Genomic DNA, 140,867 nt, shown 5'->3' on the forward strand with positions numbered 1-140,867 from the left:
ACCCAGCCCTAGCCTCGGCCCCAGGCCAACGACAGCCACAGCTACAGCCACAGCCACAGCCACAGCCACAGCCACAGCCACAGCCACAGCCACAGCCACAGCCCTAACCCCAGCCCCAGCTCCAGCCCTGCCCCAGCCCCTGCCCAGTTCCAGTCCCTGCCCCAGCCCCAGCCCCTTCCTCAGCCCCTGCCCCAGCTCCTGCCCCAGCCCCTGCCCCTTTAGGTCTTTTCTCAAATGCTACGTTCCCAGAACAGCTTTTTCTCATTTTATTCTTAAATTTATTTACTTCTTATTTTATGTGCACAGGTCTTTTGGCTGCATGTCAGCACATGCGTGCCTATTGACCTCAAAGGTCAGTTCGGCCCCTTGGAACTGCTTGTCAGAATTACGTGGTGCTGGGAACTGAAATGGGGACCTCCGCAAGAGCAACAAATCATCTTAACCACTGAGCCATCTCCCTGGCTCTAGAGTAGTTAGTTGTTCATGATCCTGCCCTGTCCTTTTCAAACTACGTTTTAGATATTTGTGTGTGTGGAGGTCAATGGACAGCTGTGGAAGTTAGTTTCTCCTTCAACCATGTGCAAGCCCCTTTGCACATTGATTACATACAGTGTTCTGCCTGCATGTTTGCCTGCAGTCCAGAAGAGGGCACCAGATCTCATTACAGTTGGTTGTGAAGCCACCATGTGGTTGTTGGGAATTGAACTCAGGACCTCTGAAAGAGCAGTCAGTGCTCTTAACCACTGAGCCATCTCTCCAGTTCTTCAGCCCTCCAGCCCCCCTGTCCTCCTCTTAAATTGCAACCCCCATGTCTTCCTATCCTATTCTTTAGTTTATTTTTATTCTTAGCTGTTAAGACTATATAATAATAATATAAAGGGATAATAGATATATTTTATGTGTGTGTTATTTCTGTTCCCACACATACACTAGCTAGAATGAAAGCATCACAAGGCAAGAATGTGTATTTTCATTGATGTTTATTATTGCTCTTTCTAGTATAGGGAATAGTGTCAAAGCACAGTGGATTTATCATACATCTTTCCTTAACTAGAAAAAGATTGGATGTCAAGTTCACCAGTTTATAGGATTTTTCTAGTTCTCATATAATATATCATATTCCCTATTATGACAGGGCATGGTTGCATTATCTTTAAATTCATTTCAAGACAATTCAGACAGACAAAGACTATAAATAACTTTGAGCTGGGCATTGTGATGATGCAGGCAGGAGCTGAGGCAAGAGGGGCATGAGTTTGAGGCCTCCCAAAGACACAGTAAGACTCCTATCTCAAAACACACACAGCACCACCACCACCACCACCACCAACAACAACAACAAAGGAAGACCTGCCTCTCCTGCTTGTTGCCTAATTATGGGCTACTGATCAGGTAAGTAAACTCCCTGGTCCTCAGCATTACTCATCCATAAAATGGGACTAATACAAATTCTCTCTCCTGTTGTAGGGTAGTTGTAGTGACCAAATTAGGAAATGAATACGACAGCATTTAAGAAGAATCTAGGGCTGGGGATGTAGAGTACTATACCTAGCATGAATGGAGCACTGGGTGTGATCACCGATAATACACAAAACTAAGTGCACACACACACACACACACACACACACACACAGAGAGAGAGAGAGAGAGAGAGAAGGCAAAGACAGAAGGATCAGAAGTTCAAGGCCATTCTCAGCTCTGTAGTGAGTTCATGGTCAGCCCGGGTTAGAGACTTTGTCTCCCAGCTCTATAAAGAAAGAAGACAGTCTAAGAAGTGTGGGGAAAGTATGATCCGGTACACTAGCCTTCCTGGTCCCTCATGTCAGCGTATTAAAACTTTCAAGCCCGTGGTGCTGGTGGACACCTTTTGTCCCAGCACTTGGGAGGCAGAGTCAAACGGATCTCTATGAGTTCATAGAGATCTTTAGGCAGCCTGACCTAAAGATGGAGTTCCAGGACAGGCACAGATTCACAGAGAGAAATTTCTGTCTTGACAAATAAAACAACTACAGAAAAAAAAAATCCTCAAAACCTTTCAAAAAGCAGCTAGACTTGGCTTGGTGTGGTGGTGCACACCTTTGATCTCAACACTTGGGAGGCGGGGACAGGTGAATATGGAGTTTCAAGTCCGGGAGAGAGAGAGAGCACAAAGGGGGAGCGAATGACAGTGAGAACGAGGAAAAGGGAAAGGAAGGAAGGAAGGAGTGCTGCTGAGAGGAGAGAAGTCTAACCTTTAAGCCCTTTTCCTGTAATTTGTAGAACAAAGGAAACTGACCATTCCCCAGGAGGGCACACAGGAGAGGAGCCCAGAACCCAGGGCTGCCCAATCACCTTTCAGTGTTGCCTTGGCCAAGTCCAGCAGGGGAACCAAATCAGTAACAGTTGCAAAACAACAACAAAACAGCTGGGACCCAGCGCACTCCTTTAATCCCAGCATTCAGGACACAGAGACAGGCAGGGTTCTGTGAATTCTAGTCCAGCCTGATCTACAAAGTGACTTGCAGACCAGTCAGGGCTACATAGTGAGACATTGTTTCAAAAACAAAAAACAAAAAAATAAACTTAGCTAAAAATTAAATTTGGTCTTTCTGAGTCTTGCTTATTTCACTTATATGATTGCCAGTTTTGTTGTATTGTGAGTGTCATTAATTTTGTTATTCTTTATAGTGGAATAAAAGTCCACTATATAATATGTGCTATGTTTTCCTTATCCATTTGTCTATGGCTAGTTCCATATACTGGCTATTGAGAACAGTGCAACAGTGAGCATGGATTCGTAAGGATCTCCATGTAGAATTCTTTAGGCTTCTGTCCCAGGAGTGATGCAGCAGGCTCCTGTCATAGGTCTATTTTGATAGTTTGGGGAACCTTCCACGCTAGATTCCACAGTGCTGAATCACATTCCACCAGCATTGGTTGTATTTTTCCTTTCTTTCTATCTCAAAACCATCTTAATTTACATTTTCCTGATGGCTAAGGTTGTTGAACATTTTCTAGCCAAATATTTATTGGCCATTTGCATTTCTTTCTTTAAGAATTGCCATTTTGGGGGACTAGAGAGATGGCTCAGCAGTTAAGTGCTCTGACTGCTCTTCCAGAGGTCCTGAGTTCAATTCCCAGCAACCACATCATGTAAGTCTGAAGACAGCTACAGTGTGAATAAATCTTTTTTAAAATGTCATTTTGATTCATCAGCCCATTTGTTGACTGTATGATTTGAGGTTTGGATGATTATTTTTTACTGTTCTTAATAGACTCTAGATATTAATTAGATGTATAGTTAGCAAATATTTCCTCCTGGGCTGGCAAGGTGGCTCAGAGGATAAGAACACTCTAACTGTTCTTCCAAAGGTCCTGAGTTCAAATCCCAGCAACCACATGCTGGCTCACAACCACCCATAATGAGATCTGATGTCCTCTTCTGGTGTGTCTGAAGCCAGCTACAGCATACTTATGTATAATAATAAATAAATCTTTAAAAAAATATCTCCTCCTATTCATCAGGCTGTCTTCTATGCTGTGCAGTTGCTTTTTAATTTCGTCCTATTTGTCAATCCCTGAGGCTCTGTGCTATACTGCTGAAACCCTCTTCAGAAGCCTTCCTGTCCATATCTGTGTCTTGAAGCATCTGGCCTCTTTTTCTCAGACAGTACCAAAGTACCAGGTTTTATGTTAAAGTCCTTGATCCATTTTGAACTGATGGCTACACAGAGACCTGTTAGGTTAGTGTGAAAGTAATTATGATACACATGCACACACACACACACACACACACAGCACTCATGCACACATGTACTTTACTTTTTTTTCAAATTTAGAGTCAGTGTCTCACTAAGTCACCTAGGCTAGTCTGGAATTCACGGTATAAGCCAGGTAGGCTTTGAACTCCTAATTTTCCTGCCTCAGCTCCTGGAATAATTGTTATTACAGGTTTTTGCCACCAGAACTGTCTTGTATGTATGTATGTATGTGTGTGTGTGTATGTATGTATTTTTATTTGTTTTGGGATAGGGTCTCGTTTAGTTCAGGTTGGCCTGAAACTATGTAGCTAAGGATGACCTTGAACTGGATGCTTTTGCTTTCATCCCCCAAGAACTGGAGTTAAAGGCTGGCAGCATTAAGTCAGTTTCCCCTCAGCAACCCCCATTCCATTCCCCCTTCCCCCTGCTTCCATGAGGGTGTTGCCCACCCACCCTCACCTGCCTCCCTGCCCTCGATTCCCCTACACTGGGGCATCAAGTCTTCACAGGACCAAGGGCCTCTCCTCCCATTGATGCCAGATAAGGTCATCCTCTGCTACATATGTGGCTGGAGTCATGGGTCCCTCCATGTGTACTCTTTGGTTGGTGGTTTAGTCCCTGGGAGCTCTGGGGGGTCTGGTTGGTTGATTTTGTTCTTCCTATGGGGTTGCAAACCCCTTCAGCTCCTGGAAGTCCATTTTTGTCATGTAGGTGCCACGGATCAAACTCGAGACATTGGCCTAGGCAGCAAGCACTTTTACCCGCACGCAGTCTCAGTGGCCCACTGACCCATATAGTTTTTAATTGTGAAATTCAACAGTAGGAGAGAGAAGAGAAAAAACTGACAACAGGCCTTTGTGTGGTCCATTACATGATATAGCATTTGCTCCACGGAACAGCTCTAAATGAGGTTACTGCTCCTCTGTGTGAGCACGTGGATTTTAATGTGTGTTTGCTCATATGTGCAGATGCACACATGTGTGAGGAAATCAAAGGACAGCTCTGGGTATTGTTCTCCCTCAAGAATTGTCCACTTTTTTGTTTGAGATAAAGTCTCTCACTGGCCTGCGACTTGATGATTAGTCTAAAGTGGCTGGCCTGAAAACCTGTCTGTCTCTGCTGGGATTACAAATGCATGCTGCACTGGCTGGTGGGGTCTCCATTGCCCCATGGCATTTACTTACTGCCTGAGTTGTCTCCCCATCTAGACTATTACTTTATTTCATTCGTTTTTCAAGACAAGTGTTCTCTGTGTAGCCCTGGCTGTCCTAGAACTTACTCTGTAGACCAAGCTGGCCCCAAACTCACAGAGATCTACCTGCCTGTGCCTTCTGCGTGGTGGGATTAAAGGTATGTGATATCATACCTTTAATCAGATTCATATTATTTATTTGTTTGTTTATATATTTATTTATTTTTCGAGACAGGGTTTCTCTGTGTAGCCCTGGCTGTCCTGGAACTCACTTTGTAGACCAGGCTGGCCTCGAACTCAGAAATCCGCCTGCCTCTGCCTCCCAAGTGCTGGGATTAAAGGCATGCGCCACCACGCCCAGCTTCATATTTTTTAAATTAAAAAGAAAATTAAGTTGTACATAAGAGGTCATTAGAACTCTGTAGGCTGAGACAAAAAGATTGCTGTAATTCTGAATTCAGCCTGAGCTACACAATGGGTTCCTGGACAACCTGAACTTCAGAGTGACCACCCCATCCTCACCCCTGTTTCAAAAAAACATTTTAAGTAAGAAGAGGTTAAACAATTAAAAAAAAAAAAAAAAGGTAAGTCCCTGCTGCCCCTCCCCCTTAGGAGATTGCATCCTGATACATTGTGCATGATGGCTCCAAATCTGGGCTCAAGCATTCCTCCTGGCTCAGCATGTTTGGTAACTGTGACTATAGGTACATGCTGCCATGTTCAGGTACTATTCCTAATTTATAGGTGGGGGAACTGAGGCCCAGAGGTCACTTATCTCAGAGTTGAACTACTAATTTGTGAGTAGGGTAGTCAGAATCAAACCTGATTCTGCCTCCAAACCCAACTTCTCTCTCCCCAGGGACCAGGATACGTCACACACATGCCAAGGCCTTGTGTGTCCTTGCCTGTGTGAGTAACAGGCTTATTTCTTTTTCTTTTTTTTTTCTTTTTTTAAGATTTATTTATTTATTATATGTAAGTACACTATAGCTGTCTTCAGACACTCCAGAAGAGGGCATCATATTTCATTATGGATGGTTGTGAGCCACCATGTGGTTGCTGGGATTTGAGTTCGGGACCTTCGGAAGAGCAGTCGGCGTTCTTAACCACTGAGCCATCTCTCCAGCCCCCAGGCTTGTTTCTTAATAAACATGCCATGCCTCTGGCGATTTTCACATTCCTATTTACTGGGTGGTAATAGCTCAGAATCAGAACAGTACAAATATATCCCTGCCAGCTTCACAGTGACCAAACCAAATCTGCTTTCCCTGAGGCCCACCTTCATCAGGCTGTACCTCTACAACAGCAAGGACTCCATCTTTCTATTCACCCCTGGTGCCTAGCACAGGGCCTGCTGCATGTCGAATGATTAATGAAGTCAGAAACAGACTCTAAAGTGTCATACGAGACAATCTGTGATGAGCTCACGAGTAAATAAAGCTGGGATAAATATTTAAAAGGGCAGCATTTAGTTTGTGGGAAAAGCAAAGCAAAGGGGAGACAGCCAGGAATGGAATGAGAGGGTGCAAGATAAGAGGACTCAGCACAAACACCCAAGATGAAAATAGCCTCCCAGCACTGTCCTCTGAAAATTACTTTCTATATTGGAGCCTAAGTGACAAGTGAAATCGCCTCTGTAATTTCCCATGTGTTCAGCTTAATGAATTTCCGGCAAATGGTTTCAGGACTGGAGGGCCAATTTGGACAGTGTGGGGGTGAGGGCAGTGAGAAAATGAGGGGTATGAAAATAGATTAACAAACTGAGTCTAGCAAGCAAATGAAGAGGTGATAGGAGGCATGTGAGGGGGAGCCAAATCCTGGAGCTTGCTCATCTGTGTTCCCTCACATGCAACAGAAGGAGCCCAAAGTCCCAGGCTGCCTTGTGACTTTTTGGGTTTGTTGTTGTTGTTGTTGTTGTTCTTTGAGACACAGTTTCTCTGTGTACCAAGTGCTGGCTGTCCTGGACTTTGTAGACCAGGCTGGCTTTGAACTCACAGAGATCTTGCCTGCCTTTGCCTGGGATCGAAGGCTGCCTTGTGACTATTATTAGCACCTCACTGCCTTTTTATTTAAAGAGCTATATTTGTTTATAAAGAGTTCATTGCCATAATTTAATTTTAAACATTAGAGAGAGAGTAAAGAGACATCGGCTCTCTTAAATTCTACCTGGTTTGTACGTAGAAGGTACATCAAACATGTTGAACGGAGGCATCCTAAGATGCTAGTTAGGCGGGCTGGTGAGATGGCTCAGTGGGTAAGAGCACCCGACTGCTCTTCCGAAGGTCCAGAGTTCTAATCCCAGCAACCACATGGTGGCTCACAACCATCCGTAAGGAGATCTGGCGCCCTCTTCTGGAGTGTCTGAAGACAGCTACAGTGTACTTACATGTAATAAATAAATAAATCTTAAAAAAAAAAAAAAAAAGATGCTAGTTAGGGAGTGGAAGGATGGGACCAAATGGAACTCTTCCAATCTGCTCTGCTGCCGAACCTTATGTTTTCCCAGAGACTGAGGAAGAAATGCTGTAAAGCAACAGGACACATAAGAAAAAGTCCTTTCAGCCGGGCGTGGTGGCGCACGCCTTTAATCCCAGCACTCGGGAGGCAGAGGCAGGCGGATTTCTGAGTTCGAGGCCAGCCTGGTCTACAAAGTGAGTTCCAGGACAGCCAGGGCTATACAGAGAAACCCTGTCTCAAAAAAAAAAAAAAAAAAAAAGAAAAAGTCCTTTCTAGTCCTTAAAATTGGCAAACAAAACAAAACAAAACACATTAGCAGCCCATAATTCTAAGCACTGCAGATTTTCCAATCCCCAAGGATTCTTTTTTTTTTCCCCAAATTTATTTTTACATGTACGAGTTTTTTGACTTTGTGTCTTATGACTCACATCCTTGTGACCTCAGAGGCTAGAAAAGGGCAGGGAATCCCTTCAGATTGTAGTTGAGCTGCCATGTGGGGTGCTGAGAATGAAACCAGGGTCTTCTGGAAGAGCAGCCACTGCTCTTAACTTCTGGGCCACCTCTCCAGGTCCTCAGTATTCTTTCCATTGTTACTTTAACATCTTTATTGAGATATGGTTCATATACCAGATTACCCACTCATTTAAATATACAGTCCAGTCATCCACAGTGGTACACACCCATAATTCCAGAAGCTATTTTAGGATGATCACCAAGAGTTCAAGGCTATCTTGAGCTACATAGTAAATTTGAGGTTAGACTAAGATATATATTGAGACACTGTGGAAAGAAAGAAAGAAAGAAAGAAAGAAAGAAAGAAAGAAAGAAAGAAAGAGAAAGTAAGTAGTGGGACACGCCTTTAATCCCAGCACATGGGAGGCAGAGGCATGCAGATCTCTGGGTTCAAGGCCAGCCTGGTCTATGTAGGGAATTAGAGAACAGCCAAGGCTACACAAAGAAACCTTGTCTTGAAAAACAAAAACAAAAGAAGGAAGGAAGGAAGGAAGGAAGGAAGGAAGGAAGGAAGGAAGGAAGGAAGGAAGAGGGCTGGAGAAATGCTGAACAGTTAGGAACCCTTCCTGCTCTTCTAGAGGACCTGAGTCCCATTCCCAGTGCACTTTAATCCCAGCACACATGAGGAAGAGACCAGTGGATCTTTATCATATCAAGGTGAATATTGTGAACACAGGTGTCACCGACTTTGCCTACTAGACTACTCCCCAACGCAGCCATACCATTTTACATAGCTACTAGAAGCATAAGGGGATTTTAACCTCTCTGCATTCTTGCCAGTCTAACTATGTGTTTGAGAAATAATGAAGGCAACACAGAACCCCTATCTAACTTGGGTAGCTATTATTTATTGAGCAGCTAGTGTGTTACAGAGATGAAAAAAAGAGCCTCCTGTAAGCACTTAGGTCAGTGAGAGAGAATCACCCATCTCTAAAACTCACCCCGCCCTGCCAGCTGCTAAAAGCTAGATGTGTAATGAATGATCTTCCCCACTGGACTGTAAGCATTGGGCACACAGGAACCTCTGTCTCCCTGACTTTATCTGTATCTGTTGAATGGTTAACTGAACAAATTATTTAGTATTCTTCTACTGATGGTCTCTGTTGAGGTAGAAGAGGGGAAGAGTAGTTTGAAAGGCAAAGGGGACCAAGGAAGAAACAAGGACGAGTGGGAAGAGAGAAGAGAAGGGGGAAGACATAGAAGAAGCAAGAAGCTCAGGGACTGGTCCCTCCAGGCTGCACATCATCCTTCGCTTCCCACCCACCCACATTGTTGGTCTTGAAACGTTCCTTCTTGAGTTACATAATATGAGTTCATGGCCCAGCTGAGCTACATAGCAAGGTCTCAAAGATCTGGGATTTAATTCTCATCACTGTGGAAAAGAGATGTGTTTCTTCTTTATATTATTATTATCCCTACAGTCTTGACTCTGAAGGTATAAGAAACAAAAATATAGGAAAACATTGGTAATACAAATATCAACAACAACAACAACAACAAAAACCCTATATGTACATAAATCAATCATTTCCATGACTTAAAAGGATGTATTTTGTTTGATTTTATTTTATTTTTCGAGTCAGGGTTTTTCTGTGTAGCCCTGTCTGTCCTAGAACTAGCTCTGCAACTACTCTTGCGTGCTGGGATTAAAGAAGTGTGCCACCACCAGTCAGCTAGATGCACTATTTATTTATTTATTTATGAAGATTTATTTATTTATTATATGTAAGTACATTGTAGTTGTCTTCAGACACTCCAGAAGAGGGCATCAGATCTCATTATGGATGGCTGTGAGCCACCATGTGGTTGCTGGGATTTGAATTCAGGACCTCCGGAAGAGCAGTTGGTGCTCTTAACCACTGAGCCATCTCTCCAGCCCTAGATGTGCTTTTTAAAAGGCAGACTATGAAGGATTTTTTTTTTTTTACTATGAAAATAAATCATGATCCAGATTCTTCTCTTCCTTAGGACACTAAATGGCCCTAAAAAGAAGTTGACTACCTTTCTACTATGACATTAGACCAGGGCTCACCACCCAGCCATACTTACAATGACTGTACTTTCTTTTCCACAATTCTTGCCTTCTACTTCGACCTAGACTAAAATGTGAATTCAATCTGTGAATACAATCGGCAACAGGTGATTGGTCTCTTTCTCCCCAAAGACCTTCACATCTCCCTATGTTCAACTCCTTCCCGCCTCTTCTCTGAAGTCACTCATACGCATGTGCTTGCACACTCTACCTGCATCTTTCCCTCTTATGAACTCTGCAGGTAGTCCTGACTTCTTTACCTTGTGGGTTTGGAAGAGAAGATAGCAAACTGTATGAGGTGGTCATGCACTTCCTCTTTTAGCAGAGCTCTGCAGGACAATTACCCAGCCAATCTGTCAGGTTGAACAGGTCTCATTTTATGAATATGCTGACAGCTGGATTGATTATGACACAGCCCCTGCCTTCCAGCCCAGCACTGACCATGTGACCTTTTAAATTACTGTATTTATGTAAGCCTTTCCCTAGCCAGGGGCAGTATCCAAGGCCATCAAACCTGGGGACAAGGACTGGGATTGCTACTTCTCGGGTAGTTTTTTGGCTCCATAGCCTAGGGTCTTGTCGGAATCAATTTGGAGTACCAAGTGTTTTCAAAGGGGTATGCTAGGGTTGTGATGCACAGGAACCCCTCCACCCCCTTTCACTATGAAGGAACTGAGGAAATAGATAATAAATCATGTTGGCAGATGCCAAGGACAGTGGCTGATTCCAGGAGGCTTGCTTGACCATTATTGACTGGTGTCATAATCAACAGCCTCAGCTGCGAGTCAGAAAGCAATATCTGAAGGAGTTACAAAATAGATCCAGGAATTACGATTGGTGGGCCTTGCTCCTATGGGCCCTGGGCAGCATCAACAGGACAACAGGACAATTGTTCAACAAAACAGAAGCATAATCACTACAGGGCAAAGGCAACAACGCTAGTGTTCAAAAGAAATCCTGGTAACAGAGAAGTGTATACTTAGATCCAGGATATGGCCTTCTTTAGCTGGCTGTGTCACTGAAGCAGCCCAAATCTGCCAGAGAAAGCCAGTCTTAGCTGCTGCCACTCAGTTAAGGATTTTCAATGAAAATCAGGGCTGTGGTCCTCAGGGTTGACCGGCCTAATCTAACTAACATCCAGAAAAGACCCAGAGCACATGACCAAGCGACCTGCGTGTGTGGGAGTTCCATTAACCAACTAACAACGCAGATGATGAAAGCCAGAAAGATCTGCCCGTGGAGGTGCAAAATCATGGGCTAGATCTGCAGAAACCGCGACCGCTAGCACTAGGTAGGCAGTCGGTCTGGCTCCCATTCGGACACAAGGGGCTTTAAGTTTAGCAGCTGCAAACCCAGGACTCATATACTTAAGGAACCCGATGGGAGCGCAGGGAATGTAGCCTTTGTGAAGAAACTAGCCAATTCTCAAACCCAGGTCTGTTCTAATAGGGATGTCGCTGTCCTCCCAGGTCAGCCTGGTTTAGTTTCTAGTCCCGCCTCTCTTGGGCGGGACTCATCGCTCCGCCCTGCAACCGCCCCAGGGCGGGGCTCCCACCGGCTCTCGGCTGCCCTTTCCTCCGCGGCCTCTGCCGAGGCTGCTGTGTCCTGCGGAGCTCCGAGCACGTGCCGGTGAGTGAGGTCCCAAGGAGCAAGGGGTCTGGAGGTTTTACGAGCCCAGGCGAGAAGCGGGGGCGAGAAGGTTTCTGGCTGGGCAGGAAAAGGAATTGGGGTTTGGTTTTTTTTTATTACCTCCGGTCTTGGAGGTCATCTTAAAGGGAATAGCCCGAAGAGTCACCGCCAGTGAAGTGCAGTCCCTATCCAGCTAGGAAGTCACCTGGAATCTGGCTCATTTAAGCGTTTCCGGAGCCCCAGACAAGGACCGAGAAAGGTTTCATTGGAACCCGTGTCCGGGGAGAACCAGATCTGCTTCAGCCCACGCCCTGAAGGGGCTTTTAGACCTAAACCATGGGTCCTGTATTCGTTCTCCTGTTTAAATTTATTAGAATTGGTTAGAGGTGAAGTTTGGACTTGGATAACTTGCCCTTAGATATGTTAAAATGATATGCAAATCTAAAGCACTAGCTCCCTTACACTACATTTACATTCAATTACTATTCGAAGTGTTAACTTTTATTGTCTTTAAAAATGTCCCGCATTTAAGCCTGCTGTCTAGATTTAGTCCGCCCCCACCCCCAACCCCCATCTTTACTAAGGTGTCATTTTTTTTTTGGCTTTATAAGGGAGTTTTTTCTTTTTTTTTTTTTGATTTTTAATATTTTTATTACATATTTTCCTCAATTACATTAAGGTGTCATTTTTAAGAGTGGTTCTCTAAGTGCAGGATGGCAGGTTCTGGAGGCAGTCTTACTGTTTTAGCTTCCTACAAGTTAAGATTACAGGGATCAGCCACCAGAGTCTACCTGATGTACAGGGGTAATGGCTAATGCGGTTCTACAAATGAGAACTCCAGGGAGTGGACTTGGCTAGTGGAGCGGTTACTTGCGGGTAGAGCTCCCAAAGTCACACTGTTTCTCTACTCTTGTTTCTTTGACTCAGCGCAACAAAGTGAAGGGGGTTTGAGGGCTGGAGATGGTTTTTTTTTTTTAATTACACAGGTGTCGACAGGCTGACTTTAATCTGGGATGTTTTGATTTCATAGTGCCCAGCTGCCAGTCTGAGACGATGTCTGCCCTGGTAAGTACAGTTCGACTAGTTCCCGTTTGCCCCAGCTGTAGGCAGCTACCTAGGTTTCCTTGTACCTAGGCAAGTGTTACACTGCTGGGAGAACAGCAGCCAATAGCTGGTTGGCATTCTGGGCCTGGTTCATGCCATCTCTGTTGTTAACTATACCAGGATGTCAGCATAGTCTCTTACCCAGGAAGAGAAGCGCAAGCTCTGCAGGAAGAGACCTAAAGTCCAGATCTTCCGACGTGGAGGTTACTTAAATCACAACTTGGAAATGGAACTGAGTAAAAACCACTGAGGGAAATAAATAGGAAAAAAAAGTCAAGATTTAGTGCCTGTAAATGGTCGGGAGTGGGCCTGAGGCAGTGGAGGGAGTTACTAGACTGCACGTTCACTAAAAATAGAATGTTTCCTCTCTCTACAATAATAAAAGCTAAATCATGATCCCCTTTAGTGAGCTTCCTGTTGGGAATATTGAGGCTGGTGTTGTAGTATGCAGGGCCCCTTCAGATTGTCCAGGCAACCTAGATGCCCAATCTCAAAAAAACTATTACTATTCTGCTCCCTAGCTCATCAATAAATTTATGCATATTAGTTGACCATGGGGTTCTGGGAACTTGCTTAGGTCAAACAGTACAATGAGCAGTTAGGCTCCCCCTTTTTTGTTATTCATGCTGATTTTCTAAGAAATGCCTCAATTTTAGGCAAGTAGTGATCACTCAATGAATCTGGTGTTTATCTAATAGAGCCAACATAATTAACTTTTGTGAAAACATCCTGGTTTCCACAGGAAGACATAGCCTTAATATACCTCCCTGAAGGGTTGGTGGCAGCCCCCACCTGTGTCCTTCCGTTTTCCCTGTGGACATGGGTCCTGATCGGGCTGCCTTACTTACACCTACCTCGGCGACCCAACAGGACACCCCTGCACTTGAGTAGCTCAGGGATAGTTGTAGCTGAGCTATGCACAGGCTTCCTTAACCAGTTCCAGAAGTCTCTTATCCGACCCCCTGAGTTTTTTTGGGAGAAAGCGCTTGCCAGGCCCACAAAGCACCCCAGGTTGAGCAATTGCTGTCATTTCCATCAGTAGCCTCTACATTGCTCACCTTAGCTTCATCATTGCCCTCCCATATACGTCAATATCCCTTTTTCTCCTCAGTGTAATACCTAGGCTACCTAACGCCCCCACCCCCCTAACCAGTCAAGTTCTTACAGGAAAGTTACTATCCCATATTACCCACTCCTAGTTCTACCACTCTATCTACCTGCTCTTTGAGGCCCATAATTACTACTGTTCCTTAATGGCACCAGCTTAACCCTGAAAATACCCTCTAATAGGTCACTGAGCCTGCCATACCTTTGCGGTCCTGTTGCACTAGAGTTAATATAACTTTCCAGGTAGCTACTCTTGCCTTTCTGTCCATCAAATTCTTTTAAAAAAAAAATTCAGCCAGGGCGATACAGAGAAACCCTGTCTCAAAAAGCCAAAAAAAGCCGGGCGTGGTGGCGAACACCTTTAATCCCAGCACTCGGGAGGCAGAGGCAGGCGGATTTCTGAGTTCGAGGCCAGCCTGGTCTACAAAGTGAGTTCCAGGACAGCCAGGGCTATACAGAGAAACCCTGTCTTGAAAAACCCAAAAAAAAAAAAAAGCCAAAAAAATTATGTATGTATTATACTTATTTATTTTCTGTATGTGAGTACATTGTTGCTGTCTTCAGACACACCAGGAGAGGGCATTGGATCCCATTACAGATGGTTGCGAGCCACCATGTGGTTGCTGGGAATTGAACTCAGGACCTCTGGAAGAGCAGTCAGTGCTCTTAACCTCTGAGCCATCTATCTCTCCAACCCCCCATCAAATTCTTAATCCTCCCTTGACTCTGATCCCACTTGTAGCAACTTAGAATAAATTCACTAACTAAATCTTATTTCTAAACTCAGATCAGTTACCCAGCTGCTGCTGTCCTGTACCCAAAATAAAACTGTCCCCTATCTTTGCTCTTCCTGATCCATCTCTCAGGGAAGATGTGGGCAGCAAGACACCAGAGTTTCCTATTAATCTACCTCCTACAAGGACTCCGTTGAGCCTTGGAGTGCTTTGTGTGGGATTTGGGCAAGTGTTAATGGTGAATAGTCTTAAGACTGGTGATCAGAGGGTGGTAACTTGAAGGCAAAATTATATTGTGTGTGGAGAGAGTTTGGGTCAAGAGTCATTTCTCTGTTTTCAAATGTGTGGGACCCAGGGAAGGGCTGAGCTGGTTATTTAAGTGTATAGTGCATTGTTGAGGTACCGTGGGTTGCTAAACCTTGTTTCCTTTTTTTTTTTTTTTTTTTGGATGACTTGAAAATAGGGTGGTCTTCACCAGGCTAAAAGAAGGAATGATCCACAACAGGGTGCACTGTGGTTCTAGGTAAGCATCTCTGTTCTAGCATTGACTGCCAGGCCTGTTGACTACTTGGTATGCATCAGGAAACAAGTTCACTTGTGGCAGTTACTGTAGAATTTTAGTATTTTTGTTTGAAAGTAGCATAAAATATTTTTGTCTGCTATTCCAACCGAGGAATAATTTATAGGAATATTATGTGTGTTGTTTCTGTTCACTGCTAGGAGTCTAAGCCTAGTCCCTGCCAAATGCAGACACTGCTGGATAAAGCTAAAAAGCAGAGAAAGTGCTTCAGTGTCTGCTCCCTGGGGTGGTCCTGGGATACATGAAATGGGAAAGGGGGAGATTTTTTTTCAGACCAGTCCAGCAGTTGTCAGCTATCCAGGCTGTGTGGTGCCCGAGATCGTGTTACACTGTTGGAAGAGTAAACACTGCCTTACTAAGGGTTGGCTCCCAGCACTGTTTTGGTGTCTGGTGCTGAGTACTTTCAGGCAGTATTGCACCCCTGAGAGTGGAGTGACTCCTTGTGGAGTTGGTCCTGGTCTGGGTGCAAACAATTTCCCTGTTAAAAAGACAATGGGACTTGGCTGTGCATGTACAGGACACTTGTTTTACATGTACTAGAACTGACAGCATGTCACCCTTTCCTCCTTACATTCTAGATCTGAATGAGATCGCGTTCATCAGGACTTCAGGTTTCTGACAACACTGTGTTTTGAGTAATGTATATGGTCTCTGTAATGTAGAGGTACTTCAGTTCAGATGGGGAAAGTTGAGTTTGCTTTAGAGGATTGCAGAACTGTGATGTAATTCCAGAGAATGCTTGTAACGTCCAGCTACGCTTTGGCAGATGAGGCAGTGAAGGAGCTCACCCATGGCCACTGACCTGCATCTCCAGCTATAATTTTTAGAGGGACTAGATGGTGTCTGTGGACTACATGTGGCCGGCTACTTGCTAATTAAAAAGGGATTTCAGACATCTATTTGGATGGTAGCCATCTTAGGACAGCTTAGAATGTTCCAGGAAGTTTAGGATATTGCTTTTTAAAAGCAAAGTTTTATATAAAGGTTCCTATAATGGCCCAGATAGTAAATGTTAATACTGTCTTTGGTTTTGCAACTATGTTGCTTTTGTCTGAAAAGTAATGAATGTATCATCAAATAAAAGAACATGGTTATATTCCAATAAAACATAACTGATGAACACTGACATTGGAATTTCATTGGCATTTTCAGAGTCAACATTCCCAAGTATTTGAAAGTTTGAGAATTTCCCAAAGGACATTGACAAAGAGATAGCAGACTAGGACTAGTAACATTTCTGACTTCTGAAGTTTAGGTCTTGAGGCATGAACAGCATTAGTCACACAGTATTAAAATGTACCGTCGTCACACATAGTCCTCCAAGTGCTAGATCCATGAACCACTCGCCAAGCTTTTATAGGTATTCTGTATTGTGGAGGAATAAGGTGACTAAATTATCCAGAAGAAACAATCATCCTTTTTTAAAAAAAAGATTTATTTATTTTATGTTTATGAGTACACACTGTAGCTGTACAGATGGTGGTGAGCCTTCATGTGGTTGTTGGGAATTGAATTTAGGACCTCTGCTGGCTCAGTCCCTGCTTACTCTGGTCCAAAGATTTATTATAAATAAGTACACTGTAGCTGTTTTCAGATGGACCAGAAGAGGGCATAAGATCTCGTTATGGGTGTTGTGAGACACTGTGTGACTGCTGGGATTTGGATTCAGGACCTTCAGAAGAGCAGTCAGTGTTCTTACCCACTAAGCCATCTCACCAGCCCCCAGAATCATCCTTATTTCTTATCCCGGGGTTTATATGGTTTCCATCATAGTGGAACAAGCTTAAAGCAAAATTTAAACATGTATATGTGATACATGTGTATACCCCTGGAGGGCAGAAGAGGATTTTTCATCCCCTGGAATGGGTGCTGAGAACTTGGCCCTCTAGAGGACCAGCATGGTTAACCACTGAGCCATCTATCTGTCTAGATCCAACACTCTTGAGATAGGTCCTCATATGTTTGGTTGGCCTCATACTCAAACTGCTTTCATCCCTGAAGTGCTGGGATAATAGGTGAGGACCTCTGGCAGATGCTGTAGCTTTGGTCTCATGAGTCATACGATAATGCCACTTCTAGTGATCAGTTCTGGAGACAGTTTTGTGTATACAATACTGACCTTAAACTTAATACAGAACAGTAACCTTGCTGTCTTGAAAGCGTTCTAGTTACCTTCAAGTACCACTGTGCCCTTCCTGCAGCAATTTTAATTTTGTATCTACTTTGGGTGTGGGAATGCATATGCTACACACAAGTGGGCATCAGAGGGCAACACAGTTCATTCTTGTTCTGCTGTGCAAGTTCTGGGAATCCAACTAACTTGTCAGGCTTCCCAAGAGGCAGCTTTACCCCTTAAGCTGCCTATAGAAATTTGGGTCTTGGACTGTTCAGGTTGCCTTCCTGGCCACAGGTCGGGATACCACAGCATAGTTTCCTGTGATCTGGAAAGAGATAATAATGCATGGATTCATTGGCGTAGGGGGTTTCAATGCCATAGATAATACAATTAAAGTAATTTAATGGGATTTACTAATTGATAAGTCGAGTTAATTAGTCAGTACTTACCCCAGTTGTCCTTTAGGTCTTGGTAAATTGAAGTTGAATTATTAAAGCATTCAAAACAACTTTTTGTTTTGTTTTTTGTTTTTTCGAGACAGGGTTTCTCTGTGTAGCCCTGGCTGTCCTCGAACGCAGAAATCCACCTCGCTCTGCCAGTGCTGGGACTAAAGGCCACCACTGCCCGTCTACAATGTTTTGTTTTGTGGGGGGAAGTTGGAGAGACAGTTCATCAGTTAGAAGGCCTGGCTGCTCTTCCAGAGGACCTAGGTGGCTCACAACCATCTTTAGGTTCAGACGGAGGGAATCTAATGGCTTCTGTGGTGCATAGGCAAAACACCGATTCACATGAATAAAAAGCTTTGAAATTTATATTTGTTTTATGCATAGGGGCTCTTTGCTACATTTATCTATGTCCTCTTTGTTCCTGGCACCCATGAGGTCACCCTAGAACTGGAGATAAAAGGTGGTCAGTACTGAACAAGGGCAACAAGTGTTGGCAAATCGCTCTGGATAAGTTTGTCCCACAACTATGTAAGTTAGAAGGGACATGTGAAGAATGAGGCAACTAGTGCTGCCGTTGAAAACAGCCTTTCATTACTCTGACATTAGGTTTAAACAAGTGAGTGACATTTTTCTTGAAATGTTGGGCCAGGTCTCAAATTACGATTAGAAAAACAAAGCCCAGAGGGATAAATTCTAGAGATCCCAATGGGACACAAAAAAAGCCTCTCTAGCCCCTAGGAATTTACCCAGAGGGAAAGGACAGGTAAGAGCAACTAATTAAGGACTTGAGAAGAGTGGGAATGACTCTTGAGACTTGTGAATAGCTCCCATAAATGGAGCTATGGAGAACTCTAAGGAGAACAATTTCACTGAGCTAATGAACTAATACTTAAGGTTTTTATTTAGCAGCATCCTTTAACTACTGAAGGAATGCCTACAATAAATCGATTTGCTAAATCATGTTTTTCAATTAGTTGAAAAGTTTACTTTTCAAGTTATCCTGACAAGGAAATCAAGCAAATATTAGCAATTCATTGTATAGACATAACATCTCTCTCAGTTCTTTCTCAGGGAAAGGTTTCTGGGCTAGGATCTCTCCATTAGCTGCCAAGGATACACAGTAAGACCTCATTAAAAGGTTTCTGTCTGGGCAGTTTTCCCAGTATGTGGAGGTGAAGGCACAATGACCAGAAATCTACTCACATTCTTGTGTTTTGAGTGGCTCTATCAACCTGACTGCTCTTAAAGGCCTGTTGGCTAGCATTTTAGATTCATAAGGAAGATCCTATAGGTGAAGTTAATCTTTGTGGAGAGTTGCTGGACATTGAACATGGTGCCATGTACTTGCTTAGCCATAGAAGTGTATACCTTATGCTCTTTAATCACTTAAAGGTAATGGATGCTTTCAAGGTTATATTAATGATAGAAATTTCCTATGGGTGCATGAATGCAAAACTGGAAGGCGTTCCCGGGAGCATTTGTGAACCACCTCTTCAAGGTGAACTTTGGTGAACTACAAAAGCACCATAAGCCAAACCATCTCTCCCACCACCTAAGTTGCTGTTTTGTGTTTTTGAGTAAGGCTCTTGCCATGAATCCAAGTACTGCAGTTAGAGGCACGGTAAGCCTCTGCATCCAGTTTAAACTGCCTAATTTTAGACATACAAGTATTTTCCCCATTGTTGGATATTGAGCCCAGGACCACTTTAAGGCACTGGATGAAGCTTCTAGGCTCCTAACTCCGTGGGAGGGAAGACCAATGCTATTTGTGGCTAAATTCATGGTAGATTAAAGATAAATGTTAAATTATTGTGACTTGTGACATGGTCTCTGTCTTGGTGTGTAGTACCCTTGAACCTCCAGCCTTACAGGCCTACAGACACTGCTCAAATTATGTTGAGGACTGAAGCTCAACACAAGGCTTCAAGTAACTTACCAGCTGTGCTACATCTCGAACTTTTGTAAAATCTGACAGCAATGATTGAGTTGGAGACTTGATTCAGTCATAGGGCGCTTGTTTTATGAGGTGCTGGGTTCAATTCCCTGCACTGGGAAAATGAAATACACTCTCCTTCCTTGTAACGTATTAAGTCCCTGTGTTTAATCTGCAGTGCCCAAAAACATATTGATAATGTGCTGTAAGGCAGGGGTCTTGTGGGTTAACCCAGCCTGCTCTCACACTTGCCTCAATTGAGGTTGCAGGCATGAGCCACCCAAATGCATTTGTCCTACATACATGCATGTTTTTCCTGGTTGGAAACCCTTATTACTAGGTCAGGGCCTGAGCCTTTCTCTCTCTTTTTTAAAGCTTGGCATTGGAAAATCCCATCATCTACCTGTACCAGGCTGGTCACCTAGACCTTTTAAAAAAGCCTTAGCAGCTTCTCCTGCTTTGAGGGTTTCATTCTTACCATTCCTGGTGGAGGCCACACCACCAAAGCCCAAATAAAGGGATCTTGGTTTGTCCCAGCTCATAACCTGGCCCTCCTTATGGCCAAATGTCTACCCTATCAGAGGATGGTCTTCCCAACTTTGCATCCCCAAACTACCACAATGTACTTTTTGAATACAATCTTTCAAATCTTTGTGATAAGTCTCCTAGGACCTGTAATTTGTCTTCCACTTCACTGCAGATCTCTAATAAATAATTTAAAATGTCTGACTTCCTTAAAATCACAAGATGCTATTAGAGTTCTGGAAACATTTAGTAAAGTGTATTGTGACTTGAAATTTGATAGGGAGATCTTGATATTTCATGACCATCGAGACTTGTTATCACTTGAAACCCTGTGATCTTGGTTAAAGCTCTCTTTATTCCTGTCCTCTAACACAGAATTTAACTCACTCCACATATAATTGTCAGAAAAACTAAAATTATTTGATTAACACCCTTGTCCTCCAACAAAACTTTAACTTTCAGCTCTATTATAATGATGTCTTTAAAAGAGATTTCTATGAGTAACTTCTATTGTAGATTGTTTCCTTTTTCCAACCTCTCCTTAAGATTCTCCCTGTCGCCTGGAGAGCAAAGAGCACTGACTGTTCATCCAAAGGTCCTGAGTTCAAATCCCAGCAACCACATGGTGGCTCACAACATCTGTAATGGGATCTGATGCCCTCTTCTGGTGTGTCTGAAGACAGCTACAGTGTACTCATATACATAAAATAAATAAAATCAAGCTGGGCGTGGTGGTGCACGCCTTTAATCCCAGCACTTGGGAGGCAGAGGCAGGCGGATTTCTGAGTTCGAGGCCAGCCTGGTTCTACAGAGTGAGTTCCAGGACAGCCAGGGCTACACAGAGAAACCCTGTCTGGAAAAACCTTAAAAAAAATTTTTTTTTTTCCTGCTAATTGTATGTAGTAGCTGCCTTCAGAGTAAAAAAAGCTTCAACTCTGATTTCTGTTGCTACGCAGTCCTCATGGAATGGGCCCTGTTTCTCTTCAGTATATTCATCATCTATTATAATCAAGTTGCTAAATTTTCAGTCTTGTTCTTGCTAATCATTGTGACTTTCTAAGTATTCCTTCACTTGTGCTCACTAATTTTGTTTTTGTTGAATGCTATGCCGTGTGGCAACAACTTGTTTCCTAGTTTCTCCTTCAGTCTCCTGAGCAGAAAAATTCAGGCACATGCCCCAATTTCTTGTAATGTACCTTAACAAAATGGTCCTAGAGTTCTCTTATCTCTTTTCTTTGCTCTTGCTCTATTCACAGTGGAAGCAGAAATGGGTTTTTTTTCGAGGATGTAAATATGGTTCTGCATGCTTTGTGTTTTCTGGACTTTTTTTAATGTTAATCACTATATCTAATTCATCTTGGGTGTCACTTGTTTTACTTATCTTCCTTGCACTTGGAACAGTCTTGAATGCAATTTTGTGAGGTCTACCTATAAAACCACTAGTTTTACCCTTATCATTGCTCTCTCTCTCTCTTTTTTTTTTTTTTTTTTTTTTTGGTTTTTCCGAGACAGGGTTTCTATATGTAGCCCTGGTTGTCCTGGAGCTCACTCTAGACCAGGCTGGCCTCTTCAGAAATCCGCCTGCCTCTGCCTCCCAAGTGCTGGGATCAAAGGCTTGCATCACCACTGCACGGCTATACATTTCTGTTTGATTTACCTGCGTGTAGTGTAAGCTCCACACGGACAAAAAGTTTGTAACAGTTGACTTTTCTCTGAGGCACTGACAAAAATCATAAATTGGGGTAAAGTGCTAATTGGGAGGCTGAGCCGTCCATCTTTTTCACCTGTCTGGTGATGTGTAAGTAGCATTGCCACCCCCAAAGAAAGCTGTCCATAGCTAATGTATATAGGAAGATTCTCTGCCTTCCAAATTCTAAGTTCTTGGAGGGTGTTTGCAGCCTGCTGGGCTATATTTTATCTCAAAACGTAAGAATCGTGAACTTCATAAAATCTGGGACCAGCATCTCAGCGCTCAGACACGGTGACGAGCGAGCCCTTAGCAGTTAGGCGCGAGAACAAACAACTAAAACTTTAGTTACTTCTGGCACGTTTCTTTCTCTGGCGTCAATAATCAATAATAATCTCCCCATTCCTCGCCCGATAAATCGGAGAGTCTATAGAGTTCCGCCTAGCGCTGCTAACTCATAATTTGCAGCCTTGTGTAGATGTTGAGATGCAAAGCATCCTTTAGAGGTACTGGAACCGGTCGGTGCCGTTTTCCCGCCTTCCCCGGAAGAAGGATCCTTCCTGGGCCTGGGAGAACAACGCCGGCCCGCCGCTTCTGTCAGGTGCCAACCCCGCGCAGGGGGAGGGGCTTGGCGCGTGCCGAACTAGAACTGGGGCGGGGGTGGGAACGGGCGCTCTCGCGAGATTCATCTCTGGTTCTATCGCCACCTCCTGCCAGCGCCGTTGCTGCGGGGGATTGTGGGAGCCTCCGCGTCCCGCTCGCTGAGAGAGGTATCTCTCCTTTTCCCTCTCCCTTCCCCTCAGGTAGGCGTGAAGCGGGTAAGAGTCCGGGCGGGTGGCCGGGGGACTCCCTGCGTCTGTTCAGAGCGGGACTGCCGCCTTGGCGGAGGCTGTAGGGAGCTGGCACGCTGCTGTCGCGCTCTCGGGCTCGTCCGCTCTGCCTCCTCGGGCGCTGCGTATGTGAGGCGCCCGAGCGGCGGCCGCCATGTTAGGAGTGCAGTGGCGGCGCAGCCTGCCTCCTCGGGCGGCGGAGGTGAGCGGCCGCGGTGGAAGGTCCACAGGCAGGCGGCGGCCCGGGTGCCGCGAGAGAGTTCGGGGGTCCGGAGGTGTGCTTGTCCGCCGAGCGTCCTGCGCCCGAGACTCGCAGTGGGCGGGGGCGGGACGAGCCCGTTACACGCGGGCCGCGGCGCTGAGGAGGAGGGAGGAGCGTTGGAAGCCTGAGGGACAGACCGCGCGTCCGCTGGGGCCTGCCATTCGAGGAGGGTGGTTAAAGCGAAGGGACAGACCGTAGGAGCGCGGCTCCCGTCTAGCGCCTTTGCTGGTTTTCCTCGGAAAACGGACCTAAAATGGAGGATTTCGTAGGATGTGAGAAGCTTGTGTGTTCTGACCAACGTTTCTTTCTCCGGCGTCAATCGCCTCGCCAGTCCTCACCCATCGCCCCGTGTTGCCCCCTTCCCAAGACTCCCGCGTCCCTCGCCCGCGCGCGATTTTCGCCAGACATCTGGAACAATCCCTCCCCACCCCCACTCCCCCCGCAGTTGCGTAAAAATGGCGGAAAAGGAAACGTTAACGCTTGGATTTTTTGAATTGCGTCTTTGGGAAAGCACTTGGTATGCGAGGATATTTGTTTATTGAATCAGTTACCACGCATTTCTTTTCTCTATCAAAATAGTCCAGACTCCTCTGGACAGGATCGTGTGTTGTGGGACCTTCCGGTTTTCAAACAAAGGGTTTGGAGGGCCATGTACGTGTAGCCCTTCAATCTTTATTTTCTCTGTTAGTGCTGTGCCATGCTTTTGTGTTTTTCCTTTACCGTGGGTGTTTGTCCCTTAAGGCGCGTTTCCTGTTCTGTGACTCTTGTCTTGTGGAATAGCCCCTTCTGTGGAAAATTTCTATATTGGATAGGTTGCAATTATTCATGTAGATGTTTCTAGAACGTCTAGATGTGGTTCTGAAATTTCTAGTCTTTCTATAGCTCTGAAATTTCGTGTGGCTGATTTCATAGGAAGTGTTGATGGGACTTTTGTGTTGATGCTGTGTGCTGCATATTTAAATGGGCTAACTTGTCAGTCGGTCTAACGTGTTTCGCCCAGGTAAATTTAGACTTGACTATGCGGGCGGTTTTCCATAGGTGTTGAAAAGCTCCTTAAAAGCTCCCTAATTGTTGGGCGTAGTGACGCATACCTGTAATAGCGTCACTCAAGAGAACAGGGCAAGAGAATTACTGTGACTTCGGGGCCAGTCTCGGTAACATCAAGACTACCACAAAATATTATTGAAATAGCAGTTAAGTCTCACTACGAATTATGTAGATTTCTTTTTTGAGACTGCTGGAGGCTGTTTTTGAGAGGCACCTCCTGTCTCAACTTCCCTAGAGCTGAATTACCTACAGCCTTGTGCCACCACACCCAGCCCAGTTATCTTCATAACTTTTGAACATTAGTATTTTAGGAATCTAGAAGGGAGGAGTATATTACTGCAAAAAACCCCAACGTTGCCTTTGTACTTAAATGTTTTTACAAACTCATGTCTCCGAAGTACTAGAGAAGATTAATCTGGTTGGTTATATAATCTTAAAAGGATAGCTTTTACCCAACAGGTTTTGCAGTGAAGTTCTTCTAAATTTTTAGTTCATACTTCCTACCCATAGAGGTTGCTTTCCCTTCATCATTTATATACAGCTTTTAAATAGCATTTTATTTTTTATTTTTTTTTTTTTTTTGGTTTTTCGAGACAGGGTTTTTCTGTATAGCCTTGGCTGTCCTGGAACTCACTTTGTAGACCAGGCTGGCCTCGAACTCAGAAATCCGCCTGCCTCTGCCTCCCAAGTGCTGGGATTAAAGGCGTGCGCCACCACGCCCGGCTAAATAGCATTTTAAACATGAACTAATCTGAAAGTTTTAACTTTTTTACCTGATGCTTTTAAACTAAGTAATAGTACAAGGTGGTAAGTGAAAATTTAAAAGCAGGAATGCAGTGATAATATATTTTACACAATTGTAGAAGTATCATGGTTCACATAATAGAAGAGAGTATTTTTTTTTCCTTTTTTTTTTTTTTTTTTTTGAGACAAGTTTTCTCTAGAACTCGATATGTAGACCAGGCTGGCTTCGAACTCACGAGACCCACCTGCTGCTACCTCCTGAGCACTGAAGTTAAAGATATTCACTACCATTCCCAGCCTGAGAATTTAAGTCTTAATTTTATAATGACAATGCTACCAGTATGGTCCTTAATAAGTAGTCCAAAAATGGAAAGGTTGCACTTCCATTAGGAATGTATTCTCTTAACAGTCAGATTGTGTTTGGTAAACATTAATAATGGTGGTTTTTAAGCATGATATTTTAATTGATGGAGTTGAGTGGTTTCACTCAATATTCAGTTATGAACAAAAGGCTCAGTCAGGGCTTGTTGGTAGCCTACATAAAATTGGACTCTGAAAACTTCAGTTTTGGAGGGGGAAATTTGTCTTATTTGAAAATGGAAATCTGTACAGCTACTTTTAAGAGGAGGGTAATATTAGGAAGCAATTATGCTTACATCATTACATGGAAAGGAAATCAGAATTACTGATGTCGACTTTGATTTATTGAAGAAATGTGTTTTTTTAAAAAATGCACACAAAAATCTTGTCTCTGAAGGTTGACACACTAGGGTTGATTTCTTGCCTGGTAATTTTTTGAAATTTGAAAATTAACATTTACTATTTGGGGTTTTTGTGTGGATGTTGGATCATGGTCTTGGCACTGTAACCCAGGCTGGCCTCCAGCTTTTTCCGGCTTCTGTCTCCCAAGTACTACAACAGCAGGTAATGTGCCACTAAACAAGCCTGTATTTATTTGCTTTTTTAATGTGGAAAAATTAGTATGTAGGATACATGATAGAAGCCCTTATCAGGTCAGTCTCATGGTTTTTAGTATCTCATGCATCTTTAAGAATTAAGATAGATGCAGACTAGCTTCTAACAAACTCTGAAAAGTGGAATCTTCAGAAATGACAAAAATCTAGTACTTGTGTTAATAAGATCAGGTATCAGATAATTGTCTGTTAGGTGTCCTTAGTATATCTGAACAGAATATGTTCTCTTAGTTCTATAGAAAATTCCTTTTTGTTTTTATTTTTTAAACTGGGTTCCATTGTGGAGATCAGGCTGGCCTCAGTCTTAGAGATTGACTCCTGTTGCTGCTGCCTCCCCAACACTGGGATTAAAGGCATGCAACACCACACCCAGTTCTTCTGATAACAAAAAACTGTGGAAAGCTATAACTAAAAGTAAAGAACAGAAAGGAACTACAATGGAGAAATTTTTAGATGTGTGTCTTTAAAGGGATTTAGTTGGTTTGGGACTTTGGCTTTTAACTAATAGTTTTTTGTTTTTTTTTTAAGTATTTAAGACTATCTGTAGCCGGGCAGTGGTGGCACATGTCTTTAACCCCAGCACTTGGGAGGCAGAGGCAGGTGGATTTCTGAGTTCGAGGCCAGCCTGGTCTACAGAGTTCCAGGACAGCCAGGGCTACACAGAGAAACCCTGTCTCAGAAAAACCATAAAAAAAAAAAAAAAAAAAAAAAGAGAGACTATCTGTAATGAAATGCAAAGGATGATTCCCCCTCTGCCCCTCAAATCCAGTTAAGGTACTCAGCTTATTTTGTCAATCAGGGGGACATATTGGAAAACACAATGTTTCTGTTTTGTTTTGAAACTGGGGCTTGCTATGTAACTTCTTGTGTTACAAATGCAGTCTCACATGTATGGACCCTCTATCTCCACCCCACTCTGCTTTGTACTCAAAGCTAGCTGGCCTTCCAACTTTTGGAATCTCCTCTGAGTCCTGTAGAAGTGTTGGGGTTACATTTATAAATAAATAAATATTCTGTGCATTTGACTTGTTCTCAAGCTTTCACAGCAAACAGATTTACTCATTAAGTCATCTCTAGCCCTGTGCTGGTAACTTTTATTAAAGCCTTCTGCAAGGTTTCATGAGTGACAGATTTTTTTAAATATTATATTTATGGTTCTAAGGATTGATCATAGGACCTCACAAATTAAGTGCTCCACCAGTGAACTACATCCCAGCTTCCAAATGAAATTATTTATAAAAAAAAGTTTGTGTTTATGTCTGTGCACCACATATGTGCCTGATGCCCACAGAGGCAGACATTCCTTGAAACTGAAGTCACTGATGGTTGTGAGCCACCATGTGGGTGCTGGGAATCGATCCTCTGGCTAAGCCATATCTCCAGCCCCACCAAATGAAACTTTTAAAGAATATTGTCAACCCTATCCTTGAACATGAATATTAACACTGGTGTAAAAGTCTTCCCCTTGGGCTTGGAGTGTAGATATCTGCAGTAGATATTTGCTTATCGTGTATGAGACCCTGAGTTTGAAACGCAGGAGCCTGGTGAAAAACATTTGAGAAGTCCTAATCTTATAAATAAATATGATGGCTCATATCTGTAGTCTAAAGCTTCTGCAGCCTTTATAAATGATGTTGACTTGAGATTGATAATGAACTATTCATGCCATCAGCCAGTAACAACATTTATCATTGTCAAAAACATACTTTTTGTTTCTGACATTTGGGTGTCAATGGGATGGCACAATGGGTAGAGTTACTAGTGTGATGACCTGAATTTGATCCTGGAGTCCACAATGTGGCAGAAGATAGTCGACTCTTCTAATGTTATGTATATGAGTATTTTGTCCCCATGTATACAGGTACACTGCATTCATGTATGGTGCCTACAGAGGCCAGTGTTGTGGATACTCTGGAATTGGAGATACAGATAGTGAGAGCTGGGAGCCAAATTCAGGTCTTCTGCTAAGCTATCTCTCCACCTCTTAGAATTGACTTTTGAGAGTTATATGCTGACTTTTATACATATAATATGGCATACACATGTCTGCCCTCACAGCACACACCTACCCAAAAGCAGAAAAATCTAAAAAGTTCTTGCCTTTGCCATCTTTTGTATGGCTCAGAAGGAGAATATTAAAGTGATCAAGGTTTTGTAGCTATTTTTTTTAGCTTTTTTTTTTTTTAAAGATTTATTCATTTATTATATGTAAGTACACTGTAGCTGTCTTCAGACATTCCAGAAGAGAGCGCCAGATCTCGTTGTGGATGGTTGTGAGCCACCATGTGGTTGCTGGGATTTGAACTCTGGACCTTCGGAAGAGCAGTCAGGTGCTCTTACCCACTGAGCCATCTCACCAGCCCCCTTTTTTAGCTTTTTTATGAGCGTGATATTAAAGTTTAATATATAATGAATGATATTATTAACTGCATGTTTCTACTTTTTGGTTATGTCTTAAACTACCACTTGTGGTTAAATCACCATCAAATTAGTTGACATCTATCTCTAGTTCTTTTAATTTGTTCTGTGTTGCTTTAGTTTTAGAGACTGTCTTGTAGCTAAAGTTGATCTAGAAATTCCCTTTCTCAGCCTGCCAAGTACTGGTATCACAATATGAACAACACATTCAGATGTAAAAACAATTATTAAAGATTTATTTATTTATTTATTTATTTATTTATTTATTGTATTTGAATACACTGTAGCTGTCTTCACACATACCAGAAGGGGTCATCAGATCCCATTACAGATGGTTGTGAGCTACCATGTGATTACTGGGAATTGAACTCTGGAAGAGCAGCCAGTGCTCTTAACTGCTGAGCCATTTCTACTGCCCAACAAATGTGTTTTAAGAAATGATTATTTTATATAATTGAGAACATAATTCAAGATGTGACAATAATGGGTACCTTTTAACAGTCCCCCTGGGAGGGCATATTTTAGTTCCTTTTTAAAGGTATGAAGAAATGTGTCAGACAATGCCAGGTGTCTTCAGGAATGCCTTACATCTTCTTGATACCAGGTCTCATTTGGCCTGACATCACCGGATTAGACTACAATGGTTAGCCAAGCAAGACCCAGAGATTATAAACTCCTACCACTCTCTGCCCCAGCCTTTTAAAATTTTACCTCAGGGGATTAAACTCAAGTTTTTGTGTTTGCAGGGCAAGCATTTTACTGTCTGAACAGTCAACCTAGACCTAGTAGTATTTTTAATTTAAAAGAAATCCAATAAAGAATATTTAATACTCAGGGAGGAGAGTTGTATTGTTCCATGAAATAAATTGGTCAATTTTGATTATTGGGCTAATTTGCTTTTAGCCAAACCTGACATCCTGAGTTTATTTAATCCCCAAGACCCACATAGTAAAAGGAGAATACTAATTCCTGCAAGCTATCCTATATATAACCACACTCATGTTCACTGCACACATAAAAATATTTTTGTTGTTTCATTTTGAGACAGGGTCTTACTATATAGCTCTAAACTTGCTATATAGACCAAACTCCTGCTGCCTTTGTATTTCAAGTATAAAGTAAACTGATTTTCATATGTAGTAAATTGCATTTATTCATTTATTTTTATGTGTGTAGTACTTGCAGTTGAACTCAAGACTTCTTAATTATGCTAGGCAAGCAAGTAGTCCACTAAACTATTCCCTTCCCATCCTACCTAAAGTAAAATTATAGGTCATTTTGGTAAGTTTTGTTTTCCTGATTTTTAGAGGGTGGGGATGTTTTGTGTTTGGAGAGTGGAAGATTGTCCACTCATGGATGGACATTTAGAATTTATAGGTAAGTTGTATTTTGATATTACATTTGTAGGTTAGCTCTCAGAAGAGAGCCCGGGCAGCCTCAAACTCTTATTTTTTGTACCTGAAAATGACCTTTCCTTGTGATCTTCCTGCCTCTACTCTGTCAGTTCTCTGAAAGTAGAAGCAAGAGCATCTTGAGTTTGAAGCCAAGCTTCAAATGTGGACATTATGCTAGGATCACAATTGAGTGACATATCAGTGCTAGAGTTTAAGCCCAAGATTTTAAAAGCACTCTACTCACTGGGTAACATCTCACTGAGCTTTCAGCTCCTTAATTTTAAAAAATAAATTTTGTTTACTTATAATTGGGGATAAGAACATGCTGCAACGAGGATGTGGAATAGCAAGTGCCACAAGAAGACAATTCTTTGGGTATCCCAAACCTTTCTGTCTGCTCCTGAGATCAAACTTGTATATCTGGTCTTTCTAAGCCTTTTCCCACTGATCATTCCCACTAAATGATCCTCAGCCCTTGAACTTTTTATAAGTATTTCAGTATTATGCTTTACTAATGAGTCAGGTCCCATGAAAATGAACCCTTAAAAATGGCTTGTATATCGTAGGTTCATTGACTAAAAATACTAGTGGCACTATTTTCATATTTTCTGAGCAGTGCTTTTCATGCCTGATTTCTCTTTGTTCTATAACACACTTCTAAGTTTTTCTGAAGCCAGGTTCCAAGATGACTTAGAATGTGTGTGTGGAACTGTGTAGCTTCAAACTCACAGTACTCCTACTGCCTCGGCTTAAGTGCTGAGTTTATATTTATGAGCACTATGCTGGCCCAAGGTGGAAGTGTGGGATGTGGCAATTTATTTGGTTTGTATCAGTTAAAAGTCCAACTTAAGTTCTTTGAGTAATACTACTTCAGTGTTGTTCTTAGCTGCATTTGAAATTAAGTATGTTAAAAGTAATAAAGAAGTGGTTCTTGTGGAATTGCACTTGTCATGGGATTTATATTGTTTGTCCTCCCTTTTCTGAGTTTCTCTAACATCCATTTTCTGTTTTGTCTTTTACCTTAACTTGGTTTTCCAGATCCACTGTTTTCATGTAAAGTACAAGAATGTAATTGATGTCTCTATAACTTAAAATGATTGTTTCCTTAAAATACGGTCTTTTTTATGTGCAACAAAATACTATTTTAGCAATTTTTTTTAAAAGACAGGCTTTTGCATAATAAAAGGCTTTGACTGTAACATAAAAGTCAAAGCTGTAATAAATATTAACCGTAATGTTTTAAAACTTTTATTTTGAAAATGGCTCTTTTTTAAAAAAGGTGTATATAAAATGTAGACATTAATACTAATGTATATAGTATTTCAGCCTGCTGTCCTTTGTGGCATTTTAAAGATACTATTAAAAAAACTTTCATCCACTGTTCACTAACTCTTCTCTTCATTAATCTTAACTCAAAGATTAAGTAGAGTACATAAGTGGATCTTGTCTAGAACAAGTTTCCTTGGTGTCTTTTCTCAAATTCATCTTTCTTGGTGTACAAAAACATCTGTAATTCCAGCTACCACTGATAGCATTTGTGTCTTACTTTATTACATCTATTTTTTTTATCCAGTCCAAATCTTTCTTGCCTGTAACTTTTTTTTTTTACTCTTCCTCTGCCTCTGTGTTCGTCCAGTATATCTTTCCTCTAATCTATCATTGATGGAATTGATCCTATAGTTGACTTTTAACTATTGGGTATTTTCTGGGTTTTAGTATAACAAATTTTATTAAACTCCCAATGCTTCGGTATATGGCTAATTAACATAAAACTGAAAAGGCAATGCATCATAGTTGAACTCTGTGGCAAATTGATCAGATTTATCTTGTGATTGTAAAGTTGTCCTACAGGAAACATTGGTTGTATTGTATTTTTTAACTAATGCTTTATGGGAATCACATGTTGATACTTTGCATATCCTTATAACAGTTTTGAGATACAGTGCAACAGATTTAATAAGTTCCATCCAGAAACACATCTTGAAGGATCATAATCAATTAAAAGTTTTCAAGCTACTGGGCTATTCTTGTGAAGAGTTTGCAGAAATCTGTTAACAAGATCTCGTTTATAAGCTTTGAACTCTAGAGATGTTATAGCCTCGAACATTAAATGAACAATAATAGGTGCTAACTTGGGATGTTTCCCTTCTTTAAATCACCTGTATTTCCTGTATCTGGGGTTTTTCTTGGTAGGTCTGTTTCTATACTGACCAAAATTGTTCTCCTTACCTTATAAGAGTAGGTATCGAATAAGCACTGCCTGGTACAGGATGGTCAGTAAGAAGGCAGTTAGTTGTGTGGCTTAAATTTGGGCAGAAATCCTTACTTAAATTTGTAGGAAATTACTTATTTTTCTTATTCACATCTGTCTGAAGGTCTCAACTGTTACTTGATCTTAGATCTTACATCAGATGCTTGACCCCTAAGCTTCATTTACTTGTGATTTTACTTGGTTCTTTCTGAGAGTGATAATAGGTCTCATTTTCTAAAGCAGAATACGACTGGTTCATCTTTGACTTGCTGACCTTGATTTTTTTTTTTAATTTTTATTTTTTATTTTTTTTTTAGTCTTCTAGAACTTCAGCATCGTACGATAGTATATTTTTATTCTTCTAAAAGAAGCCCATCAATGTTTTCACTGCAATTTTGATGCACCCAAACATCTCACCCTGGGATTTAAATGTTTTTAAGCCCAATTTGAAATTCCCTTTGTTAAATTTCAGCATGAAAAGCTACTTTTTAAATATCTATATGCAGGCTCTGCATATATTCAGAATCTGTTTAAGATATGTAATGAATTCCTTGTAAGTTTGAGATCTTAAGTGGTTTTTTTTAAATCAACATGATGCATAATTTTTTTCTTTAAAAAAAACAGCATCTACTAAAGGGATTTATGACTAAAACTGCTTATTTTTCTACAGAGTTGTCTGCTGGTTCTCAGCTTGAAGAAGATTCTACAGTCCTTATTGATCCTTTTTCTTGGCGTTACCATTTTTGAAGCAAAGTTAACCTAGCTTTCTAGCTTGAGCTTTCTTTTTGGCCATCTTTTAAAACTTTTTTTCTTTTTTTTGATCTATAAAGTAGACAAGAGATAGTTCTACAATGTCCAAGTCATTCCAGCAGTCATCTCTCGGTAGGGATTCACAGGGTCATGGGCGTGACCTGTCTGCAGCAGGAATAGGCCTTCTTGCTGCTGCTACCCAGTCTTTAAGTATGCCAGCATCTCTTGGAAGGATGAACCAGGGTACTGCACGCCTTGCTAGTTTAATGAATCTTGGAATGAGTTCTTCATTGAATCAACAAGGAGCTCATAGTGCACTGTCTTCTGCTAGTACTTCTTCCCATAATTTGCAGTCTATATTTAACATTGGAAGTAGAGGTCCACTCCCTTTGTCTTCTCAACACCGTGGAGATACAGACCAGGCCAGTAATATTTTGGCCAGCTTTGGTCTGTCTGCTAGAGACTTAGATGAACTGAGTCGTTATCCAGAGGACAAGATTACTCCTGAGAACTTGCCCCAAATTCTTCTACAGCTTAAAAGGAGGAGAACTGAAGAAGGCCCTACATTGAGTTATGGTAGAGATGGCAGATCTGCTACACGGGAGCCACCATACAGAGTACCTAGGGATGATTGGGAAGAAAAAAGGCACTTTAGAAGAGATAGTTTTGATGATCGTGGTCCTAGTCTCAACCCAGTGCTTGATTATGACCATGGAAGTCGTTCTCAAGAATCTGGTTATTATGACAGAATGGATTATGAAGATGACAGATTAAGAGATGGAGAAAGGTGTAGGGATGATTCTTTTTTTGGTGAGACCTCGCATAACTATCATAAATTTGACAGTGAGTATGAGAGAATGGGACGTGGTCCTGGCCCCTTACAAGAGAGATCTCTCTTTGAGAAAAAGAGGGGCGCTCCTCCAAGTAGCAATATTGAAGACTTCCATGGACTCTTACCGAAGGGTTATCCCCATCTGTGCTCTATATGTGATTTGCCAGTTCATTCTAATAAGGTGAGTTAAAGCAACAGATGCTTCTAATTTCTTTTACATTGTAGTGCCTATTCTGTATTTATCTATATCTTTTACTCTAATTCTGTAGCCTGATGACATTGAGTTGATCAAAAATTGTTATACTTTTGAGAACACTATTTGGAAGGTAATTGTTTTTGAACAATATAAACCAGGGCTTTACATTAATAATACAATCTACCTAGAATGCTTCTTGCCACAAAGCTGTCTGTCATCCACTGGAATTATCTTGATGATTTTTTTTGTTTTTGTTTTGTTTTTGGGTTTTTGTTTTTTGTTTTGTTTTTTGGCATCAGTATGTTCTTCTTAATCATATTTAAGCAGGCTTTTTTCTCCCCCAGTCTGCTTTGTTGAATTGTTTTAAGCATTTTTTCCCCCTGAAGTCAATGTGCTTTCCATTTAGGATGCTAGATTTCAGCTTTCCATCTGTCTTGATTGCTGATTTATATGTAGTCAAAATATATATTCTTAGACAATTCTCTTTTTTCCTTATCTGTGGCTACAGGGAAAGAGTTAATGTAGAGCCCTGGTGTGTGTTTCAGTATGTTTCATATTTTAGATTAGTTCATTCTTCCGTTTTTAATTTCCCTTTAACACAAACTCTCATACTATGACTGAAAATTTTCATCATTTTTTTTCTCCTTTTCCACAACTTCCTTAAACATATTCAAAGCTCACTTTTTATTATCCCATATTTATTGCATCTGTCCCTTTAGAGACTCTGATAAATCATTGACTACATTATTCTGCTCTGTGTTCCTTGTTTAAAGAAAAAAAAAAACTCTTTCTGGTTTAGGCTTATTGTACTTCTGGTGTAGTCATTTGTGGGGGGAAAAGGAAACCTAATTCTCCTTTAATTATCACATCTGGCAAAATGGAAACCATTTCAAAATGCCCTTTTAAATATGTTGTCCTTCTCTTTCAACTTTTTCAGTGTTACTCATTCTCACGGGGTTTTAAAATCTATTTTGAAGTATATATTACAGTTGACTTAAAGTCAATGGTGCTGCAGCACCCCACTAGCTTGTTCTATAATCTATGACCATCCATTTTTCCCCCCGATGTGCTTAACTGGAATAAGTGCTACCATGAGATTGATTTTTATGTTACTGTTAAAAGGTTTTTCTTTACAGCAACATCTGAAACATTTTCTTTTCATAATCACTTTCTTTTAACTTTTTTTTTTTAGTGTTTGACTTTTTTTTAATCCACCTGTTAACTTTTTTTATGTTTTATTCTCTTTTCTGTGATACAGATCCCAGCATTTTTATCTTTTAATCTTTTATCCTATCTCGAATAAGTTATCATAAATGCCAAATTTAGATTTGTAGTTGTTTTTTTTTTTTTTTTTTTTTAAGAAGTGGAGCCACCAGGCATGGTAGGTCACTCCTGTAATCCCAGCACTGGGGAGGCAAGACAGGTGGATCTCCAGGCCAGCCTGATCTCCAGGCCAGCCAGGGCTATATAATGAGAACCTGTCTCAACAAAGAAAACCTAAAGTCAGCAAATCTTATTTGTTAGACAATTTTATTACAAATAAAATTAAAATACTTTATTTTTACTCCTTTAGAATTTTTTAGATATACTAAATATGCCATGGTTTTTCTCTTTACTAAACTTTTAAGATTTAGACTAGTGTAAGTTCCATTAAATTTGATTGACTTCTATGTTACCTCTTCACCTCTTTACCAAGCAGAAATTATTTGACTGGTATTCTCAGAAAAGATCTCTAAATTTTAAGGGAAATAGTTACATTGATCAAATGAAATGATCTTAAAGAAGTGTGAATCTTTGCAATTGGAAGAAAGGAACGTAAGAGGATTGTCAGATAAAAGCTTATGTTTTGTATAAGGCTTTTTTTCCCTCCAAATTTTACTACTTCTTAGTTCCTAAAAAGGCTAATAATTTAAATGAATCTAAATTAACAAAGGAGCAGTTTGAAATACTTGCTGACACTTTGGATTGAGGAGTGGTTTTTTAGCCTATAAAAATGCTTGGTTTCTAGTTAGTTTTGCATACTCTTAAATATTAGTATATTCAATTTTTGCTTAACCATTAGGTTTACAAAATTTGTGTCTGTAGGTTAGACCAATTGGAACAAGTTTTAAGGATGTGCATTTTCTAAATGTTTTATAGCCTCAATTTAGCTGATGTTTTCTGTGTATCTGCTTCATTGAAAAGGCAATTATTTACTTCATCAATAAAATGTGGACAGATACAAACTTTTTTAAAAAGAAAATCTTGTGGACATAGAAAATGAAAAAAGTTAAGTATCCTGCTCTCTGGTATCACTGCATAACTTGGAAAATCTGTTGTTTTCACTAAAGGGTAATGTTGAATAGCCTACATTATACAAAGTTCACATGAAAAGCAAGTAACTTGTCAAGATGGAGTGCCCTTATTTTCTATTTTTAGGGAATTTTTAAGTAATGGTCTTCCTTTGAGTTCTTTCTAAGGTCATTTTAGAACATAAAATAGCATGTAATCTCAAACTTCTTTCAACTTATACAAAATGCCCAATGTAGCATTTTTGTCTTATGACTTGAGGTTCTATTTTTTCCTTTTAGTTAGGTCTTTAAATTACATTCTATTCTGCACTTTGGAAATGCTTCTAGAATGATTATTTTACAGCTTACATAATCAAGAAGGTTTTTTGTTTGTTTGTTTGGTTGGTTGGTTTTGGTTTTTTGGTTGGTTTTGGTTTTTCTAACCATTGGAATCTTAGACTTCATTTTAAACTAGACAGTAAGAGATTAGGTACAGTAGAGCTGATTTATGATGAATGGGTGGGAGGTGTGTAACTAAATTTCTGATCTTGGCCTTCTTTTTAGTACTTGAAAGACCAGCCACATTTTTTACCATAAACTTGAAACTTAAAGGACATGGGGGATTGGATATAATTTCTTTTCAGCTCTGTGTCCTTTCTATTTCCTATAAATTCAGAAGCATGCTTAATATGATAGCATTCTTTTCCTAAAACACTGCTTCTTAAGGATCAATACTTGTATCTGAGATTGTTCTGAAATTCTCTAGGTTGATGGATTTGTTTGTTTAGTGCCTTTTCCTGAATTTGGTGAATTTACCATGGCGCCTCTTGCTTATAGCCATTTTTAAAATGGCTTTCAGTAATGGTCTGTTATGTTGCAAGTAGAAACTATTGTATAATAGCAATAGAAATCTCTCAAGTTCCTATTAGCTATAACTTCTGAAAGAATATAGTTTTCAGAGTTACTAAGAATAGCAAGTAATTGATAGCACCTCACATTCTAGCATTATTTTGTTTGGCTACGTCCCATTTCAGTTCTTTCACAGGGTTTTAGTTAACTTTCTTAGAGCATAAAATATATGAAGACTGTAACAGATAAAACTTAGAAATTAGCATCCAATTATAAAACTTCATTTTGGGCCTTCATAAAAGGCAAGTTGTGTCAATTGATGCTATATTTTCGTATAGCTGAAGCTCTCTAATCCCAATTTGAGAAAATTACATTGCCTGCCCATGTTTATATTCTATTTAGATCTTTCAGGAACAGTGCCTATTTTAAAAATTGTTTGATTTGAGAGAATTTGAAAAGTCAAAACTACTATAAAACAATGGATTTTTAAAACAGTGCAGTATAGATGACCTCATATATTTGGGAGGGTTGTGATAGTTTACCTTTATTAATTCATACATTTTTTTTGCCATAGAAGACTTCTCTTGTAGTGAATATAAATAATTTAAACTTAGGAGACATAGCTAATTATGTTGTAATTTAGGAAATAAGCGGAGGCATTTTGGTGGCAAAGCCCACCTTAACTATTAATATTGGATAAAAAGTTGAACTGGATTTTTTTCCCCAGAGATAGGGTAATTAATTTGAATCAAATAAATTTAGTTAATGCTTTGTATTTTAAAATAAATCTCAAAGAAGAAAATATTGATGGAATACATTATTTTCTTCAAATTTGGGAGAAAGACACCTTAAAAATTCTATTTTAGGGAAATACGGAAACTTAAAAATTTGATAAATGGGGAACATTTCTTAGATAAGCTATTTACATTAAATCATGTTGGCCTTTTTTGACAGTGCTTTTGTTATTGAAGTTTTTTGTTTAATTTTTGGTTTGGGGGGATTTGTTTTGTTTTTGCTATAGTAGAAAGTATAGTATATTTGGAATTTGTCTAAAAGGCTAGGTGAAATTAAAGATTCAACTATAAGCTAATTATTCACACACATTTTCTAGAAATCTAGATATGTGGCTATTTGAACATACAGAATATTATTAAATATCAGTTCTAATAACAGTGGATACTTGAGCTTGGTCCACAGCAGTTACTGTGTGCTCAGCTGACCTTAAGGTCCATTACTCTTGTTGATCTTTCCTATCTACATCTTTCCATTGTCAGGTCTCAATTATGTTGACCAAGTTAATCCAGTTTTTCCAAGAATGTGCATAGAGTATTTGAGGGCAGGATCAAGCTTTAAGGACTCAGGACTTGTTTTAGCATCAACCAATGTGATTTTATACATCAGAAAGTGTTCATACAGCCTGATACTGCATAAACATTAATTTAATGGTTCATATAAAGATTTTAGCTATTAATTTTTGTTAATTCTACTAATTTACTTTGCTGCAGGAGTGGAGTCAACATATCAATGGAGCAAGTCACAGTCGTCGATGCCAGCTTCTTCTTGAAATGTAGGAATTTGAAATACATTTAAAGCATCCGTATCGTGAATCAGAAACAGCCATTGTTGGATTGGGGGATTTCATCGTTTACTTTTGCATATGGTGTTACTGTCATAATTGATGATGTCTGGTTAATATTTAATCACAGATATATAAGAATAGCTTGATGAATAATAGATGTAATAAGGCTTTATTACTTTTTAATTTCTAGGATAACTATACATTGGCCTGTTAAGAAAGAATTTCAGTAGAATTAATGAAATAATAATAGTTAATACATGCTATAAAACAAAATAGGGAAGATTAATTTAAAATTACTAGAAACCAAGTGAAGTTCCGTGTGGAAAGTTTTGACATACATACATGGCTTTAGTTCTGTATTTTGACTACTACATTGAAATGGATTTCAAAGAAACTGTAGCACATATTGTCCATACATACATAATTCCTTTGGGGCTGTCCTTTCTTTCTGATGCAATACCTTAACTCTGCTCTGATACCTAATATTGGGGAAGGACACTGGTTTTTATTTATATAACCTGCTTTCTAATTCCTTGTGCAGCATTTTCCCTGCTTACAATTTAACAAAAGGAAGGAACATTTCAGCATGAATCACTTTATGTTTACAACTCCAGATTTATTCCAAATCATTTGGTGCCTGAAGTTCTTTTTGAAATATCTATTAAATGCTTTTGACAATTAGAGTCTCATAACTTTACTAATAAATCATCTCTGTTTTAGAGGCTTAACAGAGCTACTTTGTGAGAAGAACCATTTTATTTTAAAATTAATTTTCTGATCTTTTTAAAGCTACCCAGAATGGAATCCTGACAATGATACTGGACACACAATGTAAGTTAAGATTTTTAAGGCTATTTATTGTTGATAAAGGAGATCAATGTAAGGAATACAAGGATAATTTTCTTGTTTCATAAAAAAGATTTTTATAGCCAGGTGTGGTAGCACACGCCTTTAATCCCGGCACTCGGGAGGCAGAGGCAGGCGGATTTCTGGTCTACAAAGTGAGTTCCAGGACAGCCAGGGCTACACAGAGAAACCCTGTCTGGGGAAAAAAAAAATATTTATATTTTATATATATATATATATATTTCTTCACCAAATAACTTTGACAGGGTTTCTCTGTATAGCTCTGGCTGTCCTGGAACTCACTTTGTAGACCAGGCTGGCCTCGAACTCAGAAATCCGCCTGCCTCTGCTGGGATTAAAGGCGTGCGCCACCACGCCCGTCTTACATTTTTTTAAAGTACCAGTGTAAGGAATTTTCAGAAAATAATGTAGCGATTTTTTTTTTCTTCTTTTACTTTTACACATTTTCTACTACTTTATATACAGATATTTCTAAAGCTTAACACAGTCGCAGTTATTTAAGGGGTGCTTTATTTGTACTTTATTTTGTTCTTGTTACTAGGGGTGATCCGTTCATGCTGCAGCAGTCTACAAACCCAGCACCAGGGATTCTGGGACCGCCGCCTCCTTCATTTCATCTTGGAGGACCAGCAGTTGGACCAAGAGGAAATCTGGGTGATTATATGAAATTCATAGTGCCTTTAATAGCAACTTTTACTATAACTGCCTTTAGCGTAAATGGTGGTTTAAGAATATTCATTGAAAAGTTCTTTTAAAGTAACAGCATAAAAACCAGTCATTTATAAATGACTTTCCATTTGTATTTAAAAGATGTCCATTTTTAAAAGAAAAACTACCTTGCTTTGTAAAGGAAATATATTTATTGTAAATCACTTAAAAAATGTTTTCTTCCCTCTACACAGGTGCTGGTAATGGAAACCTACAGGGACCAAGACACATGCAAAAAGGCAGAGTGGTTCGTGATACAGCTATTGCTTCTATCCATAATTGTTTTTGGGAATGTGATTTCATTTAAATGTATATTAATTGAATCTTCTATGGGGGTTGACGGGATTTCAAGACAGGGTTTCTTTGTGTAGGCTGTGGTAGAACCTCAAAGTCAGAGATCCAACTGCTTTTGCCTTAGAATACTGGAATTAAAGGCATATACCACCAATGACCAACTCTCGAGATTCAATCTAAATCACAGTCATTATAACAGGATGGGCATTTAAATTAGAAAATGTTTGCAGGGTGTGAGGGCATGCATTTATTCCCAGCAATCAGGAGACAAAGTCAGGCAGATCTCTTTGAGTTTGAGGCCAGTCAGGGCCTATATGACTCTTTTTTTTTAAATTGTGTGTATGTGTGTGTTTAAGCTTTGACATGCTTTGACATGACTAGTAGTAGTTAAAAGACCTTTCATAAACAGAATTAGCTTGGAAAGATGGCTCAGAAGCAACAACTATGTTTGATTCCCAGGACCAACATGGTAGAAGGGAAGAACCATTTCCCACAAATTGTTCTCTGACCTAACACCACAGCCTATGAATGTCCACACATATAATTTTAAAGAATGTAGTAAGGGCCAGGTGGCAGATCTCTGTTGGTTCCAGGGTTATATAGACAAACCCTGTCTTGAAAAAGTAAAGAGGAAGAATAATGTAAGGATCACTAGAGAGAATGTTTTTGAAACTTGACAATAACTACTATTTGATTCTTTGTTCTGTTCTGTTCTGTTCTCTCCTGCTCTGTTTGGAAGAATTTATTCCAGTTCAGGCATGATGGCATATAGCACTCAGGAAGCAGAGGCAGGCTGGTCTACATAGTGAGGTTTAGGACACAGCCAAAGATACATATGAAATCCTGTCTCAAAAAACCAGAAAATACATGTATTCCCATAACATTTAATATGCTCTGTACTTTAAATTCTCTATAATATTTAAAGTTAGGTAATGTTTTTCAGGTTGATTATAGGATAAAGAATTTAATGTATAAGGTTTTTTTTGGTCAGCCTTTTTGATGGTGTTGTAAATCAAACTTAGGGTCTTGGCTATGTTAGGCCCTATACTTAACCACAACAGCACAGCCTCCCTTCTCTCCCCCTCCTTTATTTGTTTTGAGAGTTGATCTGGTTGGCCTTAAACCTTGTGCACAGGGGAATGGGTATGTCTGCCTCCCAAGTAGCTATATCATCACTAGGTCCAGCTTTTCTTTTTAATACAAAATATGTTGATTATAGCCAAGTATGGTTTTAATCCCAGTACTAGAAGCAGAGGCTTGAGGGAGTTCAAGGTCAGCTTGATTTACAGAATGAGTTTGAAGACAGCCATGGATGAGCAATATATTTTAATTGTATCTTCTCTCTAACCACCCAAAACAAGAAATACACCACCACCCCTATACACACTTGTGCACCGGCATACATGCGTATGCCCCAAAAACAAACATTAAGATGATGTTGGGGAGTCTCTCTTTAAAAATATGTTAGTATGGGGCATGAGGCTCAGCAGTTAGTAGTAACATGGCTCTTGGAGCTTGGTGCCAACTCTGATGTTGAGTAGCTCACGGTGTTTTATGATGCCAATTCTAGGGAATCTAACCCTCTTCTGGTCTCTACAGGCACTAGTGGGAATACCCACATAAAAAATATGTGAAAGTTGTATGTGTGTATGCAAATTAGTGCTAGATATTTAATCTGGGGCTTTATGCTTACTACGTGCTAAGTATTATATACTGCTGTCTGGTAAATACATGCTTTAGTTTCTCAAAATGCTTTTTTAAAAGGACTTTTTTTGTTTGTGTGTGTGTCCCTCTCATGTGTAGGAAACCAGCCGAGTTGTTCACATTATGGATTTTCAGCGAGGAAAAAACTTGAGATACCAGCTGTTACAACTGGTAGAACCATTTGGAGTCATTTCAAATCATCTGATTTTAAATAAAATTAATGAGGTATGAGTTAGACATTAGTTACTCATAGCATTCATATATTAATGAAATTTAATTAGTTTTGGTGTCATTTTTAATTGTCAATTTGAAATATCAGAAGAAATGGTAAGATGCTAAAGCTAAATAGATTTTTAGCTATAATAAATGAAAGGTTTGTGATTCCTAATTAAAATACCAGCTTGAAAAAGTGGTCTTTTGCATATTGGTTATTGAAGAGGCTCTCTATAAAAAGATTAAATACAATAATGTGAAATCTGTAAATATTGGGTAACATTTTTAGAAATTTCTTTTTGTGTAATTTTAGGCATTTATTGAAATGGCCACCACAGAAGATGCTCAGGCTGCTGTGGATTATTATACAACTACACCAGCATTAGTGTTTGGCAAGCCAGTGAGAGTTCATTTATCCCAGAAGTATAAGAGAATAAAGGTAGTAGCCTTTCATTTGTCCTTGCCTCTATGTTTTATATATATAGTTAAATATTTCATTTCTGTATTTGTTAGCTTGGTTGATTAAAACTTAAGCTGTTAGTAATTGTAACATAACTATCAACTTGCATTTTAATCTTTTTTTTTTTTTTTTTTTCCTAATTTCCTCCTTGGTTTTGTTTTTGCATTTTGTTTTTAAAGAAACCTGAAGGAAAACCAGATCAGAAGTTTGATCAAAAGCAAGAACTTGGTCGTGTGATACATCTCAGCAATTTACCTCATTCTGGCTATTCTGACAGTGCTGTCCTCAAGCTTGCTGAGCCTTATGGGAAAATAAAGAATTATATCTTAATGAGGATGAAAAGTCAGGTAAAGTCATGGGTGGATTATTTTAAGCGTAATTCTCAATGTACTTTAAGATAATTTGATTTGCCTGGGAGTAGATGTCAGTAGTAGAAATGTATTGATTTGTCAGTTAATCCTATACATACATATTCTCTCTCTCTCTCTCTCTCTCTCTCTCTCTCTCTCTCATCACAATTTTAGTTAGATGCCCATGATCAAGCATTAAAGTTTTAATTAGTACAAAATTGGAAGTAAACATTTTTATTTTCTCTTGTCGTAGTCAGCAAGTGCTTTTAAGAATTTCCTTCCTTACAGTCAACAGTTTTATACATATGTAGACACCCAGCTTTGAGGATTTGAGCACTGGTTGTAGGTTTTGTTTGTTTTGTTAAGTGCTAGACTTAAAACCTGAGACATTGTGGCCAGCTTTTCAGAATCCGAATTTAGTGGCTGAATTCACTTTACTCATATTTGAAATTTTAATGTAAAGAAGAGGACATGGAACGAAACAAGTCTTATGATTCAATCACCAGCAATTCCCAGAATCAGTCAGGAGAGTATTGGGTTTTTTGATGATTTCATGATGTAAAATAAAATAAATCTAATGCAGTTCCAGTAAAAGTAATATCATTGTGGGTTTCTTCCCCTCCCTCCAGGCTTTTATTGAGATGGAAACCAGAGAAGATGCAATGGCAATGGTTGACCACTGTTTAAAGAAGGCACTTTGGTTTCAGGGGAGATGTGTTAAAGTTGATCTGTCTGAGAAATACAAAAAACTGGTGCTGCGGGTATGTATTGCTTAGGTGACAAGGTCTAACTATGTAACCGAGTCTGCCCCATTTGCCTTTGTTTGGACTCTGAGGGTCCCTGGACATCATTATACACTCAACACAGGCAGGTAGACACAGATAAAAGTAAATCTTAACGGGCTTAATCTTAGTCTTAATGACTTATTGGGGAAGAGCATTTGATATTCTTGCCAAAATCATGGGCTCAGTTTCCATCACCCATATAACTCACAACCACCTGTAACTCTGTTTCAGAATTTGACCTGTAGTTGTCCCAATTTAAAATTATCCCTCTCCTGCAACCCTCAACCTGGTAACTAAAAATAAGCCTGCATCTATTTCCTCCAGTAATTGGGTGTGGACATTTTACTGCAACCAATAGTTTTCAATTAAGGAACAAGGTTTGCGCAACAAAAGTTGCTATGCATGAGAATTCACTCATCTTGAGGCAAGTAGACCTTGGGATACAGAATTTAGGATTACATTAGATAGCAACAGACCAAAACTCAACAAGGACCATCTCCTCTAATCTCTGTGATTCAGGCATGTATGTGGTGCATTAAAAACATTCAGACAAAACCCTTATAAAATATAAACCCTTATAAAAACGAGAAGAATCTGGGCTGGTTACGGTGGTATACACCATTAACTCCAGCACTTGAAAGGCAGAGGCAGGTGAAGCTAGCTCCTGAGACTGTGCTTCAAAAGAGGAAAAGAAGAAAAGGAAAAGATGTTTTGTTTTTTCTTAATCTTAAAGAAAGAACCTTTTTTCTCCTGTATTGTTGTTTTATGAAAGCAGCTTCCATTTTTCTAACTTGTTTAAAATTTATTGGAACAGTTATATTACCAAAATGTTATATTTCTTACTTTTATATTGATATGGTGGTGAGATGAAATTTTAAAATACAGGCAGATTTTTTTGGGTATGGTTGTACAGATTTATTTATATAAGGGAGGGTTGCGGTGTGTTACTTGATTGATATATTCTACAGATTAGTAAAATTTAATATATTTAACTTCTACAAAATTTTTATCTTTTAGATTCCTAACAGAGGCATTGACTTACTGAAAAAAGATAAATCACGGTAATTTGATTTTGCTTGTGTCTGTATATTATGTAATAATTACTAGTCTTTTGCTATGACAGACTTTCTGGCCAAAGCAACTTCAAGAAAGAATAGTTTATTTTTGTTAAAAGTTCAGGGGCTGGTGAGATGGCTCAGTGGGTAAGAGCACCCGACTGCTCTTCCGAAGGTCCAGAGTTCAAATCCCAGCAACCACATGGTGGCTCACAACCATCTGCAACGAGATCTGGCGCCCTCTTCTGGAGTGTCTGAAGACAGCTACAGTGTACTTACATATAATAAATAAATAAATCTTTAAAAAAAAAAAAAAAAAAAGTTCAGAGATTCAGTCCAGCATAGATAGGAAGTAATGACAGTGAGAACTTAATAAAACTGGTCACATCACATCTATAGTCAGGAAGTAAAGAAAGATAAATGCTTCCATTCAGATCACTGTGTTCTTTTTATTCAGTCAAGAACCTTAGGCATTCCATGGGATGGTACGACCCACATTTAGGGTGGCTATTACCACTGCAGCTGACCTGGTCTTAGAAAGATACTACCAAATTAGAATCAGTATTAACCATGTATACTGCTATATTAGGCTTTAACATTTCAACTCCACAATCAAAATGTCTCTTTGCAGGAAAAGATCCTATTCTCCAGATGGAAAAGAATCTCCAAGTGATAAGAAGTCCAAAACTGATGCTCAGAAGACTGAGAGTCCAGCTGAGGGTAAAGAACAAGAAGAGAAGTCGGGTGAGGATGGTGAGAAAGACACCAAGGATGACCAGACAGAACAGGAGCCCAGTATGCTTCTTGAATCTGAAGATGAACTGCTTGTTGATGAGGAAGAAGCTGCAGCACTACTAGAAAGTGGTAGTTCAGTGGGCGATGAGACCGATCTTGCTAATTTAGGGGATGTATCTTCTGATGGGAAAAAGGAGCCTTCAGATAAAGCTGTGAAAAAAGATCCAAGTGCTTCAGCAACATCCAAGAAAAAACTTAAAAAAGTAAGGTTTTTATATTGATGTTTTAACTAGAATACTAAATCAGATCAATTTTTCTTGTAGGTTTTTCTTTTTTTCCAAACAGGGTTAGATAGATAGGTACCTCAGGTACAGTTCAAGATAAAAGTATTTAAAGAGGAAACTGCAATAAAAACATTTCTTTATAGCTGCAAAAAAATGGTCAACTTTTTTTTTTTTAAAGATTTACTTATTATATGTAAGTACACTATAGCTGTCTTCAAACACACCAGAAGAGGTCATCAGATCTCATGGATGGCTGTGAGCCACCATGTGGTTGCTGGAATTTGAATTCAGGACCTCCTAAACAGTCAGTGCTCTTAACTGCTGAGCCATCTTTCCAGCCCAAAAATGGTCAACGTGTAACAAAAGTATAAGAAAGATGTCAAACTACATAAACTTTTATATTGTATATGTATTAAAATTCTGATGATTTCAAGAAGCTATTAGCCATACTGGCATGCCCTTGTAATCTCAGCACTTTATGCAGCTTTAGACCATAGATTCAGAAATTAGAGGTTCAATGAAGTGAAACCCAGACAACTACTAACAAAAATGTCTGAGTTTGAAGTTCACCAACTCAAGTAACTAACCATTTAAGTTACTGTTGAGCACCAGATGTAGTACATGCATTTCCAGGAATGAGGCTGAACCAACCATGTCTCTAAGTACAAGATAGGAAAACAGTGATCTTTACTTAGAAAAACAAAACAAAACAAGGCTTTTTAGGGCTGAAGAAGTGGCTCAGTGGTATAGCCAGGTGGTAGTGGAAAACAAAACCTAAAACTAAGGATTTGGGTTTTTTGTTGTTGTTGTTTGTTTCAGTTTATGTCATTTTGGGTTTTTTTGCTCTTTTGAGATGGGTTTTCTCTTTGTAACCCCTGCTGACCTGAAACTTGCTGTGAGGATTAGGCTGACTTTGAAATTAGATTGCCTGCCTTTGCCTCCTGAGCTCTGGGATCAAAGGTGTGTACCATCACTTACCTAGTAATATTCAATATTTTAGGGGCTGGTGAGATGGCTCAGTGGGTAAGAGCACTGACTGCTCTTCTGAAGGTCCAGAGTTCAAATCCCAGCAACCACATGGTGGCTCACAACCATCCGTAACGAGATCTGGCGCCCTCTTCTGGAGCGTCTGAAGACAGCTACAGTGTACTTACATTAAATAAATAAATCTTTAAAAAAAAATTCAATATTTTAATGGCTTTTAAGAGAATTACATTAGAAAATGAAGGCTAGAGATGATGTTTACTACCAGTGTGTTTACTTAGTATTCACAAACCTCTTGCGTTCATTCCCCAGTACCATATAAAAACTACATAGTGCCTCACACCAAAATTCCACCACTCAGGGACAGACAAGCAGAATCAGAAATTTGAGGTCACCACAGGATACATGAAACCTTGTCTCCCAAAAATAAAAGGTAGCTGGTGTCTAGCCTTCATGTTGATGAAGATATTAAGTGTAGCCTTTAATCCCAGCACATGGGAACAGGAGGCAGGCCGATCTCTGTGAGTTCAAGGACAGCCAGTTCTCAGTTTCACAGAGAAACCCTGTTTGAAAACAAAGAATGGAATTTCTTTTTCTTTTTTTTAATATTTGTTTTATTAATGGTGCCGAGTATATGGAGCCTTGAGCATGACCGAGTATATAGAGCCTTGAGCATGACACCTCTTAATCAGGCTTTTCCACTGAGTTGCACCATCTGTGGAATATAAGTACTCTTTTTAAATATTTAAAGTGATGTTTTTTTTTTTTTTTTTTTTTTTTTTGGTTTTTCGAGACAGGGTTTCTCTGTGTAGCCCTGGCTGTCCTGGCACTCACTTTGTAGACCAGGCTGGCCTCGCACTCAGAAATTCGCCTGCCTCTGCCTCCGGAGTGCTGGGATTAAAGGCGTGCGCCAACACGCCCGGCAAGTGATGTATTTTTAATTTTTGTGCATTTATGCTTTGACTGCATGTGTATTTGTGACTGTGTCAGATACCCTGGAGACTAGAGTTACAGTTTTGATCTGTCATTTGGGTCCTGGGAATTTAACTTAGGTCCTATGGAAGAGGAGTCACCATTCAACCACTGAGCTATCTCCAGCCCGGTTATAAATATTCTCCAATGTTTTTTTCTTAGATGAGTCAGGCTTTTCATTTGATGACGTATGAGTGTTGGTGACCCTCGTATTATGTTGTTGAAGCTTGGTGAACTTGTTTCTCTATAGGGTTCTCTAAAGGCTGCACATTAAACACTTGACCACTGAGCAACAGCCATAAACTTTTAATTTTATAACAAGCTAAAATTGGCCATAATTAGTACTTTTTTTTAAATAAAGATTTATTTATTATTATTATTATATGTAACTACCCTGTAGCTGTCTTGAGACATACCAGAAGAGGGTTTAAGATCTCGTTACGGATGGTTATAGCTGCTGGGATTTGAACTCAGGACCTTTGGAAGCGCAGTCTGCGCTCTCTACTTATTTATTTATTTATTTATTTATTTATTTATTTATTTAATGTAAGTACGGTGTAGCTATGTTGAGACACTCCAGAAGAGGGTGTCAGATCTCGTGATAGATGGTTGTGAGCCACCATGTGGTTGCTGGGATTTGAACTCAGGACTTTTGGAAGAGCAGTCAGTGCTCTTGGAGCCATCTCTCCAGCCCCTAAGTAGTACTCTTATAATTGACCATCCTGCCATTCCTTACACTATGGCCAGTAAACCTGTTTTTGTTGTTGTTGTTTTTGTTTGTTTGTTTTTTAAGACATTTAGTCTAACAGAAAAATTATCTCCTTAAATCTTAAAGATTTATGGTAAAACAAAACAAAAGCTGGGTGTGGTAGCGCAAGGCTTTAATTTTAATCCCAGCACTTGGGAAGCAGAGGCAGGTGGATTTCTGAGTTCAAGGCCAGCCTGGTCTACAGAGTGAGTTCCAGGACAGCCAGGGCTACACAGAGAAACCCTGTCTCAACCAAAAAAAAAAAAGATTTATGGTGCTGAGGTTTTATACATGTTAGAAAAGTGCACCATCTGTGAGCTGCATTCTTACCCCAATAAAGTGCTATTTTGAGATGATACAAAATCAAGCCAGGCAGGATAGGAAAGAGAATCTCCAGTTTGAACCTGTCTCAAGGAAGACAGACACTGTCCTTTACCCTTTGAGTAAAACAAAATCAAATGGATGTTGCAAGATAATTGTTGCAGAGTAAATATATCTTAACAGCTTTTTCCCAGGTGTATGGTAGGTTTTGTCAGTATAGATGAGGTTGCTGATGAGGAAGATTCCAAACTTCAGAAATCTCGTATGCAAGCATTATATTTATATCTGATGACAAAAATGATGATGGTTTGGTTGAAATTAAGGTGGACAAGATTGAGGAACTTGATCAAGAAAATGAAGCTGCATTGGAAAATGGGATTAAAAATGAGGAAAATACAGAACCGGGTGCTGAATCTGCTGAGAATGCTGATGATCCAAACAAAGACACAAGTGAAAATGCAGATGGCCAAAATGATGAGAACAAGGAGGATTATACAATTCCCGATGAGTATAGAATTGGACCATATCAGCCTAATGTTCCTGTTGGTGAGCTTTAAAGATTTTTCTCTTCCCCTTTTCTTTTTCTCCCAACAAATTTATTAAAATAAGACTTAAAAGTTGTTCTTATATAAGCTCTGATAGTGTATAAAGTTATATCCCCTGGTGAATTAATTTTAATTTTTTTCTAACACTGCTCTATATTTCTTTTTTTTTTTTTGTGTCTCCTAATTTTGTATTATGTTACCATTCCCACTGTGTTCTCTCCTCATAATGATTTCTAAAATAACACATTTCTTTTTGTTTTGTGTTTGTTATATATTCTTGTCTTTCATTTTAATACTACAGTTAGGTGGGATCTTGAATATCATCAGTTAAGTAAAACAAAAGGGTAATGTGATATTGTTGGTATTTTTTAGTTTAGGCCATACTGGACTTCTCACACGTTTTCTGATTCAAATTATATTGACAGGAAAAAAAGATTTGAGACTAAAATTTTAAGTTTACTTTTTTGTAAGAATGTATGTTTGTGTTTCTAGGTATAGACTATGTGATACCTAAAACAGGGTTTTACTGTAAGCTGTGTTCACTCTTTTATACAAATGAAGAAGTTGCAAAGAATACTCATTGCAGCAGCCTTCCTCATTATCAGAAATTAAAGGTAAGGCTGAATATAAGAGGAGACTTGTGAAAACTAACATGATATACCTTACAGAAATAAGTGAGATACAATGTGTGTATGTCTCTGGTCCCAGCATTATGCTTTCTCATTTTTCCATAATTGCCTGGGCTTTAAGGAGTTTAACGGGTTCTACAAACTTGAGCCTCTTTTCATTCAAATGATTAAACAAGATTTAGTGTTGCCACCTATTGAATATGCCTAATCTGCCAGTCAAAAATACTTCCACAGGAGGCTGGAGAGATGGCTCCAGTGGTTAAGAACACTTTCTGTTCTTGTAGAGGTCCTGAGTTCAGTTCCCAGCAACCACATGGTGGCTCACAACCATTTGTAGTGGGATTTTATGCCCTCTTCTGGTGAGTCTAAAGAGAGCCACAGTGTACTCACATAAATTTTTTTTTTTAATTAAAAAAGAAAAAACCTCCAACAAAATACCACATCTAGCTTAGTAGCAGAAATAAATTGTTATCAGAATGTTTATACACTTAAAAATATTGTGCAGTTATATTTGGGAGATAAGGGAGATGGCTCAGTTGTTAAACTGCTTGTTGTGAAAGCTTCCCAGAACTCAGGCAAATACTTGTAATTTTAGCTGTCAAAGATGGAAATGGGGGAGGCTGGGTAGTAAAACCAGCTTTACCAGCAAGACTTGGGTTTCATTGAGAGGACCTGCATTAGTGAATGAGGTTGCAGGCAATCAAAAAAGATTCCTGATAACCAGTCATGTACTTAAAAATAAAATTACGAATAAGGGATATAGAGATGCAGCTTAGTGGCAGAGTTCTTGGTAGCATGCATAAAGTTCTGACTTTGAAGCACTAAAAAGAAAGAAGTAGAAAAAAGATACAATTAACTACCTTTGGACTGGGTTTCATGGGGCCTCATCCAAATCTGTATGCTCTAAAAGTCCTAAGTGTTTCAAACAAGAGAAACTACCTGTATAGCATTTAGTTATCTCAGCACATTTTATGCAACAACTGATGGATAATTGGTAGCCTTGTATTTTAATGAATAATTTGTCCTTTGTTTTATCATTTTTTGTTGTTTACAAATGTATCTTTTTGTAATCTATGTTTCCTGACATTGTGGATATAAGAGAAGGAGGGTGATTTTCGGTGCTAAGAACCATTTACTGTGGGCTTTATAGCATCAAAGCCAGTGCTGTGACCTAGAAGGGTTCACTTTACGGCTAAGTATGTCCTTCAGCATTGAGAGGAAAGTACGAATCAGCTGCATTCAAAGCTCAGTAGACAGTTTGTGTTCCTCAAATTGACACTTGACCTTTTTGACGATTAACTAGATGTTTTGTGGGTTTTTTTCCTTCTGTTTTTTCGTTTGTTTGTTTGTTTTCATTTTCTTTTTAAGGATATAATGGCTTTTAACCCTCTCAATCTGCAATGACCAATCTTAAATATATTTTAACCAGAAACAAACTGAAATCCTTTTTAAATATTCTTCATGTTCCCTTAGAATCTGTGTCAAGAAATTATACATTAGAGATCATAGGTGCTCTGTCACCTCTGTTGTAAATAAAGTCTCATTAGAGCACAGTCCATCATAGCCATGACCTTTCAAGTATTGTCTATGGCTCTTTTAGGTCAGTGAAATTGTTACAGTAAAGATAATATAGCTGTTTTTTCCTATATGAATTCTCATTTCTAAAAGTTAGGGTTAATTGCACATTTGAAATATCCATTTTCCACATTTGCCATTTTTTTTTTCATGATTATTGTGTCCCGAGCCAGTTTAGTTTTGTATGTTAAGATTAACTCATTTGTAAAATATTAAAGTGTTAGCATTAAGTCCCTAAAGTTGGACTGGATGTTGTATTTTATAATTGATACATATTCTAGGTGTTTTTAAAAATTACTTAGTCTCGTAATTCTTTTTCCCCCTTCAGAAATTTCTGAATAAATTGGCAGAAGAACGGAGGCAGAAGAAGGAAACTTAAGATGTACAAGAAGCTTGCTTAATTCAAAGAAAACGATGGTTGATTTTAATGTTAACCTTTTTTAAAATACAATACTGATAGTTAGAAAACTACTGTACTCTTTTGTTTTAGTGGAAAAGAATAGATGTCTGTTGTGTTTAAGTGTTATAGCAAAAAGTACACATACGGTTAAGTTAATGAAAATGTTTTTGTTTCATCCGAGTGACAACAGACAAAAGTACTTCCTAGAGATTGACTGTTGTAAGCTATGGAAAACAACTTGCACCACTAAGAGAAAGATACCATAGAACCATTCAAAAAAATGAAACTTAGTAGTTTGAGGCTTCAAAGAAATGTCAACTTCTGATTCCATTCAATAAAGAACAAAACCAATTGTATTTTTTATTACTTTTCATCTGAAACATTCCACGTTTTAATCTGAGCCTTGCAGACTTTTTCTTTGACTTTGGAAGCTGTTTCGGTTGCATTGCATTTTTAGAGAACTTCATTCATGTGAGATTGGCCATTCAATTGCAGGTGCAGTTTTCTTTTAATGTCATGCTGTTTAGATGATAAGAAATATTAAGTAATTGGCTTTAGATTTGTAATTTTTTTTCTCTGAGTTCCTGCTAGGTTTTATATTCTAGTAGTCAATGTTATTTCAGTGAAATGTAAAAATATTCCCGTTCTCTTTGACCAGTATTAATTTCTTGAGAACCTATTGCCTGTCACTTGAATCCTGTAGCTGTCATACATCTCTGGTATAAGCAACATTTGATTTTTGAAGTGTGTAAACCATCTATATTTTCAAGATGTAATTTTACATTTCTGCATTTCAAAACCAGTTTGGCCATAATTCTTGACGCACGCTTCTAATTCATGTACCTGCACATGTGACCTTTGTGAGCAGAAATTTGCATGTATAATCTGTGTTTACTTGTAACTCTCTGGTTATATACTGCTTATATCTGTGGATTCAAGTTACTGAAGTGAATACCAATAAAAAAAAAAAACTTAGGTCATGTTGATTGGTTGGTTAAACATGTTTGGATGTTAACCAAAATATTTGTCCGTTGTGGCTTTTTATTCACTGTTAAATTTTTATGCATGCTTTAACAAATTATTCTTAAGTCTATATTGGTGTTCTAAAAACTACTAAAGATTTTGGTTTAGTGCTGATGGATTTCTTGTTCTTGTTACATAACTAAAAATGAGACTTTTTCTTTAACCTTACAGTTTTAAATACTGAGGATAAAGAAATTGCAGAAGTTCAAATTCAGAGCTATCTGTGCCTTTAACAATAGAATTAAAGTAGCATTGGAAAAAATCGTCTTGTCGCTGCTTCAAAATCAAGAAGGAATTTTTGGTGTGTTGAATAATCTGAAGACCCAAGAACAGCTTTAATTTTAATCAGTGACAGATAGTAATTGTCTTTCAAACTCTCCGACATAGTTGTATTTAAAATTATAATTTAAACATATTGTTGGGTAAAATTTTAGTAACATGCACAAAAAATCCTTGCTAATCTTCAGTTTAGTTTTAGCTGTTACTAATTATATACTTTTGTAAATTCTCTTTTCTTTCTTTTCACTTTCTCTTTTTCTCTCTCTCTTTTCTTCCCTTTCTTTCTTTCTTTCTTTCTTTCTTTCTTTCTTTCTTTCTTCCTTCCTTCCTTCCTTCCTTCCTTCCTTCCTTCCTTCCTTCCTTTCTTTCCTTCCTTTCCTTCCTTTCCTTCCTTTCCTTCCTTTCCTTCCTTTCCTTCCTTCCTTTCCTTCCTTCCTTTCCTTCCTTTCCTTCCTTTCCTTCCTTTCCTTCCTTTCTTTCTTTCCTTCCTTCGTTCCCCCCTCTCTCTCTCTCTCTCATCTAACAGCAACTAAAACAAATTGTGGATAGGGCCAGTCATGGTGGCATATATCTTTATTCTCAGCACTTGGGAGGCAGGGGCAGGTTTGTCTTGAGTTAAGAGAGCCTCCTGGTCTATATAGGGTTCCAGGCCACTTGTCTCAAATGCAAACAAATAGGCAAAAAAACAAAAAAAAAAAAAAACTGTGTATATAAAAATGAAAACATGATATCCATCAGCATTTATAGTTTATGTTGTATGAACTATTGTGTGAATTTAGTAACTTGAGGAATACTTTGAACAGTTTTTCTTGATTTGTGGCTTTAAGAAATCAGGTTTTATCAGGGTGATGGTCGTATAGGCAGGTGTGTAGACCTGTATGACTGAAAGTTCCAGAAACCCTATCTTGGAAAACAAAAACAACCAAAAAAAGAAATCATGTCTACTTTGTTTTGGTTGTAGTTTTGATGGTGTTTAGTTCTTTTATTTGTTTTGTAATTAAGCTGCTTGTGAGTAATCTGTAGCAAGATTTTTTACATTGTTTGAAACAGGCTTTCTTAGTATAACCTCAAACTGTCCTGGAATTGACTCTAGACCAGGCTGGCCTAGAACTTGCAGATGTCCAACCCAGTGCTGGGATTAAAGGCATGCCTACCACTGTCCAACATGGCAATGGTTTTTTACTTTTGAGAAGCCTCATATGTCAGAAGTATACTCCTAATGATCCCAGAACTCAAAATGCAGACAAGATCCGAAGTTTAAGGTCATCCTCTGGCAACAGAAGGAGTTGAGTGCAGTCTGGAATGTAGACCCTGTTTTGCTACTATTTAAACTTAGAATCCTGCCCAAACATCTGTATACCTGGTCACATGCCTGCTTTCCCCAGATCTAGTTCATGGCTATAAAAGAATTGTTGTATTTAACACCTGTTACAATGTTGAACATAATTTCCTGCTGTTTCAGCCTTTAGTCTTATTATTTTACAAATATAAGTGAAGGTTTTAAGAGATACCCTGAGTTTATTCTACAATCCCTTTTAATTCAATGCTAGGAAGTTTGAGTTCTCATAGTGTTGTTCTTGTTGACATTTGTGTTACTTGTGTATCCCAGAAGTAAATTTTGTGCAGTAGATCAGCCCACTCTGGTACTCAAGAGAGTACAAAGTTAAGCTTCAGTTTGACCCCAGCCTGAGCAGTGTAGATGGTCTGGTGGTAAGAGGAATTTCTAGCTATAGCATATGCCACTGACACTTTTGTATCTTATGTGAGAATATGGACACATGCACCTTTGTGGAGATCAGAGGAAAACTTTCTGGGATTATTTTTCTCTTGTTCATTCCCCAGATCAAACTCAAGTTGTCAGACTTATGTGGCAAGTGTATTTATGGCCCTCTTAAGATTTATTTATTTTGCATTTTTCAGGCAAGTTCTCACTAAGTAGCTGAAACTTACTATGTAGACTGGGCTGGCTTCCAAAGCAGAAGCCTGTGTCTGCCTCTCAAGTACTTAATTAAAGGCTTGCATGACTATACCAGCCTTCTTTTAAGATTTTTAAGATTAGGGGGAGGGCATAGGGGATTTTCGGAGGGGAAATTAGGAAAGAAAATTTAAAAAAAGAAAAGATTTTTAAGATTACTCATTATCAAGAAGGATGAGATTTCCTTTCTACCCATCCTTCCCCCTCCCATTTTTTCTTATGAGTGTTTTGTAGTTGCAATGCTAGGTGTTCAAAGGGCTTGTGAGTACTGAATAGAAGTACTCAACCACTGAGCTATATCCTCAACATTTTGAATGTTACTTTTTATGTTGATATGACAAATGAATGAGACAATTGAGACATGTTTATTGTTAAGCATTTATCACAGTAAAGTTTTTGGAAGTTAAAATGTACAGGCAAGATGGATGTGGAGGTGCATGCCTTTGATCAAGTGCTGGGAGGCAGAGGCAGGGGAATCCTTAAGCTTGAAGCCAGCCTGAACTACAGAGCCAGTTCCAGAGCTAAACAGAAACTTGACATTTGGAGAAGGATAAGGGGTTCTGGGCTGGTCTCTGACTTTTAGAGTCTATTATAGCTGGACCTATCTCTTAAAGATGTCTAGCTGAGTATAATCACTATAGTGTGGGAGATCTAACCCAGGACTTTGTACACTCTGGGTATGTAAGTGCAATACCTTTACAAGATTAGACTTAAGATGTTGCAGAAGCATAGAGATCCCTACTGTGTAAGGAAAGCTAGCTGGTTGATTTAGTTTTGGGGGTTTTATTTGGAAGCTTTGTGGTTTTTGTTGTGTTGGGGATTGAACCCACTCCTCCAAGTAAGAGGTAGATTTGACTTAAACAAAATGCTGTTTTAGTGCCACTGTGTGTGAAAAGTAAGGCCAGTTTGCTCAACTTTGCCAGGATTAAATCAGAAATTAAGATAACACTTGTAGGCCAAACTACTCAGATATCTCAAGTTACAGAGCAATTTCAACAGCATAGTGAGAAAGAGAAAACTGTTTTTCAAGATAGTTTCTCTGTGTGGCTCTGGCTATCCTGGAACTTGCTCTGTGGACCAGTCTGGCCTCTGCCTCTGGAATGCTGGGATTAAAGGCCTACGAAACTACCCCCCATCAAACGTTTAAATGGAAGATTTTTTTTTTGTACTCTAAATTAGATTTACTATAAATACAAATTCCAAGCTGCTACCTACCTATGAAGTTATGAATTAACCTCTATTTTAGATGTGTTTCCCAGACTGGAGGTATAGAGCTATCTTAAAATTCTTGCTTAGGCCGGGCGGTGGTGGCGCACGCCTTTAATCCCAGCACTCGGGAGGCAGAGGCAGGCGGATTTCTGAATTCGAGGCCAGCCTGGCCTACAAAGTGAGTTCCAGGACAGCCAGGGCTACACAGAGAAACCCTGTCTCGAAAAAACAAAAAAAAAAAACAAAAACTTGCTTAGCATGTTCAGTCCACAGCACTAGGAAACATGTTTGTGTCTTTGAGAGCCACCTAAGTTGTAATGCCATGTGAACCCATGGAAGAGGTTGCAGTTCAAATACTTATTAATGTAACGATTTCTGACTTTCTGGTGATCATAGGTATCTAACCCAGCTTTTTTTTTTTTTTTTTTTTAAAGATTTATTTATTTATTATACGTAAGTACACTGTAGTTGTCTTCAGACACTCCAGAAGAAGGAGTCAGATCTCATTACGGATGGTTGTGAGCCACCATGTGGTTGCTGGGATTTGAACTCAGGACCTTCGGAAGAGCAGTCAGAGCTCCTAACCACTGAGCCATCTCACCAGCCCCATCTAACCCAGCTTTAATCAGCAACTGAGCTGTATGTAGAAAGCCAAGTCAAACTGGAGAAGTCAGCTGTCTCATCTTTACAATACTGCACACATCATTAGTCATCACCTATCTATATTATTCAAATCTGTTATTCAAACTATGAATATCCATGTGTAAATCTGAGGAATGGGGACCATTACTAGAAATTTAGTAAGCCACCTATCAAGACCTTGATTCCAAAAGATGCACTGAATAATGTAATCCTTAAGTTATTCAGAAATAGGCTTACTAACTTCAATGGTGGGGGTTTTAGGGTATATTGCCCAACTTCCACAGGATAAAAACACTTAGCTTCTTATACCCATTTTGAAACAAGGTTTTTGTTTGGGGTGTTTAGAGACTGGGGCCCTTGACTGGTCTGGAGCTCACTGTGTAACCTAGTCCAGCTTCAGCTCACAGAAACCTTTGTTTCTCTTGACTACTGGGTTTAAAGGTATATTGACACCATCTACAGGGTGGGGTGGGGGAATTCTGTGGCTCAGGCCGTCTGTAGGTAGCTGAGGATGTTAAACTTGATCTAAACTGATCATTCTGCTTTTACCTTCCTAAGTGTTGGTGTGTGCCACCATGCCCAGTTTTATTTAGTGCTGGGTATCAATCTCAAGGTTGAGAATGTGGTAGACAGATCATCAGCTATTTAATTTAATCCAGGCCCTTACATGTCTTAGGCACACATTGAACTACTAAGGTATACCTCTAGCTTTGAGACAAGTCTCACTAAATGCCAAGTAGTGCTTAGTAACTCATGATCCTCTGCAGCCAGGTTTAGAGATTGAACTCTTAATAGAGTGCATGCTAAACAAACACTTTTTAAGATAACTTTTTGCCTTTTATTTTGGTCTTTTAAGTGTCAGAGTTGGCCTTGCATTTGCAGTGTAGCCCAAGTAGGTCTGAGTTTTGTGTTCTTTTGCCTCCAGAATAGCTGAGATTCTAGACATGTGCCACTAGGCTTGCCTTTCTGGGAGTGTTGGGGTTAGTTAGCCAAATGTGTGGTGCCTCTTGTCTATAATCTTACCCTCAAGAGACCAAGACAGAAGGGTTGCCACGAGTTTAGAATGAGCATGGATAACAGGGTTTTTTCTCTTTTCAGGGGGGAAAATGGGACTATAGAGATGACTCAGAGTCAGTTCCCAGGACCCACGTGGATGCTCATAACCACCTTTTAAGTCCAATTCAAATGCTCAGGTACCCACACTGATGTGGCAAATATATAGACATATTTTGTTGTAAGTAGCTCCAATTGCAGAATATGTAAAAATGTCTTGGTTTCTGGTCTTTCTACCATAGACTTGTTTTTCACTTATTTTCTGGGTTCCTCACCAATACTCTTTGGTTTTGAGGTGCACATCAACAACAGTCTGGCTTGTTTTCTGAGGACCAAGGTTATAGTTACACACCACTACTATAGTCTGCTAGAGTCCATCAGCATCCTTTGGATAAATCATGACAGTCTCTCCTCTCAAAACTATATATATATATATGCCTGCTCAGCAGCAACAAAGTCAATTTTTCTCTTACAGTTGGCTATAATTGTGGGACTTCAGCTTAGTTGTTTGTTCACTTGCGTGCAGGTGAGGGGTTAAGATGAGAACAGTTTAGTATGCAGTTCTTGTTTATGTTGTTTTGGGGGGGGGGGTAAGACTGGGTTTCTCTTTGGGCCCAGGCTGGCCTTGAACTCAGAAATCTGCCTGCCTCTGCCTCCCAAGTACTGGGATTAAAGGTGTGTGCCACCAGAGTAACTGAACTATGTTAGATGACCCATGTTGATTTCTGTGGGACTTTAAACTGGCTGGAAAGAAATGGGATGGAGTAGTGCACACACACCCTGTCAACAAATTGTCCCAGGGTAAAAATGCCGTTTGAAGGGTGGTGAAGACAAAAGGGAGTAGTGTATTCTTAGGAGAATGTCACTGGTGCTAAGACCTTGCAAGCATGGAGCTGGTTGCAACTGTTTACAAAAACAAAAGGCACTGAAGAATTTGGTTGTTTCAGTGAGTAATACAAATGAGATTTTTTTTTTTTTAATTTTATGTATGTGAGTACACCGACACACCAGAAGAGGGCATCAGATCTCATTACAGATGGTAGTGAACGAACCACCACGTGGCTGCAGATAATTGAATTCAGGACCTCTGGAATAGCAGTCAGTGTTCCTAACTGCTGAGCCATCTCTCCAGTCCCAAATGCAGTTTCTAAGGATTAAAATTTTATTTCTAAGTTCATATTTCTAGCATCAGAGGAAAGACATTTAATGGGGTTCATATGTCCTCTTAAAAATATACCCAGATAATTTTTCACACATCTTTATTTACCTTGCTTAGTGTTACTATATGTAGATCTTAGAACTAACCAGTGGTGAATGTGGGCCCGCTATGCTGAAAGGGTTAGAAATTGGGTTGGGTTGGTTGGTTTGCTATGGCATGTTTGGATATCAGATACAAGTCTGAGTAATTGTGCTCTCCTACTTTAATCCTAGGAGTGGAAGTCGGGTCACAAAGCTCACACTGCAAGCGGTTTTTACCCACTAAGACACTGGCCTTTTTTCTTTTCCTTTGGACAAGATCTTTTGTCACAAAAGATAATCTTGCATTCCTGCTTCTGCTTCCACTTAAGTGCTGAAATTGCTGGTGTGGAAATTCTTTTGTCTTGCTTCTTAAGTTTCCTGTCTTGGTTTTAAAAGAGGCTCTGCAGGCTGCATAGAAACTACCTACTGGTATTTTGCCAGTGTGTGAATCAAGTGCTATATGCCCCTGATTTTACTTTTTTGCTTATGTCGGGATCTCAATATGACATTAATGCATAGTTCTTGGTGAGTGAGTGGGTGGGTAGGTGGTGTGTTTAGAGTCATTTGGATGCTCCTTTTGGTGTATATACTTGAAGACAGATACGCATACCTTAGTTCCCAGTTCCCATAGCCACAGAATCACATCAGTCTGGTGGGGCTGGCAAATGAAGAGCCACACATACCTCAAAGAAGTCAACAGAACTAGAAAAACCCTTGGTAGGTCTTTGAAGAACACCTGAAGAAGAGCACTACACAGCAGACCTTTGAAGCCGCGTTCTCTCTTGCGCCCTCTATTGGCCTAGCCGGGAAGACAGAATGGGTGGGCGGGGCTGGCGGTGACGGAAGTGAAGTCACTTCCGGGCAGGGGTGTTTGTTTGGACTGGAGAAGGGAGGCGGCGGGCAAAGCGCACGTCGAGCGGGGGAGCGGCGCTGCCTGTGGAGATCCGCGGAGGCCGACAGGATTCGTTGGCTACCGTCCCCGCTGCCGTGCACTGGGTGAGGGGTCCTGTCAGATGGGCCGTTGTGAGGGCGTGACGACCCCAGTGGTCGAGAGGCCGCATTCGGAGAAGGCTAAAGGGGGTAAAAGGGCCGCCTAGGCTGTGGGCCTTCGAGCAGGCTTTGACCTCGGTTGTTCCTGGCCCATTTCTACCGAGTTTGAGGGATGAGCTAGGACAGGCTCCATCTATCTCCGAAATGGCCGTCGCTCATTTTTCTCATTATGATTTCGATTGCACAGTCAGCCTTCTGTCCGGGTCTTTTCTGGCGCGCGAGTGTTGCCGGGATAGCACTTTCTTGCGTTCTTCTGTCAGTTTTTTCCCCCTGTTCGGTGCCTTTTCCCCTGATCCCCGCTATCCCCCCCCTCACCTCCCCTTTGCCACTTGGGCAACAAAGCTCATTGTTTCTACCCACTCTGCGCTTGCGCGTCGCCACGCGCAGCCTCTACTGCTGCGCCTGCGCGTTTCTGCGGATGTTGGGTTTGGGGAGAAAAGGGACTGACAGGCTGGCGGTGTCCCGGGGGAGCACTCTGTAACGGTCGAACGGCTTGTATCTTTTTCAACCTTTTCCATTTCTTTACCATTCCTTCCCCTTTATTTTAAGCTTTATCACGTCCTCCAGATAGGGTCCTTGTTCGGGGGCGCTGGAAACACACAAGCAAGGCTTTAGCTAGATAATAAGGCCCATTCAATTCTTAGGATTTGATACTGGTCTTTTTACCCTTCGTTAATATATGCTTATTTTCCACCACTACTACCTCGGGGAAAGGAAAGAGGGAAGGATGGCAGGACTTCTGGTGAGGTTAATTTATAAAACGTTGCAGCAGCCCGAGATAATTTTCTAATGTGTGCTAAAAGATTTGATTTATCTTACTTTACCTGACTTTGCAGCCCCAAATCCTACAACGAATTTGGTTTTCAGTTTGCTGACAGCCTTTGACTCTCATTTCAGTGAACGTTCATTTTGCGTGTGCTGGCTGAGCGTTTCTTGTATCAAGGTAGCACGTTTTTCACTCGTTTCTTTGAGCAGTTGATAGGTGTTGGTTCATTAAGTAGCTCTGAAAATTCAGCTGTATGTTGTTTCAACTAGAAAAAAGGTCTATGCAAGGCCTTTAATGAGATCCAGCACTTACTGTTCTGTGGTTCTGGTTTGTGAATGACGGGATATTGAGAACAGTCTCTTTGTGTTAGTCAATGACCTTGAACAAAACCATTCTCACAAATATGTATCGCAAAGATAGGTAACTTTGAAAAAAATTATACCCTATTTGTTTCTTTAGGGGATGGGGGGAATGTCGATTCACTGTAATGGTTAAAGGCTGTGCATATTGGTCCTTGAGAACTCAAACTGAGGTAGGTAATTTCTATCCTCTTTGGGACAGAGTAAGTTTATACCAGGATTTCCCTCCAGTAAACAATAAATCTTATTCAGGCTTATCACTTTATAAGCCTAGATAGCGTTGCCTTCATTTTAATGGAATTTATACAGTGTCTACTGCTTACAATTTTAATGGGTATTGTGGAAGATTGAAGGGAGTATAGCAACCTTTTGGACTTTCACATCTTTTTATAATTTATAAAGTATTTTCACATAACATCGTGTGAACTGGAACAAGTTTTTTCTTACCTATTTTAAAGTTGAGAAAACAGGAACTTGACAGATTATTTGGCAAGTATATATCATTTAATAATGCTAGGCATTGTTCTAAGTACCTTTATAAATATTAATTAAACTATGTGTGGTGGCTGGATTTTGTGAAACTCAGCACTTCTGTGGTGAAATATAAGGCCTAATATGGTGGCAAACACCTTTGATCCTAGTATTCAGGAAGCAGAGACAGATCTCTGAGTTCAAGACCAACCATAGGTACATGGTGAGGTGGGGGATGGGACAGATACTTGAAATATGGCAAGCTCAACTAAAGGACTAGAAAAGTAATTTCTAGTTAAAATGACTTTAGAGTAGTGTTTCTGCTTTTGATTAAAATGATGAAGAATGGTGAGCCATCCTTCCTTTTACCAAATTGCCTTTAGAACATTAGAGATGAGTGTTATAAGCATTAGAGTTTTTAATTTTGTCTTGTTGTAGTGCAACAACTAACATGTCCAGCCCTTTGATAAATTACTTCCTTAGTAGCTGGACTTGTCGCCACACTGGCCGGTCCTAGCCTTTGGTTAGGATTATTCTTGTTTCACTCCTACAGGTATAAGACCTGTGATTTTTAACTTGTACCTTCCTTTAGAGGCTTAATTGTTCTAAATGATTATCTGAGCTTGATTAAATCATGTTTATAATCCTAGCATTTAGGAGGTTGAGGTGGGAGAATTACCCCAAGTTTGAGGCCATCCTGAGTTAGTGTGACTTTCTCAAAAAGAGTAAATACAGGAGGCAGAAGCAGGTGGGGTCTGTGAGTTTGAGACTAGGCTATTCTACATAGCAAGTTACAGGTGAGCCAGGGAGACATTGTGAGCCCCTGTCTAAAAATAAGTAAACACCAGTGCTACATTGCTGTAATCCCAGCACTTGGGAGGTAGAGGCAGAGGTTCAAGAAGTTCAAGGCTGCTCTTGGTTTACAAGATTCTATTTGGGGAAAAAGACTGAAGTTGTGGCTCAGCTGTTGAGTACTTTGCTCTTAATAGTGGTTTTTTTTAAAGAGACTTTTTAGGTTATGCCTCTGAGTGTGTGTTTGTGCATGTGCCTGCTACAAAGATCAGAGTGGGATCCTGGAACCAGAGCTAACAATGGTTGTGAGCTACCATGTGAGTGCTAGGAACTGAAGCACTACAAGTGCTCTCAGCTGCTGAAGCACCTCTTCAGCCCTAGATACTTAGAATTTTTACCCATTTTACATGTGAGGAAGGTGAGACTCAAATTATATAACTTATTACACAACTAATAAGAATAAAACAGACTAATAATGATGAAACAGGTTTGTTGTATAATCTTTTGAGCCAGCCTGGATCTGCCTTTGTGTGCTAGGATCAAAGGCATGCTCCATCCAGCACTGTCTACCTAACCTGTAGCTACTTCCGCTTGCTTGCTCCTCCCTCCCTTCTTTTTGAAAATAAGTCTTGGATACATACATATACATTGGTATATACTATGTATATGTGACCTTTTTAAAGATATTTTATGTATATGTATAATTATCTTATGTGTATTTCTATGCTGTCTTCATCGGATCCCATTACAGATTGTAGTTGCTGGGAATTGAACTCGGGACCTCTGGAAAAGCAGCCAGTGCTCTTAACTTATGAGCCATTTCTCCAGCCCACACCCTCCCACTCCACTCCCCCCTCCCACCTAACCTTTTAAACTCCACATTCTCCCATTTCAGTCTCCCCAAAGTACTAAGGTGATTGGTGTGCTTCACCATGTCTCGCTCTTAGGACGCTCTTGTAGTTATATCCTTGTAGTATCAAACATGATGACAGAAATTTAATGCTTCCCCAAAAGGACTAATGAAAATAGTTTTCTCTTGTGAATTTTGTTTTGTTTTTGAGACAAGGTCTATTGCATATCCCAGGCTGGCCTAAAACTTAATATGGCCTCAAACTCAGGGCTTTTCTCCCTCAATCCTTGAGTGCTAGAATAGGCATCACTTTGCCTGGTAGAATATTTACTTTTATTTAACACCTGAAGAGACTGGTAGACTAATACATAAAATGTTCAGGGGGTGAGTGGGGGCTGGAGCTATGACTCAGTGGTTAAGAGCACTGACTGCTCTTCTGAAGGTCCTGAGTTCAATTCCCAGCAAGCACGTGGTGGCTCACAACCATCTGTAATGGGATCTGATGCCCTCTTCTGGTGCATCTGAAGACAGCAACAGTGTACTTAGATATAATAATAAATCTTTTTTTAAAAGTATGGGGGCGAGGGGCATAGAGTGCACATAAAGCTAAGGAGTCACAGAAGAAAGGTTAATGCCTTTCAAGGCAAATTAATGAAACAGAAGATAATTCTATTTGAATTTTAGTGACAATTCTTAAGAGCTTACTAGTGGAGAAAGACAATAAAACCATATATTTTAAGTTTTAATAGAACTATAAAAGGACACTGCTGGAACATAGAATTTCAGGTAGAAATAAGAGATCAAATAAGCTCCTAACTTGTAGTGGTTGGCTGATTTCTAAGCAGCATTAATTGAAAAAAATTAACAAAAGTCTAGTAAAATTTATAAATCTGGGGCTGGAGAGATGGCTCAGCTGTTAAGAGCATTGTCTGCTTTTCAGAGGTCCTGAGTTCAGTTCCCAACAACCATATGGTGGCTCACAACCATCTGTAATGGGATCTGATGCCCTCTTCTGGTGTGTCTCGAGAGTGACAGTGTACTCACATAATGTGAATAAAAATCTTTAGGGGCGGGCGTGGTGGCGCACTCGGGAGGCAGAGGCAGGCAAATTTCTGAGTTCCAAGCCAGCCTGGTCTACAAAGTGAGTTCCAGTACAGCCAACCAGGGCTATACAGAGAAACCCTGTCTCCAAAAAACAACAAAAAAAAATTCTAAATCTAAATTTTAAAATACAGCCATCTTCTTTTCCCCTACCTCATGTAACACGGGAATAAGCTCTCTAAATCCCTAGTCAGCTCCCACCCCTGTTGGTTACTTCGTTTTTGTGGTGCTGGGGATTTAGAACCCCAAAATAGGGAACCCTCTAACACTGGGCTATATTCCCAACCCAATGGACCTCCTCTTTCTTTTTTCTTTATTTTTATTAAATAATAAAATTTCAAAACTTATCTTGATAGCTGTTTCATCTTATGCAGACTAGCCTTGAACTCATGCTAATCTGATCTTCCTGCTCTGCCTCTTTTTTTGGAAGGGGGGGTTCGAGACAGGGTTTCTCTGTATAGCCCTGGTTGTCCTGGAACTCACTGGTCTAGAACTCAGAAGTCTGCCTGCCTCTGCCTCCCAAGTGCTGGGATTAAAGGCGTGCGCCACCACGCCCGGCTAAATTCAGGCAATCTTTAGAAAAATAGTACTCTTAAATCTATGTTAGAAAGAGGAGCTGGAGAGATAATTCTGGTAACAATCTGGCTATTCTATAATGAGAAGAAAATAAAAAACAATCTACCTTCTAGGAGCCCTGCATCTTCACGTCTTTTTTAGAAGACCAGCTTCTCGTGCACTAGGAATGGATCCTGATTGCTGTTGGCAGTAATGATCCTGGCATCTTCTATAGGAAGTGCTGCTCTTCCCTTGCTTCAAGGGCTATGTGAGTTGTTGCCAGGATTATGTCTCCTCCAAAGAGGCATGCAACAAGTGTAGTTTGTTGTGTTTCTCTGAGCCTACATATAAATAGAACAAGATATACAAATATCAGACTTTTTCTGTGTGCGCATCTGTGACCCATCTCTTTTCTGTTAGATGTGAATGACAGTAAATTCATGTGCATTAAATTAATAGTAAAATTCAAATGTATCAAATTAAGAGAAGATAATATAAGAAACAAGGATGAATGTCAAGCATGGTGAGGTTTGTAATGTCAGTTACTATGAAGGTCAGAAAGGAGAGTCTCTAGTTCGCAGGTACCCTAATTTACAAAGACTTAAGAGACCTAGAAATAGATGACTTGTGGTTTGGAGCACTCCTTAGTCTTGCAGAGGATCTGAGTTTAATTCCCAGCATCTACATGATGGCGCCCAACTACCCTGTCTCCAATTCCAAAGGATCTGATGCCCTTTTCTGACCTCCACAGGCTCTGAAAGAGCTAGCAAGGGCTGTAAGTCAATGGAAGAGTGCTTTTTTTTTGTTTCAAAGATACATACTAGGGCACGCGGGAGAACTGGTCCTACCACTGCTCCGCCCTGAGGTGCAGTCTGTACCCAAACCCTTCTCCACCTTGGGCAGGCGGGAAAGGTAGTCCTGCCTCTTGCCAACTGCAGCATTGGATGAGCTAGCTGGGCCAGTGCTGGAGCTGGCGGGCTGACCAACTCAGCTAACATCCAGGCCCAGATCCAGGACTTTGAGTTAGGAGCTTTCATCTTCCCCATCTATGAACTGCTGGAGTTGGTCCTGCAGATCCAAAGTTGCAGGGTTTCCACAGAGCAACAACAGGATATAGGAGTCTGAAGATTCCAATGTTGATAGTGTAGCAGAAGCTGAGGCCACAAACCAGAGCAGACAAAGGGGTATATATACTATGTGACACACTACAACTTCAACAAGATGGTTTGGTATGTGTGTGCTTCTTTTGAGGGTAGGTTGCAAGAGCAGAAGACAGATAGGGAGTGACAGGGAGATGAGTGGGATTGGGGTACATGATGTGAAATTCACAAAGAATGAATAAAAAGTTAAAAACAAGGGGCTGGAGAGATGGCTCCAGTTAAGAGGATATACATCTCTTGCAGGCCACCAGAGTTGAGTTTTCAGCACTCATCAGGTGACTCAATGCCTAAAAACTCCAGATCCAGGTGATGCAGTGCACTCCTCTGGCTTCTGTAGGCACCTGCACTTACACATACACCTAGTGAAAATACAAGAAAAAATAATGTATGCTAGCTGGTTGTGGTAACAAAGGCCTGTAACCTCAGTATTCAGGAGGCTGAGGCAGGAGGATCATGAGATCAAGGGTAGCCTAGGTTATGTAAAGAGACCCTATCTAATTACTCTACTCTCAACAGAAGAACTGAGTGCATGCTTGGTAGTACAGGATTTACCTGGCTTGTGCCCTGGGTGTAGTCCCCAGCACAAATAAAAGAAAAACCGTTTAACCCATAGGAAAATAACTAAGAAAATTATACATGGAATTAGGATGGAAAATGTAAAACCAAACATCAGTCATCAAAAAGTTTTAAAAGCGTGGTGGCGCACGCCTTTAATCCCAGCACTCGGGAGGCAGAGGCAGGCAGATTTCTGAGTTCGAGGCCAGCCTGGTCTACAGAGTGAGTTCCAGGACAGCCAAGGCTACACAGAGAAACCCTGCCTCGAAAAACCAAAAAAACAAACAAACAAAAAAGTTTTAAAAGGACTTCAAACAAACAAACAGCTGGGCAGTGGTTGCAAACTCCTTTATTCCCCTACCACTTGAGAGGCAGAGGGAGGTGGATCTCTGAGAGCTTGAGGCCAGCCTGGTCTATGTATGGAGTTCCAAGACAGCTAAGACCACATAATGAGACTTTATCACCAGACAGTCAAATGCTCCATTCTTTTTCTCCCTTAAATTTTGTTTCCAGACAGGTTTTCTCACTGTAGCTCTGACTGTCTTAGAACTTGTTTGTGTTTGTTTTGTTTCGGGAGATTCAAGACAGGATTTTTTTTTTTTAGTCCTCGATGTCCTGGAACTCACTCTAAACCAGTCTGGGCTGGAGCTCACTGAGGCCCACTTGCCTCTACCTCCTGAGTGCTGGGATTAAAAGTGTGGGCCACACAGACCCTGTCTTTATTTTTAAAATGTATATGTCTTGTGTGTAGGTGGGTATGCGTGTGCCACCGTATGTGTGCAGTGCCCAGGGAGTCAGAAGAGGGCATCTGGTCCCTGGGACTGCAGTTGTAATTGTGAGTTGCCTTGTGAGTGCTCAAACTAAAAAGACTTTTCCAGTGCTCTTAGCCACTGAGGCATGTGGCCAAACCCGCCCTGGTTTTTTGGTTTGTTTTTTTTTTTAAACCAGATCTCACCAGGATGTGTGGCTTTCTGACTATCCTAGACTGGCTGACAAACCCCAGGGATTTACTACCTCATTGCTGCCATGACAGCATATGCCACCACGTTCGGCTTTTTATTTGGGTGCTGGGAGTAGAACTCAGGTCCTCATGCTCTCAATGACGAGCACCTGGCTAGTTTTTTGGTTTGATTTGGGGATTTTGCTTATTTGAGTGAGGCTCTTGCTATATAACTGTGACTGATCTGGCACTTGCTGTGTAGCCCAGGCTGGCTATGAACTTATAGTAGCCCCTTGACTAAGCTTCCCAAGTGATGAAATTATTATCTTGTGAGTTTTCAGTCAACGTCTCTAGAAGTAGTGGGACCTGGGAAAATGGAGCCAATAGAAGAGGCTAACTAAACTCATGCAATAGCCAGCTTTACTCAGAGCCTCAGACGGGACCAAAATGTATGGGGATTAAGAAAACTCACCTGAGTAAAGTTCTCTTGAGTTGTAGCTGTATGTGATCACAAGAACAAGCCACGAATGTAAATGTTTTCCCAGAAGCATATAAAGGATAGTTAAACATTTAATAACAGAATAACAGAGCCAGGCGTGGTGGCGCACGCCTTTAGTCCCAGCAGGGAGGCAGAGGCAGGTGGATTTCTGAGTTCAAGGCCAGCCTGGTCTACAAAGTGAGTTCCAGGACAGCCAGGGCTACACAGAGAAACCCTGTCTCAAAAAAACAAAAAACAAAAAAAAAAAAAACAGAATAACAGAAACAAGCAATAATGAATAATCTGAAGTAAATTCACTATCCTACACCTAGGCGCAGCATGAAATATTTCTAAAGAAACTGAGGTCACAGGCTCTTGTTTTCTTGAAGTATGCTCCCAAGCACTTAGAATTCTCATCTGACTCCATCCCTGGGCATGTGGAGTCATACACTTCGTGTTCTTAAGTATAGATAACTTCTAGGAGATAGAATTGCTGGGCCAAATGATAGTCTTTGTTTAAACTACTAAGGAACTGCCGTAATGTTTTATAAAGCAGTTGGTGGCATATTATATTCCCACCCTCGATGAGTGAGGTTCTGGTTTCTCTACATTCTTATTTAGACTTACTGTAACTCTCCTAGAGGGTGTGACTTTGGTTTGTATTTCTTGAATGGATCTTAGATTTACTGCTGCTTGTAGGCTTTTTTTTTTTTTTTTTTTTTTTTTAAATAAAGAACTTTGTAGCTCTGGTAGGCCTCGACTCAGCACAGGAAATCTCTTCCTTTGTTTCCTTAGTGCTGGAGTTAAGGTGTGAGCTTTGTGAGCCATCTGTGTGTTTCATATATCGGTCTATCTTTATTCAAATTCTTTGCCTATTTGTATTTGATGGGGGTTAAAATATATTTTAATGAAATGTCCATCTGTCTCTCCCCTGCACCATGGTACTAGAGAGTGAACACAGGGCCTCATACCACCACCACCACCCACCCACCCACCTACCCCTGCCAAGACAGGGTAGCCCTGGCTGTCCTGGAACTCATTCTGTAGACCAGGGTGAACTCGAACTCAGAGATCCTCCAGCCTCTGCCTTCCAAGTGCTAGGATTAAAAGTGTGCACTAGCACCTGAGTGCTCTGCCACTGAGTATTCTCAACCAGCCCAAAAGGGTGTAAGACAGCATCCCTCGTAGATAGGTCTTCACCTCTCCAGTGCTGGCATTGATCATAAGTGTGTGACACCATGTTTATGTGACATGTTCTCGTCTTGGAAATCTTTGTTGCAGCTTCAGGATTTTGATTCTTTTAAATTTTGTTTTCATTCTTGGAATATTCTTGTGATTGTGTGTGTTTTTTCTAATCCAAACATCTTTCTTGTATCCTTTTTCAAATGTAGCTGTCTTTGTACTTTCTATTCAGTGAACAATATATTTCATAAGGTTGCTGTAGATCCCCAGCATCTCTTTTCATAATCTTTTGGTATATGGAGGTGAATATTCTTTCTAGAATATTTTGAGACTGAGTCTCACTGTGCCTCCCTGACTAGCCTGGAGCTGCTGTATAGACCAAACTGGCCTCCAAGTCACAGAAATCCACCTGCCTCTACTTCCTGAGAGCTGGGAGTAAAGGTATGTGCTACAATGCAGGGCTAGAACTCTTGATTTGGTAAACTTATGGCAAACCTAATCTGTACCTACAATAAAGCCCATAGCGTTGTCAGACTGTCTCTGTCCCATACCCTTTGAATTACTAAGTGCCTAACAATTGTTTTTATTAAAGTCAGCATAAACTAAATGTCCAACTGATCTTCTTTGCCCATTTTTAAATTGGGTTGTCTTTTTTTTTTTTTTTTTTTCCTGAGACTGGGTTTCCCTGGCTGTCCTGAAACACTCTGTAGACCAGCTGGTTCAAACTCGGAAATCCACCTGGCTCTGCCTCCCAAATGCTAGGATTAAAGGCCTATGCCACCACCATCTGGCACCCTTTTTTGCAATTTCAAACTTAACTAGTAAAATAGTAAAGAATCTGAAAGTCCATGTTTTAATTTTTAGCATTAGACTTTTCATCCAGAGTGTTAGAATTAAACACTTGTACCACCAACCTGGCTAGCCTGATTTTTATAGGTAATTATGTTACTTTAAGTTATTTACTGTTGAGTAGATTGTGAGAAACTATCAAATGTGAGCAAATGACTAGTGTTGTCTTTGGAATAAAGGAACTACTGACAGACCTTAAGCCCTAAGCATGTTAGTAAGCGTGCTTAGGTATTAAATGTTATAGTTAACACTAATTATAATGCACATAATACCACCTCTAGTCTCAACTAAAGTCAGATGGCTAGTATATTTGCCAAATTCTAATTGAGAGTGTACATTTATTAAACTTTCTAGGGTGTATGACAGCATACATCACAGTGTGCGAATGGAAGTCAGAGGACAGCCAGGACAGTCCAAAAGCCTTTCTGACCTGAAGTATGTTGTATAGTGATGCTTCCTCAACTAAATGGAAAACAACCCACTCAGGAAAATCATCCTCTGATCTCTACATATATGTGCCTGCACTCAAACAGAACAAAACCCCCTCCCCACACACCCCCAACAGTGTTTCTCTTTGTAGCCCTAACTGTCCTGAAACTCATTCTTAGACCAGGCTAAAAGAAAGCACCAACTTGTTTACTAGTTTCCACACAGTATCCCATGTGTCTATATCTCAAACCTGATACATGTAATACTTTTTGTTGAAACAGGGTCACACTATGTTGCACTAGCTGTGCTTGAACTCCATATGTAGGCCAGGCTGACCTAGAATTCACAGATATCCATTCACCTGCCTCTGCTTCTGAGAACTGACACAAACAGTAGTGGCAACCAGACCTCTGACTTTCATACATGTCTATGTCTTCACACAAAACACTAAAATTATCCTACATCTATACCTCAAATCTAGCCTTCAGCTTTGGAAAAAGAAAGAAGCTTTCCAACTAATGTGCCTCTAACACCTGATGGCAAGTGTGATAACAAGTGTGCTCATTAAGATTGTATTCTACTTTAAAGGTTAAAAACGACAACGAACACCAACCATGAAAGATCCAAGTCGCAGCAGTACTAGCCCAAGCATCATCAATGACGATGTGATTATTAACGGTCATTCTCATGAAGAGGATAATCCATTTGCAGAGTACATGTGGATGGAAAATGAAGAGGAATTCAACAGACAAGTTAGTTCTGTATACAGACATGTTTCTTTTCATGGCTTTATATCTCAGATATGTGCTGGGCACTGTGTGTCCTTTATGTGCACTAAGGATTTATGTGCTACCACTCCTATTTTATTTGGCTGCTAATTACTGTCAGGCTAAACTGCTCATTGAAATTACTTGGGCAGCTTGTTTCAGGGTCCCACCCTAAAGATTGATTCAGAATAGTAGGGTGGAGCCTGGGAAACTGAAAAGAGCTCCCAGATAGTTTCAGTTTGGAAACCAGTGTTTGAACCAATCACATCTCTATTACAATCCAAATCCAAAAATATTTAGGAAACTAGGACAGACAGACCACAGATGTCCTGGTTCAAAATTATCTGCTTTTCACTAGAGCCTCAACCTTTTTTGTTGGGGGTGGGGGTGTTTATTTATTTAAGATTTATTTATTTTATTTATATGAGTACACTGTAGCTGTCTTCAGACACACAGTAGAGGGCATCAGATCCCATTACAGATGGTTGTGAGCCACCATGTGGTTGCTGGGAATTGAACTCAGGACCTCTGAAAGAGCAGTGAGTGCTCTTAACTACTGAGCCATCTCTCCAGTCTCATTGAGCCTCAGTCCTAATCAGCCTGAAAAATCTGCTACTGCCCCACTTTAAGAGAGCTCTGATAAATTGATAGATGTCATCTTTTATTCCCATGTTTCTACTGTTAATCATTTTCTCATTCCCAATCCTGATCATGGTTTCTGTGATTAGTAGTTAGCTCAACTTCTCTGCATCCTGTAATGGACATTCCAGAGTAAAACAGTTCAGTCTTGTTTCTGTGAGAGTCAATTGAGGGTGGGGTCTTTTGGAGGAGGGGTGGTTATTACATTAGAAAAAGTTATTTTGTTGTTTATTTTTAAGGCAGGATATCTCACCCTGTAGCCCCGACTGAATAGACTACATTATATCGACTAGGCTGGCCTGGGACACATCAAGAACACCTGGCAGTCGCTGCCTCTACCTCCCAAATGCTAGAATTAAAGGCGTGAGCTATTAAGCCTGAGTTTTAGATTATTTTTATTATTTATGTGTGTGCAAGTTCCCACAAAGGCCAGTAGAGGGCGTTGGGTCACCTAAAGCTGGAATTAGAGGCAGTTGTGAGCTGCACAGTGTGGGTGTGGGAACCAGACTGCATTGACAGCAAGCACTCTTTACTATTGAGCCCTTTCTTCAACCTCTTTAGAGGGGTGTGGGTGTGTGGATGTCTGTCATCTGTCTTGTCTGTCTGTCTTTGCTTTGAGAGTTGACCATGTCTCCATCATACTGAAATCAGTTGAGGGGTTTTGAGCTGTTTTTAATCTCTACTTTTTAGAGATTTTTCTTAGTCTTTATGGAGGTTGGATTAAGGCCTGGATATTTTAAGACTTCATGGGTAATTCTGAAAAATTCCTTAAAGAAATCATCCATTACTTTTTCCTTTGCTACTCTCAATAGAGAAAACCATATGGAGAGACGAGTAGAGGCTTGGAATAGCCCTAAACAGATGTTGCTAGGTCTTTATGGTAGTTCTGGGCTTTTTTTCCTGTAGTACAGAGGCAGGGAGAAAAGTTTTTAGCCTTTTTACATTTTGTTGTTAGGAGATCAGACCCAAGACTTCCTGCATCAATGAGTACTATGTCAATGACTCACATCCCAGCTCTGACATGGGGTTTGTGTAGATGTGAACGCCACACAGTCATCCTCCACAATCCTGGGGTTACAGCTGTGCCTGGCTGTTAAGAGAACATTTGAGAGACAAATTCATCAAACTGTGTCACAGGCTGCCCTAGAATTTGAGGTAGTCATTTTATCTTATTCTTCAAGTGTGGAGATGATAATTGTAAACCACACAGCCAGGCACATTATGGTTTGATTTGGTTCTGTTCTGCTAAGACAGAGTCTCACTATATAGCCTTGGCTGGCCTTAGACTTTCAGATACCTCCTGCCTGCCTCCTGAGTTTTGGGACTAAAGGCATGCACTACCTTACCTGCCCTTACATTATGATTTCAGATGGCATAGTCTCAGATATTTTAAGCCGTATGCTGTAATTAACCTCTCTTGTTATAAATCTAGATAGAAGAGGAGTTGTGGGAGGAAGAATTTATTGAACGCTGTTTCCAAGAAATGCTGGAAGAGGAAGAAGAACATGAATGGTTTATTCCAGCTCGAGATCTCCCACAAACTATGGACCAAATCCAAGACCAGTTTAATGACCTTGTTATCAGTGATGGCTCTTCTCTGGAAGATCTTGTGGTAAAAAGTCATTTCTCATCTTTTTCTTTTTTTAGACCCTGCCTCATCTCCCTTAAGTGGAAAATAAATCTGCTCTCTCTTTAAGAAGAGTTTTAAAGCTCGGTGTGGTAGCGCACCCCTTTAATCCTGGCACTCAGGAGGCAGAGGCAGACGGATTTCTGAGTTCAGGGCCAGCCTGGTCTACAAAGTGAGTGCCAGGACAGCCAGGGCTACACAGAGAAACCCTGTCTCAAAACAAACAAACAAACAAACAAAAAAACAACAACAACAAAATCTAAGATCTCCTGATTGCGTTTCTTTGAGATACATTTATAAGCTCTTGGCAGAAAAAGAATACAAACCTAGGTTCATATTTTTTTTTTAATTTATTTATTTATTACATGTAAGTACACTGTAGCTGTCTTCAGACACACCAGAAGAGGGAGTCATATCTTGTTAAGGATGGTTGTGAGCCACCATGTGGTTGCTGGGATTTGAACTAAGGACCTTTGGAAGAGCAGTCGGGTGCTCTTACCTGCTGAGCTATCTCACCAGCCCTAGGTTCATATTCTTATTCTCAGTCTTGTCACTGGTAATGTGCTTGCAATAAAGTTTTACATCATCGCTAATGTAGAACCTGAGGAGTTCTTTTTTTTATTTTAAGATTTATTTATTTTATGTATATGAGTGCATTGTATAGATGTCTTCAGACACACCAGAAGAGGGCATCAGATTCAATTACACATGGTTGTGAGCCACTATATGGTTGCTGGGAATTGAACTCAGGACCTCTGGAAGAGCCATCTCTCCAGCCCCAGGGAATCTTTTATTAAAATTAAGATAAAAGACTTTTTTGTTTGATGAAGTGGGTGGGTAGTTGAAACAGTTTCACTCTAGTTCAAACCTGCAACTCAATGCCTTGATTAGCCTCAAACATGAGCAATCCTCTTCCCCACACTGCTGAGACCTAGAATTCGTAGCTTCTGTTTATTATGGATTAGTTTACTAAGCTGTTCATCATAATCACCTAAACTTGAATACTCAGAGAGTTTAAGCATCCCAAAGTATGCTTTACAGTTCTCCTCCACATCAAGCTTTTGAAAAACATTCTGCTGCTAAAAAACAATACAGAAAACACCAAGATCCACATTGTGGCATACCCTTTGCAGTAAATGACTGTGACTGGACTGAATAGGTGTATGATCTGGTCTGTTGGGACATATTTGCCTACTGCTTTTAGTCATGTCACATACTACTAATGCTTTGAATAAAGGCTTAATGTATAGACTAGATTTGCATAAATCCATAACACAGAAACTGAATTGTTTGACTCAATTTTTTCAAGATTACTTTAATTCATTTTTAGACTTCTCTAGTTTCCAGAAGATTACATATTCAAGAATTCTGCCCTTTTTTCGTTTTTGGTTGTTTTTATTTTTTTTAACAATTAAACCATGCTTGCTTTTCTTACTTTTTTTTTTTTTTTTTTGATTTTTCAAGACAGGGTTTCTCTGTGTAGCCCTGACTGTCCTGGAACTCACTCTGAAGACCAGGCTGACCTCAAACTCAGAAATCCGTCTGCCTCTGCCTCCCGAGTGTCGGAATTAAAGGTGTGCACCACCACTGCCCGGCACTTTTTCTTCCTTTTAAGGATTTTTATTTCTGTATATTTAATGTTGAAGGTCAAGCCCAGGCCTAGAACATTCTAAATAGACATTTTTATTACTGAGCTAGTCTGAAAGTATAGATTTATTTCCCCTGTGTGAAGGGAGAACACTTATCTAAACTTATTTAAATTATTGGTCCAGTATGTCATTTAATATTATGTTTTGGTCTTAAAATACATGGCATTGGAATTCAGGGGTGGGTTTGTTTGTTTGTTTGTTTTGGTTTTGGTTTTTTGTTTTTTAATCTTCCTGTCTTCATCAACCCCTGGAATATCTCCAGGTTTCTTTTTTATCAACACTCAGCATAGAGGATCTTCAGTTCTTCTTCTTTATATTGACTTCATGTTTAGGGAAGTGGAAATGAGGAGACAGAGGAATGCAGTCCAGGTCTTGGAGACTTGGGCTGACATGGAAACAGAGTCACAGAGAGGGTGATCTGTCCGAGCTTCCATGGGTGTTTGGAATAGGTAGAGCTGAGATCTCCAACTCATGTCTTCTGTCTCCTATGTAGTTTTCTTTTCCTGTTACAGTGCCTCCTATGGGAATTAGAAAACAGCAGTTGTAGAAAGATAACCCCCAAGTTTTCAGTGACAATCCCATATAAAATTCCCTAATAGCAAACAATGCCCCAGTTAATCAGACTGAGAACATGTATTTAACATGTTTGGAAGTATTTTCAGAGCATCAGGCACACTTGGAAAAAAAAATATCTTATTTCATGCTATTTCTTATAGCTTAAGTGAGGTTAGTGCATTTCGTTATACTTAATAGGATGTAGAGGCCAGGAGGTGCACACCTTCAGTCCCAGCACTTAGGAAGCACATAGGCTGGTAGGTCTCCGTGAGTTTGTGGCCAGCCGGATGACATTCTTTCTCTGCCATGAGTTTGGGGGTTAGGAAGAACCTTAGAGTTCGACCTTTTGTATTTTCTGGGAGATAATTTTTACATAAAGGTCTAGGCTGAATACTTCTGAGAATTCACAGTGATCTGTAATGAACTTCCTTTCTCTTTCTCTTAATTTCTTTCTTTCTTTTTTTTTTTTTTTTTTTTAATATATGATTTTTCAGGTCAAGAGCAATCTGAATCCCAATGCAAAGGAGTTTGTTCCTGGGGTGAAGTACTGACATGTCTGAGCAGCCGGCCGCTTTTGGTGGATGTAGCACAGTTTCCACACTGGGAAGGCAGTGTTAGAAGACTCCATTGTAAAAGCTCTCGTCACTGTGTTACACTTACGCATTGCCAAAGTTTTTGTTAGTCTTGCATGCTTAATAAAAGTGCTGAGACTGTTACTAAGTAAGAAGCTGTCACACAATTACTGAAAGTAGAATTGCCATGTGGCTTAATGTAAAGACAGCAATGGAAGAAGCACCAGTCAATTGTGACAAAGAACCAAATTAAATCACCTCCAAATCTCATTGAATTGTCTGTCTTTGAGGCTAAACTGGTCCCTTAAGGGTTAGTTGACACGCTTTAATGTCTACACTTTGTATAAATTTAAATTAGGTTCTGATTGTTAAACAGATTTCTCAGTTGCATTTGTCCATCAAAAATAACCTCTTCTGGAGAAAATCTGTTAAATTTTGAAGTAAGTAATTTCACAAGAATGTCTTTGAGGTTACAAGGTGATGGTCAGATAGGAGCTAGTCTGGCTTTTGCCTAGTGTATTATCATGTTAGGAATACTGAGTTCTCCTAGTGTTAATCTTGAGGAAATACATTTTGAGGCTTGCATCTTCTGAAGATTGATTGCATCATCGCCACCGTGTGTGAAGTCTAACACAGGACCCACACCAGCCCATAATCCAACTGAAGCACTCGAAAGACGGTAGCATGACTCTGGTGCTCTTCCTTGCTTTGTTAACCATCATGACTATAGTCTGCAGCACAACTTTTCTTTTAACAAAGCTAGAACAGTTTTGGCTTCTTAAACTTCATATTTGAGTAGGTTAAGCTGCCATACGTGTTCAGTGTGAATAGTGTTTAAGTTGAAAATATTGTAAAAAAATTATATTTTTTCAAAAATATTTAAAAAAAATAAATGATAGTAGAACCGAGCTGGTGCTTGTGTTATTGGTGCAGACAACAGACTCCAGCATTGGTGCTCGCCTAGTGTGGACAGTGGGCAGCCCTGTGTGTGAGGTGTGCTGACAGGAAGGTGTGCTCCAGTCCACAGTAGCCAAGAAGGTGTCTGTCAAGTGTTTGACTTGCCCTTGCCCAAGACTGCACTGTCAGCAATCTTAGCCAGCCATGGTAGAAAGCTGGGGTTGGTCTGGGGATATCTGTTAATGGCAGAGCACTTGCTTAGTACACGTAGCAGCATGAATGTTTCTTGATGTGCTAGAGTTGCAGACTGAAACAGGCCATGTAGCCATTTATTGTATTTGAGACACTGTATTGCTAAATAGCCAAGGCCAGCTCTGAACTTCGGGTCCTCCTACCTCAAGTTTCTGGGTTCTGGGACTACCTTGCTCTTTTGTATGGTTATTTCTGGCTCATTCTTTCTGAAAAGCTTTTAAGGTGTTCATTTGGTTTGGCTTGGTTTTTGTCCGTGGTACTAGAGGTTGAACTTGAGCTATTTTCTGCATGCTAACCAACCACTGTACTGGTCATCCTCATCCAGGAAGGGTCTTTGTTCTATGTACTTCTCACTGTCCCGGAACTTATTCTATAGTCTAAGTTGGCCTTGATTATATGCCTCTGCTAGGATTATGCCACCATGTGCTGCCAAAAGTCTTTTTACTTCTTAAAAACAGTTACCTTAAACTAATGAAGAAGCAAGCGTTTTAATTTTCTTTTTCTTTTTTTATTATTAGATAAGTGACTATTGTCTGCAGGTATGTCTGTGTATCCCTTTCAAGCCTGGTAGCCAGAGAGGCCAGAACAGGATATCAGAGCCCCTAGGACTGGAGTTTCAGACAACTGTGAGCCGCCACATAGGTGCCGGGAATTGAAACAAGGTCCCCTAGAAGAGTAGCCTCCTGTTCCTGGTTTTTGGTTTGGTTTGGCTTTTTGAAACAAGGTCTCCATAGCACTGGCTGTCCTGGAGCTTACTGTGTAGGGTGGGCTGGCTTCACATCACAGAAATCTGCCTGCCTCTGCCTCCCAAGTCCTGGGATTAAATGTGTGCCACTACACCTGGCCACAGGCAAATTTTTTAAGAAACTCTAGAAAAGACAGGCATACTTAGCACTTGGGGGTTGGGGAATAACACCTTCAGTCCTTTTGTTCTCTAACTGCTCAGTATCAAGTGTACAAGGGGTACTACTCAAGCTAGCTTTAATCTCAGACTCCTTAGAGCAGGCATTACAGGGTTAAGCCACCACTCATAACTTTCACTAGAATGTTTCTTGTTTGAGGGGGAAAATATTTGAATTAACTAGAGCCAAGTGTCTCCATTATAGGCAAAACTAGGATTTAGAGCTGCCTACATGTTTTGAAGCTTAAAGATAAATTATTATTATTATTAGCAGGTTTCTGGTAACTGAACTGTAAGTGATTGTAATTTTATGACTACTAACATTGAAACAAAATAACATGTAGAAGGATCTCTCCTGTTTATGGCACTGCTGGTGTTTCCAACCTTTCCAGTTTCAAAGATATTACTTAGGTATGGTAATGGTAATACACACCTATAATTCCTGCGTTTGAAGGGCTGGAGAGATGGCTCAGTAGATAAGAGCACTTGTTGCTCTGGCAAAGGACTCAGGTTTGATTTTCTAGTACCCACATGGTGGTTCACAGCCATCCAGAGGATCCTGTGCTTTCCTGTGACCTCTGTGGGCACCAGACAAGCACATGATGTGCACTAATGTACATAAAATACATACTTTTTAGTTCCTTCACTTAGAGTCTATGAATAAGAAGGATCATGAGGGCTGGTGAGATGGCTCAGTAGGTAAGAGCACCCAACTGCTCTTCTGAAGGTCCGAAGTTCAAATCCCAGCAACCACATGGTGGCTCACAACCACCCATAATGAGATCTGATGCCCTCTTCTGGTGCGTCTGAAGACAGCTACAGTGTACTTACATTAAATAAATAAATAAATAAATAAATAAATAAATAAATAAATAAATAAATCTTTAAAAAAAAAAAAAAAGAAGGATCATGAATTGGCGAAGGGTGATCTGATTGTGCTAATGCCAGTACTTGAGAAGCATGCATGCATGCATACACAGAGAGATCAGGCTGGCAGTGACTGCTCTTAGACTCTAGTTGGTCTAGATGCTGCCTGTATCTGGTAGGATTGATAATCCCGCTTACTTGTGACCATCTGTGGCTCTCACTGTAACATGGCTAAGAAATTCTACCCAGATCCAAAGGACTTTTTACCCTGCCTAATCTCCCCTTGAAGAAACTTGTAACTGATTACAAAACTGCTAGTTTGATTTTTTTTTTCTTTTTGTTTAAACAGATGTTTGATTATTCAACCTCCCACAAGAACCATATCACATCCTACCTTTCATTGAGGTGGCTTCAGACCTTGGTACACACAGACCCAGTTTCTATATTGTCTGGAGTGTCTTCTAGAACTGGAGGCTGATTTTGTGTCTTTTTAGAAAATCCTCTGAAGACTGGGCAGATGGGGATGTATCTGAAAAAGGTGGTCCTTTTTACCAATCCCATCCCAAAGGGGAAATCGTAGCTCTTGAGACTGGCTGACGTCTCACTGTTGGCATGGGCTCCAGCTTTCCACTGTATCAGGCCTCTTTCCTCTGGGCTCCCTGCAAGAGGACAGTGAGGTCATCTAGGAGAATAAAATACCTTTCCTGCACATAGCCAGTCCTAAGGCATATTTCTAGAATCAAGTATGAATTTGCCTAGTCAGAAGGGAGCCCAGGGCAGTTTTGCCTGCTGGATAAGCACTCTACCACTCTGCATGCCTTACCTGCCAGAGCTCTGCGAAACCTGAAAAGATTAATACTGCTTAGCTGTAGTATCAAGTCCTGTGCTAAATCATTTCATTATTTCTGAACACCCCTGGGAGGTGCATAGGCACAAAATTTTAAGGTGAAGAAACAAGCTAAGTCATTTTACACTGCCTGAATATGGGGCTAATGTGTGGTTGCTTCGTGGGACCTAAATAGTGTCCAGGCTGTACCTCTGAGTAAGGTACATGTTTTTACATTTTCTATCACATTTATTGTTTATCTAGAATTTATGGAACTATGAGAGTGAGGAGGTCTTAGGATAGGCACAGGAAGTAGGTTCTCTTGTTCCATCATGTGGGCCCTGGGCATTGAACTCTGATCAGGTTCAGCAAGTGCCTTTTCCTGCTGAGTTACCCGCCTGCCTGAGGACATAGACCTTGAAATACTTTATCAGTGTTAGGATTCATTATTACAGTTCTAAATTTAGGGCATAAAGCATTTTTATAGCATGAATGAAAGCCAAGCTAAGCAAGAGACCTTTGATGGGGTAGGGATGGACCTCTGGAGAGGAGTCCTAGAGATTGTGGGTTTTCAGCTGGAGCTGACAAAGACTGAAATCATTCACCTAGCGGGAGGGCAGCCAGAGCTAAGAGTAGCCCAGATTGCTGCAGCTAAATGAGACACAAGCTCTCATCAAGGAGGGCAAGAAACATCAGAAGAGGCTGCCTGGAGATGTTCGAACAGGACCAGGAATCAGGTGGCCAGGGTAGAAAGGGAAGAGCTATTGGCATGTGGTCAATAGTTCTGCGCATCCTCCTCAATGTGGCTCAGGGCCAAGCTGGTAAATTCCACCAGCTTGTCCCAAACTGCATTTGACTCTTCTCTGAGGTGTGAGGCAGCTATAATGTCAGCACTGAGCAGATAAAGACAAGAGAATGAGAGGTTCAAGTCAGTCTGAACTTGCCATGTCTCAGACGTGGTTAATGACTGTTCTTTTCATTGAGTTTTGCCCACCCAGTTTCCCCAAACCCATCTGCAGAGGCATTGTAGTATGATGGCTAGGATACATGCTATTTCAGATTGGCAGTTAAATGTTACGACTTTGTGGGTCACTTTTTTGTTACTTTATAGCACCTCAGAACTGGGCAACAACTTTGCTTGTCAGGTTTAAGGATGATATGAGTCACTCTTCTACTGACTCACATCTGATGGCTATCAGGGTTTTGTTTTGTTTTGTTTTTTAAGATTTATTCATTATTATTTCTAAGTACACTGTAACTGTCTTCAGATGTACCAGAAGAGGGCGTCAGATCTCATTTACGGATGGTTGTGAGCCACCATGTGGTTGCTGGGATTTGAACTCTGGACCTTTGGAAGAGCAGTCAGTGTTCTTAACCGCCAAGCCATTACTCTCCAGTCCCGGCTATCAGTTTTTAAAATATATATACTGAGCATATGCATACTGGACTGTCACATTTCCACAATCCTTGCAAAAAAAAAAAAAAAAACAAAACAAAACCTGGGCATCCAAGGTTCATTTGGGAGGCTCTTCTATTTGTACAGCAGGCTGCTCCCATTCTTGATAGATTTCTCCCACAAACCAATGCTGCATTTTTACCTATCCAGCTCTGTGAAGATAAAGGTATTCTCAGCCTGGTGGTGCTAAAGAGTTGGTGAGGCAAGGACTCCCAAAACCAGAGGGCTCTCTTGACCTCATCCTTTTCAAGACCTAGGAGATAGGCTGTGTGCCTCAGTGTCCTCCACCAGCCAGCGGACACTCCAGCAGCCCATTTCTACTGCACTCTGGCCTGCATCAGGCCTGCCTGGCCACATCTCAGGAACCAAACCATCATGAGCATATACATTAATGATAGTATAGCCTGGCTCTCTTGCTTCCCTCCCAGAGCTGACCATTGCAGTACCTGGCACTGTGTTGTCCAGTATGAAAGCAAGACATCCGCCAACAAACATCTCTGTGGTCAGCAGCACAGTTAGGATCTGATCCACTTCAGGAATGCCTGTGGAATAAGTCAGGGGCCAGTGGGCTAGTGGCCTATACTGGAATGCAGAGCTCAAGGGACTTACTACCTGTGTGGTCCCCTGACTTCTTACAAACTGTCATGGCTCTGGAATATTCCAAAGCCTGACCTTCAAGCCTGTCTGTACCTCTCTCTCTCCCATCTTTGGGGAGAAACTTCTGACAGCTGTTAGTTGTTGACTTAGGACAAGTCACTTAGCCTCTGTGAACTCATGGCCTCTGGAAAACAGAGGTAATAATAGAATCTCGTGGGACTATTAGGAAAATTAAATGAGCATATTAAAAAACTCAACAGGTAGGTTCTTGCTTATAATCTCAGCCTCACTGAGGGTGCTAGGGAAGTGCTGTCACTGGACTGGTTTCCAACCCCCATTCCCTCATCTCTGGAGATAGCAGAGAATACAAGGTACCTGTGTTGATAGCACCTGGGTTGGAATCCAGGTAGTTGGGTAGTGTGAGGCCAAAGAACATGGAGAATCCCAATACGAAGAGGTTGCGGGAGGAGTTCATGTCGACAAACTGCAGATTGGACAGTCCCACCGCGGTGATCATACCTGCCACAGCAGAACTGCTGGAGGCTGGGCCTGGCCAGACCAGGTCCTGCCACACCCCCTGGGGAGGCCTCAGACACTCACCAAAAAGAGTGCAGAACATTCCTCCCAGGATGGGGTCTGGCAGTGAGGCGAAGAGAGCTGTGAATTTGCCAATGGCACCCAGGATTAGCATGATACCTGCACCATACTGCACGACTCTTCGGCTGCCCACCTGCAGGAAGCCAAGGGCTGGGTAGGCCCAGAGGCAGGGCTAGTTCCAGGGGGCAGGGTATTAGGCGAATAAATGGACTCCAGCATTAGGAGGGGGTAGGATAAAGGTGGGATGCTCTCAAAGACGGGATGGGGCTAGGCCAAAGCCAAGATGGCTTAGAACAGGGCCTGTAACACATGAACAGGACTGCAGTGCTCTGGCAAGTGGCTTGTGGCACCTTGGTAATCCCTAGGACCCCAATGTTGGGACTGGATGAGGTGGACCCGTTGCCTGTGCCCAGTAGCCCAGCGATAATGCAGCAGATGCCTTCAGTGAAAATTCCCCTGTAAAGAAATGGTGAGTGGGGCGTTGGCCCCTCCCCTTCACCAGTCTATCATCACCTTCGTCCATCCGCTACATACCCCTCTAAAGCTGTACAGACAGACTGGTACCATCTAGAGCCTGGAAGCCAGGTGTCAGTACCAGCACTCAGTGCTCCACTGCTTACTCCCTGGGGCAATTCTGAGCTTTAGTCCCCCCTCTGTACCAGGAAGATGATGAGGGGCCCGACCTCACAGAATGGTTAGCCATTGAATACAAGTTTGCACGAACTGGGTGCACAGATAGTTGTCAGTAACTGGTTTCCTCAGGACTGGCATCCTCAGTGGTTCCGAGCATTTACAGAACAAGTAAGCTCCATTCCAGGCTCCAGGGAAATGAGGGCTAGAGGTGAGGGTGACTTTCATGCCTAAGCCTCCTAAGTGTGGGACCCAGTCCTGTCCACACACTTGCTGTCATAGTAGCTCCTTGGGATCAGGCATTGAGGTGGGCATACCTGTTGATGGCATGTACTGGAGGGGGTGGTGCTCCAGCCAACCGGGCACAGGCATAGTAATCACCGATGGACTCAATGATGCCCGCCAGTGTGGCACTGAACATCCCCAGAACTGCAGCCACAGTCACTGTGGGTAGGCCCCACTGACCTGTTGGAGGGAACATGATAGGTTCTTGAGGAGGCTGTAATGGCTTGGGAATAGATGGGGTCATTTGAAGGGGTGGGGTGCTGCTGGAGGGAGGGCTCAGCAGTTGAGAACACTGGTGGTGTTTCCATATGGTCCTGAGTTCAATTCCCAGCAACCATATGCTGGCTCATGGCCGTCTATAAAGGAACCTGATGCCCTCTTCTGGCATGTAGGTGTACATGCAGACAGAGAACTCCTACATTAAAAAAAAAAAAAAAAAAAAAGAATATATAAATAAAATTTACAAAAAAGAAAGGGAAAGGAGCTGGCGGGGAGTCTCACTGATACACCAGCCCAGAACAAGACTGAGATGCAAACCACCCCTCAGGGGCATCCACAAACAGGGCTGATGCGATGGATGTTGTCAGCTGAACCCAGAGTCATCAGGAGTCTCTTAGGAATTTCAGTTAGAAGCAGAAGGGACCAAGCAGACTTGCTTACATGGGTAGGGGATTCGGATCCAGGGAGAGATAGCCATGATGTCCCCTCGGGCATCAGTTCGAGCCTGGAAGCCATAGACTGTGGGGTCTGCGGGCAGCACATCTGTCAGGGTCAACACGTAGCAGAGCAGCCACACGGTCATGATGGCCAGCACAATCTGGAGTAGGTGGGGTGATGGGGTGACAGGGCACTGCAGGCACTGGAGACCTTGGTGCAGAGTGGCCTGCTTCTGCGTTAGCCCCAGAGCCCTGGCTGACTCCTAGCTTCTGGCGGGAACTCCACCCCACCCCCCCACCCCCCCCCCCCCCCCCGGCCCCAACCTTCCCTGGCTCAGGTCCCTTTTTCGCAGCACCTGCGAGCTCCTCACCGGAAACATCTTAAAGATCTGGACGCGGAAGAGAGTGAGTCCCTTGCCCCATCGGTAAACAGGCAGCAGGAAGGTGAGGTTGCGTAGATACTGGGAGAACAGGATTATCAGTAGAATGGAGCTGGAGGCAGAGACACAAGAAGAAAATAGCTGGTGGGCCAGGTTGGGGCCCAGAAACAGATGAGAGGATAGGAATGAAGGGGATGTGGGGTAGCGCCTAGGACTAGGCAAAAATAGTCCTGTTGCCTGCTCACCAAGCTGAAATGCCCCAATGAGAGCCAGCTCGGTCACCAGCAGCTTGGAAAACAGAGAGCCCGATAAGGGAGACAGTGGGGGTGACAGTGAGAGGCCCAATGTAGCTGAGCAGGGCCCCAGGCAGCCCCATCAGCCCAATCACCACCTCTACCACGCTGGACACCATGATTGCACCCTGGACCTAAAAAGGCAAAATGAGCTATAGTCACTTTGACCTGGCATTATCAATATGTAAGTTCCTCAGCCACCTTCTTGCATACAACTTAGCAGTGGCCTGCCCTTCCAGCTCTTCCTTCAAACCCAATCTCTTCACCCACCTCTCGGATCCGAGGATGCCAGATATGGGAGGTGTTCAGAGGCATACTCCAGTTACCGTAGATCTCCTCTGGAGACAGACGGAGAGAACACACTGCCATGAACAAACACACCCTGGTGCCTAGACTCTGGGAAGCTGCCCAGACCTCTACGACCTCCCCACCAGTGCATACAGGCAAACTGAACCCACCTTCTGAAGGACACTTCCACCTCTCCAAGGCCAGGATTGACTTGGCTGGAACCAGAAAGGCAAAGGCACTGGCCTGGAACAGCGGCAGCCTGGAAGGTGGGACACATAGCAGTGGTGGAGTGGGTTGAGGAAAAGGGATAGAGAAAGGGAAGTCCCTAAGAACCACATCGAGTCCTGCCCCCACATTTTCAGGGATCCTCCAGCTCAAACCCTGCACCTTGCCTTCAGCTCCCCCATCTCAGTGCCAAGAAGAGACATGTGCTCAAAAGCAGGCTGCTACATTTCTGAATCTGAGGGCTGCCTGTGACTGTTCCCAGCCACCACCACTGAACCCAACAGACTTGTTCATTCAAGCCTAGGAATCCCCAAGTCTACGTATGGATGCTGAAAAAACCTGCTCACAAGAATGGACAGTGGGCAGGGAAGCAGTCCTTCTAAACCTTTGGGGCAGAGTGAGAGGAGGGAACCGCAGGGCTCCTAGGAACCCAGCTACCTAGCCCTAGGGCTAGGCAGGCAGACAGGGCCGACAGACAGGGTAGAAGCCAGCTGGTCACAGCCCACCTGTCCTGCCGTGTGCAAGCATGCGAGTGTGTGTGCTTGGGAGCCGGGGAGGGGCCGCTCACCGGATGCCCACTGTAGTCTGGATGAGGGTGGTGATACCCACGCAGGTGAAGATGGTACCAATGAGCTGACTGACCATGTGCTGGTCACGGCCCACACACAGAGCCTCAGCCAGGAGGAAGGGCACAGCGATGGTGCCACTGAAGCACGTCAGGTAATGCTGGGGTGAGAGACGGTCGAGAGTTGACCCCATAGCACTCACATGGCCATGGGCACCCGGGTCTGTGTCCTGAACCTGGACCATACTGACAGGGTGCTTACTTGCAATGACATTACCCACCACCTGACAAGGGAGTCCCAGAGAGCTACTGCTCGCCCACCACTCGGAGCCCAGTCTCCCCCAGGTTAACCCTACCGTTCCTGTTGTCAAATACTACCCACAATTCTCCCAGGCCACTTAACCTTCTTTGGCACAGCTGTTTGGTGACAGTGACTGTGCTGACCTTGTCTCTTTCTCTAGCCTGAAATGACCTTCCTGATCAGAGGCGGTTCGGGATCCCAGGGGAGTACCTCATGTAGAGCTGGGGAGGTCTTGTGAAAACCCACCTGGAAGCCCAGCAGGATGCACAGGTACCATGGTGGCACGTCCTCAATTTTGTACAACATGTCAAACTTGGGCTCCGTGGGCAAAGGTGCCTGCCGGTCCCTGGTGGAAGTCCCTGCTGAATCCACGACCTCATTCTGCTCAGGGAAGTAGGGAGTCACGGCCGCTCAGGGCAGAGCGATGAACCAACCCGCAAAGCCCACGCTGCCTGGACTAAGGGAGCTACAGCCGTCTCCCAGCAACTCGGTGAGGGCAGGATGCAGCAGCAGCTACCCTCCCCAGCTGGTTCCCAGTGGTCCTTCCCACTTCCCACGCCCTGCTGTGGGGATGAAAGCAGTGTCCTGGCTTCCAGAGCCCTTAAGGGCTTTCTAGCGAGGCCCCTAAGTCAAAAGACGGGGAAGGTATCAGACCAGAGTGGGATCAGACTGGGCAGGTCTAGACTGTGAAAAAGCCCCCTCCTGGCCCACCTCTATCTCCTAGAGGTTCCTGAAGGTGCCACAAGGTGAGAAGGCCCAGCCCCTACTGACCTCTAAGCCCAAGTCAGCCAGCCCCTAAACCTAAGGTTCCCTCACCCCTTCCCTCCACTCCGTTCCCCGAGTGCCACTCGAGGCTCAGGACTGTCACTTTTTGCCATTTGGCAATGTTGTCTCTGCCTTCCCAGAAAGGCCAGTCCAGCCCCAGCCCCCACCCGCCGTGCCCCTCGCCCAGGTCACAGCTCCGCTATTCCCCCAGCACCTGCTTTGGGCTCCCGGGGTCCTCCGGAGTTTTCATCTCTGAGGCACAAGTTTGAGAAACCTCTGAGGAGAAAAGAAGAGGGCTTTCCCAAGGCCAAGGAGGACTTTACTCCACTCATCAGACATTGTTCGAAGTCAATCTGTAACCAGGTCCATAGCTCCAGATTGCGAAAGGGGACCGGACAGAGGTGAGGTATTAACTCTGTCTCTGGTGGTAAAGGCCACCCAAGCAAGGGGCACGTTTATCTGCTGAGTTTCTTCTATGCTACCCGCATCCCAGCCTGGCACAAGGCCTGTTCTTGTTTCCCTAGTGAGGGCCAGAGTCTACAGGGTGAAGAGGGGACAGTCAGGGGATGACATGTGAGGAGAGGGAGAGGACATGACTCATCCCCCGCTCTCCAAACCCTCTGCACTTATTAATGGAAGGTTATCTTATCACCATCGCTGCTCTTCAGGGAGAGGATCAAATGCCATTACCTGAGTTTGTATATGCACTGTCACATGGACCCTCTGGGGTTGCATATGTTAACTCTTTCACTGCTGAAAGAAAAAGGCTTAGTAGTGTTATGACCAAGGTCAGACAGGAAGTGAGGTTCAATTCAGGAAACCAAGGTTAAATTCAGGTTGGTTTTGGCGCCCCTCCCTGCCATCCTTCAGCACATAGGACTCCTGAGGTATCCACAGACAGGCCTCTGCCCCTGTGTCAGGATGAGCATCTTAGTCAGGAAGAACTACTCAGCTTGGGGGACCCTGTGAAAATGAGAAGGGGCCTCTTGTTGCAGAAGCATTAAGACTTTTGTTGTGTCTAGTGGCTAATGCCTGTTATCCCTGTACTCAGGAGACTGAGGCAGGCGGATCCCAGGGAGTTCAAGCCCAGCCCAGCCTACCTAATGATTTCCATCTAGGCCACCCTGGACTATGCACTTAAAAAGAATACACAGCATAGCAAAACTCTATCTGAAAAGTAACAGGGAAGGGCTAGCTGGGCTCCTCAGGTAAAGGTAGAGACCTCCAAGCCCAGTAACCTGCCTTGACCTCTGGGGCAGGAGGACGAGAGCTGCCATCCATAGTTCGTCTTCTGACTGCCACATAGAACCCTCTGGCAAAACACCCAAACTCAACCAACACAGACACAAACGAAGGCAGACAGACAGGCAGTCAGACGCGCACACACACACACACACACACACACACACACATGCAAACTAGGGGCTGGCAAGATAGCTCAGCAGGAAAAGGCACTTGCTGCCGAGCCTGATGATCTGAGTTCTGTCTTCTCCCCATGACCCACATGCTAGAAGAGAATTGACTCTCACAAGTTGCCACCTGCCCCGCTACACACACACACACACATCATTATGCATGCTAGAGCGCACACACTGAATACAATTTATTAACTGTATAAACTAACATAAGCTAGGTATGATGACACATGCCTGCATGCCTGTGATCCTGAAAAGGGAGATGCAGGCAAGGGATCGGGTGTTCAAGACTGCCTCCAAATGCCTTGGCTGCATAAGACCCTATCTTGGTAGCTCATGCCTTTAAAATCCAGCACCCAAGAGGCAGAGGCAGGCAAATTTCTATTATTTTGAGGCCAGCCTGGTCTACAGAATGCGTTCCAGGCCAAAGCTATATAGTAAGACCCTCAGGGGCTGGAGAGATGGCTTGGCGGTTAAGAGCACTGACTGTTCTTCCAGAGGTCATGAGTTCACTTTTCAGCAACCGCATGGTGGCTCACAACCATCTGTAATGGGATCTGATGCCTTCTTCGGTTGTGTCTCAATACAGCTACAGTGTGCTCATATACATAAAATAAATGTCTCTTTAAAAAAAAATATATACTCAGATTATAAAATCAAAACAAGCAAACACACACACACACACACACACCTCACACCCATTTCAAAAGGGTAAAAAAATAATCAATCAATCACATGAGACCCTTCTGAGCACTTCACCCGTGTTCAGTCTGTCTGCTCTTTTCCTTTCTAGCCTGGGCTACAGCCTGACTGTTAGCAGAGGCAGTCGGGTTAGGATAGTCCCAACCACCCCAGAGGCTACCTACTTGTGAGTTGCTGTGCCCATGGCTGAGCTGGGATACAGGGGCACAGGCCAGGCAAGGGGCGAGTGGGCAGCATGGCTCTCCAGCTGGGCAGCAGCCTCATGGCCGTCCTGAGTGCAGTTCCCCGTCCAGCTCCCGCCTTTCCTCTGCTTTTTGGTCCACTCCTCTCCAGGTTTCTACACTGCAGTTCTCAAAGTGGTTTGACCTGTCGGGCCTCCGCAGCTCCTCCCAGCTCTCCGCGGGTGGCAGAAAGGGAGCCCCTACCCCCACTTCTTCAATCACAGCTTCATACAGCCCAAACCTGACCAGGACATGTGCATTACAAGGCTTGGAAAAATGTCCCCTTGCATGCGTGGGCCATGACACTAGCTCCCCCTTAGCCCCCCATGATGTCTTTAGGATAGTGTAGCCTTAGAGACCGCTGAGAATGGTCAGCTTTGGACACCACCTCCTGTTTCTCAGGCAACACTAGGAAGATAAACATCCACTTTGTCACTGTTCCTTAAGCCTAATGCTCAAAAGAATAGAAGACCTCTGACCTGGGGTGGGGACAACATTCTGATCTGCTCCAAAGAGTAGAACATTACCCATTGTTTCCTTTCCTAAGAGTTACCTCAGGCAGAGCTAGCATGGCGGCACACTCCCTTAACCCCAGCACACTTGAGGCAGGTAGGAGACAGATCTCTGTGAGGCCAAGGACAGCCTGGTTTACATAGTGAGCTTCAGACTAGCTTGTGTGATGGCTATTCTTGGTGGTCAACTTGATCACATCTGGAATTAACTAAAACTCAAGTGGTCTGTGAGAGATTTTTTTTTCTTAATTACGTCTTTATTTTTATTTTTTAGATGTATATGAGTACACTAGCACTGTCTTCAGACACACCAGAAGAGGGTATCAGATCCTGTTACAGATGATTGCTGGAAATTGAACTCAGGACCTTTGGAAAAGCAGTCAGTGCCCTTAAACGCTGGGTCATCTCTCCAGCCCTAATTACGTCTCTTGAAGTGGGAAGACCCACTTTTATTCTGGATCCTCAAAGTGACACATTATTTCTCTGCTGGTAAAATGAGCCAATTCAAGCCAGATTAACATATACAAAACATATATACAAAGGCAGGTTTATTGCCATGAGGAGAGAGAAAGGCAGGAGGGGAAAGAGAAAGAGTGTGTGGACAGAGAGAGGGAGAGAAAGAGAGAAAGAGATCAAAGTATCTGGATTCTATAGAGAAGAGCCTCTGGGGGAAGGGCAGCCCAGTCTGTGGGCTGGAAAGCTCAGGACTGGGGGTAGGGTGTGCCAGGTCAGGACCCAAGGATGCTGGGAGAACTGGGAAACCAGGTCTGGTTTGGTATGGTAAATATGCATCTCAGTCCCTGTCCCTGGGTTTGAAACCAAACACTGAGGTGAGAAGATCCACCTTTGATCTGGACCACGCCATCTGTCTGTTTGCAGCCTATATAAAGGACATAGAAGGCATTGCTCTCTTTGTCTACTTGCTTTTTGCTCTTGCTGGCAAGTCCATTTCTTCACTGGCATTAGAGCCAACTTTGGGATTCTGGCAGATACTGAAGACCAGCTGACACTACCAGCCTCACGGACTGAACAACTACTGGATTCTTGGCCTTTGGTAGACAGACATTGTTGGACTAGCTGGACCACAGCTTGTAAGCCATTCTAATTGTTAGTGAAGGAACAACATAAGCCCTATTTGTCTCCATTTAAGGACCAGGTCTGATTTCGAAAAGAAGGCCATAGGCAAAATCTCCAGGAACAGACCATAAACAAGGTCATAAAACCCCCTCCCCAAAAACAGCCTGGAGGTAACCAAAAAAAGAGGAAATATCTCAGAATGGGTCATCCGTGCTGGGCAGCCCTATTTCATCCTATGGTTAAATGGTCATGATACAGGAATGCAGACTACTGACAACATATGACACCCCCCGCCCCCAGCACACACCAATGAAATTTTAAATTATCTGATCCTTCTAGGGAGTTTCCCCTGTTTTCCTATAAGAAGGCCTTGCTCGCCTTTGTCTGCGGTGGCCATTTTGAAGAATGGTTGACCCATACACATTGGATGTTTCTGCAGAATAAACAGTCTTAACCTCTCTGAGTCTGGGGTCTTCCTTCAGCAATCTTTGGACCCTTTCATTAGTAGCCAGGCATCCTGCTGGCCTGCTCTCAGGACCTGGCAACAGCTTACATGATCACCTGTTACCACCAGGTGAGGCAGACATGTGCTGCATAAAGGGCCCCCAGCCACCCCAGATATCACTCTATGTCCTCATGTCCCTCTCACGGCCTCCTTCCGTGCTTCTCTTTCTGCCCTCATTCCCTGTCTCTAGAGCCCTCTTTTCCAATCCCTTTCTCTGTCTCCATGCCTGTCAGCCTCCATCTCTCTCCCACTCTGAGACGCCTTTCACTCTCCCTTCCCCAGTAAACCTCTTACATCAGATGTGTTGCGTGGAATCATTTCTCAGTGGTCCATCTTGACACGGGCTATCACCCTTTGCTCACAATTTTTATCCTATCACTAATTTGCCCTTGATAGATAGATAGATAGATAGATAGATAGATAGATAGATAGATAGAAAATAGATGTTAGATAATAGATATATAAATGATAAATAGATGATAGATAATAGACAGATGATAGATAATAGGGGATAGATAAACAATAAATAGCTATTAGATAGATGATAGATAGATAGATAGATAGATAGATAGATAGATACTCAGTGTATAAATACAGCTCTTCTAGAAAACCCTGACTAACAACACCCTGTGTGGTGGTTTGAAGGAGAATGGCCCCTATAGACACATAGGGCCCCTATAGGCACATAAGTTTGAATGCTTAATTCCTGGGAAATGGAATGGTTTGGGAAGGATTAGGAGGTGTGGCCTTGTTAGAGGAGGTGGGCCACTGGGGGTGGGCTTTGAGGTTTGCCAAACCATTTCTAGTCTCTCTCTCTTTCTTTCTCCAGTAATTGGTGGTTGGAATATGAGTGGTCTCCCATAGGCTCATATTTTTGAATGCATGCTCACTAGGCTGAGGAGGTGTGGCCTTATTGTGGTTATTCTTATTCTGGAGGTTATCACACCCCCTTGTTGTCTTTAAATATTTATTTATTTAGGAACCCCACTTCAGATCATTTAGTTGCCAAATATAAGACACAGGAACCTTTAGATTTTTTTTTTTTTTAAGATTTATTTCTTTATTATATGTAAGTACACTGTAGCTGTCTTCAGACGTTCCAGAAGAGGGCATCAGATCTCATTACTGATGGTTGTGAGCCACCATGTGGTTGCTGGGATTTGGACTCAGGACCTTTGGAAGAGCAGTCAGTGCTCTTACCTACTGAGCCATCTCTCCAGCCCTAGATTTATTTATTTTTTTTTTATTTTTATTTATTTTTTTTAAAGATTTATTTATGGGGGCTGGTGAGATGGCTCAGCAGGTAAGAGCACCCGACTGCTCTTCCAAAGGTCCTTGTTCAAATCCCAGCAACCACATGGTGGCTCACAACCATCCTTAACAAGATCTGACTCCCTCTTCTGGTGTGTCTGAAGACAGCTGCAGTGTACTTACATGTAATGAATAAATAAATCTTTTAAAAAAAAAAAAAAAAGATATGTAAGTACACTGTAGCTGTCTTCAGACACTCCAGAAGAGGGCGCCAGATCTCGTTACAGATGGTTGTGAGCCACCATGTGGTTGATGGGATTTGAACTCTGGACCTTTGGAAGAGCAGTCAGGTGCTCTTACCCGCTGAGCCATCTCAGCCCTAGATTTATAATAAGCTTTAAAAGCATCCGAGCAGGGCAGAGAGCAGCCCTCGGTGTCGTGTTCTACCTGGGCAGCTCCCACTCCTTCAGGCTTGTCCTTATGGCCCTGTGCCCATGGTCAGTGTCCTTCCTCCTCTCCTCCTGGTCCCTACCTCAGACACCAAGCCCTGCAATCTTTGCTCCTCCCACTTTTTCTGCCCAACCCAGGGAAGGTTTGCACAACAAAAGCTGTTATATTCGAGAATGGGAATTCACCCGTTCTGGGACAATCATATCTTGGAATACAGTCTATAGCATTTGAATGCATAGCAGCAGCAGACCAATTCCAGCAGGCCTTGTTGGAAGAGGTCTATCAATGGGAGTGGATGTGAGTTTTTCATAAGCCCATACCATGTCCAGTGTCTCTCTCTGCCCATTGCCTGCCGATCAGCTATTGCTCCAGCACCCTGCTGTATCTGCTTCCTGCTATGGTCATCATGAACTAACCCCCTGAAACTGTTAAGCACAGCTCCAATTAAATGAATAAAAAAAAAAAAACAAAAAAACTAAGAGTTGCTTCAGTCATGCTATCTCTTCACAGCGACAGAATACTAAGACACCCTGTCTCAGAAAGAAAAAAGGGATTTGGGAGATTTGCTGCTGGGTTTGATCCTTTGGATCCACAAGGTAGAAGGGAAAAGCTGACTCCAGCAAGTCACCCTCCCACTTCCACATGAGCACACATGCAAACACACACTGAATCGGAGCGAGTCAATCCAGCTGGGCTGTCAGTCACCTGGCCGGGAACCCACTGGTCAAGAAGGCGGATTCACTTAAGGCCATGCCAAGGAGCTAGAGGAGAGCTCGCCCCTTCATGAGACAATGTCCAGCCGGGCGTGGTGGCGCACGCCTTTAATCCCAGCACTCGGGAGGCAGAGGCAGGCGGATTTCTGAGTTCGAGGCCAGCCTGGTCTACAAAGTGAGTGCCAGGACAGCCAGGGCTACACAGAGAAACCCTGTCTCGAAAAACCAAAAAAAAAAAAAAAAAAAAAAAAAAAATGAGACAATGTCCTTTCCAGAAGTCAAATTTCTTGTGCTACCACATAGAACCTGCCTACTTTTCTGAGTACTAACTCAGAAAATCATAACCCTTCCTCTGCTTTGTTTGTTTGTTTGTTTGTTTGTTTGTTTGTTTTTGGATACTAAGCCTAAGAATGCTTTCCCTGACAGTCTGGGAAAAGATAATTACCTAAAAGCCTCAGGTAGACTGACTCTCTGGGCAGGAAAGTTGACCTCACTGATAAGGCCTATGGAAGCCTCTGATGGCAGCTACCACCCCAGATTGCGGGGAGCTGCCCTGAAGATTCTCTTCATCTCTAGAGTTACCCCTTGGCCATCTTGTAAGAGCCCAGGATCCCACACATCAGACGTGGTCTCACTTCTGAGGAGAGGCCAAGACACTTTGGTTATTCTTTTGTTTTTGTTTTGTTTTTTTGTATTTTTTTGGTTTTGTTTTGTTTTGTTTTTTGTTTTGTTTTTGAGACAGGGTTTCTCTGGGTAGCCCTGGCTGTCCTGGAACTCACTCTGTAGACCAGGCTGGCCTCGAACTCAGATATTTGCCTGCCTCTGCCTCCTGAGTGCTGGAATTAAAGGAGTGCATGTATCACCATGGCTGGCTAGGAGGCTGCTTTTAGTCATTTTTAACTTTTTAAAGACTTATTTATTTTTGAGCAGGGTGTGGTGGCACATACCTTTAATCTCAGCCCTTGGGAAGCAGAGATAGATATATTTCTGTGAGTTCAAGTGCAGCCTAGTCTATATAGCAAGTTCCAGGCCAGCAAGGCTACATAGTGAGACCTTGTCTCAAAATAAGGAGGAGGAGAAGGAGAAAGAGAAGGAGGGGAGGAGGAGGAGGAGGGGAAAGAGAAGGAGGAGGAAGAAGAAGAAAAGGAGGAGGAAGAAAAGGAGGAGGAGGAAGAAAAGGAGGAGGAGGAAGAAAGATTTATTTTTATTTTACGTTTGCATGTTTTGCCAGTTTGTGCACGCCTAATACCCAAGTAGGTCAGAGGAAGTTATTGGATCCCCTAAAACTAGAGTTACAGATGGTTGTGGGCCACTATATGGGCACTGGAGACTAAACCAAGTATTCCTAACCTCTGAACCATCTATCCAGCCTATCAGTAGCCTTGAAAAAATACTTTTATTAACAAGGCTAAGGGGCTGGTGAGATGGCTCAGTGGGTAAGAGCACCCGACTGCTCTTCCAAAGGTCCGAAGTTCAAATCCCAGTAACCACATGGTGGCTCACAACCATCCATAATGAGATCTGACTCCCTCTTCTGGAGTGTCTGAATAAATAAAAATAAATAAAATCTAAAGAAAATAAATAAGGCTAAGAACCAAGCAGGAACACCCGGTTTCCCGGATGACATCAGATAAGATCACTCAGGCCTCCTCACAGGCGCCTGCCCAGACTTCCATGGGTCACCCTCCTCACGGTCCAGCCAGCAACCTGGCCCTGGCTTTCTGATTTCTGGGGTTTCTTGCTAGGGTGAGGGCCAGGAGGAAAAGGAGGCATGGTGGGTGTAGATCCTAGGGCAAGTGAGAGTGGGGAGGGACTAAGAGTTAGCGTGGAGAGCATGCCCAGTGGCCTGTGAGGCGCCCAGCAGTTCCAATGTCCACAGCAGATTTGCCTTTGAAATATGCTCAGTTTAGCCACACAGACGTTTCTTTACAATACAATGCTATTCTAAAGGCTGTAGCAATCTCACATAAACAGATACCTCATTTAGCCGCCATGGTCCATCAGACAGCTAATGTTCCACCAGAGAATTTTCCAGTTAGAACTTTTCAGCAGCCTCCAAACTCAACTGGCATCGCCATGAGGTACTTCATTTGTGGCAGGCTGGGGGGAAAGGACCAGGAAGGAGGTCCTTGACAGCTTCAGCCAGGGGTTAATGCTGACAGGAAGATATGCATGAACTCAACGACACTGGACACTCAACAGTCTACAGTGGCCAGTCCCAAAGTCCCCTTGCCAGTGGGTATCTGCACAGAGGCTCAAACTGCCGGACTGAGGAACATGGCTGTGCAGTGCCTGGGTCACTTCCGCATCTCCAGTTTTTTTGTATCGTCTAGTGGGCATTAGTTTTGTGCCATCTGGGCTCACCTCTTAGGGCTGGTTCATTAGGCTCAATGGCATGTTGGGGTTGGTTTTGAGAAGGTTAGGCTGATTCCATGACAGACTTCAAACTGGCAGTTAAGGAGACTAGGCCTAGAAACTGAGCAAGTCCAGGCAAGCCCAGACAAGTCAATTGCTAAGAGAAAAAAAAAAAAAAAACCCAAGCTCCAGCCTTCATACCCAGGTAATGGAATGGCCCAGCCACCTGGCCTCAAGCAAAGACAATGGGGCGGCAACAGTTTCCAGACTTCCTCAGCTACTTCCTCAGTAACAGTTTCCAGACCTCCCCAGCAAGTTTCCAGCCCTCACACCCTGGTAATGGAATGTCTGTAGAGATGGACCCAACAGATTAACATAGAGGTATCTACCCTGGAATTCCCTAATATGCTTTAGTTTAAATCAGGCCTGTAAGCTCCCATGGGTGTCTCTCAATTCTGGCAATGGGAGACCCCAGCCTGCTGGACTTCTGCAGAACAAAACATTCTTTGCCTTTACATACTATCTGAGTCCGGGTATCATTCTTCATCAAATCATGGACACTTGCAGTTTATTAGCATATCAGAGCCTACCAGGGCTTGGCTCATATCCCAGCTGCCAACCTCGTGATTGGCTCCTCTCTTGCAGGTTTCACTTATATATTCCTAGCAGACATATTCCATGGTAGGTAAACAGATAGGACGGGGGGCATGATTAGTAATAAAGATGGTGAACTTCCAAGATGGCCGACTTTGTCCTCGCCACCCTCCTGATCTGGCTGCTTAAAACAAAGGCCCTGTGGGTTCTTCCTCTTGCCAGCAGGCCAGGTGATGGACTGGCTGAACAAGTTAGAGGCTGGGTTAGAACAAATAGCTGTGGGCCACTCAATCATCCTGTCTTTCTCTTTAAACTGACTAACCCTAAATTAAGGCAGGGAAACTCTTCAAAGATTGTACAAATCCCAGTCTTGGGAAGAGACCAGATTTTCAGCTTCCCAAGGTCTCTTCTGCTTTTTTGGGGGTATTTTTCTCTATGTGTCTGCTGAGTGTGTTTTCCTATTCCCAATAAACACCTTCCTTCCTTCCTTCCTTCCTTCCTTCCTTCCTTCCTTCCTTCCTTCCTTTCTTTCTTTCTTTCTTTCTTTCTTTCTTCCTTTCTTTCTTTCTTTCTTTCTTTCTTTCTTTCTTTCTTTCTTTCTTTCTTTCTTTCTTTAACTCTGTTATTTTACTTTCTTTTTAAAGATAGATTTATGTAAGCCAGGCGGTGGTGGTGCACGCCTTTAGTCCCAGCACTTGGGAGGCAGAGGCAGGTGAATTTCTGAGTTCGAGGCCATCCTGGCCTACAAAGTGAGTTCCAGGACAGCAAGGGCTACACAGAGAAACCCTGTCTCGAAAAGCAAAAACAAAAACAAAAACAAAACAAAAAGCACCGACTGCTCTTCTGAAGGTCCTGAGTTCAATCCCAGAACCCACATGGTGGCTACAATGTACTTATAATAAATAAATAAATAAATAAATAAATAAATAAATAAATAAATAAATAAATATGAAAGGAAGAAAGAAAGGATAAAATAAAGAAAGAAAGATTTATGTAAGTACACTGTAGCTGTCTTCAGACACACCAGAAGCACCAGAAGAGGGCATCAGATCCCATTACAGATGGTTGTGAGCCACCATGTGGTTGCTGGGAATTGAACTCAGAACCTATGGAAGAGCGGTCAGTGCTTTTAACCACTGAGCCATCTCTCCAGCCCAAAGAGCACCTTTCTTAAGCTGCTGCTTCTGTCAGATTTTTCTGCTGCTACTGTTGCAATCAAGATCTCCACCTTTTAATGCTTTTTTTTTTTTTTTTTTTTTTTTTTTGAGACAGGGTTTTTCTACATAGCCCTGGCTGTCCTGGAACTCACTCTGTAGACCAGGCTGGCCTCGAACTCAGAAATCTGCCTGCCTCTGCCTCTCGAGTGCTGGGATTAAAGGCATGCGCCACTATGCCCGGCTTTTAATTCTTTAAATGACAGAAAACAAAAACAAAACAAAACAGAAAAACAAACAAACAAACAACAACAACCCAAAAAGCAAAAAACAAAGAACTAATTGAGATCCCTAGATACTGTCAATGGGATGTGAGATGCAGCAATACATTTTTATAAATATATTTCTTGGCGTCCCAATAGTCTAAACTTTTGGCAACCCTCATAGCAAAGTTAATAACACCCCTTGAGATCATTTAAGACTATATAGTGCCGGGCATGGTGGCACTTGGGAGGCAGGCAGATTTCTGAGTTCGAGGCCAGCCTGGTCTACAAAGTGAGTTCCAGGACAGCCAGAGCTATACAGAGAAACCCTGTCTCGAAAAAACAAAAACAAACAAACAACAACATCAACAACAAAAGACTATATAGTTAGCCTGTTATTCTACTGTGTGCCCCCTCAGCCTGCTTAAGTTTAACCTGCCTTTAGGAGAGCTCTGTAACCAAGCTTACTTGCCTTAGATTTCCCATGCAGTCAGCTTTTACAAGCTACACCAATGCATAGCTTTAATTTTAAATTACGTGCTCTTCAATGCCCTGACCCAGAATAATGTTATATGTGTGTATGCATGTATTCATGGTGGTACATTTTTACTGAAAACAGACAACAGGCTAGAAGAAACCTCAAAACAAATATCCCCAATACACACTCAACGGATGCATGAATATAGGCTGAGAACATGCTTGCAGCTTTAGTTACTAGCCTGCGTCAGTTGGAGGCAATGAAGCAGCAAGTGGCCTTTCCCCTTGTAAAACGCTGTTAAATATTTTTATAAAGAACTCCTCATTCCCAGCTCAGTTTAGTGGCACATGCCGATAAACCCAGCACTGGGGAAGCAGAGGCAGTCAGAGCTCTGTGAATCCCAGGCCAAGATGAACAACCAGGGTTACATAGTGAGGCCCTATCTCAAAATAAACAATAAACACAGAGTCAAGCCCTTTGTTAGGGACAAGCTTTCCTGACGGCTCGGCCAACTTCCTCCTCCTCCTCTTCTTTTTTTTTTTTTTTAAGATTTTTATTTATTATTATATCTAAGTACACTGTAGCTGTCTTCAGACACACCAGAAGAGGGCATCAGATCTCATTACAGATGGTTGTGAGCCATCATGTGGTTGCTGGGATTTGAACTCAAGAGCAGTCAGTGCTCTTAACCACTGAGCCATCTCTCCAGCCCCCCTCCTCCTCTTCTTTTTTTTTTTTTTTTTTAAAGATTTATTTATTTATTATATGTAAGTACACTGTAGCTGTCTTCAGACACTCCAGAAGAGGGCGCCAGATCTCGGTACAGATGGTTGTGAGCCACCATGTGGTTGCTGGGATTTGAACTCTGGACCTTCGGAAGAGCAGTCGGGTGCTCTTACCCACTGAGCCATCTCACCAGCCCCCTCCTCCTCTTCTTATTCCCCCTCTTCTTCTTAATCTTCCTCTTCCTTCTCCTCCTTCTCCTCTTCCTCCTCTTCCTCCTCCTTCTCCTTTTCCTTCTCTTCCTTCTCTTCCTCCTCCTCCTCTTCTTCCTCATCTTCCTCTTCCTCTTCCTCCTCTTCCTCCACCTTCTATTCCCAAAACATAACAATTGTTCCTAACTGTGAAAGAACAAATTCTTCTGGTTGATGGAAAGTTGTAACTGTAACTTGGCATAGATATTTATGAATTTGAAGCTAACATTCTGGCTTGGGGGGCAGCCCTGGAGCCTGGTTCTATGACCCTCATCGATCAGTTTCATCCCAAGTACAGTACATTTTTGTCATCTGCTTAAAGAGCTACCAAGATGAACATTAAAAGATGCAGTCAGCTCCCGAGTCTGTGCTGCTGTCGTCCCTGACTGGTCAGTTTTTGCCCCCTCATTCAAATAAAGATCTTGCTTTGTGTGAACTCTTGTGTCTGCTTGGGTTGTTTTGGATTTTCAGACCCTAACAATTCTTTCATGAACTAATCCATGCTGCCAGGTACCAGGGCAGTTCTCAGTATCTAAGAGTTCAGGCTTGCTTGAGACACCTGATTCCTCCAACAGCCAACACTACTCAAAGTCTTTCAAAGCTTTATTTGAAATTAGAAAGGCAGCCTCTGTCCCAGTACCCAGGAGAGGTGGAGGGAGAAGGTTGACAGCTAGAGTCAGGCTTCCCTGTCCCCTCCCCACCACCACTGCTGAAAAAATTATATAGGAGGGTCAAGCACAAAAAGGCTCAGGACTTAATTGCAGCACTTTCGAGGCTGAGCAGGAGGACAAGTTCAAGGCCAGCCTGGGCTATATGATGAGAGCCTGTCTCTAATCAGCCATTAATAATAATAAAATTAGAGAAGATCCAGAAGTGCAGCAGCTTGGACTAAAGCTCTTCTCTCTGGGCCAGGATCTCCTGTGAGCAGGGCCCATGGGTGCCCCCACAGAGCAGCGCCTCCAGATTCGCTTGGCCTTGGCGGTAGGCTTCATAGATCTGGTCCTCTCCAAACTCACCCAGGTAGTGGAAACACGTCTTGGAGAGCCTAGGGGAGCATTAGGCACCTTGAGCTCTAACCTGCCCTTGGGGAAGTCGAGGAGCAAAGCGGGACTCCAGGGGCTCTTTCTCCCACATGCTATTACCTATTGGGCCAGGGACCCCCAGAAATCATCACACTGATTCTTGGCTCTGGCCCCTTGCTAAGTCCTGGGCCCGTGAGACGCTTCATCTGGTTCACTTCATGGACTCCATAGCTGATGGTAATGGGAAGCAAGGGATGTAGGATCAGTGCGGATCAGCTCAGGGAGGGACTTGCTCAGGGAGGGCTAAGTATACTGGACATTGGCTGAGCTCAGACAGAATTAATTTTGTCTCAAGATCTCACAATGATCTTTCTGTGGCCATCTGCTCACCCAGGTGTTCCCAGCAGCAACCGTAGCCCAGATTTCAGCCCAGCCGACCTCCTCCCTCAGACCAGAGCCTTCATGGAATTAGCATGAGGCATCAATGGGAAGAAGGAGGGCTGTACCCACCAGCCCTTCCCCTTAAGGAAGGTGGCAGGGACTGGATCAACAACTCACGACTGCCAGTTCTGAGAGCAGGTCTGGTCCAGGACATCTGTGTACGTGGATTCACTCAGCTCCTGCAATCCACTGGCGTCTGGAGTGTGAGATTTAGCCTCTGCTTTCGCCAGACGTTGCCCCATCTGGAATGAGGGGGTGCTGAGAGGCTGGACTTGGGGACTGCTGGTCAATTGGGGAAAGGAGAGAAGGACAGACACCCAAGTCTCTGGGGAGAAGGAGGTGGCAGAGGAGCTGTTGAGCAGGAAGCACCTGCAAGGCAGGCTGCAGGGGCCCCTCTCTAGGCCCCACAGCTGGGCTGGGCCAGCTCGGGCAGGACCTGCTCTCCTGGGGCTAGGGGAAAAAATGCTGAGTGAAAGACCTGGCCCTCCTGCCCAGTAGCACATACTATTTTTAAACCATGAGAACAAGGAAAGTCAATAACGACGACGACGACGATGATGATGATGATGATGATGATAAGCAAATAAATTAACCAGTCTTTAATAACTCATGTACCCTCTCACCCCACGTACACACAGAAACGTGGTCACACAGGCATGCCTGAGGTGAACAAACTTGGTGGGTTCACATAGACACATACAAACTCAACATGTGTAAAATAAAGGCATCTCAGGGACCCGGGGAGGGTGTCCAGACGAAAAAGGATACAGACGGGGAGAATTCTAAGAGGAAGAATGATTTCCCTGGGGTGACAAGATGGGGCCATCTCAGATTATCTGCTCTTTGGTGACCAGGCAAAAGAGTAAACTGAGGCATGGCAATTCAAGAGAAGGGGGCTGGTAATATCCTGGAAAGATTGCTGATTCGGGCTGAGGGCTGGGGATTGAAGGCTCAATGGTGAGGTCTAAGACAGATGAAGTGGCCTGAGCCAGGCCTGCTAGGGGACAGGCAGAGCTTACCTGGAAGGCCACAGCCCGGCAGGCATCGCAGCGCAGGTGAGCAGGCATATGAGCCGAGTACTTCTCTTCATCATCCAGTGTGGGAGCCGAAGCCGAGAGGGAAACCCTATCCCCGGAGCTCCCCAGGATAGCCCTGCACCCGAACAGTAGCAACAGCGGCAGAGGCAGTCTCATGGCCTCTGAACTTACTTCTTGGAGCACAGGCTGTGGTCCGGGGCGCAGATGTGCATTCGAATTATCTGTGGTGTAGGCCAATAGGGAACTGACACCTCACTGACCCTCTTCCCTTGCCGCGAGGCCCTGGAAACGCCACGCATGCAGGGGGCCTGGCTTTTCTAATGACTCAGCTCCATTTCACACGTAGAGGATGAAGATGCAAGGAGAGAGGCCGAGGCTGGCCAAGGCCGCTGATGGAGAGCACATACTGTGACCTGAGCCAGCGGTAGGAACCTGACCGAACATCCTGTGGGGTGAGGTGGCCGGTTGCAGTCATCTTTATTCTACTTTAGAGGATGTGAAAGCTCAAGAGAGAAGAGACAGCTCCTCCAGCTGGAGAAGCCATGTTGAAAGTGGTCCCAGTGCCCACAGGTCACAGTCTCCAGGAGGACTGTGGTCATGGCCGTGGTGGCTGGCTTAGGGCTCTAACTGTAGTAAAACAGAGTTACTGGAGACCACAGTTTATGAGAGCATACGTGGTCTTTTCCTCCAATCCTAGGGTGCCCTTTCCCTAGGCCAGAGCCAGACATGAGGGCTCTCTGCAGAGGATGTTTAAGAAGCAGCAAGCTAAAGAAAGCCCAGTCGTTAGGAACAATTGCTTAGTTTGCTAAGGACCTGGGTTCAGTTCCCATCACTCACACAATGGTTCACAACCACCTGTAACTCCAATTCCAGGGGATTCAATGCCCTTTTCTGGCCTTCGTGGGCCTCAAGCATACACGTGATACACATACATACATGCAGGTAAACACTCAGAAAATAAAAATAAATATTTTAAATGTTATTTACTTGACTTTTTGAGACAGCCTCAGCTGTCCTTTAACTCAAAGAGATCCACCTGCTTCTGCCTCTCAGGTCCTGAGATTAACGGTGTATACCATCATGCAAGGTAGAAGTGATTTTTTTTTTTTATTTTGTCATGTTTTGTTTTAAAAAGGTGGCAGCAGGAAATTAGGACTACACACTTGGTTGTCATTTCGGCCACCATGGCTCTCCATGGTCAGCCATTTATTGCACACCAGGGTGAGATGATACACTCTAGGGGTGGGCCTGGTCCCTCCATGTCACTAGGACCAGTGTCTCTGGTAGAGATGTTGAGGTTATTTTGATGCTGTACTTTAGCCGATTTCCAGTCTAGGGCAAGGTTGACAGAAGCTCCAAGGGATCTTAGCTACACAGGCTCGGAACCAGAAAGCTATCAAATGCCTAACCGGCATTGCTTCTCGTGGGGACTATCCTTCCCAAACACCTCCTGTCAAACACTCCTCCAGCAAGGCTCCAAATGACAGAGGTCACCTCCCACCTCACAGAGATTGGTCTCTGGCCCTCAGTTTACCCCAGGCTCAGAGCAGATAGAGCACAGGTTTAGGGTCTTTCCTGTGCTGTGAGCAGCCGGGAGGACCAGTCCCTGTGTGGGCTCTGTTGCCTCTGCTCCTGGAGGAACATGGAGAATGGAACCAGCTAAAGGGTCAGGGACTCTTGGCCTACTCCATGTAGGAATGCCCTTCCTCTTGCCAGCTCTAACTCACTGGTGTGATGACAGCCTTCCTCCCTATTGTCTTCCTGTTGATTTAACTTACTTAATGAAGGCGTCAAGATAAGCCAGCTCAGCTCCTAGGATCTACAGAAGACAGGCCTGGGGCTTGAGGGAAGAGCTGGGTTCCCTGCTGTGGGCTGTTAGTTTTAGTCAGTGTCTTTGTTTATTTGTTTGTTGTTTTTGAGACAGGATTTCTCTGAGTAGTCCTGGTACTCACTCTGTAGGCTGGCCTTGAACTCACAGAGATCCACCTGTCGCTGCCTCCAGAGTGCTGGGATCAAAGGATTGGCCAGCTGTCACACCATTTTATGAAGCATCTCCATTTTGGTTAAACAACAATTCCCAAAACTAAAGTAACTTGTTTTTCTAGATTCTTGCTCTCCCTGCCCTCTCAACTCCAGAAATGGGCAAACAAGAGAAACATTTGCTGACCACTTGAGATTCTTTAATTCACTACTTGTCCCTAGTCACCTCTAGCCACAGAAAACCCAAAGACAAGTAATCTTCCTCCCCCTCCACATTTCCTAGTGCCTCCTGCCGCCTCTCTGTCCAGGAGCTGCTTGTCCCATTGGGTGTCTCTACAGCAACCCTGGGCCATTTCATCCTCTTCTCTCACCTCCAATCCAGGCTGATCCTCCACATCTCCTTAAACAACATCCATACCTCAACTCCAGCTACTATCCTCGTAGCTCTCATTGGCTGCCCCAAGCTGCCCTAGGGCCACACTGGGTTCTCCCATAGGCTCCCAGGACAAAGCGCACATCCAGATTTGATGGCTGTCACCTATCCCTTCCATCTCAGCAGCACCCACTGTCGGGCTCCACTCAACTGGGCCCAGTGTTAGGGAGATACAAACAGTTGACCCAGGCAGCCCGGGTCCTGCTGCTCCCACACCTGCTATTCTGGGAAACCCCAACACCTCCTAGACTGGCTTCTCACTTTGACAGACTTGCTTGCCTACATAAACAAATACACAAATACACCACACCCTGGGAAGGTCTGGGAAAGGGAAACATATTTTTGTTGGAGCCGAGGGGTAGGCAGACAGCCATTTGCTAATGATGCTCTGCCACAATTAGCCCAGGTAGCAGATACACTCTCTTAAGGCCACTTCTGGTGTGGTGACTGGCTGGAACTGGCCAAAGAATTGATGGGAGAAAAAAAGTTAAAGAGCCTGGGATCTGGAACTTCCAATGCCTTCTAGGGAACCCAACTCCATGGGAATAAGGGCTGAGGCTTCACAAAGGAAACACAGAACCCTTGCCTGACTGGATGGGACCAGAACTGGAGGGTGGGGCACAGAAGAGCATTGGTGGTGCTGGACTAGGGGTCCCGCTCAAGGGCATGTAATACATTCCCTCCAGGGGTCCAGCCTCAGAAGCCCAAGGTAGCTGGAGACTACCAAGGGCCGGCAGGTTGGGGGACAGCGGCGACAGTGATGGACCAGAGATAGGCCCATAGGCGGGCGGGTAGAGGCCTGGCCCTAGGGCCAGCGGGGCATAGGGCTGGCGTGGCTGCCGGGAGGGAGAGGGCGAGGGTGGCAGCAGTACTTCCACGTACTGCCCGCTCTCGGGATCGAAAAGTAGTCGCAGCCTCGGCTGCCTCGGCGCCTCCACAAAGTAGTACCGGCCGCTCTCCGGGTCTAAGAGGACCTTCCCCGCGGGCGCGGCTCCCGGAGGCCTCCGCCCCTGGGAAGATGCAGGGGGAAGCCTGTCGGTGGGAGGCGCAGAAGCAGCTCGCGGGAAGGGTGCAGCGGCTCTGGCTGCCGTCGCCGGAGGATCGGGAAGTCGGGGCGCCTGGACCGCAGTTGCTGGAGTCACAAGCGGTGTCTCCAATTCGGGCGCTGCCCTAAGGCTCGAGTTTGGACACGCCTGCGGGGAGCCGGGGCGAGGTGGTCGGGTCCCTGTCGACTCTAAAGGGGAACACTGGGTTGAGGTGCGAGCGCCTCCTAAAGGGCTGGTCCGACCCTCAGGGTTCGGGACCAGGCACTGGGCCTCAGCATCCGGGTTTTCTCCTCCAGGACCGCGTCTTTGGACAGTCGGGGTTTTCTCCCGCCGCTGGCCGAAAGCTAGAGCGCCAGGCAAGCGGATCTCACTCCGAGCGAAAGGCTTCGCGGTGCTGTTCTCTGCCCGCCGCCTCGGGACCCCGCTGGACTGGGAGGCATCCTTAGGGGTTGCATGGAGTGAAGGCTCTGGTGACTCGTAGGGATGAGGTACCACAGGCAGAAAGTCCTTGAGAAAAATGGAAGTGTAATGAGCCGGGGCGGGCGACTCAAGTGCGGGGAGCTTGTGAGTTTTGGATGCATCACCGTCCTCCCCGCAGGTGTCCGCAGGAGGCGCGGGAAGCCCGGAGCCTGGGATCCCTGCAGGGAAGCTTGGCGCATAAGTAGTCTTAACCATCTTGCGCACGTCTCGCGGCCGCGGAATGGTCACTCGCGGGCGTTCAGAAGCCGCTTCTCCCGAGCCCACGGCTTCCGGGCACACATCGTCGTCCAGAGTGCTTGTGAGGTGACTTCGGGGCTGTTCCGGTGTATCCACATCTGGAGACCGCTGACCGCCTCTGATGGCGATACCCGCATTTTCCAGTGAGAGCAGACACAGAGCCTCTGTGAGCTCTGGAGTCGCGGGTGCTGATGGTGTAGGCGGCTCCAGCTCCTGGGTTAGACCGTTCATAGCTTCCTGATGCAGTGCTGTCGATGCACCCTGCACAACAGGACTCCAAGTCTCTCCGGGCGATTGGGTACCCGTTTCAATAGGATGAGGTGCTTCTCGCGGGAGCAGGGCTGGCAACGAGTCCCTACTCAGCCCTACTGCATCTCCGCCTCTCGAATTCGGAACCTTCCACACAAGAGGAGCTTCAGGACATGGGTTCCCAACTCTAGCGACACCCTGAGTCCATTGGGGAAGTGGTGGTGGGGAAGGGGTCCTTCTGCTGACTACTTCCTCGACGGAGGCATTCCGATTTTCCCACGCAGAGGATGTGCCGCCAGGGAAGGCCGGGCTACTCGTTCTCCAAACAATCTTAGAAGGTTGTGGGGGGTTCTGGGGAGACGGGCAGCGAGGACCCCGCACGGCCCCGTTTGGAGCCTGCTGCGGAGGAGAGGGGCTCCTCGGCCTCACAACCCTACTGGGAACCACCCGGGAACCTCTAGAATGAAAAGGAGGACTCCGTGCTCTCGGCACGGTTCGATCGGGAGTCTCACGGGGAAACTGGGTCTTGGATTCCTGTTTGTAAGCCTGATGAGGTTTCTCCTCTGATTGCAGAAAGATGCTGGAACTAACTGGACCCAGAGGCTCGGTCCCGGGAGCCGGCTTGTCCCGCCGAATCGCTCGCTCTCGGAGGCTAGGCCAAGGCCGCGGGACTCTGGCAGAGGAGGAATTATCGTGCGCGCGGGGCGGCCGAGACTTAGCCTCTTCCAGGAGCACACGAGTGCTGCCTGCCGTCTCCTGAGAGTTCGTCGTGGATTCTGGCTTGGCGGTAGACTTAAAAGTGACGTTGCTGGGGGCTGGGACCGCAGAGCCTAGTTTTCTAGCCAGCGCCGTCTGCACGATGCCCGCGGCGGCCTGCAAGCGGCTCAGAGACTCGTCCAGGGAGCCCGTGCGCAGGAGCAGTCGGGGACGCGGCGCGCGACTGTCCTGCGAGGGACTCCGAGGCCGCGGGCGCAGCTCGATCTGACGTTTCGGCACAGTGCGGGGTCTAACGGGCGCGGTGCGCTCCTCCAGGGCTACCTCCACACACTCGTACTGGCCTGAGACGGCAGGACTCGGCTCGCGGGGCGGCAGCTCCAGGTAGGTGGCCCAGCGAGAGCCCCCGTCGGGGACCTGCGGCTGCGACGAGACTGAGGCAGGAGACGCTGGATCGGGCAGCTGGGGACTGCTGAAGGTAGGCGCCATGAGCTGTTGCTCCTGCAGATCCTCCGCGTCGGAGCGGTTGAACAGAGGCCCCGCGCCGAAGATGACTTCCATCTCCCCCGACGGCAGCATGCGCAGCTGGGGCCGGGGCGGCAGCGGGCCGGAGCCCGGGCCTCGTGGGAAACCCGAGCCGGAGCCGTGCTGCTGGCGGCTATTCTGGGCGCTGACGGACAGGACAGGCTGCGCGCCCGCCCCCCACCCAGGAGCCACCCAGAGCCAAGTCCCCTGGCCTTCTGTGTCCGGCCCAACGTCCGGGGGCTCCGGAGAACCCGGAGCTGTGTGGTAGGAGCCGGACGAACCGGACGAGTCCTGACGCCCCGCTGGGGCAGGCAGCCGCCTTGAGAGCCCAGGAAGGGCTAGCGGGGCGAGCGCAGTCAGCATGGTGGGCAGGACACCTAGCACTACCTCCCGCGCAGTGCCGCTGCTGGTGGCTCCTGCACTGTCCCCGCCCCGCCTGGATGCCGCGGGGTCAAAGCGTCTTAAAGCGCCAGCGTCAACGCCTGAGCTAGCGGCCTTGGCAGCAGAGAAACCTAAGCTGTGGGCTTTTAGGGGTGAAGACCCCATGCCGAACTTTCTCCAACACAGGTGCAGCGTGGAGGTGGGGCTCCGGCCTCCGGCCGACAGACATTGGAGAGGAAGGCAAGCTTTATTTAGTAAGGAGGCAGCAGCTAGGCCCAATTCTAGAAAACTCCTGCCTTGCAAGGGGCTTACCCGAGATGAGGTTCAGAGTGTGAGATCTTGAAATTCCATATCCTCAGCCCCCAACTCTTTCACATCACAAACTCTCCTCCATCCTCCACGCCTTCCTTATGCCTCGACTTTCCTCACACACCCCACACCACCTTTGATAGGGTTAAGGATTATCAGAGGGCTCTCCCGACTCAGGTAAGTGCTGGCCAGACTTTTCGGCCCATTAGGAAGAAAAGGCTGGAGGCTCTTCCCTAGCTAGCTTTCACAAGCAGCTTAGCACCCCCAACAAACCTGGGAGACACACCAGTCTTTGTAGGGTTCCCTCTAAAGTCCTAGGCCCACAAGGTCCTTACTCCAGTCCCCCCCACCCCCAATTCATTCCTTCCCTCATAGAGAAGCAGTCACCAGCTGTCTTTGTCTTATGACAGACAATAGGGCAGGACCGTCCTGTGACTCAGGCCCCAGCTGGCCTTGATGCACCCGCCCCTCCTTTGCACACAGCCTCACAGTGACACAGCACAGGCTTAACCAATCTGAGTTTTGTGGATCTTATGCTCCCCTACTTACGACTCCCTAGGGACACTCAGTGACCCCTTCTGAACAGAGCTGACCTTTCATCCTCTCTGATCTGCCTAAGCAACTTGAACAGGCTGTCTTTTCCCTGCTTTAGAAAGTTTCCTCACGTGTTTGAAGGTTCTTGTTCAGCAGTGTAAGAAGGTGCAGATGTGATGTGTACCGACAGTATACACATATTCTCATTACCAGATGGCGTCTGGCTTATCAGTTTCACTGCGGTCTTGGAACTCAGTTTGAATTCTCTGATCAGGGCTGACATGAGTACACACACACACACACACACAAACGCATAAGCACAAGTACAGAAATACACTCCCACACTCTGTTCTGCTCTAACCCTATAACTAACCCTAGAGAATCACATTTTATTCGAGTTCAGGTAGGGTGTGATTGAGCTAACTGGGGTTGTGTATGTAGGAACAAACCTAATTACCCAAAGCAAGCAGCAGTGCCTTCTCAGCCAGGGTTCCAGCATGACCCACAGAGATGCAGTTCCCACTCACTCTCACTGGCTCTAACCCATCCCAAACGAGGGCAGCAGTAGGGGCTGAGGACATGAGCAGTGTTCCCTCTTAAGCTCAGTAGAGGCGGCTGCAGGGGTGGGGGTCTCCAGAGCTGACTCCCAGTTAGTCCTCGGTGTCTTGATTTGCTATAAGAGGCAGACAGCCAGTGTAACTGCTCATGGAGGGGTTAGGGACACAGGGATGGAAGGGGAGAGCTAGTCTCCCTTCCAGGACAGAGAAGGTAGAGAGAGGTTGGGCATTACAGCTAAAGAACAGGAAGATAACCAGCAGTTTATTTCTCCCTGGAACACTGACGGCTACGGGCCCGACGTGTTCCTGTGGCTTTCTTACGCTTCTGATCCAGCACCTGGGCCATGTAGGTCTCCTGCTGCTTTTGGATCCGGAAGTCAGACACGTGATTCCTGCAAGGGAGCCAGCTGGTCGTAGGCTGCACAGCCCTGGGTAGGGGCCAGGAGTCAGGCTCCCCGGCTTCCATCAACAACCCCCAGCCTGGCCCAGCCCCTCACCTGAAATTCTGTTTCTGCTGGCTGATAACTTGCTGCAACTCTTTAATCTCATTCTCTTTGCCATTAAGTATATCTTCTTGCTTTATAATGTGGGATTCAATTTCTGTGGGGGAGAGAGGCAGGGAGGAGGGGTGGTTCCCACCCTCAGGCTTCTGAGTCGAGGTCTTCCTTTGTGTGGCTCTCCCTGCCCAGGAGTTCTTCTTCAACCGTTGCCTGTACCTTAGAATGAAGGAACTTGGTTTTCTGTATTAGAGACTGAACCCAAGGCCTCACGCGTGATCAGTAAGAGCTCCCACCATGGAGCTCCAGCCTCAATTTGAGGGGTGGGGGGCAAGACCTTCTACATAGCCCTGGCTGTCCTAGAACTCACTATGTAGACCACGCTGGCCTTGAACTCAGAGATAACTCCTGTCTCTGCCTCCCAAGTACTAGGATTAAAGGTGTGCTACCATGCCACCTTCCAACCCATACTCAACCCTTTTCTTCTTTCTTCCTTCCTTTCTCTCTTTCCTTTCTTTTTGAGACAGGGTCTATTATACTAGCTCTGGCTGTTCTGGAACTTGCCATGTAGAACAGGCTGGTCCCAACTGTAAGAGATCCACCTGCCTCAGCCTCCTCCCAACAGCACCACCACACCCATCTCCACTTTCTGCTTGGTTTTGAAACAGAGGCTCATTAAGTTGACTGGGCTAGCTTTAAACTCACTCTGTAATACTATCAGGCCTTAAATTTTTGGTCCGGTTACCTCAGCTTCCTGAGTAGCTAGGCTTTGGTGTTCACCACAAGACCCTGCCACATCAGCAAATGTTTGAGGGTCTCCTGAGTAGGGAAAACGATTCTGTCAGTAACTTTACCACTGTATTATGAACCTCACCAAGGTGAGGATGGGCAAAACTCCTTGGAGAGAAGCAGAGAGTCCTGTCATAGCTCTGACTGGCCCTCAGGACTTTACACTTCCATGGTTAGACCCTTGGTCTAGAAACTGCAGCCCTTCCCAGTATGTCCTATTCCCATCTCCTGTCCCTGTTTTCCTTGTGCCACTGTCTTAAGTGTCTCATCCATCAATTGTTGGCCTTTTCTAGAATTATGACATAAGGTCCATGGGGACAGGGACTATTGCCTTTGTCACTGTTAACCTTCAGACCTAAAAGAGCCTGGCTCATAGATCTGCATACTGTGAACAAGATGACCCTAAGAGCTTTGGGCTTCAAAGTACCAAGTTTGAAAAAAACAAAAAACCAAAAACCAAAAACCAAGTTTGGCCATTTCAGTTAAGCCAGACCTATCAAGAGCAGACGGATGCCCAGGCTTGCGTTATACAGGGCCTCTGGTGGGAGATGAGGTCCTTGATTATGCCAGACATGTGGCTAACTTTTCAAAAGGAGGAGTCGGACTCAGGAACTAGAGGCTGGACAGACGGCTCAGCAGTTAAGACGGCTCACACTGCTCTTCCAGGGGACCCTGAATTGGTTCCCAGTATCCTATGGTAGTTTGTAAGCATGCTAACACTAGTTCCTGGGGATCTGGCACCCTCTTATCTCCACAGGCTCTAGGCACACACATGGTGCACACACATATATGCAAGCAAAACAGTCACACACATAAACCTTAAAAACAAAACTCAAACTGGGAGTGGAGGCACATGCTACTAATCCCAGCGCTGGGAAGAGGATGGGCAGTCCAAGGTCATCTTACCAAGTTTAAGGACAGTCTGGGCTACCTGAGACCCCCATCTCAGCAGAATGAATGAAGGAAGGAAGGAAGGAAGGAATGAGTGGATAAATAAATAAATGCTGAAGAGTTGAAGGCTGATGATGTGGCTTGTTACTAAAACTCTTGCCTAGTGAGGGTCTTGAATTTGATTTCCTGCACCGAAGCAAGAAGAGAGGAAAATAAAAACGACAGACAGACAGAAGCGGAAATAATCAGAGGAGGAAGGATGAGGCTGCACTGGAGGAAGGCTCGCATTGCGGCAGTGTTAGCAAGCTGGGCTAGCTGCCTTTTCAGACCCGGCTTCTCACCAACCTGGGCTGATTCTGGTACAAGGAGATACCCTAAGGTAAAGTGTCTATGGCTATACCAGGATATAACTCCAGCTCTTTGGGTTTTCCAGAGAGGGGAAGTGCAAAGGTAGATAGGACCGAGAGGTGTAGGGACACTGGGTATGAGACAGCGACTACCAATTAGGCTTCAGGAAGCCTTGCTCAAACACCCATGATGCCTGTCAGCCTGCTTGCCCTCATCAAGACAAGCCTGATGGCAATTCTCAGGGAGTGTTCACCAGGAGTGACAGAAGGCTGTGGGTGGGTGAAAGCTGCCCAGAGCCCTAAGTGGGAAACTTATGAGGAGGGATCTTCACTCTCTTGGGCTCAGGTTGGTTTCAACTCTGCTGTGAGCATGCCTTTAGCAGAGTTGAAATTCAGTGGCCCAGCCATATTTTACTCAGTGAATACACTACTTTTTTTTTTTTTTTTTTTTTGGTTTTTCAAGACAGGGTTTCTCTGTGTAGCCCTGGCTGTCCTGGCACTCACTTTGTAGACCGGGCTGGCCTCGAACTCAGAAATCTGCCTGCCTCTGCCTCCCAAGTGCTGGGATTAAAGGCGTAAGCCACCACGCCTGGCTGAATACACTACTTTTAAACTGCCTAAGTTAGTTGCCTACACTAACAATTCAGAAGTTTCCATTAAAATTGACTTCTAGATTCTTTTGTTTTGTTTTGCTTTTGAGACAAGGTCTTACACAGCCCACAATGCCCTCAAACTCCCAATCTTTCTGCCTCTATCTCCTGAATGCTGGAATTAAAAGCATGTGCCACAACATCTGGCCTCTAGATTCTTTTTTTTTTTTTTTTTTTTTTTTTTAAGATCTGACAATCCTAGGCTCTATTCCCAGGGGAGGGGCATGGCTCTGGTAACCCCAGTCTCCAACCCGAGAGTCCTTTGACTCTGAGTCTTAAGACCCCTTGTAGGATTGTGTTTGCTCTATGGCTCCTCTTGAAGCAAGGTTACAAATAGAATATACTATTTCTAACGCTTATCAAAAATGGGATAAAACAAAAGGTGGACTAAGAAGGTTGTATGTTTCAAGAAAAATGGGAGCGAGCCCGTTCCTTTATGGCTGTGAAGAATACCGCACGCTGATCTGATCACGTCCATCATTTCCGTGACCTGCCTGGTCCCTGAAGGCACTTTCGAAGGTGTGACCCGCCTGGACTTGCCTGTATCCTCAGCCGGGGGCAGAAGTTGGGGTAGAGCCCTGCTTTTGGCACCATCATTGGGCTGTTGGTAAAGAGCCCGTGTATGTTAACTTGGGGGGCAGCACGGGCCTCCCGCCTACCATTGCACTTGGTGATGAGCTGGTCCTTCTTGCTGGACTCCTGCAGGACTCTGCTCTTGACACTGGAGAGCCTGGGGGAAAGTTAGAACGAAAGGGTGGGCAGGCAGAAGGCAGGTGAGCCCCCCCCCAAGCTCCAAGCCCCCTCCTGAGGCCCACTCTCTCACGCTTTTTCAAAGGCCATCTTCTCTTTCTCCAGCTGCTTGGACAGCACCTCCACCTCTCCCAGAGCAAACTGTAACTTCTCTTCTTCCTTGGCCAGGAGGGCTTTGGTTTTGGCATGAGCAGCTTTCTCTTCCTGCCAGGGAGGTGATGGCTCGCTTTATCCCAAGCCACCCTGGGTCTCTTAGGATCCCTTAACTAAACCCCTTTTCAGAGGTGCATGCTGCAGCTAGGATACAGGAAGATGTAGCCTCGCTAAGAGGGCTGAAGTTCTGAAAGGCCAAGACTCAAGGATTCTGCCCAGCCACGGGGATCTCGGGAAGTGGGAGGAATGAGCAGAGGATGCTACTCACCACCAGTTTCTTCTCGATTTCATGGAACTCTTCTTTACTGACAAAATTCTCATCCTGGAGAACCATCTGCAACAGAGCCTGGCTCAGGAAGGGATGGGGGCTGGGGTGGGAAGGGGACGCCGTCTAAGGACCAGGACAAAGGATGGGTAATGGAGCCATGTCGAAAGCACACAGGTCCTGACAGGTCTTAGGACAGGAAAATTTAGTCTCACAGATCTACTGAGGCCTGGCTCTAAGTGCTGCCTACAAAGACCAACTAGCCTCATGGAGACTGCACAAAGCCAGCCCTCTCTTTACACTGTATGTGCTAGGCAAAAGGACAAAGGGGGCTGTGGTACACAGAGGGACCCCTGGGCCCAGCATTAGTAAGGATCAGGACTGCTCTCTGAGAAAATGACATTAATCCTGAGATCGGACTGCTAAATAGGATGAGGAGAGAGAGAAAAAACGTTCCAGATAGTAGGAGTGAGCTGCCAAGAGAAAGATCTGGGGACCCTCTGGGACTTGAAGGCAATTCAGCGCCCATGTTGGCATACACTTTGTTGACATAGAGTATGCCTCTCATAATCCCCCTCGAATCTAACTGCTCAGAAAGGATGACACTGTCTAAAAATCATTAGAGTGGAAAATAGATGTGAAACCAGTTTTTTGTTTTGTTTTTGTTTGTTTTGAGAGAGAGATGCATTCCAACATTGTTACCAAAAGAGAAACAACAACCACAAAGCCCATGAGCTCCAGCAGGCCCGGCACTGAGGTAACTATGACGCCATTAGCGTGGCACCCACTAACTAACTGAGGTTGGAAACAGGAGGGCACAGGAAAGTTTAGAGGCCCTTAAATCTGCACCGTGAAAGGCCAAGCTTGTATTCGCACTGCCTTTGACACTGGAGAGGTGTGCAGCTTAAGGAATGATCTGGTTTCGGTGCGCAGGTTGCCTTGGGGAGTCGGTGAGGTCTCTACCGCTAAACGTGGAGACACTGAAGTTCACTGGGTATCTGCCAGTCCCTTCACCAACTAGGCAGAGTGGGGAATATTGCCCGATTTGGTAAAGTTCAGGAAGGCAGCCTGCTCTTCTTGGTTCTGCCCCTGGCTAAGGGAGCCCAGCCTCTGGGATGACCCCCTTTGCGGTGTATACTAGCCACGCCCCCTACATCCACGAGCGCCTGGCCCCGCCCCCACCGGTGAGGCGTCCAGCGCCGCCTTTCCCCAAGCCCTGGCTGCCTACCACATTCCTCAGCTGGTGGATCAGTTCCTCCTGAGATTCAATCACGTCCCGCAGTTGATCGAAGGCGAGACACACTGATCCAGAGCCCCCCTGCGACCACCCAAGGGGCGTCGCCATCTTTTGCCCCCGCCGGCTCGTTGGAAATGACCTCCTGCTGCGTGCCTCATCCGTCGCCGGCCAATGAGAATGCGACGCCACAGAGCACCCTGGCAACCGGGGCGGGGACTTCCTCTGTTCACAAGGCCCAGGCCCGGCTCCACGCCCCTTGAGAGCCGGGCGTGTGGAGCCAGACTGGATTTCATCCCCCAACACTGCAGCAACAAATGACAGGGTGTGATAGCTTAAACTGGTAACTTCAGCGTTCAGGAGGCTGGAGGATTGTGAGTTCAAGGCCATCCTGGCCTACATATAAAAGCCCTGCCTCCGGATTTCTGAGTTTGAGGCCAGCCTGGTCTACAGAGTGAGTTCCGGATAGCCAGGACTACACAGAGAAACCCTGTCTCGAAAAACCAAAACAAAAATAAATAAATAAATAAATAAATAAATAAATAAATACAAAGTCCTGCCTCAAAACAAGAAAACCCACAAAAATAGAGAAGAAGATTTCTTGCTTGGCATACACAGAATCTTGGTTTCCAAACAGATCCCAGCACTTTGGAGGCAGAGGCAGAAAAGAACATACATAGCAAGTTTAAGGCTAGTATGGGCTCAAAAAACCTTGTCTCCAAAACAAATCCAAAGAATAAAAACGAAACCTTTGTAAAAATCTAGTCATGGTGGCAGATGCCCTTAGTCCCTGCCCTTTGTGAGTTCGAGGACTGCCAGAGCTACATAGTGAAACCACTAAAGTTTATCTCTTTTTGTAAACTTAAAAGATTCTTGTGGGGGCGGGGTTGGAGATGGCTCAGAGGTTAAGAGCACTGACTGCTCTTCCAAAGGTCCTGAGTTCAATTCCTAGCAACCACATGGTGGTTCACAACCATCTGTAATAGGATCTGATGCCCTCTTCTGGTGTGTCTGAAGACAGCTACAATGTACTCATATAAATAAAACTAAATAAATCTTTTTTAAAAAAAATTCTTGTAAGCTTCTGGAAATCTACTTTGGTCCATCTCTCATAGTTCAAATGGACTTCAGATAAGAGTACTGTCAATAGCTTGTTTCCTCCCCACCTGCCTTATTCCTGAGGGTGGGATCTAGTCCCCTTTCCCTGGTTCTGGGTCATCCACCCCCCTCAGAGTACCAAAACCATGGGCCTAAAGTTTTCAAATGTACAGCCAAGAAAAAATTTCTCTCTAAACTTCTTAACTTTATCTTTTGCCCCAAACATGTGTATCTCTCAGCATCCAGCCAGATGCAGGTGTTTACTCAATACCTGCATCCAGTACAGGTCCAAACTGCTTCACATCCCTAGTCCCAGAGGTCCTGCAGAGGCTGGACAGCACGCTGCTCTCTTCCCAGACCTGGCCAACAGTCCAGCTTTAGGATGTCCCAATAATGGCGCCTCAATGTCAGCAGAGTAGCCATAGAAAATTATGTTGCCCCTTATTCATTTACTATCAACAAAAGGCTGGGGTGTTGGGTTTCAGTTCTGGGACAAGTAGCTGAAGTGAATAACAGTGAATCTGACCTACAGGATCTCCCAGCAGCCTTCAGTCCCTGCCTGTTTTTCTTTTCTTTTCTTTTTTTTTTTTTAAGATTTATTTAGTTATTATATGTAAGTACACTGTAGCTGTCTTCAGACACTCCAGAAGAGGGAGTCAGATCTTGTTACAGATGGTTGTGAGCCACCATGTGGTTGCTGGGATTTGAACTCTGGACCTTCGGAAGAGCAGTTGGGTGCTCTTACCCACTGAGCCATCTCACCAGCCTCAGTCCCTGCCTGTTACAGGGCATGACTGGCATACCCTGCCCTCTATGCTGAACTTTCTAGCCCAGGGGCTGGGTTTCCCCTCTCAGTGGCTTTTAACTATATAACACAGACTTTTGGGTCTCTCTCTCTCAATATCTTTCTCTCCCCCTCTCCCCCCTCCCCTCCCCTTCTTCTCTTCTCCCTCTCTCTCCCCCTCTCTCTCCCTCTCTCTTTCTCTCCCGCTCTCCCTCTCTCTCCCCCCTCTCTCTGTGTGCTCGTGTTTTTTCTTTTGTTCTCCTCTGTCTCCCTCTGCACTTCACTGACCCCCTGCTGTGTGGTGTGTGGCCCTCGAATTCACCCAAGAACTCTCCCCAACAAACCTGCCTTTATAATTTAATTTGGCTTGGCTTAGCTCATTTTATCAGCCAAGATAACGTATCACCTAGTGCCTACTGGAGTCAGAAGTGGGGCCTCATATTCCTGGGAAGTTAGGGATGACTGTGAACCACTTTGTGGGTGCTGAGAACAGAATCTGGGGCTTCTGCTAGAGCTGGGGGGGGATGCTCTTAAACAATGAGCTCTCTCTCCAACTCTATGCCTAAGGATTTATTGATTTTTTTTGGTTTTTAATTGTGTGTGTGTTGTGGGCATGTGCATTATGTGTGTAGGTGCCCATGGAGGAGTTGGATCCCCTGCAACTGGTTTCTGCTCGGATGAAAGCGCCCAGGAACCTCACAGCTCTGAGGTGGGACAGAGTCCCAAAGGAAGGGTATCTTGATATACAGCTCAGGAACCTCACAGGTCTGAGGTTGCATCTTCAGGAGAGGTAGCACAGCTCCCAGGGGAGGGTAGCCGCAGCTGAGCTGAGGAGCTGAGGAGACTCAGCCCTTGCTCACTCTTCTTCTCCCCCCCCCCACAGGCTTTGTAGACCAGGCTGGCCTCGAACTCAGAAATCCGCCTGCCTCTGCCTCCCGAGTGCTGGGATTAAAGGCGTGCGCCACCACGCCCGGCTCGCTCTTCTTTTCTTTGCTTCCTTTCTTCTCAGCTTCTTCAGAAACTCCAGGCAGCAAATCTCATAAAGGAGGTTTACTGAAGGGAAGAATTCAGGAGGAGGGGGAGGAGAAAGGGCTGGGGAGGAGGAGGAAGGACTACTCCAGGGATGGCTGCCCTCTGCTCCTGGGAGTGGACAGCAGGGAACTGGTGAAGGGACAGTGCTGATACAGGATTTCTGAGAGGGCAGAGCTTCTCGGGGCAGAGATTTCCAGAGTGGGGACTGGTGAAATTTCAAGTCCTGAGCTTGGGGACTCAGGGATCAGTGGTTTTTTTTTTTTTTGTTGTTGTTGTTGTAAGCTCAGAGATTGGTAGGTTTTCTTGGTTTTCAACCCTTTTTCCCCACATGCGGCCCAAGGGTTAGGGTGAGAAGACTTCCCAGCTGTAGCTGGCTTTTGCTGAGGTGTCAGCTCTGTAGAGCTGCTGGTGTGTATATGGGTGACGGGGCTAGAGAGGAGCTACTGCCACTGTAGACAGCTCCTCTGGGGCAGTTTCACAAAAGCTATAGGCTGAGGCAGGAGAGGGACCATCACTGTGGACAGCTCCCGCAGCTCCTGTGATAGCTATAGGCTGAGGAGATACCATAGTGCCACCATTTTGACAGGAGCTGCCATTTTGGACAGTTCCTATAGGACATTTTATTGCAGTAACTGTAGGCTGGGGTGGTAAGGAGGGGCCTGCCCCTGCTTTTTAACAGCATTTGTGGTGCAGCAGCTTTTGTGGTGCACCACTCAGGGAAGACAGCTGGAGTTACAGGTAAGCCACTGGGAATTGAACTCTGGTCCTCTAGGAGAGTAATGTAGTCTGTGACCACTGAATCATCTATCTCTTCAGCCCCCTGCCTACGATTTTTATTGAATTTGTTTTAAATAAACTTGTTATAATTTTCATTTTAGGAAAGCAGTCTACTTCTGTGCTTCACCCTCAGCCCACATTTTCAATGGCTCCATGTAACCGGTGGTTACTGCGATGGATAGCATGTGCCTGTGGGGCCCTGAAGTTTATGGCCTCAACACAGCGCTTCTTGTATAGACCTTGTCTAGTGAATGAGGATGCTCACCTGAGTTACTCCAGAGAAGGCTGCAGAGTCCCCCAGGGCAGTGATCCTTAGTATTCCTCCATGAACATAGCCTGTTTCACCCCTCAGATCTTTCGTGAGCTGTTGCTTCATGTCCTTGCCGCTCAGTGCTCACCTTATAAGTCTGACTAGGCTCCCTCATATGTATTTGGGACAACACCCCGAAGGGTAGGAGGCTCTAGTAACCAGCCTCTGCGGTTAGGGGGAGGTCACAAGGAGAGAACCTTGGATCCAACATGGATATGAAGGCTGGTCACCCTTGTCAGACACCATCACAGTGTCTCTGTCAGTAGGCATTCGGGACTCAGTGAGACTCGGTGTGGTGTGACACCTTAGTTTTGAGCTCCTGCATGGGAAAGAACACCTCCATTAGTCACATGTCTTGCTGCTGTGACAAAGTGCTTGAGAAAAGCATCTTGAGGAAGGGAGGAAGGAGAGAAGGAGAGAAGGCAGGAAGACAGGAAGGGAGGGTTTACTCTGACCCAGTTTGGGAGCACAGTCCATCACAGCGGTGGGGTGTGGGGGAGAAGCACAGCAGCAGGAGCTGGAAGCGAGCTGGTGGCATTGCATCCATGGTGTAAGGAGTTACTTTAGCAAGAGGGTTTATCTGGGCGGTGCTGATGCACACCTTTAATTCCAGCAGATCTCTGTGAGTTTGAGGCTAGCTTGGTCTACATATCAAGTTCCAGACCAGTAGAACTACAGAGTGAGAGCCTCTGTCATAATCCAAAAAAAAAAAAAAAAAAAAAAAAAAAACCCAAGCCAAGCAACCAAACCAAAAAATAAAATATATCAATTTCCAGCTGATTCTGATGATGTCTGCAACCTCAGCACAACCTTGGCTAGCATAAATGAAGGCAGAGTTCAAATCCCTGGCACTGGACACACATACACATACACATACGTGCCACATCCCCACCCACACAAAAGGCCTTCAGACACTGGCAGCTCCTGTTACTGTCACTCTAGGCGATTTCTCTCATCGACCCACCTCAGGCAGCCCCTGTGGAGAAACTGGGACTGATGGTCCTCAGCCTGAGCTTCCTGCTGCCAGCAACAATCTAGTTATCAATGATTCTGAGCCTGGTCTACAGAGTGAGTTCCAGGACAGCCAAGGCTACACAGAGAAACCCTGTATCAAAAAACAAAACAAAAATATCTTCAAAACAAAATGTTGGCTATTGTGGTGGTTTGAACGTTTGGTCCAGGGAGTGGTACTATTAGGAGGTATGTATGGCCTTGTCAAAGGGAGTGTGTCACTGTAGACCCTCATCTTAGCTGTCTGGAAACCAGTCTTCTCCTGTTTGCCTTCAGACAAGATGTTGAACTGAGCGTTCCTTCTGCACCATGCCTGCCTGGTGCTGCCATGATCCTGCCTTGATGATAATGGACTGAACCTCTGAACCTATAAGCCAGCCCCAATTAAGAGCTGCCTTGGTCGTGGTGTCTGTTCACAGCAGTAAAACGCTAAGACAGCTGTGATTAGAACTTTGATGATTTTAGTACTGGGGACCAAAGCAAGCTACTGAAATAACCTAGGCAAGAGGGTGAAGCTACTGCAGTGTAAGTGCATGGGAATATGGAAGTGCACATCTAATGGTATCAGAAGAGAGCGTTGGGATGTTTTGGAGGTAAAAACTAAGATTTTCAGGGCAGGGTCGCACACACCTGTGATCCTGAAACTACCGATGCCAAGGCAAAGTGAAAACTAATGAAGACAGGGGCTCTCAACCTTCCTAATGCTGAGACCTCTTAATGAATGAGACTTCCTTATGTTGTAGTGACCCCCCAAATAAAATTATTTTCACTACTTCATAACTAATTTTGCTGTTATGAATCATAATATATCTGATATGCAGGATATCTGACACATGTCTCCCAAAGGGGTTGTGACCTGTAGGTTGAGAGTCACTGCACGAGGTACTTGCTCTAGGCTCTAGGAGTTCTGGGACATTTGTTCCCTGACCCGACCCACCTGGAACACAGGAACGTTCACAGACTCTGCTGAACTGAATTTCACATGCATGTTGGTCCAAGAAGGACATGTAACCAGTTAGACTAAGTAAATATTAAATGCCAGGAATGATATTTTAAAGCCAAAACTTTGCTAAATATGGGCCATGTGGAATGAAGCCAGGAAAAGAGCTAATTCTAGTCTTGATCTAGATTGACTGTGGTATGCTGCCATTGCTATCGGACGGAATCCTTAACAGAAGGGACTGCTTCAGTTAAAGCCACATCCATCACCTACAGGCACACACTGCAGGTTCATTCTTCTCTGCTGCCCCCCACCCCCCACAACATCTCCATACTGTCCCCTTCGATGACGAGAAATAGGATTAGGTTGCTCCTAGCTATAGGGCTTCAGGATCTCATGTTGTTTTTCAGAATAGGAACTGATCTTATCAACAGGTTTTTGTTTTTTTGGTTTTTTTGGTTTTTGGTTTTTCGAGACAGGGTTTCTCTGTGCAGCCCTGGCTGTCCTGGAACAAACTTTGTAGATCAGGCTGGCCTTGAACTCAGAAATCCGACTGCCTCTGCCTCCCGAGTGCTGGGATTAAAGGCATGCATCACCGCACCTGGCTTAAGTTTTTATAAACTAATATTTTCTTAAGATCAGATCTATTTTTTAAAGATTTATTTTACGCATATGAGTACATTGTAGCTGTCTTCAGACACACCAGAAGAGGGCATTGGATCCCATTACAGATGGTTGTGAGCCACCATGTGGTTGCTGGGAATTGAACTCAGGACCTCCGGAAGAGCAGTCAGTGCTCTCAATCTCTGAGCCATCTCTCCAGCCTCCCCCTGCCCCCAGATTGATTTCTTACGAGTTACTAAATGATTGAGATAATTTTAAATGCTTTGTTTACACTCTTGTTTTAAAATTAAAATTTACATTGTGTGTGAATTTTTCATTGTTGCTGGATTATGTTTTTTTTTTTTTCTTTTTAAAATTTGAGCTTCTGCTGGGTGATGGTGGCACACACCTTCAATATCAGTTACAGGTGACTGTGAGCCACTCATTTTGAGTGTTAGGAACCCAGATTAGGATCTTTGGAAGAACAGTATATACTTTTTTTTTTTTTTTTTTGGTTTTTCGAGACAGGGTTTCTCTGTGTAGTCCTGGCTGTCCTGGAACTCACTCTGTAGACCAGGCTGGCCTCGAACTCAGAAATCCGCCTGCCTCTGCCTCCCAAGTGCTGGGATTAAAGGCGTGCGCCACCACGCCCGGCGAACAGTATATACTTTTAACTGCTGAACCATTTCTCTAACACTACCAAAGCTCTTAAAGAATTGCTACGGGCTGGAGAGATGGCTCAGCCGTTAAGAGCACTGACTGCTCTTCAGAAGGTCCTGAGTACAGCTACAGTGTACATAAAATATTATATACATAAAATATTAAATAAATCTTTTAATTTAATGTAAGTTGGTAAATGCATTTAATTCCAGTACTCAGAGGGCAGAGGCAAGGGGAATCTCTGAGTTCAAGGCCAGTATGATCTATAAAATGAGTTCCAGGATAGCCAAGGCTACACAGAGGAACCCTCCCTCAAAAAAAAATAACCAAACAAACAATAACAAAAAAGAATTACTTGTAGGCATAATGTTATTGTGCTCTGTGTAAAGACTATCCTTGTGTTCAAATGTTGATTTCTGTGCACCCCTATCTGGTTGCAAAACATTGCTCCCCAATTATTCCAATTGGTCAATAAAGAAGCTGATCAGCCAGTGACTGAGCAGGGGAATAAATAGGGTTGGACTTCCTCCTAGCCAGGGGAGGGGGAAAGGAAGAGGAAATGGGGATTCACTTCGGGGAGATGGTCCAGGAGACAGGAGAAAACCCCTGGAGCCAGGGAGCCCATGAATACTAAACGCAAGCATCACTAGGGTTTGCCTAGGAGGCAGCCAGATTAGTTTAGAGGATTAAGATAGAGTAATACTGCTCAGTTGTTGTGTCCTTAAAGCTTGAAATAAATAGTCCAGATTCAATTATTTGGGAGCTATCTGGGTTAAGAAAAATCACAACAAGCATTTATAAACAGTCAGTAACAATTATTTAAAAGCCAGGCATAGTGGCTCACACCTATAATCCCAGCTCTCAAGAGGCAGAGGCAGGTGGATCTTTGTGAATTCTGAGGTCAGCCTACACAGAGAAACCCTGTCTCAAGAAACCAATAAGTAAATAAATAAGAAAATAAATAAATAGAATTCTATTTTGTTTTCACTGTTAATGTAAGACTGTTGTCATTTTAAATTGTTTCTTGCTGAAATTAGATATATAAATTATAAAGTGTTTAAAAAACAAAACAAACAAAGCCCTACTTGCTGCTCTTATGAGAACCCAGGTTCTGTTTCCATTGCCCTCATGATGGTTCACAACTGCTCCCTTTTCTTGAAAAACAAAACAAACGGAGCCAGGCAGTGGTGGCGCATGCCTTTAATCCCAGCACTTGGGAGGCAGAGACAGGTGGATTTCTGAGTTCAAGGCCAGCCTGGTCTACAAAGTGAGTTCCAGGACAGCCAAGACTATACAGAGAAACCCTGTCTCGAAAAAACAAAAAACAAAAACAAAAACATTAAAAAACAAACGGACCTAGAATTCATGCCATCAGTATTATGTGCTGTTCTAAACACAAACTATTGCACAGTAACAACTGTGTCCAAAATGGCTCCACGTGTGTTCAGTATCTGAAGCTGGCAGCAGTGGCTGAGGAAAGAGGAGTCATAAAGTCGCATTTTGTATGTAAAATCGTTTAATGTTCACTTTGTTAAAACTCACACCAAATGTCATGGGTCAGGTGACCAGAGTTCTCAGCATTTTTCACTGCCAACTGATTTCACATATGTCAACCCCGACTCTGGTCCCAGAACATTCCCTCTCCACTTCCCCAAATGTGTGATGCAAATGTACTCAGGATGTAACAGTTACTTGATGCTGCCTGAGGTATCAACAGTACAGGCCCAAATGTCAAGATGTATAGTAACTTGGCCCCTTCCCAAAATAAAGGGATCAGGACACCAATCTAACACCTTAAGTGAGTACAGATTTAATGCCAGCCCCTGGGAGGAGCCATGCATGCAGAGACAATGAGTAGGTTGTGAGGGCCATTTTCAACAGGAGCCTGCTGGGATTCCCAAGGTGCCTCTGGCAGCGCCAGTCCAGAGGAGTGAGGATGGAGACTGAGGACGGAGAATTCAGCAGCAGGCTGGATCCGGGCTCCAGCAGGGCTCGGCACTTCTTGTCCTTTCTAACAGTTCCCATAAGCATGCAGAGCAATGCTATTTCCTTACCGTAGGTCGAGTCTCCCAAGCTGTGAGGCCTGGCGCCGGTCAGTGAAGCGGAGATGTTTTCCTGGCTTGAGTGATGAACTAGCCCCTTCAGGCTCTACTGTTCCATAACAAGAAGGATTTTCTGTCTCCCTCTCACTAAAGAAAGCACCTCTCGGGAATGGCAGCTTCCACTCCTGTGTGAGCCTCACTCCTGTCAGTCTCCATTCTGTGGTCTCAATCTGTGAGACACACACACACACACACACACACACACACACACACACAGAGCAAGAACAGCCGCAGCAGAGAACTCACTGTGCCAGGAAGTCTCCTAAAAGATGTAGGCAGGAGAACAAAGCTTAGCTCACCAACACACAGACAACATATCTAAACTGTAAGCAAGGAATTAAGAGTTTAACACTATTCTAGATAGTGCCATTTTATCTTTCAACTGATGCAAGGAAACAGGATATGAGTACAGTAGGCAACAGTAATAAATAAAACAGTGCCACCAGGCTGTAAGAACAGACAATAGGTGCAACAGTTGACGGAGCTGTTAGTGTTGTCTCTGGTTATCATCACCTCACAGATAACTCTCAGTGCCAGGAAATCTACAGAATTAGTAAAAGTCTTCTAGTGGGAGGGGCCTTACCCTGTCAGGACAGTTTCATAACAGTGCATTTTCTAGCAGAGCCTGGGGCTGGGAGAGGGAAGCTTTCATGTCTAGGAGCTTTCCTTAAGTTTGGTTCATAGGTACATTTTACAATGTATGTTTTGAGACAAGGTTTCGCTATGAACTTTCTATGTAGAGCATACTGGCCTTGAACTCACAGTATTCCGTCTGCCTCTGAATTCTGAGTGCTGGGTTTAAAGCTATATGCCACCATGCCTGACACATTTTACAAAATAAACTCCTTGCTGCTCATAAGTTAAAGAAATTCTCAAAAAATTAGGAAGGTAAGGCTGGGGATGTAGCTCAGTAGGCTAGCATGCACAAAGCCTTGGGCTCAATCTCCAGCGCCACAGAAACCAGGTCTGACTCTAGCATTCAGGAGGTAGAGGCAGGAGAATCACAAGTCCAAAGTCTTGGGAAGTGGTGGCACACACTTTGAATCCAGATAACCAGCACTCCAGAGGCACTGGCAGGAAGATCTGTGAGTTCAAGACCAGTCTGATTTACAAAGTGAGTTCCACGATGGCCAGGGCTATACAGAAAAACCATTTCAAAAAACGAACAAACAAACATACAAACAAACAAGGCCGGGCATGGTGGTGCATGTCTTTAATCCCGGCACTCAGGAAGCAAAGGCAGGCAGATCTCTGAGTTCAACGTCAGCCTGGTCTACAGTGAGTTCCAGGACAGCCAGGGCTACATAAAATAAAAAAATTTAAAAAACAAAACAAAACAAAACCCAAACAATCAAGAAGTTGTTCAAGGTTTTTGACTGTATATGAACTTGGAGGCCAATCTGGGCTACATGAGACCCTACATAAAAAAAAAAAAAGAGGGCTGGTGAGATGGCTCAGCAGGTAAGAGCACCCAACTGCTCGTCCAAAGGACCTTAGTTCAAATCCCAGCAACCACATGGTGGCTCACAACCATCCGTAACAAGATCTGGCGCCCTCTTCTGGTGTGTCTGAAGACAGCTACAGTGTACTTACATGTAATAAATAAATCTTTAAAAAAAAAAAAAAAGAAAGAAAAAAAAAGACTGTGGGCTATAAACCAGTTACCGGCTTCTCTTAAATTCAGTTTCATGATAATCCGGGCAGCTCAGGAACTCACATCTAAACCCGCCCTCCACAGGAAGGCCCAACCACACAGCCTAGGCAATCCTTGACTTAGTTCTAGAAAGGGTTGCTTTTTCTGCCTCTAAAGGATTTGAATCAAGTGTCCTGCTTTTAAAAAAAAAAAAAAATGTATGTGGCTGTTCTGCCTGCATGTGTGTCCGTGCACCAGGTGCAGGCAGTGCCCGTGGAGGCCAGAGAGGGTCAGGTCCCCTGGAACTGGAGTTACAGAATGTTGGGAGCCACCAGGTGGGTGCGGGGAATTGAACCTGAGTCCTCTGGAAGAGCAGCCAGTGCTCTTCTAATTGCCCAGCCTCTCTCCAGCCCTGATCCTGCTTCTAAAAGCCCAGCTGGGAAGCAGCCCTGTAGGGACTAAGGATGGCCTGGAAAGGATTCGAGGTGGGGGCGGAGGTGTCCTGGAGGATGGGTAAGTCTGCTTTGCCAACCTGGCTAGAATCACCCGAGAAAAAGGATGACTTCTCTCACACATTATTTCCTCACCTAGACATATGACCTAGGCCGACCATTCATCCTCTCTGGCCAATGCTCTGATTCATAAAAGGGCTAACACACCAGTTTCACAAACTTAGGAGGAATAAGTGAAAAAACAAAACAGAACACCACGTGAGTGAAAGGCCTCTTTGCAGTAGGCACTACATAAATATTGAATGGGTGAAAGGTCACATCACTATCTCACACTAAAATGTGCAGGGCACTCACCAGACAAAATGGCTGCTGACTCTGAGCCTCCCATGCCATGGTGACAGACTCTTCCCTCTGTGTCTCTGTGCCTGTGTCTCCTCTTGGGTTTGGCTCCTGCCCTTCTGTGCATTCCTGTGCTCATCATACAACTGGTAACACTAAATGATGATTTAAAGGGAGGGACACAGGGAGTGTTCTCCAGTTCAGAAATGGACCAGGGGATCTACAGTGAAGAGCTGACAGTCTTAGATTTCATCTTCTCCCTTAGCCCCGCTACCTGCTGCTGGGCTGTTCACTGAGCTGTCTCCCAGCCCAGCAGGTTTTTTTGTTTGTTTGTTTGTTTGTTTGTTTGAGGCAAGGTCTCATTATGTAACTTTGGCTGGTCTGGAACTGATATGTAATCCAGAACTCAGAGAATGGCCTGCTTGTGCCTCCTGAGTGCTAAGATTAACGATGCAGGCCACCACACCCAGCCTGCTCAGCCAGGTTTGACTTCTTAGGCGTCTGAAAGAGAAGACTAAGACAATAAAGGTGCCTCACCGGCTATGGTGGCTCACCGTTGAAATCCCAGCTCTCAAGAGGCTCAGGCAGGAGAATCATTGCAGACTCAGGCCAGCTTGGACTAGGTAGTGAGTTCCAGGCTGGTGTGGGCTGCAGAGTGAGCCCTTCTCTCAAAAATGAAACCTCAAATCAGGCAGCTTTGCTTATGGTCCTGACTCAACAGAGATTTGGATAACACTGAACTGTTGGCTACATAGTTCAATTTCTCTACAGTCCTTAGGGAGTAGAAAACTGAAAATCGGGGGAGGTGGTGACTCTACAGCAGGAGAGGTATAATTCTTGGCAGACACCACCAATACTCTGCAGTGCACTGGCTAAGCCTAGACATGCCTACGTAGTGGGCTTTTGCTGCAGACAGGATGAAGGACGGAATGTGGGTCGTCTCTGGGATGCCCTGACCTACTTCACAGAGGAGTCGGGTCCAGAGTTTACCATGCCTGTGACTAAGACCAACTGTCCTGCCCTGGGAGCCAGGCCTGGGGAAGGACCGGAGGGGACAAGTCTCCAATCACTGCAGCTCTGCCCAACAAAGTCAGCAGATAGTAAAGTGCTCATATCTCCTAACTTGTATTATAAAATGGGATTTGCAATGCAATCGTAACGGGTAAGAACCCCCCACCCAGAGCAGGGTCGCTGGCCTCTCAGCCGGCCCTGCGCAGGCCAATGAGCTTGGAAAGCTTTGCACAGTTTTCGAGTTTCAGTGACTCTGCTTTCTGCCGAAGTCGCTCATCTCTGTATAACCCCGCCAAATTGGTCAGCTCCGACTCTGAAAGACACAACAGGAAATGGTTCATTTCAGCGTGTCTAGATTCAAACGACCTTATTCTATTCTGTTGGGCAAGCGTTACTCCTCTACCCTAGAGGAACCGATTGGGCACTGCACCAGGTTCTGAGGGTTAAGGCTACCCGTGGCCTGAGAGCCCTGCAGTCTGTGTGTTATAAGAGTACCAGGCTTACTTCTTATCAACAAACCATTTGGCACAGGCTTAGGAAGCCTGCACATGTGCAGAAAGAGGAGACTGCCACGGCCTGGCTACCAGTGGGGATCAGATGGCAGTTGGGGGGACTGGAGCCCAACCGCCTATTCCTGTCATCTGAACAAAGACAGCTGCTGCATTCTTCCCTCAGCACGCAGACTCCTAAGTCACACATGGCACAGGCTGCTCTGATAGATGAACAGCTATAGAAGGCCAGGCTGGCAGCTTTTCCATCCCCTCACCTCATATGGAGGTCACCAACGCAAACTGCTCTTCCAAAAGTCAAAGCACCTGGCCCACTGGCCTCTTGTTTCCTTGACTAAATAAATTTCATATTCTCCTCATGATAGAGAAGGCCATTCTATTTTTAACTGGAATATAATCTCTGCTGTGTTTCCCAACTCCATGGTTGCTCTAACTCCATGGTTTTGATTCTCTGGAAGCCCCTCCTCCCTAGCGGGGAGCCTAGGAAATGCATCTTCAGAGACCAGAGATGGGTGCTGCATATTAATAGGATGGCATGGGCTTCCCAAAGTCTCCAACAGAAGGCAGCTTTTAAAGGACTGTGCTTCTGAAAATGCTATTTTAATCACTTTGAAATATGCCTTCCCGTTCTTAATCACCTTGCTAACAGGTTTTGTTTTTCTTGGTGGAACAAGATGCACCGGTCTGATTAATCAGCAAAGTGCCAGGACAAAGGAATTCGCACTCGCCAGGAGGAACAATGGGCACAGACTACTGGATAAGTTTCTACCAACACAAAACACTGCCTAGCATTTCAGCTCACAATGGTTCTATTTACACCGAGGCAGGCCCAAAGTGCAGATGGCACGCAGGATGCCAGTGTGAGGGTGGGGAAGCATGACAGCCCTCCCTGGACAGTGAGTGCAGGGCCTGGACTCTGGCCTGCAGTGGCTTGGCAGGCAGTGTGTCTCTCAGGCTGCAGAACAATGTGCTCTCTCTCTCTCTTTCACTCTTGGTGCGGGCGCCCACAGGGCCTCCTAGCCAGGGCCTGCCTTGGCACAATCACCTTGCAGGTGATAGGGCTTTGTGGGGGACTGTACTGCACTCAAGTGTTTGGCTCCTGTGCCCCACCGGGTGTTCAGCACTCCTTTCTAGGGCTTCTTTGGCAGGTAGGAAGGTTATGCAGGAGGCCTCTGTGAAATCTGTCTGCACTTTGCACCTTTCGAGTCACAGCTACACCGCTGTACCAGAACAGACTGGCTCTCCTCTTCACTAGAACAATCCCTTCTACTGAATTTTGTTGTTTTTTTCTAGACAGGGTTCTCCTGTGACCCTGGCTGTTCTGGAACTCACGCTGTAAACCAGGCTGACCTTTAGAGTCACCCTACATGGGTGCTGGGAACCAAACCAGAGTCCTCTGAAGAACGGCGAGTGTTCTTAACCGCCAAGCCATCTCTCCAGTCCCAACACTCAGTAACTTATAAGTAAACTGAAGGAAAAAAGTCTTTGAGAGCAACAGGACCAAAAAAATACCTTTTCCCCTTACCAAAATGTCCCCTTCAATTTCAACTACCCAGGGCCTGGTTCCGTGGGACACAGCACTTCAGTCTACTGTGTGAGGCTGTTCAAGCTTGGGCTTCACCAGGAACCAGTATTCACCGTGTGCCAGGCACTGTGCCAAGCTACATCCACATCATCCAATCTCACAATACTGCCCCTGCACGGCAAAGCCTGGGACTCTGCCCACTCTGTTATTCTGTTATCCTGCTCAAGGTCGTGGAAAGAAGTGCTCACTCCAGGCTCACTCAGGCTCTGCTGGAGCGGCGGGGAGGCAGGTCTTGCCTGTTACTTGTATCCTGCCCAGTACAGTGCCACGGCCACTTTCCCTGACAGTTCGTGTAATACGCAGGCAATCCATGGAAGGGTAAACAGGACGGTGCTCATCCACAGTAAAGGGTTACTCAGACAAGATCACCCACGTTAGGCCTTCTAAGGAAAAGCGGATAAAAGGAATAATAAAGATTTTAAAAGACAATAGCTGGCCTTGATAAAATTCCCATTTGGTATTTTGCCATGAGTGAACTTTGTTCTTAAGTGAGTTTATTTTTACAACCTCAGAGTGCTAAATTTAACCTTCCTGGACGTACTTGCTGCTGGATTCAGAGGGCAGATGCTGCCTGCTCTCAAATGGCACTTGGGTGGTGTGGAGGCTCCACAGAACCATTGTGTTTAAATGCTAGGAATAGATTTTTACAGGGGTATGAGCTGACAACCTCCATTCAGGTTCCTCCATTCACACATTGGGTTCATTCAATGGATTTGTTTACTCTGTGTGTGTGTGTGTGTATGTGTGTGTTTTAACTGAGGATAGATCTTAGAACTTCACGAATCCTAGGTATGAGCTATACCACTGAGCCATACCTTCAGTTTATTTTTCAAACATTTTGAGATAGGGCTTATTAAGTTGCCCAGGCTAGCTTTGAACTCACTCTGTGGTGAGGAGAGGCCCTGAATTTGTGATCTTCCTGCCTTAGTTTCCCAAGAGATTACAGGCTTGTTCTACCAGGTCTAGCCCACATTGAATTTTCACTTATACTTAAAGAAGGCGACAGTTCTGAACAAGGCTCATGTGGATGGAAACAAAAGCTTAGATGCCGCTTTTGGTATAATCTTTAACCTCTTGGCCTAGTCAGCATCCTAATGCCAGAGTAGAATATGGTGCACAGGCATGCATGTATGTGTGTGGTATATGTGTGCTTGTGTGTGTGAAACATGCAAAACACAGATTTTCATGCAGTTCTTGCAGAAAGCAATAGTTTCAAACCATCCCAGTGCCCAGCACAAAGGGGACACTTAGGACAGCTTACTTTGCCTTTGCCCTGATTTAGACACACATAGACTCTTGCTCTTAAATTCTCCCCTGTGCTGGGGAACACTTTTAAGCCAACACTTGGAGGCTGAGGCAGGTGAGTCTTTGTGAGGTTGAGGCCAGCCTGTTCTTTACACGGATTTCTTTCTCTTTCTTTCTTATTTCCTTTTGCTTTTCGAGACAAGGTTTCTCTGTGTAGCCCTGGCTGTACTGGAACTCATTCTGTAGACCAGGTTGACCTCGAACTCAAGAAATCTGCCTGACTTTGCCTCCCAAGTGCTAGTATTAAAGGTTTGCAACGTCACTACCTTGCTGCTTTTTTTTTTTAATTCCCCTTATTTGTGTGTGTGCACACCCTCTTTCGTGTACCATAACATGTACGTGGTGGTCAGAGAACAACTTTTGGGAGTATTTTCTACTTCACAATCCTGGATGCAATTCAAGTAAGGCTTTGTGTAAACTGCCCTTACCCACTGACCCATCTCACCAGCCTCATTTTTTTGCCCAAGGCAGAGTCTTAATATGTAGCTCAATTGGACCTTAAACTCAAAATCTTCCTATCTGTGCCTTCCACTTATTGGGATTACAGGCCTACACCACTACACCTAGCTCTTCCCTAATTTTAAAAAGAAAAAAGCTAACTTAAACAAGCCTGTCTCCATAGTGAGATCCAGGACAGCCAGAGCTACAAAGTGAGTCCCTATTGCAAAACAAAACAAAATGAAACGAACTAATTCACAATGCATCCTGGTTAACTGCGCCCTCAGTTCTCTGCTTTTCAGTATGAGACTCTTCTCTGAAGACCCATGCTGAGCACACGCTCTGAAGCCAGGACTGTGCCCGCAGCCAAGACACAGAATTAGTAGGACACAGGCTGCTCCCCAGGGCTAGCAGCCCTGCAGAGGGAACTGACACACACCCATGAACCTCTAAAGCTAGTGATCAGTACTACTAGTGGGAAGAGTGAAGTGCCTTAGGCACACACCAGAGGGACAGCTTAACTCAGTGGTGGGGTAGGAGGACATGATGGATGGCTCAGCAAGGGCACAAGCACAAAGAGCAAACTGAACCAGTAGACATCTAAGGACATCCAAAGTAAAGGTTAGAAGATGAGTTACAGTTTGCTTTGAAAAAAAAATCACCCCAAACCCAGTTTGCAAAGCCAAGATGCAGTTATTCCATGTATGTTGTGGGGGAGGGTGTTGGGGGGTTGAATGGGATTTAAAAATGAAGTTACTGGCTGAGACAGGACCACCAGTCCTACCAGCACTCCTTAGTAACAACTGGAGCTGTAAGCCAAGTGGCAGACACTGTCACCCCACTGATCTCTGTGAGGGAAAGAGAAGACAGATATTTTTACATTCATCCTACTGAAAAGCCAGACCCAGGAGGCCACGAGGAACAAGGGACAAGGGGACAGGAGACCCCATGCCAGCAGCCACAGCAACTATTACGACTTTGCTTTTTCCTCTTCCTCCTTCTTGCTATTTTTTGTTTGTTTGTTTGTTTTTGTTTTTCGAGACATGGTTTCTCTGTGTAGCTCTGGCTGTCCTGGAACTCACTCTGTAGACCAGGCTGGCCTCAAACTCAGAGATCCACCTGCCTCTGCCTCCCAAGTGCTGGGATTAAAGCCATATTCCACAACTTCTAAACTTCTGACTTGACTCAAAAAGCTAGGCTGGTTCAATCAGATTTTTCTGAATTTAGGAACTGTGAAGGAAAGCAGATAGCACTGAAAACTTCAAGAGGAAGCTTGGGATGCGGCATGGGGTCAGTCAGTGACTAGTGAGGCTGGGGGATCTCAAGGTAGTGACAAGAGCAACAACCAAAACCACAGCGTCCCACAAGGCATCTCTGAGCGCCAACTGCACTTTGTGGCACGTGCACACATTCTTGTAAAAATAAATAAATGCAAGATCTTTTTTAAAGAAAAGAAAAAGGTAGTAAGATGGGAGAGCTCATGTCTAGCTGTAATCTTAAGTCCTTGGGAGGAACAGAAATTCAGGACTACAGAGCAGCAGCCTAGAGGCAGAGGCAGGCCAGCCTGGTCCATGCCGTGAGCTCTAAGTCAGCTAGGCTGAGCCAGGGCTATGTAGTAAGCCCCCACGACCTCACATCCCCACCCGAGGGGAAGAGGAGAGTATAATAGGTAAATAGGTAAATACAAAGATGCCTGAGTTTTTAAGTTTTCCAATCCCAGTCACATGTCAATAAGCCTTCCTTCCTTGCTGTAGTATCTGAGTGGGTGCCTGTTCTCTGTCTCTGTTGACACAAACACATAATCCAAACCAGTAGAACAGAGGGGTCAGGAGACTGGGGAGACCTCATGAGAGTGGGTCATGGCCACAGGGAGGCCTGTTTGGCCTGACTTACTTTGCTGTTTCTCCTTCCAACAACTTGTCTGGATGTAATCAATGTAATCCTTCTCTATTGTCTTCTCCAGGTCACGAAGGGAAGCGCCTCGGTAGGCCTTGTCAAAGTGTTTATCCACGAAGTAAGGCACCTGCAGGTTCTGCGTTTCTCTAGAAATGGTATAGCCCAAGGTTCTGAAACAGAGAGCATCTCACATCAGCTTGTAATAGCTGCAATCTTACTTCTGGCTCTGGCCTCTAAATATGACTGCCGTCACCTCTGTGTCCTTATGGGTAACAAATGTCCCTTCTTGCAATTTTTTAAAAATTAGCATTAATTTTATGTGTCTTAGTATTTTGCCTACACGTATATCTGTGAACCATTTGCATGCAGAAAACAGAAGAGGGCGTCAGATTCCCCTGGAACCGGAGTTATGGATGGTTATGCCCCACCATGTGAGCAATGGGAATTAAACCCAGTCCTCTGCAAGGGCAGCCAGTGCTCCTGACCTTTTAGCCGTCTCTACAGCTCCTCCTTGGAATTAAAAAGTATTTTAAGAAGTCACTCGGGGGCTGGTGAGATGGCTCAGTGGGTAAGAGCACCCGACTGCTCTTCCAAAGGTCCGAAGTTCAAATCCCAGCAACCACATGGTGGCTCACAACCACCCGTAATGAGATCTGATGCCCTCTTCTGGTGTGTCTGAAGACAGCTACAGTGTACTTACATATAATAAATAAATAAATAAATCTTTAAAAAAAAAAAAAAAGAAGTCACTCGGTCCCAGTGACTATGGGTCATTCCAGACCCACGAATCACAATCTGCCTTTCTTCCCCCCCTTCATCTTCTCTCTTCTCTCCCTCCCCCCCTTTGTCCCCCCTCTTTTCTGTCTGTCTCTCTCTCTCTCACTGTAGCTCAGGCTTTCCCGGCTCACAGCAATTCTCTGCCCCTGCCTCTTCAGTGCTGGACCACAGGTATGAGCCCTCATTCCTGCCTTCACTGGGGTCCTCTCTAACTCCACCATGGTGAGAAAGAAAGATTTACTGTGAATCTCAAATGATGGCGCTGATCCTTCTAAATGAATTTTGACTGTTTTGCAGTTGACCAGAGGGTGTCACTGTGTGACAGAACAGTCCCTCTCCTAAGGCAGCTGCTACCCAGCATCCACATTGTTATCGCTGGGCTGTTCCTTTCCATTTAGGTTAACTGTTTTCGAGTAAGTGAATTTAGTATTTCTCACCTCCACAGGAAACACTAGGGGAACTCTGGGTAGCTATTCCCTGAAACATAAGGTCAGCAGTATGTTTCCACAGGAAGGTGAGATGAAATGTCAGCATGAATCAGCATTAAGTCTTTTGTCTTTCAGACTGTTGCTAGGGGGAAATTAGAAACACTCCACTCACGATTTATAGAACAGACTATATGGGGGGTTAGCAGCGAGCAGCTGAGTAACGACAGAAATAGTCACGATCACCAGAACCGGAAGCAGCTGAACAAATGCCGAATATGGAGTCTGCAAAAGAACAGAGAAGTGCCTGAGAGGATGAAGACATCCCAAAGGAAATGCAGGTTGTTAGTGCACAGTGCAGGAACGCCCACAAAGCCAACCGTTACCACAAAGGGTGGATTTCAGCTTACAAGCAAACAACACATTTTTTTTTTTTCTCTGCTGACAAGCTAAAGGAAGCTTCCAACCTGCATTGTCAATAATCCCGCTGTCCCTTACGCCGCTAGGCAATTCTGCCAGACAGGGACTGGGCTCCGGGAGCAGTCACTGCTAAGCAACTCTTACTTGGCCACAGCTGCCCGCAATCAATGGTATCTAACTCTGTCAGAGACGATCACATTCTTCCTTGACAATGTAGGGTCAAGGTTCATCCCCCTCCTTCATTAACTACAGTTTAGAAAGGGACACACTCTTTCCAATACTGTGAGCCAGCCAGAGGCATAGTAGTTGTTGTCTGTGATAACTCAGCAAGTCGAGGTGCTTGCTGCCAAGCTGGAGAACCTAGCTCAATCCCGGCAGTACTTCTTGCCTTATGAGCTTCCTGAGGTCATCCTGTGTACCCTACTTTTAGTTCTGAAATGTTTTTGTTTTTGTTGTTTTGTTTTGAGACAGGGCTTCACTGTGTAGCCATGGCTGTCCTGGACCTCACTGTGTAGAGGCTGGCCTCGAACTCACAGAGATCCACCTGCCTCTGCCTCCAAAGTGCTAAGATCAAAGGCTGTGCCACCAGCCTGGCTAGTTCTGAATATCTTTAAGGAGCTTCTTCTTTTCTGTAGTAAGGGAGAGTTCAATCAGGACAGCCCCACAAGCTGGGCCTGGTGGCTCACACGGTGGTCCCAACGGTGGTCCCAGCACTTTGGAGGCAGAGGCAGGTGGACCTCTGTGAATTCAAGACCAGCCTGGTCTACACAGTGAGTTCCAGGACAACCAGAGTTGCATAGAGAGAACCTGTCTCAAAACCAAAAAGTAGTGGGGGAGATGGAGTGAGCCGGGAGAGGAAGACTGGGATGCTGGTGTCTACAGAAGGGACCAGGAATCACCAACATTTATCCAGCTCATTTTACCAGCACAGCTCAAATGGGAGTCTAGCACTGATTATACCACAGGAGCAGGCACAGAGCGGCCCTGTAGGCGCAGACTCCTCACCCCCACAGAAGCAGGCTCAGTATGGCCATGAGTGTGACCTCCGCTCCCCACACACCTGAGACTTGTCTTCCTCTCTCTTATGTGTCTGTGTCCTCTCGTGGCGGTGCCGCCGGCGATAATACTGACTGTCGTCTGTCACATTTGAGAACATGTGAATATTTCCTGGAAAAGAGACATGATTAGAGAGAGAGAGGGAGGGCAGAGACTGGGAGAGAGAACACTCATGAGGCGGCTATTCATTTTCTGTCCTTTGCAAAGTCTCGTTCCAAACAAGGCTAAAGACGGGGCACCTGCCGGTCTGACCCAGCAGAAAAATAATGTGAGTCAAGGGGGCCAGCTGGGCACAGGATGCATAAGACTCCCGACTTCATGGAGACAGTCCTTTGAAAGTATGGTGGGAGGAAACTCTAAAAGGCCAGAAGCCAGAGAGCATTTTGGCCATGAATCCTATCTGACATACTTCTGTGCCCAATAGTACTAAGTGACACTTTTTTTTTTTTTTCAAGACAGGGTTTTTCTGTATAGCCCTAGCTGTCCTGACACTCACTTTGTAGACCAGGTTAGCCTCAAACTCAGAAATCTGCCTGCCTCTGCCTCCCGGGTGCTGGGATTAAAGGCATGCACCACCACCACCACGCCCGGTTCTAAGTGACATCTTTAATAGCCACTCATGAAATTCAGTTTATGGGGCTGAGGTGTATCTCAGCATGGGGTACATGCTTAGCATGTTGGAGGATTAGGGCTGCATCCCTAGCAACATAAAAAATTCAAGTTATTGTCTTGGCATTGAATTTTCTCAACTTCCAGCTCTCTGTGATATACTTTCTGGCTTTCTGTATTATTGCACATATTGATTGTCTTAAAAAAAAAGGCGGGGGCTCACTGTGATTTTTTAAAAAACGATTTATTTTTATGTAATGCATTTGTGGTGTTTGAATGAAAATGGATCCCACAGGCTCATACATGTGAATAGTTGAGCTGTTAGTAGAACTGTTTGAGAAGGATTAGGCCTTGTTGTGGCCATGTTGAAGTATCTGTGGCCTTGCTGGAGGAAGCGTAACAGTGGGGGTGGGCTTTGAGCTTTCAAAAACCTGCCCCAGGCTCAGTCCCGTCCCCCCCACCCCCTGCTCGTAGAACAGGGTGGAAGGCTCCCAGCTGCTGCTCTAGCACCATGCCTGTCTCTCACCAGTATCATGATGACAGACTAACCCTCTGAAATTGTGAACAAGCCCCTAGTTAAATACTTTCCTTTCTAAGACTTGCCTTGGCTGTATGTCTCTTTACAGCAACAGAGCAGTAACTGAGCCTGGATGATGTGCCTGCCTGTGTCTCTTATATGAATGAAGTACCCAGGGTGGCCAGAAGAGGGCATCAGCCCCACCTGGAAATGGAGTTCCACCTGGAAATGGAATTCCAGATGATGCGAGCTGCTGGAAATAGAACCCAGGTCCTCAACAAGAACAAGCCATTTTTAGGTGGTTTTATTTGTTCATTCAAATATCTACTTATTTTATGTTGCTGGGTATGGTTTTTACACACCTTTAATCCCAGCACTCAAGGCAGATACAGGCAGGGGCAGACAGACAGGCTGTGAGTTTGAGGCCAGACTGAGTTTGAGTTTCAGGACAACCAAGCCTACATAGAGAGACTTTGTCTCAAAAAACAATGACAGGGCTGGAGAGATGGTTCAGTGGTTAGGAACACTGTCTGCTCTTCCAGAGGTCCTGAGTTCAATTCCCAGTAACCACATGGTGGCTCACAACCATCTGTAATGGGATCTGATGATCCCTTCTGGTGTGTCTGAAAACAGCTACAGTGTACTCATGTACATAAAATAAATAAATAATTTTAAAAAACAACAACAAAGATTTATTTATGTGTTTGAGTAGTTTTTTTTTTAAGGATCTATTTATTTATTTTATATACATGAGTCCTCTATCTGCATGCCAGAAGAGGGCATCAGATACCAATACAGATAGTTGTGAGGTTGCTGGGAATTGAACTCAGGACCTCTGGAGGACAGCCAGTGCTCTTTTTTTTTTTTTTTTTTTTTTTGGTTTTTCGAGACAGGATTTCTCTGTATAGCCCGGGCTGTCCTGGAACTCACTTTGTAGACCAGGCTGGCCTCGAACTCAGAAATCCGCCTGCCTCTGCCTCCCGAGTGCTGGGATTAAAGGCGTGCGCCACCACGCCCGGCTCCAGCCAGTGCTCTTAACCACTGAGCCATCTCTCCAGTGTTTGAGCATTTGATCTGCGTGTCTCTATGTCCACCACAGGCATGCCTGCAAAGATCAACCCCTTGACAGTGAAGCCACACATGCTGAGTCGCTATGTGAGTACTGAGAATCCAGCCTGTGTCCTCGGGAACAACAGCTGGGCTCTCTTAACCACCAAGCCGAGCTCCCCTTTAAGTTCTACCTTGTTTGAGACAGAGACTCAGGAGTCCAGCTGGTCTCAAACCTGCTATGTATGGAAGGATGACCTTGAACTTCTGATGCTCTTGCTTGCCTCCCCATCAAGTAATGGAACTGTAGGTAGTTATATGCCAGTCATCAGTTGTGACATTTAAAAATTAATTAATTAATTGTATGTGTATGGGTGTTTTGTCTGCATGTATGTCTGTGCACCATGTGTATACAGTACCCACAGAAGCCAGAAGAGGGCATGAGGTCTCTAGAATCGGAGGAGATGGTTGTGAGCAATGTGGTGCTGGGATTACACCTTGGTCCTCTGCAAGTACAGCCAGTGCTTTTTAACCACCGAGTCATTTCCCTAGCCCCTAAAGAACTTTTAAAAATATTACATTTATTCATTTAATACATAGACATTAGCATGTGTGTATGTGTGCACCTGCATGCGTGCACCTGTGTCCACGTGCACACAAAGCACACGCATGGAGATCAAAGGACAACTTTCAGGAATTGTTTCTCTCCTTCTACCATGTGGTGCCCATGACCGCAAATTCCAGACTGTCTTGGGCTACATAAGGGGCTCAAAATGAGCCAGAGCAGCTATTTAATCTGTCTTTCCTAGAATTTGTAAGCCTTGGGTTCAATGTATAGTCCTGCAACAATATACATGTAATATAAAAGATATATATTTCAAAGCAACCCTGAAATACCACCGCCATTTTCTCAGGTGGGTGACTATGGTGAGAGAAATGTATGATACAGCCGACTTTATGCACAGCTGGAGGCTAGAGACTCCTCCAACTCCCTGCAGCCCACTTCAAATCCTTGCTGTTTCTCCAGCACCAATGTCCTTCAAACTAGAGTCTGCTGAGATCCATAAATAAACGGTATAAAGAATCCTTTTTTTTTTTTTTTTGGTTTTTCTAGACGGGGTTTCTGTCCTGGAACTCACTCTGTAGACCAGGCTGGCCTCAAACTCAGAAATTCACCTGCCTCTGCCTCCCGAGTGCTGGGATTAAAGGTGTGCACCACCACGCCTGGCTAAAGAATCTTCACTTTAAGACACTAACCTCAGGCTGGAGAGATGGCTCAGTGGCCAAGAGCATTGGCTGCTTTCCCAGAGGACCCAGCACCCACAGCCACTCAGAGATGTAACTCCAGTTCCAGGACCCTCCTGTGACCTCCTCTGTCACCAGCCATGTATAAGGTGCACAGACATACATGCAGGCAAAGCTTTACAAAAACAAACAAACAAACAAACAAAAAAACCAACCTGAAGGGAAATGTCCTCCGAAGAACACATTAAATAATTCTTCTGGAGAGATGTCAGCTTCAAAGTCTCTGTAATAATGATAAGATCTGGCTCGAGGGACAGTGAAAGTCACCTGCTCATCTCCATATTCATCATAGCGGAGTCTCTTGTCGGGATTGCTCAGGACTGCAAAGGCATTTCCTATTGCTGCAACCAACAAGAAACAACATCAGCACATCCTTGGCTATTGCCAAGGGTGACCACAGCAGCAGCAAGACGCCCAGAGGTGGTACTAGACAGCCTCACAGGGTGACAAACAGAGGTACTTAGGCCTACGAACTTCCCCCAAAGGATTTGCCCCCAGAGATCTTCATAGTCTTTTTTAAATTTTCTTTTTGGTTTTTCGAGACAGGGTTTCTCTGTGGAGCCCTGGCTGTCCTGGAATTCACTCTGTAGACCAGGCTGGCCTCCAACTCAGAAATCTGCCAGCCTTTGCCTCCCAAGTGTTGGGATTAAAGGTGTTCGCCACCACGCCCGGCT

General features: G+C 43.8%; 7 protein-coding genes, 1 long non-coding RNA gene and 1 other non-coding gene across 18 annotated transcripts in view; 4 read left to right on the forward strand and 5 right to left on the reverse strand.

Moving 5' to 3' along the window:
- The first annotated feature begins 11,476 nt into the window (after positions 1–11,476).
- Positions 11,477–16,214, forward strand: LOC110285059 (uncharacterized). The gene is made up of 4 exons (XR_002377017.2): positions 11,477–11,563; positions 12,594–12,628; positions 14,972–15,031; positions 15,667–16,214. It is a non-coding gene; the product is annotated as an uncharacterized LOC110285059 (long non-coding RNA).
- Positions 15,367–15,562, forward strand: LOC115029955 (small nucleolar RNA SNORA74). Its single transcript, XR_003835509.1, has one exon. It is a non-coding gene; the product is annotated as a small nucleolar RNA SNORA74 (small nucleolar RNA).
- Positions 16,215–22,468: 6,254 nt separating the features above from the next.
- Positions 22,469–52,800, forward strand: Matr3 (matrin 3). 4 transcript variants are annotated; one of them, XM_021150224.3, is made up of 15 exons: positions 22,469–22,598; positions 32,386–33,478; positions 38,118–38,179; positions 38,981–39,022; positions 39,600–39,712; positions 39,961–40,013; positions 41,864–41,989; positions 42,291–42,416; positions 42,617–42,784; positions 43,417–43,548; positions 44,590–44,633; positions 45,259–45,625; positions 48,995–49,217; positions 49,709–49,830; positions 51,749–52,800. In XM_021150224.3, the coding sequence occupies exons 2-15, from the start codon at positions 32,567–32,569 to the stop codon at positions 51,797–51,799; spliced, it is 2,541 nt and encodes an 846-aa protein (XP_021005883.1). In that variant the 5' UTR covers positions 22,469–22,598; positions 32,386–32,566; the 3' UTR covers positions 51,800–52,800. The 4 variants fall into 4 exon arrangements, with proteins under 4 accessions (XP_021005883.1, XP_029327671.1, XP_021005885.1 ...); XM_021150226.3 differs by having other exon boundaries at positions 22,512–22,565; XM_029471811.2 differs by lacking the exon at positions 49,709–49,830.
- A 7,281-nt stretch (positions 52,801–60,081) lies between these two features.
- Paip2 (poly(A) binding protein interacting protein 2) lies at positions 60,082–77,494 on the forward strand. The gene is made up of 4 exons (XM_021150230.3): positions 60,082–60,236; positions 71,366–71,529; positions 73,616–73,795; positions 76,509–77,494. The coding sequence occupies exons 2-4, from the start codon at positions 71,392–71,394 to the stop codon at positions 76,563–76,565; spliced, it is 375 nt and encodes a 124-aa protein (XP_021005889.1). The 5' UTR covers positions 60,082–60,236; positions 71,366–71,391; the 3' UTR covers positions 76,566–77,494.
- Slc23a1 (solute carrier family 23 member 1) lies at positions 75,106–89,856 on the reverse strand. 4 transcript variants are annotated; one of them, XR_015046076.1, is made up of 18 exons: positions 89,649–89,856; positions 88,058–88,120; positions 87,582–87,643; positions 86,849–86,983; positions 86,305–86,462; positions 85,682–85,770; positions 85,494–85,561; positions 85,176–85,357; positions 84,922–85,042; positions 84,555–84,711; positions 83,927–84,074; positions 83,330–83,435; positions 82,983–83,112; positions 82,758–82,901; positions 82,232–82,327; positions 79,898–80,162; positions 79,070–79,214; positions 75,106–75,977 (listed from the first exon to the last, which is right to left on the reverse strand). XR_015046076.1 is itself a non-coding variant. In XM_085833603.1 (17 exons), exons 1-16 carry the CDS (start codon positions 89,746–89,748, stop codon positions 79,915–79,917), a joined length of 2,004 nt encoding a protein of 667 aa, XP_085689729.1. In that variant the 5' UTR covers positions 89,749–89,852; the 3' UTR covers positions 75,106–75,977; positions 79,898–79,914. The 4 variants fall into 4 exon arrangements, 3 of the variants coding, with proteins under 3 accessions (XP_085689729.1, XP_021005887.2, XP_085689730.1); XM_085833603.1 differs by lacking the exon at positions 79,070–79,214 and having other exon boundaries at positions 88,058–88,117; positions 89,649–89,852; XM_021150228.3 differs by lacking the exon at positions 79,070–79,214 and having other exon boundaries at positions 89,649–89,852.
- A 10,807-nt stretch (positions 89,857–100,663) lies between these two features.
- Mzb1 (marginal zone B and B1 cell specific protein) lies at positions 100,664–102,744 on the reverse strand. Its single transcript, XM_021151096.3, has 4 exons — positions 102,514–102,744; positions 101,612–101,736; positions 101,174–101,284; positions 100,664–101,076 (listed from the first exon to the last, which is right to left on the reverse strand). The coding sequence occupies exons 1-4, from the start codon at positions 102,685–102,687 to the stop codon at positions 100,920–100,922; spliced, it is 567 nt and encodes a 188-aa protein (XP_021006755.1). The 5' UTR covers positions 102,688–102,744; the 3' UTR covers positions 100,664–100,919.
- Positions 102,745–103,698: 954 nt separating this feature from the next.
- Prob1 (proline rich basic protein 1) lies at positions 103,699–109,952 on the reverse strand. Its single transcript, XM_021150810.3, has one exon. It carries the CDS (start codon positions 108,739–108,741, stop codon positions 105,505–105,507), a length of 3,237 nt encoding a protein of 1,078 aa, XP_021006469.2. The 5' UTR covers positions 108,742–109,952; the 3' UTR covers positions 103,699–105,504.
- A 253-nt stretch (positions 109,953–110,205) lies between these two features.
- Spata24 (spermatogenesis associated 24) lies at positions 110,206–115,733 on the reverse strand. The gene is made up of 6 exons (XM_021150747.2): positions 115,547–115,733; positions 114,322–114,387; positions 113,974–114,104; positions 113,810–113,880; positions 110,474–110,576; positions 110,206–110,368 (listed from the first exon to the last, which is right to left on the reverse strand). The coding sequence occupies exons 1-6, from the start codon at positions 115,661–115,663 to the stop codon at positions 110,239–110,241; spliced, it is 618 nt and encodes a 205-aa protein (XP_021006406.1). The 5' UTR covers positions 115,664–115,733; the 3' UTR covers positions 110,206–110,238.
- Positions 115,734–126,290: 10,557 nt separating this feature from the next.
- Positions 126,291–140,867, reverse strand: part of Dnajc18 (DnaJ heat shock protein family (Hsp40) member C18) — a 36,129-nt gene continuing 21,552 nt past the window's right edge. For all 4 annotated transcript variants that reach the window (XM_021150540.3, XM_029472129.2, XM_021150539.3 and 1 more), the window contains 5 exons: positions 140,349–140,534; positions 136,720–136,826; positions 135,415–135,524; positions 134,035–134,207; positions 126,291–128,617 (listed from right to left, as the gene is read on the reverse strand). In XM_021150540.3, coding sequence (XP_021006199.1) covers positions 128,493–128,617; positions 134,035–134,207; positions 135,415–135,524; positions 136,720–136,826; positions 140,349–140,534 — 701 coding nt within the window. In that variant the 3' untranslated portion in view covers positions 126,291–128,492. The remainder of the gene's footprint in view (positions 128,618–134,034; positions 134,208–135,414; positions 135,525–136,719; positions 136,827–140,348; positions 140,535–140,867) is intronic.

The sequence above is a fragment of the Mus caroli genome, unplaced genomic scaffold (genome assembly GCF_978045245.1).
Source record: "Mus caroli unplaced genomic scaffold, Mus_caroli_1 scaffold_19, whole genome shotgun sequence".
NCBI classification, from domain to species: Eukaryota; Metazoa; Chordata; class Mammalia; order Rodentia; family Muridae; genus Mus; species Mus caroli.

Coding starts and splice junctions, on each gene's coding strand:
- Spata24 (XM_021150747.2), bottom strand. CDS start 115,663: ATGGCGACGCCCCTTGGGTGGTCGCAGGGGGGCTCTGGATCAGTGTGT. Junction 114,105..114,321: donor AAATCGAGAAGAAACTGGTG/GTGAGTAGCATC, acceptor CCTCCCTGGCAG/GAAGAGAAAGCTGCTCATGC. Junction 113,881..113,973: donor AAGATGGCCTTTGAAAAAGC/GTGAGAGAGTGG, acceptor ACTTTCCCCCAG/GCTCTCCAGTGTCAAGAGCA.
- Matr3 (XM_021150224.3), top strand. CDS start 32,567: ATGTCCAAGTCATTCCAGCAGTCATCTCTCGGTAGGGATTCACAGGGT. Junction 42,417..42,616: donor AGAAGTATAAGAGAATAAAG/GTAGTAGCCTTT, acceptor TTGTTTTTAAAG/AAACCTGAAGGAAAACCAGA. Junction 43,549..44,589: donor ACAAAAAACTGGTGCTGCGG/GTATGTATTGCT, acceptor TTTATCTTTTAG/ATTCCTAACAGAGGCATTGA.
- Paip2 (XM_021150230.3), top strand. CDS start 71,392: ATGAAAGATCCAAGTCGCAGCAGTACTAGCCCAAGCATCATCAATGAC. Junction 71,530..73,615: donor AAGAGGAATTCAACAGACAA/GTTAGTTCTGTA, acceptor TTATAAATCTAG/ATAGAAGAGGAGTTGTGGGA. Junction 73,796..76,508: donor CTTCTCTGGAAGATCTTGTG/GTAAAAAGTCAT, acceptor ATGATTTTTCAG/GTCAAGAGCAATCTGAATCC.
- Mzb1 (XM_021151096.3), bottom strand. CDS start 102,687: ATGAGACTGCCTCTGCCGCTGTTGCTACTGTTCGGGTGCAGGGCTATC. Junction 101,737..102,513: donor GCCGGGCTGTGGCCTTCCAG/GTAAGCTCTGCC, acceptor CCCTCATTCCAG/ATGGGGCAACGTCTGGCGAA. Junction 101,077..101,173: donor GGGGGTCCCTGGCCCAATAG/GTAATAGCATGT, acceptor ATGCTCCCCTAG/GCTCTCCAAGACGTGTTTCC.
- Prob1 (XM_021150810.3), bottom strand. CDS start 108,741: ATGGGGTCTTCACCCCTAAAAGCCCACAGCTTAGGTTTCTCTGCTGCC.
- Slc23a1 (XM_021150228.3), bottom strand. CDS start 89,748: ATGAGGCTGCTGCCCAGCTGGAGAGCCATGCTGCCCACTCGCCCCTTG. Junction 83,436..83,926: donor CCAGTACATGCCATCAACAG/GTATGCCCACCT, acceptor ATTTCTTTACAG/GGGAATTTTCACTGAAGGCA. Junction 83,113..83,329: donor GGGTCCTAGGGATTACCAAG/GTGCCACAAGCC, acceptor GGCTTCCTGCAG/GTGGGCAGCCGAAGAGTCGT.